General features: G+C 42.0%; 1 protein-coding gene across 7 annotated transcripts; it reads left to right on the top strand.

Annotated features, from left to right (window-relative positions):
* The first annotated feature begins 5371 nt into the window (after positions 1-5371).
* Positions 5372-97322, top strand: AGK (acylglycerol kinase). 7 transcript variants are annotated; one of them, XM_081534354.1, is made up of 19 exons: positions 5372-7666; positions 8608-8746; positions 9258-9386; positions 10209-10373; positions 11244-11361; positions 40383-40422; positions 44609-44688; positions 51627-51702; positions 58788-58880; positions 60470-60502; positions 61862-61956; positions 66633-66702; positions 78301-78380; positions 81201-81258; positions 85230-85377; positions 85826-85920; positions 92524-92594; positions 94750-94834; positions 96153-97322. In XM_081534354.1, the coding sequence occupies exons 5-19, from the start codon at positions 11261-11263 to the stop codon at positions 96288-96290; spliced, it is 1263 nt and encodes a 420-aa protein (XP_081390480.1). In that variant the 5' UTR covers positions 5372-7666; positions 8608-8746; positions 9258-9386; positions 10209-10373; positions 11244-11260; the 3' UTR covers positions 96291-97322. The 7 variants fall into 7 exon arrangements, with proteins under 7 accessions (XP_081390480.1, XP_081390481.1, XP_081390485.1 ...); XM_081534357.1 differs by lacking the exons at positions 5372-7666; positions 8608-8746 and having other exon boundaries at positions 8852-9386; positions 96153-96301; positions 96441-97322; XM_081534355.1 differs by lacking the exons at positions 8608-8746; positions 9258-9386; positions 10209-10373 and having other exon boundaries at positions 5372-5409; positions 96153-96301; positions 96441-97322.
* Positions 97323-100961: the final 3639 nt, after the last annotated feature.

Consider the following 100961-nt stretch of genomic DNA (forward strand, 5'->3'; position numbering starts at 1 on the left):
TGAAGAGCCTTTTGATGAATGTGAAACAGAAGAATGAAAAAGCTGACTTAAAACTCAACATTGAAAAAACAAAGATCATGGTATCTGGTCCCATCACACTATGGCAGATAGATGGGGGAAAAATGGAAACAGTGACAGACTTTATATTTTCTTGGGCTGCAAAATCACTGTGGACAGTGACTACAGCCATGAAATTAACAGATGCTTGTTTCTTGGAGGAAAGGCTATGAAAAACATAGACAGTGTACTAAAAAGCAGAGAGATCACTTTGCCAACAAAGGTCTGTATAGTCAAACTATGGTTTTTCCATTAGTTATGTATGGATATGAGAGTTGGACCATTAAGAAGTCTGAGCGCCGAAGAATTGATGCTTTTGAACTGTGGTGTTGGAGAAGACTCTTGAGAGTCCCTTGGACTGCAAGATCAGACCAATAAATCCTAAAGGGAATCAACAGTGAATATTCATTGGATGGATTGATGCTGAAGCAAAGCTCCAATACTTTGGCCACCTGATGCTAAGTGCTGACTCATTGGAAATCACCCTGATGATGGGAAAGTTTGAGGGCAGGAGAATAAGGGGGCAACAGAGGATAAGATGGTTGGATGGCATAATCAACTCAATGGACGTGAATTTGAGAAAACTCCAGGAGATAGTGAAGGACAGGGAAGCCTGGTGTGCCACAGTCCAGGCAAAGAGTCAGATACAACTGAGTAACTGAACAAAAACGACAGCACATACTTCTAATGCTCTCAGGGAAACACAACTTCATTTCATAGGCAACTGAATTCACACTTTCAGTGTGTAGTTTATTTCATTATGTGCGTGCGTGCTCAGTCATGTCTGACCCTTTGCGACACCTGGGACTGTAGCCCATGGCTCCTCTGTCCATGGGATTCTCCAGGCAAGAATAGTGGAGTGGGTTGCCATTTCCTTCTCCAGGGGATCTTCTCAACCCAGGGATCGAATTCATGTCTCCTATGTCTTCAGCATTGGCAGGCGGATTCTTCACCCCTGAGCCGCCAAGGAAGGCCAGTTTCAATTTGTAACAAGTACCAAATATGGCAGCATGTTGTGTGAAGGAGACACAAATCCCTATTTTTGACCATTCAGAATGTTCTCCAGGCAAGAGTTGGAGGCCCAGAAAAACTCCACCTGGCAACTGGGAATTGATTTTCTGCTTCTTGGGAACCTCACTCAACTGTGAGCAATACTGAACAAAAAACATGGGAGAAGGAGAGTATAAGCCATGCCCTTGTCTCTGACTGTGCGCTTTGGGATAGATCTTTCGTCTCATCTAAGAAAAGTGCCATCAAACCTCAGGGCTGGTGCCCAGCATCTAAGGACTGTAGTGTCAGACCTGAGTGTCTCTCTCTGGAACTTGAGATGCTTATCATGGCCCAGCAGAGGAGACATTCCAGGACTCTCCCTACGAGAGAGGACCAGTCTCCAGTCCTTGACTAATGGAATCAATACCTGCAAAAAAAAAAAAGAGGCGGGGGCCAGGGAGAAGGAAGCAGGATGAGGCAGAGGGAGGAGCTGAGCTGTGACACAACCTGACAGCCTCAGCTGACCCTGTGAGGAGCTCTGAGGCTAGAATAACCAGTCAGAGGTCTCATATTTGGGGTTGAATTTGACCAGAGATCAAATTGCCAACATCTGCTGGATCATCAAAAAAGCAAGAGAGTTCTAGAAAAACATCTACTTCTGCCTTATTGACTACACCAAAGCCTTTGTGTGGATCACAACAAACTGTGGAAAATTCTACAAGAGATGGGAATACCAGACCACCTGACCTGCCTCCTGAGAAGTCTGTATGCAGGTCAAGAAGCAACAGTTAGAACTGGACATGGAACAACAGACTGGTTCCAAATCAGGGAAGGAGTACATCAAGGCTGTGTATTGTCACCCTGCTTATTTAACTTCTATGCAGAGTACATCATGAAAAATGCTGAACTGGATGAAGCACAAGCTAGAATCAAGATTGCCAGGAGAAATATTAATAACCTCAGATATGCAGATGACACCACCCTTATGGCAGAAAGTGAAGAAGAACTAAACAGCCTCTTGATGAAATGAAAAAGGAGAGTGAAAAAGTTGGCTTAAAACTCAACATTCAGAAAACTAAGATCATGGCATCCGGTCCCATCACTTCATGGCAAATAGATGGGAAAACAATGGAAACAGTGACAGACTTTATTTTTGGGGCTCCAAAATTACTGCAGATGGTGACTGCAGCCATGAGATTAAAAGACGCTTACTCCTTGGAAGAAAAGTTATGACCAACCTAGACAGCATATTAAAAAGCAGAGACATTACTTTGCCGAGAAAAGTCCATCTAGTCAAAGCTATGGTTTTTCCAGTAGTCATCTATGGATGTGAGAGTTGGACTATAAAGAAAGCTGAGCACTGAACTGTGATTTGAACTGTGGTGTTGGAGAAGACTCTTGAGAGTCCCTTGGTCTGCAAGGAGATCCAACCAGTCCCTGCTAAGAGAAATCAGTCCTGAATATTCATTGGAAGGACTGATATTGAAGCTGAAACTCCAATACTTTGGCTATTTGATGCAAAGAGCTGACTCATTGGAAAAGACCCTGATGCTGGGAAAGATTGAAGGCAGGAGAAGAAGGGGATGATAGAGGATGAGATGGTTGGATGGCATCACTGACTGGATGGACAGGAGTTTGAGTAAGCTCCAGGAGTTGATGAAGGACAGGGAAGCCTGGCACGCTGCAGTCCATGGGGCCGCAGAGTCGGACACCACTGAGCAACTGAACTGAACTGACCAGGCTTTTCTGCTTTCTTCTAGGTCACAGTAAGTGCCTATCTGCAGCCTGGGCAGTGCAGTGCTCTCATCCAATTGTGGCAATAAGTCACAGACCACAGAGAGAGGACTCGTTTCACTGCCGTGAAACTCGATATACTGTGTGCACAGATACACAGCTTACACAGCTGTCCTCACCGGACACTCACAGGCCAGCACGCACACGAGCACATTCAATGCGGTCAGATCACACCCACTCGGGACGAGGATGTCCCAGCCAGCCTGGATTCTGTTCCTTGTCGGTCCTAACGACAGACAGGAGTATAGAGCTCCCTGTCCATGTGTGATCCAAAACAAAGATAAAATCAGCTCTAGAACAACAGAAGAAGTGTATGTACAAAGAAGGAATACAAATACAAAGAATACACCTCCATATAGCATATAGATATATACTTTAAGAAAAAGCTTTATTCTACATTTCTTCATTTTTTTATTGAAAACTTATGGAAAAACTCATTTAAGCTGAACTTTTCTCACCAAGGGGAAACACTGTTCTGCTGAAGCCCTGAAGCTTAATCTGCCCATTGGACCATGCAGTATGAAGTTCCAAATTTTTCTAACCTGCAGGCAAGCAATTCAGCAACTTATTTTCAAATGCAGATGTTTTAGATGGTTGGAAAAGGAGAGCTGAAAATAACTGTCATACCTAAAATATCAAAACATTTTATAGCTAGGCAAGATTTTTTTTTTATGATGATCTAGTCTCCTAATTTACAGGTAGATGGTCTAGGAAGTTCACCCTACAGTTAATATGGCCCCTTGAGGATTAGAACATGGCAAGTATGCTTTACTGCACCATAATCTTGTCGGCCTGTCTCATTTCTCTTAAATCATTCATATAGGGGGCAATAGGAAGGATGTGTGTCTTTATGCAGTAAATGGGGAAACTAGACTGCAAACTCTATGAGGGCAGGGACCATGGGCGAGGGGTGATGTACAGGCGTGCATCCCCTGTGCCTAGAGCATGCGCAACACTCTGCAACTGTTGGTTGACCAGTGATGGATGGGAGAAGGAAAGAAAACATTCTTGGTTGACTGGCATGGTCTCCACCCTACAGGTGCTGGTCAGGGGAAGAGGTGGGGAGGAGGACAGAAAATTAGAACTGCCCTCTGGTGGTCTGCCTGTGCCCTGACTTCTCTGCTGTCTCTTACTTGCTAGGATCTATTCACTACATTGTAGATGCTTTGGAACTGTGGTGTTGGAGAAGACTCTTGGGAGTCCCTCGGGCTGCAAGGAGATCCAACCAGTCCATCCTAAAGGAAATCAGTCCTGAATGTGCACTGGAAGGAGGACTGATGCTGAAGCTGAAACTGCAATACCTTGGCCACCTGATGCAAAGAACTGACTCAAGACCCTGATGCTGGGAAAGATTGAAGGCAGGAGGAGAAGGGGACAACAGACGATGAGATGGTTGGATGGCATCACTGACTCGATGGACATTAGTTTGAGTAAGCTCCAGGAGTTGGTGACGGACAGGGAGGCCTGGCGTGCTGTAGTCCATGGGGGTCGCAGAGTAGGACACGACTGAGCGACTGAACTGAACATTGTGGCCAGAGGCGTTTAAAATGCAACTCAGAGCATGTCATTCCCTTGACCCTCCAGGTCTTCCCATCCCGTTGCCTACAACGTCGTCAGAGCTCCTTACTACCATGGCCTGTCTTGCCCACCTCTCTGCCTTCATCCCATCACCTACTCCTTAGTTCTCTCTGCTTCACCCACACTGGTCCCTGACTTGGTAAACTGCCTCAGACTTTACAGCTCTTGCCCTGATTGTTCCTTCCTTCAGGCTCTTTTCTTCTAGAAAAGAGGACCTTGCTTGACCTGCTCCTTCTCCCCTTCGGGTCTCAGATTAATTGCCCCTTACTGGGAGAAGCCTAACTTAAAATAGTTCTCTCCACTCACTCTCTCTATCACCTGTTTTCATTTTCTTGTGAACATGCTGTTTAGGGGCTAAGTCCTGTAGGACTCTTCGCGACCCCATGGACTGTAGCCCGCCAGGCTCCTCTGCGCTCCACTGTCTCCCAGAGTTTGCTCAAATTCATGTTCATAATGAATGAGCGGTTTATATCACTGCCTAAAATTCTCTGATTTGGCGCCAGGCCCTAAAACAGTGTTCGCCTTTTAGGCTTCTCATAAAATATTGTTGAGCGACAGAGAGATAGGTGGTAGGGATGAATGGATGAATGAGTGAGTGAAGTCGCTCAGTCGTGTCCGACTCTTCGGGGCCCCATGGACTGTAGCCCACCAGGCTCCTCCGTTCCACGGGGTTCTCCAGGCAAGAATACTGGAGTGGGTTGCCATTTCCTACTCTAGGAGATCTTCCCGACCCAGGGATCCAACCTGGGTCTCCCGCATTGTAGGCAGACGCTTTACCGTCTGAACCACAAGGATGGAGATCAAATAAATGTTCGATCAAAACCCGAAGGCAGTCCCCTGGCGGTGGCGGCCCCTGCAGACCGCGCCCTCCCTGCGCTCCAGGAACCCGCGGCGGAACCCGAGGGCGGCGGTAGCTGTTTCCCTTCAAAGAGCGGGGGACTCTTAAGGGAGCACACAGGAAAGGCAGGGCGGCGAGCGGGACCGGCCGTGGTGAGTGCGGCGGTGCTGGCGCTGGGAGCGGGTTTCGGGGACCGTGCAAGGGCTGGCGCGCTAGACTCGGGGGTGTGGGGCGGAGCCCCGGGGGCCGGGCCTAGGTGGCCGCCGTTCGGAACGCCGCTGCGGGCGGAGGGTGTGGGAGCCAGGGCTGGGCGGAGCGGCACTGGGAGAGCTCCGAGCACAGGGTGGCGGCGTTCCTGTTGCCCCTGCGGGAGGCACATGTCCTGGGCTCTGGCCCCAGAGCTGTCGCTAACTTGTGTGACCCTTTCCTTTTCTTGGGGACGGGGATAAGGTGGGAGACGAGGGGAGAAGAGAGCAGTTGCGCTAACTTATTTGCAAAATAGGGCTAATGGTCTCTGGTCGATTGATTCATTCATTCCAGCGGCTTTGCTAGGTTCTGTTTGTTAGACATTAGACAGAACCTGCTTTATGAGGGTTCAGTCTAAGTGAGGAAAGCCCCACCTTAAGTGAGGAGTGTCGAATACAATTGGAATTTGGGAGTTCTTGGGGGAAAAGCGAACATGCATTTCGGATGAGACATGCTACCATTATTTCTCAAATGGCTATTTTATGCCAACTTTTTTTTTTAGTAAAAAAAAATTTGGTTTTTTTTTTTACTGTGATGGGGGAATAAGAATTCTGTTGAGTACTTAGAAAGCATATACATTGGTAATTCATATGTTGCATATTGTGATAATTACCTAAATAAGGAGAAATTTACAAAGTGCATCCACACCTGGTACAATGGGAACTTTACAGCCAAATGACTTGATCAGAGCAGGTGTATCCTCATTTTGGGGTCGCAAAGAGTCGGACACGACTGAGCAACTGAACTGATCCTCATTTTATTCATGAAAACTTAAGAGATGGGTCAAATGACTTACCCAGGCTCTCACTGCCAATAAGTGACAAAAGTAGGACTTGAATCTAAGCCTCAATCTTAGACCAATATTCTTTCCACTGCTCTAGGTTGCTTGCATGTTTCTGCACTAGTTTTATAATACACAGACCCATTCATGTGTGATGCAAGGCAGTTCCAGTGGGTCATGGGTGGCCTTAAAATGGACTCTTATCAACTCTTAAACTGTTCTCTAATTTCTGTCCTTGCCCTGGGTATTTTATCTGCACTCCATCTTGACCTCCTTTACACTGAGTCCCAAATCTATATCCTCTATCCAGTTTGTCCTGGCTTCTAACTGCTAAGTCTGGATACCCATTGATCATTTCCATTGGATCCCCCAGGGGAATCTCAAACTCAGCATCTCCTACACCACATGTAACACCTTTCTTCATTAACCTAATCTAGATTTCGTGATTGAAATTGTTATTCAGTAAGTTGCCCAGGTACAAACCTGGCTTGGTACCTCTTCTCTCACTGTCTACGATCAATTGATCACGGGTGAACATGTTAGTCGCTCAGTTGTGTCCGACTCTTTGTGACCCCATGGACTGTAGCCCACCAAGCTCCTCTCTGGGATTTTCCAGGCAAGAATACTGGAGTGGGTTTTCAGTCCCTTCGCCAAGGAATCTTCCTGACCCAGGAGTTGAACCCAGATCTCCTGCATTGTAGGCAGATTCTTGACTGTGTGAGCTACCAGGGAAGCCCCAATTGATCACTAAGTGCTGCCGAATTCTATTTTCTAAAGATCTCCCAAATTCAACCCCTTTGTTCTGTCCTTCATTTATGTGTCTAGAGATTGTAATAACTTCCTGCAGGCTCTTTGTAGCTTTGAGCTCAGCTTCTTCCATCCCATTTTCTGTTTTGCTACAAAGTGATCTTTCTACAGCCCAAATGTAATTCTGTCCCTCACTTGCTTAAATCTCTTCAGGGTTTTTCATCATTGTCAGTGTAATTTCCAAAGTCTTTAGGACCTTGGATTCAAGGTCCTGCCTGATGTTTTCCAAACCTCCTGAGCCTTCCGCATCCTTTATCTCCAAACTATTCTTTGTCAGAGTGTGGTGCTGAGTGAGAAGCAAGGGAGTACTGGTTAATAATGAACATGTTGATGCTGAAAATGGCCTCTGCGCAGGTACCCACCCAATCAAATCTTGGAGGCAGAGTGTTGGGTGAAGAAGAAAAGCATAGCTTTATCGCTTTGCCAGGCAAAGGGGGACACAGCGGGATCATGCCCTCAAAACCTCTGTGTCTCAATTCTGGGGGACTTGGTGAGGAGTTTTATAGGAATAGTTTACAGGCAGGGTTGTTAATAAGGATTAGCTGTGCAGGGCCTGCACTCTAATCTGGCCTCAGGTGGGTTTCTGATGCGCTTCGGTGATTCTTGAGGTTATCACACTGTGACCTTCTCTGGGATGAAGAATGTTTCATCAAGTAATTAACATGTTCCATTTGTTGGAGGTTTTAGTTCTGGGGAAGAGCGCCAAGAATCCTTCTGTTTATCACTTGAGGCAGAACCAGGACTCTGCCCCCCAAGGCTGCACTATTGTTTTTTTTAATTTCTCCTCCCTTGTCTCTGTATCCCTCTCCCTTCCCTGATCAGCAACTGTTTGAACCTGTCCTTTGGAACTCGGGGAAGGTCAAGAAATGGGGGACACAGGCTTTTGGGCCGAGGAGCTTCACAGGCTACTGGTCCGTTTCACTGACAGCCCGGCTAGAATAAGTCAGAATCTCGGGGTCATGCCTAAGAATCTGTATTTTAAACAAGTTCTTTGAATTTCAACAAGATTTACACTAGAGTTTGAGAGGCCTTGTTCTCACCTTCCGTTACTGACCCTGTTCCCTATCTACACCTGACGACACACTTCTGTTTCTCTGAACATACCTTGCTGTCATTGATGCCTTTGTGCGCAGAAGTCTCCTTAGCTGCTGCTTTGGTGTTTCTCCTCATTGTTCAAGACCCAGGGTACATGTCATGCCTTCTGGAAAGACTTCCCCAGTCATGAACCACCTTGTCACCTCCAGTCCACATTAGGTCATTCTCGTGGCCTCTCACAGACCCACGACTTAGCCCTCAACAGCCTTCCCCCTGTGTTACAACTGTAAGTTATGTAACTGTTTTGTACTTGTGGCTTTCACAGTTGCCAGCACTTGAGAAGAGAGACTTGTGCTGCTCTGCGTAGCAGACAGCCCAGAGCCTAGCATGTTGAATGAATGGGCGCTTTAGAGCCAGATGGAGAGGCATCTAATTATCACATGTGCTTTCGGGTTCCTTTATGTGCCATCCTGGACTGCAGCCCTGGTTCACAGGAAGGTGGGCTCCCTGGCACCAGTTTCACACGTGACTGGTGATAAGGATGTGTCTGACCTTGAGAGGAATTTTAACCAGTGGTGGCGGTAAAGAAAAAATTAAGTAGTGACACTTGTTAAAGACTGGTAAGGCAAACTTCACTCCAGGGTGGGGAGAGGCATCTGGGTGGTTGTAGAGACCACTTCAGTCGTGGTCTTGGACTGAGGGGAGGAGCTGGGATCCAACCCTGACTCCAGTGAGGACGAACGGGCGTTTATAGCCAAGGAGCAGGGTGGCATCAGTGGATGGAAAATTGCTATGAGGAAATGTCAGGGGCAAAGGGGACTCTTACTAGGTGACCAAGTAGAACTCCTGCTGAAGGTAGACCAGGGTGATAAGATATCCAGGGTGGTCAGATTCCAACGGTGGGGATGGGAGATTTTCACTAGACTAGCTTAGTAGGGTTCTTGCTCAAACTGGATTCTACAGGGGCCGAGAGGGAAGCCCAAGGTAAGTCCTAGTCCAGCAGAACTCAGAGCCTGATTCAAGTTTCTAGTCAAGAAGAGAGTCACTGTGGTTAAATGGAGTAATCAAAGAACTAGCATGTGCTAAGTCACTTCAATCGTGTCCAACTTTTTGCGAACCTGTGAATTGTAGCCCGCCAGGCTCCTCTGCCCATGGGATTCTCCAGGCAAGAATACTGGAGTGGGTTGCCATTCCGTCCTCCAGAGGATCTTCCTGACCCAGGGATCGAACCCACATGTGTTACGTCTCCTGCATTGGCAGGCAGGTTCTTTACCACTAGTGCTGCCAAAGAACTAAAATCAGCAAAAGCAGCTGTTCCCATGCTGCCCCCACCCCCATCAGCATTGGTCTGTTTACCTCATGCATACATAGTTAAAAATATTCTGTCTAGAAAATAGTTTATCTTTAGAAAATTTTAAAAATACCTTGCAATTTAAAATATAAATATCACCCGTTATCTCACAAGGGGGAATTACTACAGTCTCGTGTGTTTCTGTTTTTTTTAATTTATATTTGTGTTTGAACGTAATTGGTAAATGCCAATTACATAAGACTTTTTAATCCTGCTAATTTTACTTAAAATTATATTTTTTAGCTTTTTCCACATCAACAAAAATTCTTAGTGAAAAAAAGTTTAAATGTAGGTGGGGGAAAAGTGTTCCTTGACCCTCATAGGGTCCCTACCTGGGTCTGGAAGTTAAATTGACAAAGACAGATAAACAGGAGCAAAGCATGCAAGTTATCTAATGTAAGTTTTACGTGATGTGAGAGCCTTCATAAGGAAATGAGGACCCAAGGGTTTAAGTAGACCACTGTGGAGGAGCATGATAGGGTCAAGAGTGTGAGGTAATTGTAGCAGATGAAAACCTTGGAGAGGCCTGCGTGTTAAGGAGTCTTTGTTGACAAAGCAAGTGCCTCTCACTGGAGGGTTTTGTGATCTGTTTAAGAAACGGCAAGGTGGGGAGGTGGTCAGAGTGACTTTCCTGCTTCTGCTATTTTCCAAACCTTTTCTGAGCAATATATCCACCCTCACAACGTCCCATGTTTGAGGTGGCATGTCTTGAACCCCATCTCATTCCACAGTTATTTATCAAATGGCTGTTATGTGCCACATCTTATTTTGGACACGGGGATTCTGCAGTGAACCAGAGCCGTCAAAGTCCTTACCCATGGAGTTTACATTCCAGTGGGATAGTAAACTAACACGTAAGGACCATCACATGATAAGCACGATGAAGAAAAACAGAAGTATGTATGGTCACTTTTTTTTGTTTTCACTTTTTTGTTTTTATTTTTAGTTTTTTTAATTGGAGGCTAATTACTTCACAATATTTTGGTGGTTTTTGCCGTACACTGACATGACTTTGTTTTTGAGTGTTCATGCTTGGTGGCTTAGTCATATCCGTCCTCCTCCTTCCAACTCCATGCATTACAGCCCACCATGCTCCTCTGTCCGTGGAATTTTCTAGGCAAGCATACTGGAGTGGGTTGCTATAAAGTTATGCTAATTTACCTTTCTTATAGTAGTGTGTGAGTGTCTGTGTCTGTCTCATTTTATTTTGTCATCAGTGAATACGATCATTTTAGAATTTTGTTCATTTTATGGGTGAATGGAGATAGTTCTTTGTAATTTACGTGTATGATTACCTTGGAAGTTGAGCATTTTTACAGTTATGTACATTTCCTCTTCATTGAGTTTACTGTTTGTTTGTTTTTTTTTTTGAGGGCCTGGTTGTTTTCTCCTATTTTGAATAACCCTTTTACATCACTGATTTGATTACTAATTTGATGATAAGCACTTTATATATAATGGATAAGCAGATACTCCTAAACAGAGGTATAGTGACTGTAAAAAGAAGGCAAAGACAGGACTCCTAGAATTCCTTTCCTCTCTTCCTTCTAAGAAGAAGTGATGAAAGAAGAAAAAGTATACTTTAGGTGGAAAGAAGTGAAGAAAGAAAGGAAATGTAGATGGGCAGGTAAAAAGGATGCAGTGTCTAGGAAGGAAAAGGAGGAAGGAAGACGTGGAGAGGATGAAAGGATGAAGAGGGTGAAAGCGTGGGGCCCACGTGATTCCCTGGATAATTATATTTTTCTTTTCTGCCTCTACTTATCTAGCAAATCCCTAAGAGAAGATGACTGTGTTCTTTAAAACGCTTCGAAATCACTGGAAGAAAACAACAGCTGGGATCTGCCTGCTGACATGGGGAGGCCACTGGGTCTATGGGAAACACTGGTAAGCATCTGACAGCGCCCCCACCCCACCCCACCTTCACATGCAACACAGAACAGTCCACAGGGGTCTGCAGTTCAAGTCTTGTTCAGCCGTCAGTTCGGTTCAGTCGCTCAGTTGTGTACGACTCTGCGACCCCATGAATCTCAGCACGCCAGGCCTCCCTGTCCATCACCAACTCCCAGAGTCTACCCAAACCCATGTCCATCGAGCCGGTGATGCCATCCAGCCATCTCATCCTCTGTCGTCCCCTTCTCCTCCTGCCCTCAATCCTTCCCAGCATTAGAGTCTTTTCCAATGAATCAACTCTTCACATCAGGTGGCCAAAGTATTGGAGTTTCAGCTTCAACATCAGACCTTCCAATGAACGCCCAGGATTGATCTCTTTTCGCTTGTCTCTAAAACGTTGTGATATAAAAGGAAGGCGAATATTAAAATCTCAGAGATGTCGGCTTCTTGTAACCAGTCCTGAGAGGTGGACACTGTGTAGAACTGTTAACACTTATACTTCAGTGGACACAGAATCCCGCTGCAAGATCAGGACAGGGAGAAACAGGGCCACCTCAAGAGAGAGGCAAGCGACCTTCCAGGGAAGGGTAGAGGGTTGGAACTCACACGTCTCCTTGGGGCGTTAGTCCTCCTTTTCTCACTCTAGTCTCTCCATCTGTGACGGTGGCCGTTAACGGACACTGAGTCCTCGCCCTGCAATGTCTGACTCAGACTTTCCTCCTCCAACTCGTTAGCGTAGGTTCGTTTAAATGAAACTAAGGCTTTGCTACCTTTTGTTTGAGTAAGGGATTCCAGGGAGTCCTGGGTTTCCAGGACTGGGTTAGTCTTCAGGTCTGCAGGGAGAAGAAAGGGCCAAGCTTTTCTTCTGGTTTAACATGGTAATAAGATTTAAATAAACAATTTTTTAAAATAAAAATTATACAGATTATTAAGAGAGCCAGTCACACTGCAGTCTTTGGGGGATTCAGGGCTACTTCTTAAGTATGTAGCAACCTTCTCTAAAATCCAGGTATCCTAATTGACTGCTTTGTTAAATGAACGCACTGAGCAGGCGTTACAGTGGGAGTCTCCACACTGGAAAGCAGAGTCATGCTGGTCCTTTTGTGAACATCCTCAACTCACCCATCAGAGATCATTGATGATACACGTGGTATCTGCTTTCTGCAGGTGTGGAGAAGATGAACCATTCCCACCTCCTCTAAGTATTCTCAAGGCTGAGCATGTGAGCTCCACAAGCTAGTATATAAAGAACAGCCCAGGAATCTTAAATTTTTATTATATTTAAAAAAAAAAGCAGAGGAAAGGTTTTAACAAATTGTGTCTGGAGCATATAATTGTTTGGCTTTTCCTTCCTTTTCAAGCTACATTTGAGCCCTCGAGGGAAGGCTCCTTCCAGCTCCAGCCAAGGTAGGAACTAGGATTTCCTTGGGAGGAGCTCAGACTCCAGGCCCCAGCTCGTTCAGTGCAGGAGAACCTCCCCCTCACTGAGGGTTATGGCTGTTGCTACTGCTGGGTGAAGGTCTGAGGAAATAACCATGTCCTCTGTTCAGGATGTCTTTAAGGTACCATAGTTACTTCTCATAGTGTAGTCTTGAGACTTTTAAAAAGGCCCTGTTAAGTCTCCAGCAAAGTCTCCAGCACTGAGTCCAAGGCCTCCTTCTCGGTTGGATCTGAAACAGCTTGAACGAGAATTGTAGCAGGAGCCTGAGGGCTTCATTTTGCTCTGTCTCTACCCTTGACATTCAGGGTCACTGCTCAGAATGCAAACTTCTGTGTCCTGCATAGCTTGCTTTTCTCAATTTCTCTCCTGCATGCTTTGGTGCTACTTAGCACCCCCGCCCCTTTAAAAATATTGTGATAAAAATCACTAGCAGAAAATTTACCACCGTGACCATTTTTAATTGTACGCTTAGTAGCATGCAGTATATTCATTTTGTCTTACAGCAGATCTCTAGAACTCTTTCATCTTGCAAAACTGAAACTCTGTGCCCACTGAACACTGTTTCCTCCTTCCAGCCCCTTGCAACCACCATTCCACTTTCTGTTTCTGTAAGTTTACCTGCTTTAGATACTTCATGTGAGTGGAATCATGCAGTATTTGTCTTTTGTGACTGGCTTATTTCTCCTAGCATGGTGTCCTTAACGTTCATTGATGTAGTACATGGCAGGATTCCTGTCTTTTTTAAGGCTGAATTGTATTGTATGTTTAGACCACATTTCTTATCCATTTATCTATTAATGGACATTTGGGTTGCTTCTACCTCTTGGCTGTTGTGCATAATGCTAGTACATTGGTCTTGGGCGTGCAGATATGGCTGCAACATCTTGTTTTCAGTTCTTTTGGATATATATCCAGAAGTGGGATTGCTGGATTAATGGTATATCTATTTTTAATTTTTTGAGGAAGCTCCATACTGTTTTCTATAGTGGCTGCACCGTTTTACAGTCCCAGCTGCACAAGGGTCCAACTTCTCCACATCTTTATGAAAGCTTATTATTTTCTGTTTTCACACCTGCACCTCCCCCCCCCCCCCACCAATTACTGGCCATCCTAATGGGTGTGATATGGCCTTTTGTGGTTTTGATTTGCATTTCTCTAATGATCAGTGGTGTTGAACATTTTTTCATGTTTGCTGGCCATTTGTTTATCTGTTTTATTTGTTCACTGTTAGTGTATGAAAACATGACTGATTTTTGTATTCTGCAACTTTGCTGAATTTGTTTATTCTGATTTTGTGTGTGTGTGTGTGTCATCTCCAGTATTTTCTACATATAAGATTATGTCATCTGCAAATATAATTTTACTTCTTCCTCTCCAATTTGGATGCCTTTTATTTCTTTTTCTTGCCTAATTGCTCTGGCTAAGATTCCCACTATTATATGCAGCAGAAGTGGCAAGAGCAGGCATCCTTGCCTTGTTCCTGATCTTTAAGGAAAAGCTTTCAATCTTCACTGTTGAATATGATCTCAGCTGTGGGCTTTTAATACATGTTCTTTATTGTATTGAGGTAGTTTCCTTCTATTGTCTTTTTAAAAAAAAATCTATATATCCCCCAACTTTTCACATACCAGTCCTAACACAATTTTTTATACTAATCTAGTTTTTTTCCCTGAGAAAATCTTCCCCTGAACTCTCTTGAGTAGAAGCTACTCTTGCCTTCAAATGTGTTGGCATTCTCCTAGCTTCTCAGTTGCTATTCCAAACCATTACTTTTTCATCATCTTATAAAAAAATCTCTTCTCCTTTGAGGTTCATAATACCTGACTACATCATAAAACCATAAAAACCATAACCCTCCGAGATTTCTGGGGTCTTATCTGTTGCATTAGACTCAGGCGTCAATGCCTGGCTTATCAATATCCTTCTCTCTTTAAGTCTTGGTATCTTTCTGAACGCCTGAGTGTTTATGTGAATGACCCATCTGATAGTACCTTGTCTTTCCTTTCCCTGACTTCATCTATTCCTGTCACGTTAAGCCTTTGCCTCTTTCAACTCCATCCATTCTCACTGGTTGAATGCTAAGCCTTATTATCACTTGTCCCTGTTCCTCTCTTGAAATATGGAGCTTCAGCATCTGAGTCTTTCATGTCAGCCTTCTGTTATTCCAGTTTTCTTCCTTTACTCCCCTTTTTCAGTGTTACCAACTTCTTGTCCCGTGGGCCCTCCATCTTCTTCCCAATCTATCACTCATCCCTGCCTTCTTCACTCTCTTCTGTCCTTGGTTCCTCAATCCAACACATTATACAACCTCTCAACACCGTTTTTCATATGTCCTCCCTGGCCTTTCACAATCTCATTTTCTCCTCTTCTTCTAAGTTAAACTTTTTAAATAGATTCCCTCTGCTTCCCTCCTCCTGCCCATGCTACATCCTGTCTGATCTTCATTAGAATTAGTCTTGCCAGTTTTATTCCTCATCCTTTTTGACTGTGCAGCTTTAGACACAGTTGATTCTTCCTGAAACTTTTTTTCCCCTTGACTTCTGACTGCCAGAGTCCTATTTTCCTCCTACTCCTCTAGCTGTTTATTCTCACTTTTCACTTCTCCCTTCTATTCAGACATTAGAGAAGTATTAATAGTTCTCTACGACTCTGTTCTGAGGGCTTCCCTGGTGGGTCAGATGGTAAAGAATCTTGCCTGGAACACAAGAGATCCAGGTTTAATCCCTGGGTCGGCAAGATGCCCTGGAGAAGGGAATGGCAACCCACTCAGTATTCTTGCCTGGAGAATTTCACAGACAGAAGAACCTGGCGGGCCACAGTCCATGCGGTCGCAAAGAGTTGACCACAACTGAGTGAGTTTCACACACACAGGACTCTGCCCTAGGTCCTGTGCTCACTTTATACCCTTTCCTTATACAGTCACATCCACTTGCAGTGGCATCACTGTCGGCTGTAGATAGACAAACCCCAGGGTCACATTTCTACAAAGACCTCTTCTTCTGAGCTCCAGACCTCTGCATGTATTCAGCTGCTTACAACTTGTCTCCTTGGATAATTAATTCCCAGGTGCCTCCAAACTCAACAGACTAAAAATGAAATCAAAAGCTTTCCTGGGAAGCCTGTTCCTTCTCAGTGATTGGTACCACTCACCATCCATGTAGTTTCCCAAACTAAAAATTTGAACATCATTCTCCATTCATCCTTCAGCCTTATTTCCCACACTCAGGTTATGCATTCTAAGTGATTTTGCTTTTTTTATATCACTTTGTTCAGTTTCTTCTGTCCTTCCTCACTGTCACCACCGTTGTCTTTACTCCCATCATCTCTGGCCTGGATTCTTACTAAATGCCTTCTGACTGTTCTTACATCTCCTCTTGCCTGTTTCTAATCTGTTTTGTACTGCCAGTACCATACTGTCTTAATTACTGTAGCTTTGTAATATATTTTGAAATTAGTGTTAGATCTTTAACTTTCCTCTTCTTTTTCAGAATTCTCTTGGCTATCCAGGGCTCCTTGAGATTCCATATGCATTTTAGGATGTTACTGACAAACTCAAACTTTTTGGCCAGCTCAATTCAGGTCTTCCAAAATGCCATGTCCTATTTTTTTTAGGGTCTCTTGGATGGCCTCCAGGAGTGTTCCCTCCTAGAACACTCTTCCCTTCTGTTCTTCCCCAGCCAACTACTATTTCCCCAGGTCTCAAATGTTATTTCTTCCCTGTCCCCCCCAGACGAGGCAGTCCTCCCGTATTCTCTCTATAGTACCGTGAACTACTGTGTAATTGTTGTTGTTGTTCAGTTGCTCAATTGTGTCTCTCTGCAACACCATGGACTGCAGCATGCCAGGATTCCCTGTCCTTCACTATCTCCCAGAGTTTGCTCAGATTCACGTCCACTGAGTTGGTGATACCATCTAACCGTCATATCCTCTGCCGCTCTCTTCTCCTTTTGCCTTTGATCTTTCCCAGCATCGGGGTTTTTTCCAGTGAGTCAGCTCTTTGCATCAAGTGGCCAAAGTATTGGAGCTTCAGCTTCATCATCAGTGCTTCTAGTGAATATTCAGGACTGATTTCCTTTAGGATTGACTGGATCGATCTCCTTGCTGTCCAAGAGACTCTCAAGAATCTTCCCCGGCACCACAATTCAAAAGCATCAATTCTTTGGTGCTCAGCCTTCTTTATGGTCCAGCTCTATTTTATACTCATTACTGTTGTAGTTTTTTTTTCTGTTTGTTTCTTCTGTCGTAAGACTCTGCAGGCAGGGGCCCTGTTTGTCTTTCTCAATGTCGTCCCCAAGGCCGGCACATAGAAAGTTCTTGACATATATTTTATTTACCGAGGAAGGAACAAACGAAAGAAGGTCTGAGTTCTCAGAGAGCAAATCTCAACCGTTTTGATTGGCTACTTCTGAATTCACAAACCCAGGCTTTTGACTATCCTCCTGAAGAAAAGGATACACTAAAGCCATAGTCACGTTACTCTTCCATCTTCAAAAATTTATTTTGAAATAGTCATGAATTGCCTCAGTTTCCTGCTTCGCCTTCTTTATTCTCGTTCTTAGACAACCTTAACTCCTACTTCAAAGAGAAAGAAGATCAGCAGTTACTTCTGTATGCACATTTCTGTCCTTTTTGTCTCGTTGTATAAAGTTGCCATCCTGCCCAGGGCCAGCCCCTCCAACCCTCATATAGATCCAGTTCTTCCTCCTTTGTTGGTTATCCTTTTCCTTGCTTGTACCTTTTTTGAAAAATTAATTTGTATTGGAGTATAGTTGCTTTGCCATGTTGTGTTAGTTTCTGCTGTACAACAAAGTGAATCAGCTATATGTTTACATATATCCCCTGCTTTTTAGATTTCCTTCCCATTTAGGTCACCACAGAGCACTGAGTCAAGTTCCCTTTGCTATGCAGTAGATTCCCATTAGCTATCTATTTTATACATAGTATCAGTTCAGTTCAGTCGCTCAGTCGTGTCCGACTCTCTGCGACCCCATGAATTGCAGCACGCCAGGCCTCTCTGTCCATCACCAACTCCCGGAGTCTACCCAAACCCATGTTCATCTAGTCGGTGATGCCATCCAACCATCTCATCCTCTGTCGTCCCCTTCTCCTCCCGCCCCCAATCCTACCCAGCATTAGGGTCTTTTCCAATGAGTCAACCCTTCGCATGAGGTGGCCAAAGTATTGGAGCTTCAGCTTCAACATCAGACCTTCCAATGAACACCCAGGATTGATCTCTTTTAGGATGGATTGATTGGATCTCCTTGCAGTCCAAGGGACTCTCAAGAGTCTTCTCCAACACCACAGTTCAAAAGCATCAATTCTGCGGCACTCAGCTTTCTTCACCGTCCAACTCTCACATCCATACATGACCACTGGAAAAACCATAGTCTTGACTAGACGGACTTTTGTTGGCAAAGTAATGTCTCTGCTTTTAAACATGCTATCTAGGTTGGCCATAACCTTCCTTCCAAGTAGTAAGCGTCTTTTAATTTCATGGCTGCAGTCACCATCAGCAGTGATTCTGGAGCCCAAAAAAGTAAAGTCTGACACTGTTTCCACTGTTTCCCCATCTATTTCCCATGGAGTGATGGGACCAGATGCCATGATCTTAGTTTTCTGAACGTTGAGCTTTAAGCCAACTTTTTCACTCTCCTCCTTCACCTTCATCAAGAGGCTCTTTAGTTCTTCTTCACTTTCTGCCATAAGGGTGGTGTCATCCGCATATCTGAGGTTATTGATATTTCTCCCGGCAATCTTGATTCCAGCTTGTGTTTCTTCCAGCCCAGCGTTTCTCATGATGTACTCTGCATATAAGTTAAATAAGCAGGGTGACAATATACAGCCTTGACGTACTCCTTTTCCTATTTGGAACCAGTCTGTTGTTCCATGTCCAGTTCTAACTGTTGCTTCCTGACCTGCATACAGGTTTCTCAAGAGACAGGTCAGATGGTCTGGTATTCCCATCTCTTTCAGAATTTTCCACAGTTTATTGTGATCCACACAGTCAAAGGCTTTGGCATAGTCAATAAAGCAGAAATAGATGTTTTTCTGGAACTCTCTTGCTTTTTCGATGATCCAGCGGATATTGGCAATTTGATCTCTGGTTCCTCTGCCTTTTCTAAAACCAGCTTGAACATCTGGAAGTTCACGGTTCACGTATTGCTGAAGCCTGGCTTGGAGAATTTTGAGCATTACTTTACTAGCATGTGAGATGAGTGCAATTGTGCGGTAGTTTGAGCATTCTTTGGCATTGCCTTTCTTTGGGATTGGAACGAAGACTGACCTCTTCCAGTCCTGTGGCCACTACTGAGTTTTCCAAATTTGCTGGCATATCGAGTGCAACACTTTCACAGCATCACCTTTGAGGATTTGAAATAGCTCAACTGGAATTCCATCACCTCCACTAGCTTTGTTCGTAGTGATGCTTTCTAAGGCCCACTTGACTTCACATTCCAAGATGTCTGGCTCTAGGTGAGTGATCACACCATCGTGATTATCTGTGTCGTGAAGATCTTTTTTGTACAGTTCTTCTGTGTATTCTTGCCACCTCTTCTTAATATCTTCTGCTTCTGTTAGGTCCATACCCTTTCTGTCCTTTATCGAGCCTATCTTTGCGTGAAATGTTCCCTTGGTATCTCTAATTTTCTTGAAGAGGTCTCTAGTCTTTCCCAATCTGTTGTTTTCCTCTATTTGTTTGCACTGATCGCTGAGGAAGGCTATCTTATCTCTCCTTGCTATTCTTTGGAACTCTGCATTCAGATGAGAATATCTTTCCTTTTCTCCTTTGCTTTTCGCTTCTCTTCTCTTCTATACTCTAGTATCAGTAGTCCTCACTTGTATCTTGAATCCCATCCTTCCTACTTCTTTCCCCTTATTTGTCAAACTGTTCAGAGCTGAGATGTGTCATTTCAGCCGTGTGTTCCCATTTATTTACCTCCCTCTTTCTCCCATTTACACCGCTCTTGACAGCTTGCCTCACACTTGCATGCCTCTCCCTCTTTTTAGAATAAGCTTAGTAAAACTTGGTTTTGTATCCCATCGTTTGATTGACCCTGTTCTTGACGAGGTCATTAATAGCCTCTTAGTTGTTAAATAAAGTAGATACTTTTCAGTCCGTTTCTGCCACATTTGATTCTCCTCAGTTACCTTTAGGGCTGGGTTTTTTTTCCCCCTATTGTTTGATATGCTGTGTGGCATGCTGGATCTTAGTTCTCTCAGTTCCCCAACCAGGGATCGAACCTGTGCCCCCTTGCAGTTGAGCCGTAACCCCTGGCCCGCCAGGGAGTTCCCGCCTTTAGGGTGTCTTTTTGCCCTGCTTGTCCCTTAGATGCTGGTGTCCCTAGGTCCTATCCTCATCTCATAGACTTCTTAGGTGATCATAACCACAGTAGGGTTTTCAGGTGGATACTTTGATTTTGGAGTCATAGTATTTTCTAGTCCATGTCTTCCCTTGACATCCTGTGTGAGGCGCGTCCCTGGAGTTGTACCATGCAGTGGACAAGCAGAGTATTCTTTCTGAAAGAGAACTCTGATCACGTCACTGTTCTACTGACAACCTGTAAATAGCTCTCCACTGCCTGGAACAAAAAGACCCAACCCCTTAGCATGGCATGAAAGAGGCTTCCTGATCCTGCCCTGTTCTCCTCTCCAGGCTTTTTCTGATTACTTTTCATCCTCCCTCCATAGCACTTACACTCAACCTCTGTGTTCCAGAAGTCTCTAAAAAAAGACCTTCCTGTTGTGTGTCTCACTCTCCCTTTGCTTGTGTTCTCCCCTCTACCTGAACCACTTCTGCCCTTCTTCACTTGGCCAACAGCTCAAAAAATGTGTCATCCAGCTGTGTTAAGCAATGGTGGCATTTTTGAATAAGAATAAAAGAAAACAACGTGTGTTAAGTAAGTACGCCATGCCTGCTGGCCTGCCAGAGCTGGGCCCGTTGTTTCCATGTACGTACATGGTCTCGTGTAATCCTCCAACCAGACCTGTGGGAGAGAGAATGTTACTTCCGTATATGAATGAAGACATTGAGGCTCAGAGAAATTAATAACTTGTCTAAAATCGTCTCTCTACTTATTGGTGAAATTGAGATTCGAACCCAGGTTAATCATGTTCTATAATAAATCCCATGTGCTTTCTTTGCTGTTGACCACTTTGAACACAGATGCTCACTTCAGTATATAAATTCTGCTGCATTGATTAAAGGACATTACCTTTTAAATGCCTTTTTTATGCAGCTTTACTAGAACTGTTCTATTAGGTTCCCGTTTCATTTTTCATTGCTCAGATGGAATCAAGCTCCTTTATTAAATAGACAGAATGCATTTATTAGCGTTTAGTAGAGATGATGTGCAAACTGGACACATAGCCGGGGGAATGCAGCCCTCATTGCAGAACCTTCTGGGCTCTCTTGGTTGTTCCTTCATGCTCTCAGTGGTTCTCTGTGGGCCTCTGTTCATATTCTGGTCTGACTCCCCTTCTGCCTTTTACTCACTGCTCCTACCCTTTCTCTTGGCCTTTCACTTTTTCTCCGTGTCCCGTCTCTTTTATAAAAGTTTTATTTGTGGCCTCTCAGGGTCTTTGTTTCTGTAGTTGCTGTGAGCAGGGGCTACTTTTCATTGTGCCATGCAGGCCTCTCATTGTGGTGGCTTCTCTTGTTGCAGAGCACAGGCTCAAGGCACGCAGGCTCAGTGGTTGCCCTGCAGCATGTGGGATCTTCCTGGACCAGGGATTGAACCCATGTCCTCTCCCTTAGCAGGCAGATTCTTAACCAGTGCATCAGGGAAGTCAGTCCCGCCCACCCCTCCCCTGCCCCTTTTAAGCTTCCTTACCTGTTTGTAATTTATAGATGAGTACATTTATTTTTCTTCCATTCTGTGAAAATCTTCAAACATACAGCAAACTTCAAAGCGTTTTGCAATAAGCAATCTGCCTACCGACTTCTTGGATTCTAGACTTCACTGTATTTGCCTTGTCACTTCCCTATCCATCTGTCCGTCCTTTCAATCTTTCTTTCTGATGCATTTCCAAGTAATTTGTCAGCATCGATGTACTTCTACCTGAATACCCAACCGTGTGGATCAGTAATTAGTTTAGCATTGGCTTATACTGTTTTTTCCTTTACAGTGAAATTTGCATGCAGTGAAATACACAGATTTAAGCCTGCTTTCCCTGAGCTTTGTCAGCTGCAGACACCTGTGTAACCCAGACCCCTGCTAAGACGGAGTGCTGTCATCTGTCCAGATGCTCTCCTTATGTTCCTTCCCCGTCACTCCCTGTCCCCCACACCCTGAGGCAGTCATTATTCTAATTTTTTCCCCAACCGTAGACTAATCTTCTTTTACTTCTACCACTTTGTATGAGAGAAATCATATAATATAAACCATATTCTTTTTTTTGTGAAGCTTCTTCCTCTTAATTGTTAAACTTCTTCCTCTTAGCGTAATGGCTTTGAGATTCATCCATATTGTTCATTTCTTTTTTTTTTTTGCTGAGTAGTATTCTAGAAAATAATTATTTTATACTGATAGAATTTTTTAAGTTTGTTGTTCTTACTGACCATAATATTTTGCATTCCTCATTTTAAAAAGCAAGCAAATTGTTATATGTATTTGACTCTCTTCCTGATATAGGATTCACATACCAGTAATAATAATTGACTGTGTTTCATTGTTGACTTTATGATTAAATAACGACCCTGGTTTGATAGGTGGGCTTCCCTGGTGGCTCAGCTGGTAAAGAATCCTCCTGCAATGCGGGAGACCTGGGTTCAATCCCTGGGTTGGGAAGATCCCCTGGAGAAGGGAAAGGCTACCCACTCCAGTATTCTGGCCTGGAGAATTCCATGGGCTATTGGGGTCGCAAAGAGTCTGACACGACTGAGCGACTTTCACTTTTAAGGAAAAGTGTGTGTGTGTGTGTGTGGTATTATTTATTTGCGGGTGTTATTTTATGTTGCTGTATTTATAGTTTTTTCTTCTGTGGGGATTTCTCTCCTTTTTTTTCTCCCTTCCCCTCAGTTTCAAGAAAAAAAAAAAAAAAAACACCTGTGATAGTCTCCTCTGCATACTTTCCCCCACAGCAGGTTGCAATAGTTGACAGGAACAGCAGGGGCTGCTTTCAGGACTCTGGAAAGAGCAATTGAAGAGGAGGAAATGACCCTCTTTGCTGAAAGTAGAGAATTTAAGTATTGCTCATTCCTCTTCAACTGCTCTTCCCAAGCTTTCTGGGTTCCCTGGGGGAGATTGTGTTCCAGGTAGTTCAGTTCATCATGTCAGCAGTTACCTGCGATGGTCTTTCTCTCATTCGGAGCCCTTTCAGTGGCCAGGAGCCTGCTAACAGACAGTAGCATAAGAAAGGAGGCACTTCTAACAGTCTGACCTTGGGCTCTCTGAGCCTCAGGTTCATCTGTAAAGTGGGGATAATAACGGTACCTTATTGGATTATTGAAGGCTTGAGGTAACTGAAGAGCTCTTAGCATAGTGCTTGATTGATATCAGGGTTCAATACATGCTAGTAACTTTGAATTAATTTGATGTAATAGGTACTCACTCACTTGGGGAGTTAAAAACGAATTACTGCTGGTAACTGGGCAATGAGTGATTCTAGAGCCAGCCAGTGGGGAAGGAAGTCGAGGATCTGCCAGATGGTGTAATGAGATCTCAGCCTTTTATTTATTTCACCTTTCATGTGTAACAAGATAGCTTGGAAAAGTGTAATTTCAAGAGTGACAGAACATAACCACAAGAGAGGCAGGGCATAAGTAGTTAAAAAGCTGCGAGCTGTGTCTGAACCCTTGTCCACCTGATTTGAGCTCAGATCCTTTCATCTTCGGGGACCGTGTCCTTGCTCATCCTGCCTCTGGTCTCTCTCCTCGAGATTCCGGCTGGTGAGGCTTGCCACAGCTTGTCGACTAGTCCTCGTGGCTCTGCAGGTGACAGAAGCTCTGTTCTTGCTTAGTTCTGGCTCCTGGTTCTCAGCTCTATTTGGTTCTGTGCTTCTGGCACCAGTTTGGCCACCCACCTTGGCCTGTGACCCGGGACTTCCTCCTGTTTATTTCTGGAGCATGTAGCCACTCAGACAGACTTCCTGGTATCTTCTCGGAGAATTTTCAATCCCACGAACACTATGCATCCCTACACGTGAAACTTGCAAACCAGACGTGATACTGTAGCACTGGTCCTGGGCTAGTGTCCCAAAGTTTTTATTAATACTGGAATTTTTTCCATCTGAACATAGGAACGTTAATCTTGATTATAATACATTAATCTTGATTACTGTAAGCATTAATCAGAGCCCACCTTTCAATTCTGTGGTCAAAACAATTGCTTAGAAGTAAAACTAAATGGTTATGAGTTGGCCCAAGAGGTATGTTCAGTGTCGTTCAGCTTTATTGAGAACGTAGTAGTATTAATCATGAGGATCACTAATACTTCATCAGAGCTTGTCACGTGTCAGACACAGTTCTAAGCACTTCACATTTATTAGCTCATTTTATCTTCCTAACAACTTTATGAGATGGTTGTTAATCACAGGCTAGTGTGAGATTAATAGCCCTAGACAGAGGAAGAAGCTGAGGGACAGCAAGATGAAGTAATTTGCCCAGGGTCACACAGCTAGTAAAGGCTTCCCTGGTGGCTCAGACGGTAAAGAATCCACCTGCAATGCAGGAGGCCTGGGTTCGATCTTTGGGTTGGGAAGATGCCCTGGAGGAGGGCATGGCAACCCACTCCAGTATTCTTACCTGGAGAATGCCCATGGACAGAGGAGCCTGATGGGCTACAGTCCATGGGGTCACACAGATTCGGACACGACTGAACATAATTAGCAAGTGTCAGGACCCCAATTTAAAACCAGATCCTCCTCATCACCTCTCACAGTGGCCCCTGTGTCTTAGGTGACAACCTGCAAACAGATTGTCCCAGGCCCAAGCCCCACATGACATAAGATGATGATAGAATGTCGTGCTTCAAATCGAGCTTCCCTCTGAGTCAGCTGGGCTTGAGTTTGAGCTCTTGCCTTTGTCACTTGCTGATGTGTGACTTTGGGCAAATTCCTCAAGCTTGCTAAACTTCACTTTTCTGCATTCTCATGGTATCTCACAACATTATTGTGACCTTAAATGAGATCATCGCAGTTTCTGGCGCACATCAAAAAGAGCAGCAGCTTTTATTTTGGATGAATAAGGCATTGTGTGCTGTGTCCTGTTCTAGTGCTACAAAGTCAATGTTAGGGGTGCCTAAGGGAAAAAAGGGTTACTTGAACATTTTTTTATTATGGAAATTTAAAACATATAAAAATGCAAATAGTATGATGAATCCCCATATATCAGCATTCAGCTTCAACAAATATCAGCATTTTATTAATCTCATTTCCCCTGTCTCTTCCTGTTTTTTTTTTTCCTGGAATATTTTTAAGCAAATTCCAGATATATCTTGTAACTATACCCATAAATACATTAGTACCTTATTTTTAATAATTAAAGAATTTTTAAAAATCACAACGCCATTAACATGGGCCTAGCAAAATTAAAAATTCTCTACTGTTGCTTCTGTTTAGTCACGAAGTTGTGTCCGACTCTCTGCGACCCCACAGCCTGTAGCCTGCCAGGCTCCCCTGTCCATGGGATTTCCCAGGCAAGAACACTGGAGTGGGCTGCCATACCCTCCTCCGGGGATCATCCCAACCCAGGGATCGAACCCAAGTCTCCTGCATTGGCAGGTGGATTCTTCACCACTGAGCCACCAGGGGCAGCCCCTCCCCCCCCAATCCTTTATGTCATCTCATATTCAGTCTGTGTTTACATTTTGCCTGTTGATGCCAATTTCTGCTTTATGGTTTTATTCAAATCAATATCGAAACGGGTTCCACACAGTGCACTTGATGTCTTATCTTTTAAGCCTCATAAACTCTCACTCCCTCCTCCTTTCATAGCATTTATTTGTTTTAGAAACCAGGCATGTCTGCATTTGCCCTGTAGAATTTTTCATCCTCTAGATTTGACAGTTAAACTTACATGGTTCAGTGGTGGGCAGAGTCATATTGAAGCCTGAGGCAAAAAGAAGAATCAGTAATACAGAGTCTGTATTTAAAACTCTGATATTGTGTTCATCACGGATCTTTTAGGCTCATTTTGATTTTTTAAAAATAATGTATTAAAGTGTTTCTCTCCATCCCTGTTTCGTGGTGTTCCCTTAAGTTTTGCACCTGAGGCAGGTGGTTCCTCACTCCTTTTGTTCCAGTCCCAGCTGTGAGTTGTTTAACTTGTTCGTCTGTCTCGCCTGTGCCTTGTACACAGGTGATTAGTCCCCTCCTGCTGCTTCCTTTTTTTTTTGAAGTCTTTATTGAATTTGTCACCGTATTACTTCTCTTGTTTTGTTTTGGTTTCGTGGCTGCAAGGTATGTGGGATGTTAGCTCCCCAGCCAGGGATCGAACCTGCGCCCCCTGCTTTGGAAAGCGACATCTTAACCACAAGACTGCCAGGAAAGTCCCCGGTTCCGACTTCTAGATCTTTGCTCTTCAAAGCATGAGCCAGGGTCCAGTGGAACATGTCACTCCTGGGAGCTTATTACAAATGCAGAACCCCAGGGTCCAGCCCAGACCTGCTGAGTCAGAACCTGCATTTTAACTGGATCCCCAGGGTCCCTGCCTGCGCAGTGAAGTCTGAGGAGCACTGTTCTAAAGGTGTCATTCCAATCACGTTTAGTTGTGGTGAGAGCGCTTCATAGGCGTGTTGTGGATCTTAGTGTATCACATCAGGAAGTACGTGGTGTCTGATTGTCCTGCTTTGAGGGATGTTAAATGGATCAGTGGCTTCAGATGTGATCAGGCTGACCCATCCGTTAGAAGGCTGAGAAATCTATTCTGAGCATTCCCTGGAGTAAGATGGTGAAGAGGGGGGCAGCTGGATGGATCTGAATGTTGACTTACACTTACCCATCTGTGACCCTGGATAAGGTGCCTCAGTTCTTTGCCTGTAAGCAAAGGTGGATCATGGTTGATCCATCTCACTGGGCTGTTACACAAATCTTAGAAGCAGGCTTGGCACAAAGCAGGCTCTCCATCAGAGGTATTGCTGCCCTTCTCTTCTTTCCTCATCGGAGACAGTATCGTAGCAAAGATGTCTCAAGTGGGGCCTTGTGGAATGGATGGAACGATGTTCTGGGTGAGATTCATGACCTGAGCACAGGCAGGAAACAGAAGTGTATGGTGTGTTCTTGGAGACTGGCGAAGAATGTGACCTCACTATAGAGTTTTTTTTTTTTCTGTAGAACAAGGGGAAAGCCAGATGGTGGAAGGCTTTGACTCTAGGCAGTGTGTAGTATTTGGAGCTCAAGGAGAGGAGGATGTCTGGAACAAAGAGGCGTTTAGGAAGTTTAATTCTGCTGCCTAGGAGGGAGAAAAACGTGTAGACTGCGGAGGTGGGCGGGGGAGCGGCGTTTCAGTACTTCACATAGAAGAGAGCAGAGGCCAGAGTGCTGGTGTTAGGAGGGGGAAATAAAAGGGCAGATACGAAGTTGTGGCACTGTGAGCAATGACTGAGTGTGGGTGCCATGCCAGCAGACTTCTGTTTGGTCTGGGTTTCGCTTCTTACTGGTCACGTCAAGTTGCTTAACCTCTGAGCCTCCTTTTGTTTATTGGTGAATGGGGACAGTGAGGTCTGTTCAGCAGATTACCTGTAAGGATTCAATGAAATGGTGCAGAGATTTCCCTGGTGGTCCAGTGGTTAAGACTCCACCCTTCCAACGCAGCAGATGTGGGTTCGATCCCGGGTTAGGGAACCAAGATCCCAAATGCCCCGTGGCATGGCCAGAAGGAATTAAAAAAAAAAAAAATGATGTGATGCATGTCATGTGCTGCATTTTGATAAATACTAACTGAAATAATTACTAGATGATTGATTGTTTGGTTAAAGGAGAGGAAGTTAGGAGAAATCTTTTTTAACCTCAAGTCTAGGATAATTGATATGAGTTTGTGCAAGCTGCGGGAGATTGTAAAGGACAGGGAAGCCTGGTGTGCCGCAGTCCATGGGGTCGGGGTCGCAAAGAGTCAGACACAACTGAGTGACTGAACCACAACTAGGATAACTGGTGATACAGAAAGAGGAAGGCCACCTGGGAGATTTGGTTTAAGGAGGCTGTTATATTTATATTCCCTTTTAGATGCGTTGAGTTTGAGACCTTGACGGGATGTCCAGGGGGGAATGTCAGATTCCAGGGAGAAATTATGCAGGAGTCACACTTGACTAGACCCATGCTGTTTCTTTTGGTGCGGATTATGGTTCCAGTAATACCTTGTGCTTTATTTCTCAGTATCTCTGGGGTTTCTGACAAAGCAGACGTTTTACTTGGACATCCATTCAGATGAGCCTCTGACTTTGCAGTCAGTGGTCCAGAGCCCGGCTGGTTGAGCAGCAGTGGAAGGTAGCAAAGCTCTTCTCCCTCATGACTTTTCCTCATTCCAGATTTTGTTGCAGTTTGAAGGAAGCAGTTTGTTTTGCTTTTTAGCCATTTCAAAATTTCTCTCTCTCTCCCTTTCTCTGAGTACAATCTGATACTGAAATTTGAGGTATCAATAGGTGCTCATTGATAAGTGCTCAAAGAAGTTCGGACACGACTGAAACAACTTAGCAGCAGCAGCAGCAGCAGCAAAGAAGTTCATTTATGAACTTAGATAACATGCCTATCAGCACAGATTTGATAGAGAACAGGGGGACTTTTTTTTTTCAGTGCAATGAAGTTTAATTATTTCCCTGTTTCTTTTAACTCTTTGTCATATTATTTAGAAAACAGATCTCTTCTTTTTAAAAAGTCTACTTTGTTTATTTTGCCTCCTTTCCATGTATTTTCTATATGTTTACTGGTGGAAGGTGGGGTGGGGTGGGGCGGGGGCACTGAGATGGAACGACGGAGATATGTTATATTTGGTTTTAATTTTACATAATTTTTAGGGATATTTATATCAGTGGTTTCAGCCACTCCAAGCACTGCAGAGAGAATAAAATTGACCCCTCTCCAGGTGGTCACTGGCATCTCAAATACTGCCTGTCCTGGACCAGCACAAATACGACAGTAGCTGTGAGTTTGTGTGTTTACAGGTCAGAAGTTTTCCAGATCTGTCCTGAATCCTGGAGCCCAAAGTAAATGACCGCTTTCTGTGTGCGACTTACACAGGATATGTCGTTGAGGGAGGTGGGGGAGATGGAAAGGAATTCTCCCTTCCTGTGCTTTCTTCCTAAATGTTGTTGTTTAGTTGCTAAGTTGTACCCGACTCTTTGTGACCCCATGGACTGTAGCCTGCCCAGCTCCTTTGTCCATGGGATTTCCCAAGCAAGCATACCGGAGTGGGTTGCCATTTCCTCCTCCAGGGAATCTTCTCAATCTAGGGATCGAACCCATGTTTCCTGTATTCGCAGGTGGACTGTTGACCACTGAGCCACCTGGGAAGCCCTTCTTCCTGAATCCCTGTCATAATTTCCATGTCCTCCATTTTCTGTCTTTTCTCTTTCTATGCAGATAGGTGAGAGTACCTTGTACATAGTTGACACTCCGTGTGTGTGTGTTTGTAGTTATATACATAAATATGTAATGGTTGATGGAACAGAAAGAACTAGTATTCTGGTTGCCAGCTAAAGTTAATGTTACACGTGTGTGAAGGAAACCGTGTGGCACAGAATGTTTAAGTTGGCGTGTTGGGTGGAAGTGGATGAACGGAAAAAGAACAGAAAGCAAAAAAAAATAAATGAACCACGAGAGAAAGTCAGAATATTTGTGAGAATTAGGTAGGGGTAGAAATCATCAAAAAAAAGTGACTAGAGGTAGCAGCTCAAAGAATCCCTTTAGTGGCAGCCAAAGTCCACACTTGAGCGTAACCTAGCAGCCAGCTGGAGATGGTCCTCAGACCTCAGCCTCTGTGAATGTTTGGACAGTGGAGTTGGAATAGTTGGTATTTTATGGAAAGCCGAGACTCAAATAAGAGGGTGAAAATAGAATAATTTCATGTTCTAAGATGAGAGAAGATTTAGGCTTCCTCCAGGTCCGTTTCTCTTGGTCAATGGAATGAAGGAATAACATGCAGAATACATTTCCATCTCTCTGGTCGATGGAAATTTCTACAGAACAGAACCAAATGATTCATTTATTATGTGAGCAGAGCCCTCAGGGGATGCTGTTTTTCATTAAGTCATTTCCCGTCCTGAATTGGAGAGGAAATGTTTTGTGGAGAAAACCTGAGGAATAAGAAGTTACTTGAAATATTACAAGTGGTCCATTTAAGTACACATTGAAAGTGAAAGTCGCTCAGTTGTCTCCAACTCTTTGCGACCCCATGGACTGTAGCCCACCAGGCTTCTCTGTCCATGGAATTCTCCAGGCAAGAGTACTGGAGTGGGTAGCCATTCCCTTCTCCAGGGGATCTTCTCAGCTCAGGAATTGAACCCAGATCTCCCACATTGCAGGTGGATTCTTTACCGTCTGAGCCACCAGGGAAGCCCAGGAATACTGTAATGGGTAGCCTATCCCTTCTCCAGCGGATCTTCTCAGCCCGAGAATTGAACCCGGGTCTCCTGCATTGCGGGTGGATTCTTTACCAGCTGAGCTACCAGGGAAGTACACATGAGTATAGACTGAAACAATCGGGAATGAGTAAGCTTGGAGGAAGTTAGCTTTGGAGTTCTATATTTCAGAGAGTAAGAAAGAATAAGCCGTAGGTCACCTAGAGCTTCATGCAGCCTCTGGCCATCACTATAGACAGGGCCTTCCCACTGAGCACAGAGAGTGGGTCTTTGTCTGGCTAATAAGTGTTCTTGAGTTAATGAATAAAGAGTGGGGTTAGATTTAGTTGGGCTTTTTCCAAGCCCGTTTGCAGGACATAAAGTAATCACTCTAGCGGTCCATTGTGAATTGAGGTGACCATAGTGGCGGCATATACCTGTGTGTGTATGGAGTGGATGGAGCTGTATTGACTGCTTTTTGTGTAATTTGGGCTTGGCCTTAGAGAACAGAGTAGAAGCAGAGTGTCGAGAGAAGAACCACCAGTGTTGAGAATGAGAAGGCTTAAGTTCTAGTGCTACGTTTTTGAGGAACTTCTGTCTGACAGTGGGCAGATCCCCAGACCAGAAGTTTCTCAGATGAGATGAGTTGGTTATTTTTCAGGAGCTCGAAGGAGATGGCACTGTTGAAGGAGTCCCTGTTGAATTGAACCTTCCAGAATCTCGTGGGGTTTAGGGGTTGGAATTATATATGTTGTATGTGTGTGTGGTGTGGTATGTGCGTGTCTCTGCCCAGATGAGGATCACTGCTGTAGTGAACTTGGTTACTAATGGAATGCCATGCCATTTGATTGACGGGGACCAGGCTGTGTTGCGGGAGGTTGAAAAGCATTGGACTAGAGAAGGCAATGGCAACCCACTCTAGTACTCTTGCCTGGAAAATCCCATGGATGAAGGAGCGTGGTAGGCTGCAGTCCATGGGGTCGCTAGGAGTCGGACACGACTGAGCGACTTCACTTTCACTTTTCACTCTCATGTATTGGAGAAGGAAATGGCAACCCACTCCAGTATTCTTGCCTGGAGAGTCCCAGGGACGGGGGAGCCTGGTGGGCTGCCGTCTATGGGGTCGCACAGAGTCAGACATGACTGAAGTGACTTAGCAGCAGATAATTTCTAAGGACTCGCCCAACCTTAAAAATGTCAATTGTCAGGAAATGGAATTTGGGCTTGGATAATGAGGGTTCAATCCCTGGGTTGGGAAGATCCTCTAGAGCAGGAAATGGCAACCCACTGCAGTATTCTTGCCTGGAAAATTCCATGGACACAGGAGCCTGGCGGACTACAGTCCATGGGGTCGCAAAGAGTAGGGGCTTGAACTTGAAATCAGTTTTGTGTAAAGCAGAAACTCTGTTTGCATGCCCCAAGGGGAAAGCTGGTAGAAACTGCTGTACAATTTGCCTCTAGACTATAGTGGGAAGTATTTTGCGGGGGGTGGGGGGGGATGGGAATAGGATGGATCAATGTAATTTTTCTCTCCATGTAGAGTTGTTATTGAAGTAACAGCTTATCTTATTTTGCAGTCCTAAAGTAATAAATAAAACATTTATGGCTCAGAATAAATTGAGAGCATCCCATTTCCTGCAGTAGCAGGCATGTTCAAATTCTTTTAAAGCCTCAGGCAGGGTGACATCAGCAGATTTTTTCTTCATTTTCTAATTCAGAAGCTTCTAATTTCTTTCTGTATAAGAACCCACATTTTAGTACTAAGCAGATCTTCAGGGACCCTTTTTGATATGACTACATTTTGCAGCACCTCTTTTAAATTGTGTTAAACTTCAGTGCTCTCAGGAGACAGCATGCTGTAGTGGAAGGAGTGTGGGCTTGGAATTTATATACAATATTTGTTTTTTTCCTGGTAGCGATGTCTTTGGTTCACATTCAGATTCTTGACCCATTAGCAGTCTGGAATTTCTGAGTTCCTGACTTAGCCTTTCTAGAGGGTTCTAGCTCCATGACCCTCTCCCACAAACACGCACATACACACCCACCCCCTTGAGTCTTCTTGATCTAGTCAAGGCTACCCACTCCAGTATTCTTGAACTTCCTTGGTGGCTCAGCTGGTAAAGAATCCACCTGCAATGTGGGAGACCTGGGTTCCATTCCTGGGTTGGGAAGATCCCCCGGAGCAGGGAATGGCTACCGACTACAGTATTCTGGCCTGGAGAATTCTATGGACTGTATAGTCCAGTTCAGTTGCTTAGCTGTGTCTGACTCTTTGTGACCCCGTGGACTACAGGACGCCAGGCTTCCCTGTCCATCCCCAGCTCCTGGAGCTTATTCAAACTCATGTCCATCAAGTCGGTGATGCATCCAACCATCTCATCCTCTGTCGTCCCCTTCTCCTCCCACCTTCAATCTTTCCCAGCATCAGGGTCTTTTCAAAAGACTCAGTTCTTCACATCAGGTGGCCAGAGTATTGGAGTTTCAGCTTCAGCTTCAGCATCAGTCCTTCCAATGAATGTTCAGGACTGATTTCCTTTAGGATGGACTGGTTGGATCTCCTTGCAGTCCAAGGGACTCTCAAGAATCTTCTCCAACACCACAGTTCAAAAGCATCAACTCTTCGGTGCTTAGCTTTTTTTATATTCCAACTCTCACATCCGTACATGACTACTGGAAAAACCATAGCTTTGACTAGACGGACCTTTGTTGGCAAAGTAATGTCTCTACTTTTTAATATGCTTTCTAGGTTGGTCATAACTTTTCTTCCAAGGAGCAAGCGTCTTTTAATTTCCTGGCTGCACTCACCATCTGCAGTGACTTTGAAGCCCCCAAAAATAAAGTCTGTCACTGTTTCCATTGTTTTCCCATCTATTTGCCAAGAAGTGATGGGACTGGATACCATGATCTTAGTTTGCTGGATGCTGAGTTTTAAGCCAACTTTTTCACTCTCCTCTTTCACTTTCATCAAGAGACTCTTTAGTTCTTCTTCGCTTTCTGCCGAAAGGGTGGTGTCATCTACATATTTGAGGTTATTGATATTTCTCCTGGCAATCTTGATTCCAGCTTGTGCTTCATCCAGCCCAGCATTTCTCATGATGTACTTTGCATGTAAGTTAAATAAGCAGGGTGACAATATACAGCCTTGACGTTTTCTTTCCTGATTTGGAACCAGTCTGTTGTTCCATGTTTGGTTCTAACCGTTGCTTCTTGACTTGCATACAGATTTCTCAGGAGGCAGGTGAGGTGGTCTGGTATTCCCATCTCTTGAAGAATTTTCCACAGTTTGTTGCGATCCACACAGTCAAAGGCTTTTCCATAGTCAATAAAGCAGAAGTAGATATTTTTCTGTAACTCTCTTGCTTTTTTGATGACCCAGCGGATGTTGGCAATTTGATCTCTGGTTCCTCTGCCTTTTCTAAATCCAGCTTGAACATCTGGAAGTTCATGGTTCACGTACTGTTGAAGCCTGGCTTGGAGAATTTTGAGCATTACTTTTCTAGCTTGTGAGATGAGTGCAATTGTGTGGTAGTTTGAGGATACTTTGGCATTGCCTTTCTTTGGGATTGGAGTGAAAACTGACCTTTTCCAGTCTTGTGGCCACTGCTGAGTTTTCCAAATTTACTGGCGTATTGAGTGCAGTATGTCTGTATTGACTATAGGTCTGTATTGACTATTTATGACTGTATAGTCCATGGGGTCGAAGAGAGTTGGACATGACTGAGCGACTTTCACTCTTACTCCTGGAGCTTCCCCTTCTCTCCTGTCTTGCCCCACAGTGAGCCCTCCTCTTGCCATTCGGTGATTATGACCCTGAAACAGCTTCCCCTTCAAGAACACCAGATTCTCCTACAGAGAATAACCTTCAGTGTCTCCTCCAGAACAGAGTCTGCCTGTCTGAGCAGATTGAGCCAATCTCTGCTGTTCAAACATTTGCCACTTATTTATTAAACAGTTATTTATTGAGTATCTTAGATTGTGTATAGGAGTCTGTGCTCTGTGCTGTGGGAAAGAAAATGGTGAATTATCCATGACTTCAGGACAGCTATCATCAAGGAAGAAAGATAAGACAAGCCGCTTTGTGTGTGGTAGGGTAAGGACTTGGGTGGTGGTGTTTGGTCTTTGAGTTTTTGTTTTTAAAGGGCGAGGGGAGGAAATGATCACATCCCTGGACGGGAAAAGTGAAGTTCCTTGTGTCTTTTAGGAACAGCAAAGCATGCCGTTTGCCAGGAGTAGGGGCAACACTGAGAGCATGATGCGGATACACGCCCCATCCACCACGTTTTTCCTTTGGCTTTAAGATGAGGCATGGTGTCCACTTCCCTGGGTCACTTACTGTTCTCTGTCCAGGGTCCTGCTGCTTCTGCTTTCACCTGCTCATACAGATGAACTTCTCCCCTCTCATCCCTCCTCTTACCATGTGTGTATCTTTTTTTTCTTTTTTCTTTATTTATGTAGACTGCACTGGGTCTTTGCCACTGTTCACGATCTTCCTCTAGCTGTGGGAGCAGGGGCTACTCTCTAGTTGCCACACAAGGGCTTCTCGTTACAGTGGCTCCTCTTGTTGCACAGCACAGACTCCAGGGCGCACGGGCTCAGTAATTGTGGCACACGGGCATGTGAAATCTTCCCAGACCAGGAATCGTCCCTGCATTGGCAGGCAGATTCTTAACCACTAGACTCTCAGGGTGGAGAAGGAAATGGCAACCCACTCCACTATTCTTGCCTGGAGAATCCCAGGGACAGAGGAGCCTGGTGGGCTGCCATCTGTGGGGTCGCACAGAGTCGGGCATGACTGAAGTGACTTAGCAGCAGCAGCAGACCCCCAGGGAAGTCCAGCCATGTTCATCTTTAGTCAAGAGCTCTATCTGGAATTCCAGACTTGTATTTCTAGCTGTCCCCTCGATCCTCCCACCTGGTCTCTTGGCCGTTGTCTCAGATCGACCGATCCAGACCAAGCATAGCTTCCTCCCTCCTCAACCCATCCTTCATGTTGCCTTCCTTCTCTGTGAATGTGACACCTTCCGCTGGAAGGTCAAAGGGTCTTTGACCCCTCCCTACCCATGAACCAGCCCTTAAGTTCACTCCTCAGCCTCTGCTGAATCTGTGTTCTCTCCATCCCCACTGCGACCTACCTGGTTCTAGTCCTAATCCTCACTGACCTGCATTCCTGAAGAATCCTCCCTGGTCTCCCTGGATTCAGTCTTATCTTTGACCCTTGCCCTTTTAACGCTGCAACCAGAATGATCCTTCTACCCTGTCAACCTGGTCATGTCAGTTTCCTTCTTAAAACCCTGTAATGGCTTCTTTTGGCCCTTAGGGTAAAGCCCACGTTCCTTAAATAGGTTAGAAAAGGCTCTTGGAGGTCACTGTCCTGGCTCCTCCCTGGTGGAGCTGCTGCTGCTGCAGCTGTCCTGAGCTACTTCCAGTTCTGGCCTTGGTTGTGACCTAGCTCTTGCAGGCTTTTCACATGCTCTTTCCTTTGCCTGCATTCTCCTCCCTATTTTCGCCTGGCTACTTTCTGTTTCTCTCCTAGATCTCAACTTCACTATCCATGTAAAAGTCTTCTCTAATTCCCTCAAGATGAGGTTAGATACCTCTATTAGAGACTCCTTTTATGGAGCACGTATAAGTCATATCATTTGATGATTGCTTAGCAAATTGTCTTTCTTCCCTCCTCAAACGGTAGACTTCATGAGGATGGGGAATGTTGTTATTCACCTGTATATCATAGATACCCAGCACTGTTCCTGGCATGTTATCTATCAAGAAACATGTCTTTTACTATATCACTGATATTTACCAAATGCTGTTCTTTGCTCCTGAATCCCAAGCTTCTTCAGGTCAGGACCAAATCTTGTTCATGGTGCTGTACCTGGCACTTTGTGTTAAATCAGTGTGTTTCACCAGTTCCTTTTGGGAGCTTTATTGCACTTGAATTTATTTAAAAAAAAAACTATATGAGTATAAATTCTAAGAGTTATGTTAGCTGGGACTAGGAAGTGATGGGATAGCTTAATAAATGTGCTGTAAAGTATGCATCCAAAGAAGTATTGCCCATTCAGTATGGTCTGGAATTAAGAAGTAGCAGCATTAAGGCATTTGAAAGCCCGCTCTCCCACTTAGCAACATGTGCTCTTGGGCAAGTCAGTCTCTTTCTCTGAGCCTGGACTTCCTCATCTGTAAGATGGGAATAGACCGCCTGCCTTGCAAGGTGGTTGTGTGCTTGGTCCCTCAGTTGTGTCCGACTCTTTGCGACCCCATGGAGTGCAGCCTGTCAGGCTCCTCTGTCCATGGGGATTCTCCAGGTCAGACTACTGGATATTCGTTGCCATGCCCTCCTCCAGGGGATCTTCCCAACCCCGGAATCGAACCCAGGTCTCCTGCATTGCAGGCGGATTCTTTACCAACTGAGCCCCCAGGGAAGCCCTGCAAGGTTGTTACAAAGACTAAAGGTTTATGAAAACAACTGCCATAGTATCTGGCGCACAGGAGTTGCTCTGTGGATTTTAAGTTATTTTCTTTTTATTGCAGCAATGCTGCCATTACAGAAAACATACTTGAAATTTCTTTTTTGAAATGGTTTTCAGAATTTGCTGTAGACCTTCAGAATATGTCAATAGGAGAAATATCTTTTGAGGATAAGTTTGATTTTTAGATACAGCTTGGTTCAGAAAACATGATCAAGGTAGTTGATACCACTTTTTGATATTTAAAAAGCTAAGTGTGATTATAATGAGGATTTCTTTTGTAATGTCTAAATTGGTACATATTCTGACTTTCTCACAGGTGGTGTTGGCAGCGTGCATATTTCATTTAGCTCATTGTAATCCAGGGTGTTAACTGTCAAAATATCTTTTGATTTTGAATAACACGCTGATATATCAAGCAGTATTAGTAAGCTCAAGAGAGCTGAGATCTTTAATAATACACTTCATCACAAGTTAACCATCAGAATTTTGCTTCTAGCAAAAAAAAAAAATTGAGAAAAAATGATCCAAGGTGCTACCCATATTCCTGTATCTGTTTGGGGGGGTCTTCCCTTTTCAGCTGGATCCACAGGCATCAGTGTGGCTGAAATGCAGTAAGGAAGGTGGTGTCTACTAATGACCCAGAGGGGCCTGGTGCCTTCAGAGGCCTGTCCCTAGTAGAAAGAGAAGCTGGCTGGGGGGAACGGACAGATATGTAGAGATAGGCACTCAGCTTTTATAGAAGCATGTGTTTGTACAGAGTAATCCACAGGATGTCTCTGTAGGGTAAGACAGTGGAGGCACAGGTCATTCTGTGTACTAGGAAAAACACGTTGAGGCAAGAAGGAGGAAGACAGTCCCATGAGGCTCGCAGCAGAAGCTCGGGCAGTCTGGAAACTAGACTGAGGGTTAAATCCGCTGAGAATGCTCAGGTGACTATAAGGAACCTAGTTTATTTTATGATCCAACGGATACAGAGGGCTCTGTATTTTGCCTCATCATTGTACAGAAGGGCATGAGTGTGAGGGTTATTACAAAGGGTTATTGACATGTAACTATTTTTAAATATTGTACTAGATTGGACCCTGAATCTGCCTCATCTTGCCTGCATGTTCTGTTGACGTTAGAATGATTCCCTGAGAGCAGTTGATGGAGAGGCTTGGAAAGAGCAAAGCATTTGTGTCTCTTGGGTGGGGGAGGGAGATGAGCTTGTAGAAGTCCCTTTGCCGCGGGCTAGTAGGGAGCAGTGTCGCTCAAGCAAGGAGGCTGAGCCTGGCTGTAAAGGCGCCTTGTGGGGTAGACATCACAAGGGATCGCTCCCCCTAAAATCTTTGTTGTAGAACCGTATGCGGTTTTCAGGTACTGAAAGTGAAAGTCACTCAGTCATGTCCGACTCTTTGTGACCCCATGGACTATATAGTCCATGGAATTCTCTAGGCCAGAATACTGGAGTAGGTAGCCTTTCCCGTCTCCAGGGGATCTTCCCAACCCAGGGATCGAACTGGGGTCTCCTGCATTGCAGGCGGATTCTTTACCAACTGAGCTATCAGGGTTTGAGGTACTGGTGTCATTGTAATTGTAATGGGACGTTGTCACTGCCCTTGGGTTTCAGGTGGGCAGCAGAGATACTTCCTCTGAGGGAGTGCTTTCTCCTGGAAGCTGATGGCTCTGTGAAATTGGGCTTGTCCTGCAGCCTGGCAATGGAAGAAAACTCGAGTTTGTAGCCTTTGACTGCAACTATAGCGAAAATCAAAAGTTTAATTTTAATTAATATGTATTATTTGTGTGAAAAGTATTATAAACCTATTACAATGCAGTGCTATATAGCCGATTATGTTAGTTGGGTACCTAGGGTAGCTTGGTTGGACTTATGGGCAAACTGGACTTAGGAATGCACCCTGAAAATGAAACTTGTTTGCAGGTAGGGGCCTTACTGTACTGTAAAGACGCATAATTCAAGGTCTTTGATGTTATGAGAAAGGTCTTTACAGAAAATTTAAGTAAAATAACACTTCTCCTTTTAATTCTTCCCTCTAAATTGTTTACTGCTCATGTTTTCTGGGTATTCGTTTTCTTCACTGTTGTTAGCCAGGTTGAAGTTACTATATGAATGATGCCAGCAACCCAGGTTAGAATGGACTCATAGAAGGAGATGATTCTGGAGCATGGTAGGCAGTCAGCCATTTAAAGTGGTCTTAAGGTATAAGTGGCCCAGACACATTTTAGAAAGCTTTATGCTGAATAGATGAACATAAACTGATAGAACGTTTTGTTTTTGCAAGCCAAAATTTTGCCTCACTCCAGAATTTTCCATTTGTGATATAATTGTATATCTGACTGTGATAAAAAAAAATAAGAGATTTAAAGAAAACAGTAGCAGAAGCAACTATATATCAAATTTATTTCTGGCAAATGACCTGAGTAATTTCTACTGAATAAGAAAAACGCAGGGTATGTGCATTCGTTTTTCTGTTGCTGCCCTAACAAATTACCACAAACTTAGAGATTTAACGGAGAAGGCAATGGCACCCTACTCCAGTACTCTTGCCTGGAAAATCCCATGGACGGAGGAGCCTGGTAGGCTACAGTCCATGGGGTCGCTAAGAGTCGGACACGACTGAGCGACTTCACTTTCACTTTTCCCTTTCATACACTGGACAAGGAAATGGCAACCCACTCCAGTATTCTTGCCTGGAGAATCCCAGGGACGGCGGAGCCTGATGGGCTGCCGTCTATGGGGTCGCACAGAGTCGGACACGACTGAAGCGACTTAGCAGCAGAGATTTAACAAGACACAAATTTATTATCTTACAGTTTTGTGGCTTCCCAGGTAGCTCTGTGGTAGAGAATCTGCCTGCCGATGCAGGAGATGGGGGTGTGATCCCTGGATGGGGAAGATCCCCTGGAGAAGGGAATGACAACCCACTCCAGTATCCTTGCCTGGAGAATCCCATGGACAGAGGAGCCTGGCGGGCTGCAGTCCATGGGGTTGCAAAGAGTCAGACACATGACTGAGCCCAAGCACTGTTGTTTGTGGAGTAGAGATCCAACCCAGGGCTCCCTGGGCTTAACTTCAAGGTGTCGGCAAAGACAGCGTTCCTCCTGGAGCCTCTGGGGAGAACCCCTCTCCTGCCTGGGTACCCACACTCCTTGACTTAAAGCCACTTTCCATCTCCAAAGCCAGCGAGGTTGCATCTTTCTGATCCTCCTTTCCTGGTCATATATGCTGCTGAAGTTTCTCTGCTTTTGAGGACCCTTGCAATTCCGTTGGGCCTACCTATGTCATCCAGAATTCTCTCCCATCTCCAGACCCTAGCTTAATCATGTCTGTAGAAACCCTGTTGCCACATAAGGTAACCTTCTCAGGTTCTGGGAATTAGGATGTGAGCATCTTAAAGGGAGTGGGGATTATTCTGCCTGCTGTTGTGTGGGAACACCTAACACGGATTTCATTCGGAGAAAGTACGTTTCAGATGTGCCCATGATTTGTTACAGGTCTTAAGAAACGTTCACTTGACTATTTAAAAAAGTTATATGTACTTTAAAAAATGATGATTTGTTTGGGTCTGAACCTACTTATTAAAGCTAACATTCCTTCTCTTTTGTTTACTTTGATAGTGATAACCTACTAAGGAGAGCAGCCTGTCAAGAAGCTCAGGTAATGCCGTTTAATATGAAACAATTAAAACCCACCTTATCTCCACCGTGCAGAAATCTCAGGCTGTTCCAGGGGACTTGCCCAGCACCTTGTGTGAGTGCAGCTTGGCTGTTTTTCTCCCCACTATCAGGGGATGAATCAGGCAGCCAGCCAGCTCTGAATAGAACTCGAGGAAGTTAACCATCTGGCGAAGAGCAGTTCCAACGCCCACCCCTTCAGACTTGTTTACTTCTGGATTAGTCCAAAGAACACAGAACTGGACTGGCTGGCGTTCTGGGAATTTGTTCATGTCTGCAGGTTGCCTGGAAGCTCTGGCTAAAGCGCGATTCATGCCTGAGCCGAATAAGCCCCAAGGATATCAGTTCAGAGCAGTTGTTACCTCTCAAAGTCAAATCTTCTTAAAACTGTTGATTCGTACTTTTAAAGCCTGTCTCTTTAGCCCAGCTGAGTCATACCCTGTGCATTGTTATTCCCAGTCTCAGGGTGTTGCACTTAAATATTCATCTGTCTAGTTAGAGTTGAATTGTTCATCCTTTCAAGTTTAAGATCACATTTCTTTTCTTCCCACTCCTCCAAATATGCACATTGTAACTTGCAGATGAATTTGCATGGTTAAGTTGCCTTTTTGTTATGTCACTTAAGCTTATGATGTCAGAAATACCAAAAAAGAAACATGAAATTAAAAAATGACAGAGGCATGATGCATTTAGTAGAAGTAGGGGGCAGAAAACGTTCTGAAATGTTTTCATGGATGACAATGACAATAGACACTAGGAACAAATTTCTCTCTTTAGGGATTCCCTAACTGTTCTAAATCCATGTTTTAAGAATTTGATTGCTTTGTTGTTTCATCTATGGCTCTGAGTTGTTTTGGAAATCAATTCAAGTAAACTTTAGTATTAAATTTGAGGTGATCTTCACCCCAAGGTAATTTTCCATTAGCAACTTGAAAATCGTGCACAGGGAAGCCTTTTGCTCTTGAACAAAGAGTGGATTTGGGCACTCCCTTTCTGGTGCCAAGTATTAATACCTTCACCTCTGCTCTGAATTCCCTCTCCTACTTTTTCACGGCCCTGTTTCTTCTGCTGTTTCTTCCCTTGCATGTTTCCCTCTTCCCACTGTTCTAATTCTCCACTTCCCAACACTCATTTAGCTCCTCTCATCTGAAAAAAAGAAGTGAATTCATCCTTACAATCTACTCATTCTAGTTACTTTTCCTGTGTGCGCCCCCTTTCAGTCTAAATTCTTGATTTTTTTTTTAAGCTCACATAAACTCACCTCATTATAAATCTCATGTAAACTCCTTAATCTATTATAAACCCGAGTCCTGAATCACAGGTAGCTAAGGCTTCTAGAGGCTAAAAACCCAGGATCAAGAGGCATAATCTAGAACTATAGATCTGGAATCTGGCAGGTTAATTAAATCATTCCTGGCCAAATTCCAGAAATAGTATGAATAGAAGAAGAGCAAATTGCAATATTATATTAAGGTCTAACTCAGAGTGAAAACAGTAGAAATTATGATGTACCAGAAACTTTTTACAAAGAAACAGTATATCTTTCTGAAGTATTCAGCAGTAGAGGTTTATTTTTGTGTTTAGAGCAAGTAATAGACAATAATGAGAAAAGATCTTCAGTGCGCTGTCAGGGAGGTGGTAGAGTCAGAATCAGTTCCTTAATAAGATACTTGGTATAACTTTCATTTTTCTTCTTGCTTTGTACTTCTGTACTTGAATTCTACCTTCTTGGCCCAGACCTGCTTCCCACCAGTTAAGACTGGAAATTTTTCCCTCTTTGGGATTTCCCTATTCTCCTTTGTGTTGCCCATCTTCTCCCATCCTGATGGAGCAGGGGCAGCTCTGATTAGTCCCCATCGTGACCTCTTACATCTTATCCTCTGTGAGTCTGAACTCTGCCTCATCCTTTATCTGCTCTTTAGAACTGATAGAGTGGATGTTTGGGTTTTGAAGTTAGATGAATATAAATTCTGAACTTGTAATTTATTAACACTTTGACTTGATTTTTCTGAATCTTGGCTTTCTCATCTATAGACATGGGAATATTTAATTCCTACTTGGTTTCTGAGAACTAAGAACAATATGTGTAGAAGTGGCAAATATTAGGCACTTAGTAAACATTAATTATGTTTCTTTTCCTGTACCAATTGATGCTACTGAGTTATCTTTCAGGTTGCAAAGAAAGGAGGCAGCTAGAGTATGAGATTTATTTTTTATGTGTATAAAGATATGAAGGTTAATTGGTAACACAAAGATTTTTCATTAATAAGCTTTAGATGGTTGGGAAGAACCCCTGGAGAAGGGAAAGGCTACCCACTCCAGTATTCTGGCCTGGAGAATTCCATGGACTGCATAGTCCATGGGGTCACAAAGAGTTGGACACGACTGAGTGACTTTCATTTCACTTAAAAGGAAAAATGATTATATTCTGAAAACTAAAGACAAACTTCCCTTATGACAGACTATGCCCTTATTGGTTGTAATAAACCTAGCCATATCTTATAGAGAAAAGAAAAGTTACTTACCTGTAGTAAGTGAATGAAGTGGGTGTTTTATTATAATATAATTTAGCTTACTTTTATTAAATAATGATCCACTTTTTAAAAAAACTTTTTATTTTATTTTGGAGTACAGCTGATTAAAAATGTGACAGTTTCAGGTAAACAGCAGAGGGACTTAGCCATATATATACATGTATCTATTCTCCCGCAAAATGTGGGAAATTCTTAAAGAGATGGGAATACCAGACTACCTGACTTGCCTCCTGAGAAATCTTTATTCAGGTCAAGAAGCAAAGTTAGAACTGGACATAGAACAACAGAGTAGTTCCATATCTGGAAAGGAATACGTCAAGGTTGTATATTGTCACCCTGCTTATTTAACTTATATTCAGAGTACATCATGAGAAATGCTGGGCTGGATGAAGCACAAGCTGGCATCAAGATTGCCGGGAGAAATATCAATAACCTCAGATATGCAGATGACACCACCCTTATTGCAGAAAGTGAAGAACTAAAGAGCCTTGATGAAAGTGAAAGAGGAGAGTGAAAAAGTTAGCTTAAAACTCAACATTCAAAAAACTAAGATCATGGCATCCGGTCCCATCACTTCATGGCAAATAGATGGGGAAATGATGGAAACAGTGAGAGACTTTATTTTTGGGGGGCTCCAAAATCACTGCAGATGGTGAGTGCAGCCATGAAATTAAAAGACACTTGCTCCTTGGAAAAAAGCTATGACCAACCTAGACAACATATTAAAAAGCAGAGACATTACTTTGCCAACAAAGGTCTGTCTAGTCAAAGCTATGGTTTTTCTAGTAGTCATGTAGGATGTGAGAGTTGGACTATAAAGAAAACTGAGCGCTGAAGAATCAATGCTTTTGAACATCAATTCAAAAATGGTGTTGAAGAAGACTCTTGAGAGTCCCTTGGACTGCAGGGAGATCCAACCAGTCCATCCTAAAGGAAATCAGTCCTGAATATTCATTGGAAGTCCTGATGCTGAAGCTGAAACTCCAATATTTTGGCCACCTGATGTGAAGAGCTGACTCATTGGAGAAGACCCTGATTCTGGGAAAGATTGAAGGCAGGAGGAGAAGGGGATGACAGAGGATGAGATGGTTGGATGGCTTCACTGACTCGATAGACATGAGTTTGAGCAAGCTCTGGCAGTTGGTGATGGACAGGGAAGCCTGGCGTGCTGCAGTACACAGGGTTGCAAAGAGTCGGACACAACTCAGTGACTGAACTGAATCTCCCCCAAACCTGTCTCCCATTCAGGCTGGCACATAACATTGAGCAGAGTTCCCTGTGTTGTTACAGTAGGTCTTGGTTGGTTATCCATTCTAATTATAACAGTGAGTACATGTTGATCCCAAATTCCCTAACTATCTCTTCCCCCATTCCTCCCCCTTGGCAACCTTAAGTTCCTTCTCTGAGTCTGTGAATCTGTTTCTGTTTTATACGTAAATTCGTTGGTGTCATTCTTTCTAGATTCATGCAGCTTTATTGTTGTTTATGGTGGGGTTGTCAATATGAAATCTAGGAAGAACATTGGCTTCCTCAGGGTAGACGCCAGAAGTAAATTCTTTTGGAATGAAAGAATATATATGTTCACTAACTCAATAAAAGGACACTTACTGAAAACTTTTCTTTGTTCCTTTTTAGGTGTTTGGCAGTCAACTTATTCCTCCCAATGCGCAAGTGAAGAAGGCAACTGTGTTTCTCAACCCTGCAGCTTGCAAAGGGTAGTTCAGTCTGTGATTTGTTACAAATTCAGTTTTTCTAGGGGCAAAGAGTGGAGAAGGAAATGGCAACCCACTCCAGTACTCTTGCCTGGGGAATTCCGTGGACAGAGGAGCCTGGTAGGCTACAGTCCATGGGGTCACAAAGAGTCGGACACGACTGAGCAGCTTCGCTCACTCACTCAGGGGCAAAGAGTCACAGTGTCAGGGCAGCTGGTTGGAGTCTGTGGAACTGGAAGCAGTAGGTTCATTGCTCTTGTAGCCACAAGATTCAATTGTAATGTAGAAATCACGGTTTAAGGGGATATAACTGTAAAACTAACTGATGCTTAGCCGACTTGTCTAGTTGAATTTTAATAATTATTGAAGAATTAGCACACTCAAATCAGTCTTATCTGCTTGGACCTAGCCCCCTTGGGAACAGCTTCTGCTGCCGTGATATGAGATGTTCAGAGATGGCCAAGAATACTGTGGCCTTGTGAGGTCAGAAACATTCTTCCCCAAAGCAGTGAATGTAGAGTTAGGTCTTGGAGGTCAGTAGGGAGGACACTCGGTCTTCCCGACTAAGGAAATGACCCATGGAGGTGGGGGAGTGTGGTTAGAGATAGGAGTGTTGACTTACGTCCCTTGCTGTGTCACTGGTCTGACAGTCCTGGAGGGGTCATGTGAGGCAATTGTGAGCATTAACATGTGAAGTCCAGTTGGGACCTTGGTTGATAGTCATGTGTTCATTTATTGTAACAAATGTACCATACTGGTGCAGGATATTGAAAGGGAGAGAGACTGTGTGGGTGTGTAGGGGATCAGGGAGGGGGTTATGTGAGAACTCTGTATTGTCCACTCTTTTTTACTGTGAACCCGGGCTTCCCTGGTGGCTCAGAGGGTGAAGAGTCTGCCTGCAGTGTGGGAAACCTGGGTTCGATCCCCGGGTTGGGAAGATCCCCTAGAGAAGGAAATGGCATCCCACTCCAGTACTCTTGCCTGGAAAATGCCATGGACAGAGGAGCCTGGCAGGCTACAGTCTTAATTTTTTAAAAAGTACCATAAGCAAATTAAAAACTTTTTCTTTTATACTATTAGTTGGGAACAACTGTCATTCAGTTGGAAAGGACTTTTGATAGTTTTTAGAAGAAATCATTTACAATTTGAAATTATGATTGTTTTTGATTTATTTATGGCTAATCCCATGGACAGAGGAGCCTGGTAGGCTGCAGTCCATGGGGTCGCTAGGAGTTGGACACGACTGAGCGACTTCCCTTTCACTTTTCTTTTTCTTGCATTGGAGAAGGAAATGGCAACCCACTCCAGTGTTCTTGCCTGGAGAATCCCAGGGACGGGAGAGCCTGGTGGGCTGCCATCTGTGGGGTCGCACAGAGTCGGACACGACTGAAGTGACTTAGCAGCAGCATGCTGGGTCTTTGCTGCTGTGCACGGAGGCTTTCTCTCGTTGCAGTGAGCAGGGGCTACTCATTGTTGCAGTGCTTGGGCTTGTCATTGTAGTGGCTTCTCTTGTTGCAGAGCATAGGCTCAAGGGTGTATGGGCTTCAGTAGTTGCGACACTCAAGCTCAGTAGCTGTGGTGCATGGGCTTAGCTGCTCAGCGGAATCTTCCCGGACGAGGGATTGAACCCATATCCCCTGCATCGGCAGGCAGATTCCTGTCCACTCTACCACCGAGGAAGTCCTAAAATTATTTTTTTTTAAATAGTAAGAATTGGTGGGGGAGGGGGGGAGTGATACCTTTTATTCTTTCTGAGGACCAGAGTAATTCTTTCTGTCCTGATTGAGGATTAGAAAATTAATAAATATGTTTTAGATTGGATTCTGCATTAAGATAATGAGAACAACAACAAAAAGCATAGTTGGGAGCGGCTCTTAAGTGGTAAGTTTGATGTTGTCTGGAAAGAAAAGCAGGAGTTCTGAAATAAGTTTCTCTTGTCTTTTCTAGGGAGGTAGTGAGTGTGGCTTCACAGATGTGAGGACTAGCCCTGCCTTATTTCTTTTGAATTCGGCAATTTGAGATACTACAGACTGCCTAAACCAATTCCATTGCTCTACCTAATTGAATCATATTTGCCCACCTTTGTTGGAGCCACTTCCTGCCCCCCTAAACATACTTATTATCACAAGCCATTATGATCGTTGTTTAATATTTATTTATATATATTTATTTGCTTGGCTGCTTAGGGTCTTAGTTGTGGCACGTGGAATCTTAGTTCCCCAACCAGGGATTGAACCTGCGTCCCCAGCATTACTTCAATATTCTGGGCTGGAGAATTCCATGGGCTGTATCGTCCATGGGGTCACAAGGAGTCGGACACAACTGAGCGACTTTCTTCACTTTTCCCGGCATTGCAAGGTGGATTCTTACCCACTGGACCACCGGGGACTTCCCTCATTCTTGTTTAAAACCAGCACTAAACAAAAATACCAACAAAGGTTCTAACAGAACACAATCAAAATACCCAAGATAGCTAAAAAGTCGCTGGTGGCTTTTGGGAGAAGCCAGCAGGGAACTGGATGTGAGTTTAAGAGTCTGGAGGATCAGGTCTGTGTCCTCTCTTCTGCTCTGTGATGCTGCGGGTGTTGCTTTTTAGTTTCTTAAATCCTCAATTTATACTCATCTGTAAAATGGGAAAATAATGGCACATACCTTATAAAAATTACCATGTAATCCTTTAGGATTAAATGAGATAATGCCTCTAAAGTGTTTTGCATTCCTTCCATTTTATAGTTAGCATTCAATTAAAGAAATATAAGCTGCTGTTCTTGTTGTTACGGACCTGTAGTGTTAGTCACACTGTCTTGTTCAACTCTTTGCAACCTCATGGACTATAGCCCACCAGGCTCCTCTGTCCATGGGATTTTTCAGGCTCAGATACTGGAGTGGGTTGCCATTTCCTCCGACAGGGATCTTCCCGACCCAGGGATCGAACTCGAGTCTCCTGCGTCTTCAACATTGGCAGACAGGTTCTTTAACCACTGAGCCACCAGGGAAGCCCTTACTGACCTGTAGGCGGAGTTCAAAAGGTTCTTTACTTGGCTTTCCACCCTTGGACCTCTCCTTCTGTCAGCATTAATGTAACTAATGTAACTGTTCCAGGTCCTATTCCTTTTAGAGACCTAGTAAGTTAGTAACTTGCCAATTCTGATGATCTATATGGCAATTGTTTAAGCTATAATCAGTCATTTTGAATTTTTACATCTAAGAGATATTTGCATTTTTAAACAATGAAGACACTTTTTAAAAAGCAGTTTTAGGTTCTGTTTACACTTTTACATGGAAATGTATTTGCGATTTTAAAGGTGAAGTTCTTGTTGAAAAGTATGATACCTTTATCTGCAGACGAGGGGAAGGAAAATTTTTCTAAAGTCATGGTCCACTTTGACAAGGTGAATCCCTGTGTGCTTCTAGGAAGCAGTCACTCTGAAATAGCTTTCACTACTTAATTGTACTATTTTTGTCATCTTTGCTCTGCCCTGACACATAATTTATAATTTATCATGTAGCTATTTCATTATGTAGTACTGGTTTAAAACTAAATTAGAGCTTTAGGAAATAAGATAACTGTGTTTAGCATTAATACATAATACATTAAGGAGTAATTATTTTTTGTGTGTGCATGAACCTGGAAATTGCTGTAGTATAGAAAGTTTTTATTTGGCTCTGGTGCTATCTCACCCTTAATTATGTAATAAATAATAACATTTCTTACTGGTAACACTTGTTTTTCAATCTTTTATATGGAACATTAGAAGGGAAAAAAATGTCTTCACTTTCATCTTAGAGATTTTCTGTACCTGTGGCATCACATAAATATGTGAATATAGGCCCAAATGTTCAGATATTTTTTCTTTTCTTAAAATTATAGTTGATTTACAGTATTGTGTTAGGTTCAGGTGCACAGCAGAATGCTTCAGTTATATTTACATATATATTTTTTTCAAATCCTTTTCCATTATTGATTATTATGATGCATTGAATATAGTTCCAGTAAATCTTTGTTGGGACTTCCCTGGCCGTCCAGTGATTAAGATGCCATACTTCCAATGCAGGAGGCTTGGCTTCAATCCCTGGTCACAGGGGAACTAAGATCCCACATGCTGCTTGGCAAAAAAAAAAAAACCAATAAACTGGTAAATCTTCTTTGTTTATCTAATTTATATATAATAGTGTGTATCTGTTAATCCCATACTCCTAATTTATCCCTCCCCACTTTGGTAGCCATGAGTTTGTTTTCTCTGTTTGTGAGTTTATTTCTGTTTTTAAAATCAATTTATTTTTTAGATTTGTCTTGTTCTTTCTGACTTACTTCACTTAGTGTGATGATCTCTAGGTCCATCCATGTTGTTGCAAATGACAATATTTCATTCTTTTTATGGCTGAGTAATATTCTGCTGTGTGTGTGTATGCATGCATATGCGTGTGTATACACACCACATCTTTATCCATTCATCTGTCGATGGACACTTAGGTTGCTTCCATGTTTTAGCTATTGTAAATTGTGCTGCTGTGAACATTGGAGTGCATGTATGTATCCTTTCAAATTAGAGTTTTCATCTTTTCCAAATATATGTTATGCCCAGGAGTGGGATTGCTGTATCATATGTAGCTCTGTTTTCAGTTTTTTAAGGAACCTCCATAGTGTTCTCCATGGTCACTGAACCAATTTACATTCCCACCAACAGTGTAAGAGGGTTCCCTTCTCTCCACGCACTCTCCAGAATTTATTGTTTGTAGGTTTTTTGATGATGCCATTTGACTGTGTGTGAGGTGATACCTCATTGTACTTTTGCAAATCTTATTTCTTAAGCTAACTCAGAGGAGCCCACAGGTGTGTTATAAGTGATTAATACAGCTGATTGAGACTTCTCCAGAGTTCTGCCTCCCAGAGATAGATCTGATCCACTTCCAACTGACCCTTTCTTATCAGCCTATTAATGAAAGCAGTCCTGTAAGAATTGTTTACAGTATCACCAGCTCAGCCTTTTATTGTTGGTGTAAGCCCCAGAAATGGTATCTGGGAAGGAGGAGTTTCCATTTAGCCTTTCCCATTCATTCTGATAATCATTCAGAGCCACAGAAGAGGGAGGGTAGGTTTGTTTGGTTTGCTTATTACCTGCCTAGGTGGGCCCTTGGTTCAAGCTATTCTTTTGGCTCTTGTGAAAATTTGCTCAGGCTTCTCAACTTCTGTTTTCATTCATAATCAGAAATGTTTTATGTTCTGTATTCCATTTGGTAGTTACTTCTTTTTAAAGAATGTTGAATTTGGTCTGTGCATAACTTTGTACATGTTCCTCATTCACTACTTTTGCATCTCTTTCTAGTATAAAATATTCTTAAGAAATTCAAAGCATGCATCACTGATAAGAAAAATAATCTTTTTGATAGAGGACTGGGTAAGTGTGAATGTAATAGTTAGATGTTTGGTATTGATTGTTTTGAAAGCGCTAGTTTTTGTTTCTGTTTTGCAATATGATAGTTGAAAATATTTGGGTAAAAGACAAGTCAGCTGATTGGTATGTTTAACATTTATTCAACCTTGAGACTCTTGAGTGGGAACTTTCTGCAGCTTCTGCATCTAGGCTCTGTTTTTGAATCTTGACCTGAATTGGACAAGGGTCAGTACTAGAATGATGTATATGATACTTTTAAAACACACAAACTCTCCTAAGTGCGCTTTATCTCTGTTGTTATAAGATACCACAATTGTCTCATTTCCTTTTCCTCACAATATACATGTCTACATTTGGAATGGATTATTCATTCATTCATAAGTGCATTTATGTACCAGGTGCTTACTAAATAACCTTCTAAGTATACCAGTCATAGTGCTAAAGGCCACAGGACTCAAGGATTAATAAGGTTTGGTGTGTGTTTTTGCAAGGCTTCCAGTCTAGTGCTGAAGACTGTCTTGGGAACCACTGTTATCACAGAAGGTGAAAATCCCCATGAGAGGTGTGGACCATGTGCCAGAGCTACCCTGAGAAGCAAATGCCTGGGAGTTTTAAAAAGTGAAAGTGAGAGTCGCTCAGCCATGTCTGGCTCTTTGTGACCCCATGAACTATAGTCCAGGGAATTCTCCATGCCAGAGTGCTGGAGTGGATAGCCTTTCCTTTCTCCAGGGGATCTTCCCAACCCAGGGATCGAACCCAGGTCTCCCACACTGCAAGTGGATTCTTTACCAGCTGAGCCACCAGGGAGACCCCTTGGAGTTTTAGACAAGCTGCCAATTATCCCGTAGTAAAATTAGGTAATTTTGAACTTTTCCCTATCCCAGCAGAAATTCTGCCTGCAAGGAAATGAATTTTGCTCTTTCTCCAGGGATTTCACTACAGGCTTAAAACTCAAGAAATGGAGATACCCCTAGTATTTGAAATTGTTAAAAATGATCTCTCTTTCCTTCAAAGGTTGTGTTCACTGAGTCAGAATTAAGCAATAGTCTATTTGGTTCAGTCTGTTCTCTCGGGCCACATGAAAAATGTTAAATACATTCTTAGTCTACCAGCGGACTATAAAGCAGTCCCTCGAGGGCTTGTTACATTATACCTGAATTACACGTATGTGTGTCTGCCTTGTCCTATTGTTTGTCCGGCTCCTACATGTGTCTAGCACACAGTAGAAGGTCGGTAGTGCTTGTTGAATGAATCAGACGTTGTTGCTAGACTGGCGCCGTGTCTAGTGTACGCTTTTCCTCTGGAGGAGCTAGAATGTGAACTGTAAGCATCCCATATGGATAGGGGCAAGCTCCTGGAGGCCCTGAAGTGAGAGAGTCCATATTTCTACCCAGAGAAACTCATTACTCATCATTAGTCTTCCTGTGTTGAACAAATAGAGGAAACCTGTGTTCTTTGTCCTATTCTAGAGAAGATGGTTGGGCTTTTTATTTTCCCTCCTGAGCACTCCTGTTAAAATATTTGTATTTTTTCCTTTGTTTACAGCAAAGCCAGGACTCTATTTGAAAAAAATGCTGCCCCGATTTTACACTTATCTGGCATGGATGTTACTATCGTTAAGGTGAGAATTGCTCTAGAGTGTTGATTTTATCCAAGCCGCCCCTCCCTATAACATATCCTGTTCTCTTGACTTCTTAGCAGAAATTGTTTATCATGTAAGGAGGTAAGAACAGAGAAATCAACGTTGTGTTCTTCTTCGGATAATTAATACAATTATATTGTTTTTCCCAACCACTCTCAGCTTTTCATTTTCAGAATAGAATTAAATGGAGCCATGAACTTGGTTCCTTTCCTCTGAAAGATAGGACTTGGAACTCTTGTCTCTGAGAAGATGAAAAGTTGTTACAGCTGTAAGAATTCTTCTGACTCTTTAAAAAAAAACACTTCAAGTTTGAATAATTAATTTCTTGGCAGACAGGTAAACATTTTCTTTCTGGTGAGAAATTATCTCTGGTGAGGAATTTTAAGTGGTAAAAAGCTTTAGAATTTTTGAGATTTCGATATGAAGAAAGGGGGTCAAAAAGCCACGAGAGGGGATTGTGTACTTCAGAAGAAGCCTCAAGGCTCCACTGCGTTGACTTCAAGTGCTGTATGTATGGTGTGTACATAGGTGTATATATTTGGTAAAAATCACTGTGTTGCCTGTTTTTAAGTCTGCAGTTTACTGATTTTTCATATTACACGCTTTCATTAAATCTTAAAGGTTGAATGGTCGTTTAGTCCAGTTGGCCATGCAGTGCTGAACTCTCCTCTCCACCTTGTCTGAGACATGGTCTTCCAGTTGTCTGCCTCCAGGGATGGGGGGAGGGGAAGGACGCTGATGTTTATTTTAGAACCTGTGTTGTATACTGCAGACTCTACCTGTAAGAGAGCTGAGAATGGTCACTTAAGACTGATACTATTTAGTTGGGGGCTAATTACTTTACAATATTGTAATAGTTTTTGCCATACATTGACATGAATCAGCCATGGGTTTACATGTGTTCCCCTTCCTGGACCCCCCACCCACCTCCCTCCCCATCCCATCCTTCTGGGTCATCCCATTGCCCCGGCCCTGAGCCCTTGTCACATGCATCGAACATGGAATGGTGTTCTGTTTCACATATGATAATATACATGTTTCAATGCTATTCTCCCAGAACGTCCCACCCTCACCTTCTCCCTCAGAGTCCATAAAATTGTTCCATGCATCTGTGTCTCTTATTCTGTCTCGCATATAGGGTTATCGTTACCATCTTTCAAATTCCATATATATGCATTAGTATACTGTATTGTTGTTTTTCTTTCTGGCTTACTTCACTCTGTATAATGGGCTCCAGTTTCATCCATCTCAGTAGAACCGATTCAAATGTATTTTTTTTAATGGCTGAGTAATATTCCATTGTGTATATGTACCACAGCTTCCTTATCCATTCGTCTGCTGATGGACATCTAGGTTGCTTCCATGTCCTGGCTATTGTAAACAGTGCTGCGATGAACATTGGGGTACACGCGTCTCTTTCAATTCTGGTTTCCTCGGTGTATATGCCCAGCAGTAATTAGCCCCCAACTAAAATAAATAAATTTATAAAATAAAATAAAATAAAATAAAATCAGGCATTCAGATTTACACTTCTCATTGTAGAAAGGAAAAAGGAAGCTTTAAAGATACTAATGAGCTATTCCATTTCAAAGCTATATTTGAAATTATCTGTTACTGGTAAAGTAGAATTGTGACATCTGAAGCTAGACCTCCAATAAATTAAGTCTTCAATGAGTTATGGCAGATTTGGGGGAAAATCATGGTGTTCTTGTCCTCTCATAGTGTACTGAACTTATTCCTACTGTAAAATTTGACATACTCTATTATTCACTCTCTCCATATATTAATTTTTTTCAGGGCACAGATGGCATTTTATTCACCAATGAATTTCCAGTGGCTAGGACACTGCCCAGGACATGTTAAATCCTTAAAATAACAGTAGTTAAAGGAACACATGGACATCCATTAATATATAATCTAATGACTACTGGGTCAGCAGTGCTATATTCCAGATATAATGAAGCAACCTGTTGGAAAAGTTCTCTTTCTTCTAAAAACCTAGATTTTTATTAACTGCAATATTAACACAAACAGCTAACAGGATTGTTAACACAATTTAAGTGGTATAATGACCTGTGTTAATGATACAAATCATTAAATCATTATAATACAAAGGGGGAGAAGATTATGCAAAAAAAAAAAAAAAAAGACTGATACTATTTATCCCTGGAATGTTTGGTTGAACTCAAAAGTAGAACCACCTGGGCCTGCTTGGAGCTTTCTTTGAAGGGAAATTGTTTTGTATGTGTGTATTAAATTTCTTTAGTGCCTATAGAAATACATCAAGATGTTCTATTAATATTGGGAAGGTTAAAATTTTTAAAGGAATTGGTTCATTTCATCTAAGTTTTCAAATTAATGGGCATCAAGTTGTTCATAAAATCTTCTTCTTTTAAATTTCTGTACCATCTGAAATAAATCATTGTCATGCTCAATATTGTTTTATTGTTTATCCATACCATCTTTTTTTTGCCTCCCAGTCATGTGAGAGCTGTGTCAATTTAATCCTCACCAAGAACCATTTTTTGGCCTGCTGATCCCTTTATTTATGTTTGTTTCATTAATTTTCAGTCTGCCTTTGTTTCCTTCATTCTACTTTCTTTGGATTTTTTTTTTCTGCTTCTGCTGTTCTGACATTTTAACTTGAATATTTATTTCATTAATTTTCACCCTTCTTTCCTAGTGTTTGCTGCTTCAGCTGCATCCTAGAAGTTTTGATGTACTTTCATTATCATTCATTTCTAAATATTTTCTAATTTTCATCATGATTTTTGTTTGGCCTGTGAGTTAGACATGTTTTAAAATTTTCAAATCTAAAATTTTTTCACATCTTTTTGTTAATGATTTCTGATTTAATTGTGCTATAGTCAAAGAATGTAGTCTATATAATTCCAGTATTTTAAAGTTTATTGAAATTTGTTTTATGGCCTAGGGTGTGGTTTGTTTTCATAAATGTTTTATGTATGCCTGAAAAGAACAGGTATCAGTTATTGGGTACCATGTTCTATATATGCCCAGTAAGTCAAGTCTGTTAATTGTGTAGCTCAAAATTTATACATCTCTACTGTTTTCTTCTGTTTTAACTATAGATTATTCAGAAAGAGGTGTTAGAAATATCCCACTGGATAGATTTGTCTGTTTCTCAATGTAGTTTTATCCACTTTTGCTCTTTTATATCTTAAGACTATGTCAGTAGATGAATTCACATTTCAAGTTATTTCATTTTTCTTGCATTTTGAACCCATCATAGAGTGACCCTTTAGCATGCCTTTTACTGTGGTCTATTTTATTTAGTGTTATTAGTAACCATACTGGCTTACTTTGGTTGGTTTCTGCCTGGTATAATTTTTACTTATCTTTTTAATTTTAAGAAAGTCAAACTTACCAATTTTTTCTTTTAGGTTTGCTTTGGGTGATTTATTTAAAGACTCATCACCAAACCTAGGATCACCTAGATCCTCTACTATGTTATTTTCTAGAAACTTTATAGTTTTTTATTTGCATTTAGATCTGTGATCCATTTTGAGTTAATTTTTATGAAAGGTATAAAATTTAAGTTTTCTGTATCCTCAGGCCATTCTCTCTCCTTTCTCTTTGGTGCATTTAGAATTTTCCTCTTAAGGTTAGAGCCTGAAATATATCATCCCTATTAATGTAATCTTTTAAATTATGGTCTGTTAATTGTGTCAATGTCTTTTGAAATTTTGGTTCTTTCATTCATGTACTTATTCCTACTTTTCACTTTTTCTTGCAAATATTTGAGTACCCCAGGTGGCTCAGTGGTAAAGAATCCACGTGCCAATTCAGGAGATGTGGGTTTGATCCCTGGGTCGGGAAGATCTCCTGGAAAAGAGAATGGTAACCCACTCTAGTATTCTTGCCTGGGAAATCCCGTGGACAGAAGAACCTGGTGGGCTACAGTCCATGGGGTCACAAAGAGTCGGACACTACTTAGCAACTAAACAACAACAGCACCTCCTATAAAGTAAACTCTGTTCTAGGTATTGAGGATACAGTCTGAACAAAACATTTTCCCTGTCTGTCCTCAGAGAAATTCTAAAGTGTGAAAAGAAGGGATGCACATGATAAATATATATAAATAAACTTATGATTTGTCAGGTGGTGGTGAGTGCCAAGAGGAAAAGTCAAGAGGGATAGGAAAAGTAATGGGGGTGTTAGTTTAGTTCAGGAAGCCAAGGAAGGCTGGTCTTACAAGATGCCCTTTGAAAGAGACCTGGAGGAAATGAGTGAGTCATGCAGGTAGGCGAGGGAGAGGATCCAGGGCCAGCATACTACACATTCAGAGGCTCTGCAGAGTATTTGTGGGTGTGTGAGGAAGAGTACATCATGAGAAACGCTGGGCTGGAAGAAACACAAGCTGGAATCAAGATTGCCAGGAGAAATATCAATAACCTCAGATATGCAGATGACACCACCCTTATGGCAGAAAGTGAAGAAGAACTAAAGAGCCTCTTGATGAAGGTGAAAGAAGAGAGTGAAAAAGTTGGCTTAAAGCTCAACGTTCAGAAAACTAAGATCATGGCATCTGGTCCCATCACTTCATGGCAAATAGATGGGGAAACAGTGGAAACAGTGTCAGACTTTATTTGGGGGGGCTCCCAAATCACTGCAGATGGTGATTGCAGCCATGAAATTAAAAGACGCTTACTCCTTGGAAGGAAGGTTATGACCAACCTAGATAGCATATTTAAAAGCAGAGACATTACTTTGCCAACAAAAGTCTGTCTAGTCAAGGCTCTGGTTTTTCTAATGGTCATGTATGGATGTGAGAGTTGGACGGTGAAGAAAGCTGAGTGCCGCAGAATTGATGCTTTTGAACTGTGGTGTTGGAGAAGACTTTTGAGAGTCCCTTGGACTGCAAGGAGATCCAAGCAGTCCATCCTAAAGGAGATCAGTGCTGGGTGTTCATTGGAAGGACTGATGTTGAAGCTGAAACTCCAATACTTTGGCCACCTCATGGGAAGAGTTGACTCATTGGAAAAGACCCTAATGCTGGGAAGGATTGGGGGGCAGGAGGAGAATGGGACGACAGAGGATGATGGTTGGATGGCATCACCGACTCGATGGACATGGGTTTGGGTAGACTCCAGGAGTTGGCGATGGACAGGGAGGCCTGGTGTGCTGCAATTCATGGGGTCGCAAAGAGTTGAACACGACTGAGCGACTGAACTGAACTGAACTGAGGAAGAGGAAGAAGGCCATTGTAGTTAGAGGAGGATGAGGTTGGAGAAGTCAGGAAGGGCAAGATTGTCAGGTTTGTATCACTTATATATTCAGTCAGTGACCTTTCTTCTCCCTGTTGATCAAGTGTTATGCAGGAAAAGGCTGAATGGAGAGCCCTAAAGAAATGTCATCAGGAATCTACCTACAATTTGATGTTCCTCCCCTGTGGGCATGTTACTTTAAGCATAGACATTCACTTGGTAATCAGTTCACCCAGTTGTATTTTAGTATATTGTTCCCACTTATCTCCACCTTGTTCCAAGGGTATTATCAAATAGCTTGCCAGGTGCCTTGCTGAGGACCAGATAGAATGTCTGTTTGGATTCCCATACCTTCTTATCTAGTAATCTGTCAAAGGTGAGAATAGTCTGAGAGGCCTGTTCTTGGAGAACCCTTGCAGATTCCCAGTGGTCACCTATTTTGGGATGTTTAACAAAACATTTTAAATTAGGATCAACATATATTCTTTTTTTTTTTTTAATGAAATATTTGGATTGATTGAGCTCAATCACCAGAGGGCAACGATTTAATCAACCATGGGTATATAATGAAACCAACGTAAAAACTGGAAGGGACAGAGTTCAGAGAGATTCTGGGCTGGTGAACCTGTGGAGACCTGAGAAGTGGTGTACCAGAGAGGGCATGGGGCACCCCTCCCCACACACTTTGCCCCATGTACCTCTTCCATTTGTTCATCTGAAGTGAAGTCGCTCAGTCGTGTCCGACTCTTTGCGACCCCATGGACTGTAGCCTACTAGGTTTCTCCATCCATGGGATTTTCCAGGCAAGAATACTGGAGTGGGTTGCCATTTCCTTCTCCAGGAGATCTTCCCGACCCAGGGATTGAACCCAGGTCTCCCGCATAGTAGGCAGATGCTTTACCATCTGAGCCACGAGGGAAGTCCTAAATCCTTTCTAATAAGCTGTTAAGTGTGAAAAGAGATGTATTTGTAAATGTACAACTGCAAAACCAGTCATTTGATTTTTCAGGACATGAGATGAGACGATGTTAGTGTAGGGACTTCATTTTTTTTTCCTTTGTTGACGTGTGGCCCGGGTGCTTTAGCCCATCTGAAACCTCAGTCCCTTAATTTTTTGCCTATTAGTTTGTCTAGTAAAATGTCCACAGGAGATAGTGTTTCCTTATTATTAATTGCATTACCTTTACATCTGTTAAAATCCAGTATTTGGTTTTAGTTGCTCTGTCGTGTCCAACTCTTTGCAACCCCATGGACTGTAGCCCATCAGGCTCCTCTCTCCATGCAGTTTTCCAGGCAGGAATACTGGAGCAGATTGCCATTTCCTTCTCCAGGAGATCTTCCCGACCCAAAGATTGAATCTTCGTCTGTTGCATTGGCAGGCGGGTTCTTTACCAGCAGAGCCACTGGGGAAGCCATTATTTAGCATAGTACCAGTTAAGAACAGGTACCTTACTGTTTGCTTTTCATACTGCTTTCCAACAGTATTAGGAGAAATCTCTTACCCTTTTCTTCCAGTACACATGATTTCATTGATAAGGAAATTAAGATCTTGAGGGTTTAAAGCCACTCAACTGAAAAATAGAGTTGGAGTTTAATCTGGGTCTCTTGGGCTCTCAAATCTGTGCTCTTTTCATTATGTCTGTTTCTCCTTATTTGCATATACATTTGACCTCTTGCTTTCAGATGAAAGTCATTGGATAAATGAAGTAATAGAATCTGCACTGGACTGGAAATGAGTCCCCTGACTGGCTAACTGTAACTGAAACTTCCACATTTTTAGACCTTTGGGCTTGCAGCTCTAGGATGATACATTTGCCAAAGGCTTCCTTTGTATTGCAGACAGATTATGAGGGCCAAGCCAAGAAACTCCTGGAACTGATGGAAAACACAGATGTGATCATTGTCGCTGGAGGAGACGGGACTTTGCAAGAGGTATGGCCACTTTTCTGTCTGAAGCCATTTTGAAAATGAGGAAAATAGAAGTGAGATCTTAGACCAGTGGCATAAAGTGATTATCATTTAAGGACATGATTTCTTGGTAATCCATTCCTTCTAGGATTGTTTCTCTGTGAAGCAAGCATAGCATTACCTTTTTCCTCATGGACTTTTACTTCATTGCTTTGTATAAATTCTGAACCCAACACAGAAAGGTTTTTGTTCTATCACATTGAAGGTGGATAAAGTGGAATAAAACAGGGTACAAAATCATGCTGGGTGTGAAATGCTTTTTACATTTTGACGACTCTTCTGCGGTAGCCCTGTTTATTATGGAATCATAGTTTCAGTTATGGGGAGGTTTCTTGTAAAACTTAAATAATGATTCCCTTTTTAAAAGAAGGCATCTGTCCATTCTCACATCATTTCCATCCTAGGTAATGTTATCTCCTAATGGTACCACCTTTAGAGGCAGAGGTTTCCATGTTCCAATGTGTGTACTGCCTTTGTTCTGCAGCTCCTTTTCCATATTGCTTGCCTGGCTCAGTAAGTATACTGCCCGGGGAATGCTCTTCTCTTCCAGGGCAATAGACTAGAACCTTCATTATGTACTGGAAGCCCCTGAAGAGCCCAGTGCAGATGCCCCTCCCGCTCAGTCACCCCATCCTGTGTAAGAATTGCGTTGCCTTTTGCCTCTGCCTGGTGGTTTCCTCAGTGTTTATGGATCAAGAGCTACCAGCAGACAGGGCATTGTCCTGTGTTTAATTTAGCAACCATGTGAGCCTTAGTAAGCTGCTTTTTAAAAGGCTGTGCTAATGATCTTGTAATTGTTTTTATGGCTTTTTAATGAAGTGTGAAGAAAACAGATAGCATGCCAGCAAAGAATGAAGTGGGCCACATCAGAGCCCCATTTAATCCCAAAATTCAGGGAGGCAAGAAATGGGGGAGAAGATGGGCATCAGCCTTGACTTTACAAAATGTTTTTAAGAAAGATACCAAATTGTGTATCTGATATAATCTAGTCATAAAACTATGCCCTGATTAAAAAAAAAAAAGAATTGGAGAGAAATATAACAGAATATAAACAACTCACTAATGATGTCTGGTGGGTTAATGAGGAAGTATTCTTTCTTCAGGTATTTTTCACAGTTTTTACAAGACTTGTGCATTATAGTTTAAAAGTGAAAAGTAAATTATGTAAAAATTCAAATTAAAAATGTCTTTTTATAGAGGGAACACAATTCCCCTTGTCTTTGTATTCATTGATAAGAAACATTTATTGAGAGCAGGCTTCTGAGTGGCCCATCTTATCGAACTTAAAACATAATTTTACTAATATAATGTGGAGGTTTTATAATTATTTTATCTTAGCCTTTATAGTCCTATTGATCCCAGGTGAAGAATAAAACCTAATTTAGCTCTGATCTTATTGGAGAATGGTTTGTGTTTTAAGAACCAATACATCTTTTGACATAGTTTCTAGGAAGAAAACAGGAACAAGTTTGTGGTCCATGAAAATTGAAGCCAATTATTTTATGATAAAGGAACTACAAGATGTTTATAATAATTTTTTAAAACATTTTTAGGTTATTACTGGAGTTCTTCGAAGAGCAGATGAGGTGAGCTTTTAAAATAAGAATAATTGCATTTTGACTTTTACTTTCCATCCTCTTTCTTTATTCCTCCCTTCCTCCCTCCCTCCCTTCCTCCCTATTTTATGTTTTAAGGTGGGCACAAGTTTTGCTTCCTTGGATTTTAGAAAGTAAAATCTGCCTGTCATAGAACACTTTTATTAACCTGTGGCAGACTTTTCTGCTTTGGGAATCCAGAATATCCAATGATTTTTTTTCTACCAAGAGTTTAAATTATAAAATTTCCCTATAAAATCTTTTTCTCAAAGGATTCCTTCATTAATAAACCATGATATATTCATATGTTGGAAGCTGCACAACAGTTAAAACGAATGAACTAGGCTTACAAACATCTGTGTGGTAAATCTAAAAAATATTCAATAAAAAAATCAGGTTGCCAAAGCATGTTATGCATTTCTACAAAGTTTTAAAATTCAGATAACAAAGATACTATTGATGGAAGCATCAACTTTGTAGTAAAAGGATAATAACGTGGATGGAAAGGAATTGTACCCAGTCTATGATAATGGATGGTTGGTTTCCTTTGGGGAAGGGAAGGAGGAAGAAGGTGAGAAGGGGCTTGAACTGCATCTGCATCAATTTCTCTCTTAAAACTCTGAAGCAAATATGGCAAAATGTAATATTTGCCAAATCTGGGTCTTAGGGACATGGGTGTTGTGAGATTATTTTATCCACTTTTCTACAGTAATTTAAAGTATTTTAAACAAGAAATACAACAAGAAAAAAGAAAGTAACCACAAGGAAGAAGATCCTTCGCAGTCCCTTGGTAATAATAGGTTGAGCTCAAAATAGTCTTTAGAACCTTACAGTATCTATTAGTATTTGTAGCATTTAATTAAGTCCTCTACTATGCCATTCTTCTGCTGCTTGACCTTGCATATTCTCTTAGCCTTGTTTATACTTGCAATAGTTTACAAGGCAGTTTCACCTGTCATCAGTCACTGTACCAACACTTTTAATTGAATTTTATCTGCAATTTTGTCAAATAGTGTGGCAACATAATACAGTCTGTCACAGTCATGCAGTTATGTAGTATCCAAGACACTCATTTTCTTAACTAAATTTCTTTCAAAAATTGAAATTGAATACTTGAATATTCAAGTATTTCTTCCAAATTTGAAGTTTTGTTGTTTTCAGGAACTGCCCTGTTCTAGAAACTGCTTCCTCAGGATTACCTGATGGCTGGTCTAGGGGCGTGGGAAGGAAGACAGGGAGGCAGGGCCAGGGTCACTTACTTTGTTTTATGGACACATCTGTGCCATAAAAGGTTCAATCTCATTTTCTGACCATAACAATAAAACTTCCCTCTCATTTTCTTCCCCCCAGGCTACCTTCAGTAAGATTCCCATTGGATTCATCCCACTGGGCCAGACCAGTAGCTTGAGTCAGACACTCTTTGCCGAAAGTGGAAACAAAGTCCAGTAGGTCGTCAATGTGGGATGGTAGCATTTGTGGGGAGAGAGCCTGGGAATGGCAGATCCGCATGTGTGATACAGTTTTCCTTTTGAGTTTCGCTAGCCTGAAACTTCAGATCATTAAGAGGAGCAGATCAGAGTTCAAGCATTTGGTTGATTGGGAAGTTTCTCTGTTGGGTGGTGGGACCCTGGTGATCTAATATTAAGTCCTCAGGTGAGGTATGAGGATGAATACTGATGTCCTTTTGTCTCTTATGAGGATAACTTCACTGATCCAGGCATACTGTTTGTGTGCTTTTGTGTTGTAAGATTCTCTGGTGAAGACAGATTCACAGTGCTCATTTTCTTGCGTTAAGTATGCATGATGACAAATAGCAAATCCCCCGTGGAGACCGAGCCAGCAGCCTTGGCTCCATTACCTTGATAATATAAGTAGCTAAAACAACCAAATATAGTTACCTCCTTTAGGGAATGCCTAAAGTAGAAAGCAGTACAGAGAAAGTAGACAGAAAGCAGTGCAGCCCTGACATCTAAATTAAATTGCTGTGAGTCTACCGTTGTCTTCAGGAGTCAGGCAAATTGTTACCATTGCACTTTTCTTTCAAAAGCATTATGTAAACAAAAATTGAGTCTTTCAAGAAGATGGGAATCTTGAATTTGAGTCGTGACTTTGATTAGAAATAGAATCTTGGACGCATCATTTTCAGGTTCTCATTGTCGGTTGCCTGATCTTTATTTATTTTTTAAACTTTTTATTTTGTATTAGGGTATAGCCGATTAACAATGTTGTTAATTTCAGGTGAACAGTGAAGGGACTCAGCCATGCATATACATGTATCCCTTCTCCTCCAAACTACCTCCTGTCCAGGCTGTCACATAACATTGCAGAGTTCCCTGTGCTATAGAGTAGGTCTTTGTTGGTTATCCAGTTTAAATGCCTGATCTTTAAGGCTTTGTGACACGTTGGAGAGGTCAATAAATAATGTTTGTTGAATGAATTGAAATATTCTCAAGGCATTTCTGTTTATAACCTTCCAGAATCAATGACAATAACAATACACAGGTGATTTTCTGTTTCGGATTATTTTTTTGTTTCTGCTTTGGGATTTTTCTTTTAAAGTGTAATGGACATACGACGTTATATTAGTTTCAAATGTACAACACAATGATTCAATATGTGTATACCACCACAGTAAGTGTAGTTGACATCTGCCACCAGACAAATAGTTACAGAATTTTTTCCCTTACAATGAGAGCTTTTAAGATATGCTCTCTTTAAAATTTTCTAACATACAGCACAGTATTAGCATTAGTTGACATGCTTTACCTTCCATCCCCATGACTTACTTATTTTGTAACTTTTGACTCCCTTCACCTATTTTGCCCACCTCCCACACCTCACCTCTGACAAACACCAATCTGTTCTGTGTCATTTATGAACTTTTTTTTTTTTTAAGATGCCACCCACATATAAGTGAGATCATTTGTCTTTCTCTGTCTGACTTAACCTCACTAGCATAACACCCTCCAGGTCCATCCATGTCGTTGCAAATGGCATAATTTCATTCTTTTTTATTGTTGAATATTATGTGTGTCTACACGAACATAAACATGTATCACATATATATCACATATTCTTTATCCATTCACCTGTCAGTGGACACTTAGCTTGTTTCCATATCTTAGCTATTGTAAATAATGCTGCAACAAATATAGTGCATATATCTTGAGAGTTAGTGTTTTTGTTTTCTTTGGTTAAATAGCTAGAAGTGGCATTGCTGAATTGTGTGGTAGTTCTATTTTTAATTCTTTGAGTAATCTCCATACTGTTTTCCACAGTGGCTGTACCAATTTAACATTCCCGCCAACAGTGAACAAGGGTTCCCTTTTCTCCACATTCTCTATAACACTTGTTGTTTCTTATCTTTTTGATAATAGCTGTTCTCACAGGTGTGAAGGGATATCTCTATGTGTTTCAGTTTGCATTTTCCTGAAGTTTCATGATACTGGGCCGTCTTTCCATGTACCCGTGGCCATCTGTATGTCTTCTTTGGAAAAATGTCTGCTGCAATCATCTGCCCATTTTTCAAGTGAATTTTTTTTCCCCTCTGTTGAGTTGTATGAGATATTTATATGTTTTGGATATTAACCATTTAGCAAATATTTGACTTGCAAATACTTCCTCCCATTGATCAGGTTGCCTTTTCATTTTGTTGGTGGTTTCCTTTGCTTTCCAGAAGGTTTTTAGTATGATACAATCCCACTTTTCTATTTTTTCTTTTGTTGCTTTTGGCATCAGACTCAGGAATCATTACCAAATCTTATGTCAAGAAGCTTACCTTCTGTTTTCTTCTAGGAGTTTTATGGTTTCAGGTCTTATTACATTCAGGTCTTTAATCCATTTTGAGTTTATCTTTGTGTGTGGTGTAAGCTAGTAGTACAGTTTCATTCTTTTGCATGTGGCTGTCCAGTTCTGCTTGGGGATTTTGAATAGACTGGTTTTATGGATTTATTATTGCTGTTGTAATTTTAGGAGTCATCTTGTATCTTTTAACAATTCAGTTCTTTGTTTTAGATAAAAGCCTTGGTCCATATATCACAGATTAGGCATAAATGTAAACGTATACTAATATCAGATCTTTATTAAAACTTCCCTCATGCCTCAAATCTTCATCTAATGGGGAGTATCCAGCTCTTTACCAGTCTTCCTGCAGCCGAACGTGGCATTTCATTTTGCTGTATATTTTTCCCCAGTTTAGAATTTCTGAGGGACAATAAATATGACAACTAGTGAGTTAAACATTTCTGCTTGTCGGAGACAAATCCTGTCTGGTTCGGGTCTTGATCACTTGTGATAGCTGGTCTTTCCGCCTGTCAGTGTAGATTATTCGAACTGCTTGCCAGCATCACCGAATATGTCAGCAATGCAGAGGCAGACTGCGTTCCCGGGAGAACCCTCACCTATCCAAAGCCAGGGTCTATGCTGGGTGCCCGCCCTCAAGGCCTTAGATAGCCCTTAGTGTCTTGAGAGCTGATTTTCCCTGTAGTTAAACTAATGTTGTTGCTGCTTCTATTTATAATTTAAAGATTTTCAAAACTTAATTTATAAGCATGCCCCAGGGCTCTTAGGTAATTAAGTCGGTCTGCCCTGGGTTCAGAATTTTGTAGACCCTCTTAACATGGCAGGTTCCTGAGGCTATTTAAAAGAACAAGGCTTTGCTTTTTGCATCGCTGTCAAGATTTGTTGTACCATAATTACTACAGAAGAAAAAGGAATTTTGAATCCGGAATGTTGCAGATAAATAATCCTAAAAAATAGCTGTTCCATGCTACAGGGCTGCTTTATTTAGAACTTTCAATTATTGCCAGAGGATGACAAATTTAAGGTTGCATGTTAACCATCTTCTGCCAAGCAATTTTGAAAAAAATTAATATGGAAAGGCATTTTTCAGTTGGAACATTTTTTAAAGGTCAGCCTCTCAAAAGCACTTCTTAAACCTCTTAATGTGCTAGGTACCACTCAGAGCAAGCATGGAACTTTAGGATTCTTTCTGATAACTTCCTTTGAAATTAATATATTCATATCAAATTAATCTGAACTGGTGATCATGCATCTTGCTTTCTCCTAAATTGAATCTCATTTTCTAGATTTCTACCTGCTTCCCACATAGCATCTGTCTTGGAGGGGAAAATGGGATAAAGAGAAATTTGAGAAAGTAAATGAGGTTGTTTCTTACATTTCAGCTTGCTTTCTAGGGAACCCAGAATGTCATCCAAGCATTAACGTGTATATTTTGAGGATTTATTATATTTTTCTAAAATAACTTCAACAAATCCTGTCCTTCATTTTTTTTCTTCTTTTGAATGTAATCCCCACACCAGAGATACTTAGTTGCTTTTTTTTTCTTTTTAAAAATAATTTTATTTATTTATTTTTATTTATGGCTGTGCTGGGTCTCTCTTGCTGTGTGGACTTTTCTCTAATTGCATCAGGTAGGGGCTACTCTCTAGTTGCGGTATGTGGACTTCTCATTGTGGTGACTTCTCTTGTTGTGCAGCACGGGCTCTAGGGCACACAGGCTTTAGTACTTGCGGCACGTGAGCTCAGTAGTTGCGGCTCCCTGGCTCTAAAGCACAAGCTTGGTAGTTGGGGCACGTGGGCTTAGTTGCTCTGCAGCATTGGGAATCTTCCTGAATCGGGATCGAATTCACATCTCCTGCACTGGCAGGCGGATTCATTACCACTGAGCCACCAGGGAGGCCCGGTCCTGTCCGCTAGTTATCCTCCAGGTTATTAGAGTAAAAAGGTACATGGTTTTTGAAGAGCTTGACTTTGTTAACGAGTGAAAGATGTTATTTATTTATCATAATTTCCAATGATAAGAGTTGGACACAATGTAGACCCTCAATAAGTGTGAAGTAAATAAATGATTGGTGCTTCCTATAAACTTCTCTTTGCTGAAGCCTTCTCTTTGAGTCTGTATCGGAGCCTTCCACTGTATTTGTATCAGCAATTCTTTTACACTCCTTCATTCTACTTTCTTGGGGGTATTTCGAAGGAGTATGTCTTTTTCCTGACTCAACTGTTAGTACTCTGGGCAGGAATGGTTTTGTGTGTGTGTCTTGGGGGGACTGCTGTTTATTTCTCACAACATGATCGTTTCCTTCTTGTTATCTTTTAGACATATTACAGATGCTACACTTGCCATTGTGAAAGGAGAGACAGTTCCACTTGATGTCTTACAGATCAAGGTAAGGAGGTCTTTTCATCAGAGTTTGAAAAAATTACAAGCTAATGCACATTTAAAAAAATAAAATGTAATAGTTCAAATAATGTTAGAATGAAACCAATTCCTCTTCTTACCCTTTCCTATTTAAAGTATAACTCCACAGAGAAAATAATTTTACCTGGTTATTCCAGTTGTTACCACTAATTAGTATACCTGTGATGCTACTTTTTAAAATTGTAGTTTAAAAAACCCCCACAAAACTTAAATTTGCATCATAACCATTTTTCCGTGAAATTCAATGTAGGAGGCGTCCCAGGTGGCACAGTAGTAAAGAACCTGTCTGCCAGTCCAGGAGACACGGGTTCAGTCCCTGTGTTGGCAAGATCCCCTGGAGAAGGAAATGGCAACCCGCTCCAGTATTCTTGCCTGAAAAATTTCATGGACAGAGAAGCCTGGTGGGCTATGGCCCATGGGATCGCAAAAGAGTCAGACACGGTAAAGCGACTGAGCATGCACACGGAATTCAGTATATGACCCTATGTATTGGTTTATCAGTTTTAGACCTTATCTTTTGGCCTCTTTTTCATATCAGAAGTCCTCTAGATAACCTCTCAATATAGTTGTATCATGATTTTTAGTTCCTCTGTTGATTGTTTGACCCACAAGTAATTTTTTTTATCTTATATGGTTGTTTTGAGTACTAAAAGAGCTAATAAAAGCACTTGGGACAGCACCTGGTTTCATCTTTTGTGTTTTTAGAGTGGCTGTCTCTTAATCTCGTGTTCTGCCATGGGCAGAACCCTTCTCATGACCTGTCTGTCTGCTGGAGGGCCTTCTGTTGGAAATTCAGGTTATTTTGTTTTCTTGTATTCTCAGCTCTCTAAAGAGCTTAAGAAAAATTATGATTCTGTAGATTATCAGGCTTTTTCTCAGCTTTAGGGTGGGAACAATGTTCTCTGTTGCTTCCTATATCTTCTTTTGGGTGGCCTAACATTTTCTTAGTGATTTGCAGGTGAATTTATGAATTATTCTAGAAATACATTTGCTGGCTCTGCCCACTGAAGGGGCTTAAGACAGTAACACCAAACAGCAGTGAGCATGCCTGGCACCCAGAGTTTGGTCTCTAAGTACATTCCCTGATAAAACTTACCAGCACTCTGTGCAGAGATGTCTTTCAGTGGCAGGGCAGAACAAGGCAAAGAACTACTCAAAAACTAATGGGGACAACACTGCAATGACATAGGAGCCAGCCTGATGGTATCCTTTATTGTTGTTCAGTTACTCAGTTGTGTCCGACTCTTTGCGACCCCATGGACTGCAGCACGCTAGGTTTCCCGGTCCTTCACTATCTCCCAGAGCTTGCTCAAACTCATGTCCATTGAGTTGGTGATGTCATCCAACCATTTTGTCCACTGTTGTCCCCTTCTCCTCCTGCCTTCAATCTTTCTCGGCATCAGGGTCTTTTCCAGTGAGTTGGCTCATCATATCAGGTGGCCAAAGTATTGGAGCTTCAGCATCAGTCCTTCCAATGAATATTTAGGACTGATTTCCTTTAGGACTGACTGGTTTGATCTCCTTGCAGTTCAAGGGTCTTGAGAATTCAAGACTCTCAAGAGTCTTTTCCGACACCACAGTTCAAAAGCATCAATTCTTCGGTGCTCAGCCTTCATTATGGTCCAAATCTTGCATCCATACATAACTACTGGAAAAATTACAGCTTTGACTGTATGGACCTTGGTTGGCAAAGTAATGTCTCTGCTTTTTAATATCCTGTCGAGGTTTGTCAAAGTTTTCTTCCAAAGAGCAAGTGTATTTTAATTTCATGGCTGTAGACACCATCTGCAGTGATTTTTGAGCCCAAGAAAATAAAGTCTGTCACTGTTTCCATTGTTTCCCCATCTATTTGCCATGAAGTGATGGGACTGGATGCTATGATGTTTGTTTTTTGAATGTTGAGGTTTAAGCCAGCTTTTTCACTCACTTTCACTTTCATCAAGAGGCTCTTTAGTTCCTCTTTGCTTTCTGCCATAAGGGTGGTGTCATATGCATATCTGAGGTTATTGACATTTCTCCCAGCAATCTTGATTCCAGCTTGTGCTTCATCCAGCCCGGCATTTCACATAATGTACTCTGCATCTAAGTTAAATAAGCTGGGTGAGAGTATACAGCCTTGACATACTCCTTCCTCAATTCAGAACCAGTCTGTTGTTCCATGTTTAGTTCTAATTGTTGCTTCTTGACCTGCATGCAGGTTTCTCAGGTAAGATGGTCTGTATTCCCATCTCTTTAAGAATTTTCCACAGTTTGTTGTGATCCACACAGTCAAAGGCTTTAGCTTACTCAATGAAGCAGAAATAGATGTTTTTCTGGAATTCTCTTTGCTTTTTCTGTGATTCAGTGGATGTTGGCAATTTGACCTCTGGTTCCTCTGCCTTTTCTAAATCCAGCTTGAAACTCTCGAAGTTCTTGTTTCATGTGCTGTTGTAGCCTATCTTGGAGAATTTTTAGCATTACTTTGCTAGTGTGTGAGATGAGTACAGCTGTGTGGTAATTTGAACATTCTTTGGCATTGCCTTTCTTTTGGATTGGAATGAAAACTGACCTTTTCCTATGGCCACTGCTGTGGCCAAATTTGGAAAACAGCAGTGGCTTTGCTGGGATATTGAGTGCAGTACTTTAATAGCATCATCTTTTAGGATTTAAAATAGCTCAGCTGGAATTTCATTACCTCCACTAGCTTTGTTCATAGTAATGCTTCCTAAGGCCCAGTTGACTTCGTACTCCAGGATGTCTGGCTCTAGGTGAGTGATCACATCGTCATGGTTATCTGGATCTTTAAGACCTTTTTTTGTATAGTTCTTCTGTGTATTCTTGCCACCTCTTAATATCTTCTGCTTCTATTAGGTCCATACCATTTCTGTCCTTTTTTGTGCCCATCTTTGCATGAAGTGTTCCCTTGGTATCTCTAATTTTCTTGAAGAGATCTCTAGTCTTTCCCATTTTACTGTTTGCCTCTATTTCTTTGTGTTGATCACTGAGGAAGGCTTTCTTATCTCTCCTTGGCTGTTCTTTGGAACTCTGCATCCAGATGGGTGTGTCTTTCCTTCTTTCCTTTGCCTTTTGTTTCTCTTCTTTTATCAGCTTTTTGATGGTATCCTACTAGCCACTTTTGGGGCAGTTTGAACATCAAAAAGAGTAATGCTAGTGGATTATAATATATTAAGTAAAAATGATCAATCCTGAATCTACAGTCATATTACAGAAGAATCACCAAATTAGGTAAGTTATGACAGAGTTAGAGAATTACCATCTGGCAGTCATTAATGAAATAATTCAAGCAGAGATCATCAGTGGATGCTGCACACATTGAATAGAAGGTTGTTGAGAAACAAATATCCACACAGTCTCAAATTATGCCAAATTACTGTACTTAATCATTACAAAGGGAAAAAACACCTTTATCAGAGAAAGATCTAGCATACACCACCTTATCCAAGTGATCAAACAGCATCACCAGTAATGAGACAGATGAACATCCTCTGCCTCCTGATATGATACATTGAGAAGGACCCAACATCACCTACGTAGTGTCTTGCCCAAAACATTAGTCTTAATCTAATTGACTCTAATCTTGAGAAAACAATCAAATCCAAGTTGTAGGACATTCTAGAAGCAACCACTGATTTGGCTTCTTCAAAAGTATCAGTGTTATGAAATCTTTTAGAAGATTTAATCTTGAGCAGTTAAGGAAAACTAAAGAAATATCATAATTAAGATATGAGATCTTGGATTAGAAAAATGAAAAAATAATGTCAGCTATAAAAGATACCAGAGATATTTTAATATGGATGATATATGGTGCCATGGTGTTATGGTTATGTCTGTGTACGTCCTTGTTCTTAGGAGATGCGTGCTGAAATTTTTTGAGTGAAATGTCATGAAGTCTGCAGTTTATTTGCAAATGATTTAACAATTCTACAAACTGTACACACACAGATAAAGCTAATAGGAAATGCTGGCATGGTGAAGCTGAGTGTGAGGTAAAAATGGTGTTCATTGCACATATAAAAAGTTTTTTGGTTTGACATCTTACCAAAGGTAAAATTTTGGAGGGAAGAAGCCCCAACAGCTATTCCAGATTCTTGATCAGAATCGTCTAAAAAGTGTTCAATTCCTAAAAATTGAAAAGGAAACGATACCCTTGCTTGATAGCAGTTAAGTATCTGTTCCTTTGTCATCTGTATTTCTCCCCATCCCCCTACCCTCCCCCTCCCCCTCCATCCCCTGCCGCCGGAAAAGGCACATTCTTCAGAGACTAAGCCATAAAGCCAAATAATCCTGTAAACAGTGAATCCCTCATACTTTACTCAGATTTGGCCTTAAAAATGTGCCAGCTACATTCAGTTGTCTTCCAAAGGTTATACACATTTTATATTCACGCAAGTTTCCAAGTATCTGTGGAAGAAGTCTCCACACTGTGTCACAATTCCAAGCTTCAATCCTAAAATGTCACTCTTGTTATATAATGTTTATTATGTGCTTGTTTACAGTTGATGAACCCGTGAGCTTGCAGTCTGTTTTCCTTTTATTTTCCTTGTTCTTTATGCAGTGACATCTGCACTCTCCACCGTGACCTTGCTGGTCAGGGTAAAAGTGATTTAAGTTGCAATTGATTCTTTAGTATCTAATAAAGCTTAATTGTTTTCACAAAAGGTACTGAGAGAAATGTTAGGCTAGAAAAGGAAACTACAGATCAGCATCTATGAAGATATTATTCTATATATTGTTACTATCAAAGGAATGAATCAGGGTAGATCTCTTAATAACTGAGTGAGTTACTGCTTCTCATTTATGTGTGAGAAGTTATACATTCTGAAACAATTAGGATTTAACTGGAAATTCTTCACTGTGCTTGCATTTAAATGTCTTGTCTCCTTTATCTTTTTCTTTCAAATATACCGATTCTGTGAATTGATAAAACCAGAGTCAAATTTACCACAGCCTCTTTATATTGGTAACACATCCCAGGAAGCAGAAAACTTTTAAAATCAATTCCTAGAAAACTAAGTACAGTAGCCCCTACTGTGGTTTCTGAGGCACCCAGCTAGGCTGAATTTGTCTTTTTCTTTTTTCTTTATTTCTGGAAATTGCTTTCAAAATATGCTGGAAAGCATTATAGATGAAGCCTGATACCAGATTCCTCTTCTTTTGAAAAACAAACTGAAGCACAGTTAAACATATAATGGAAGATTCTCCAAAGATAAAAGAAACGGCCCTTAGAAGCTCTAATAGTGCTTTATATTTTCATTGTAGAGTGTGAGTTCGCATCTCCGTAGGGCCTCTAACTAAGTGAGAGAGGCAAGATGTGTATTAGTGTCTTTATGGGACAGATTAAGAAATAAAGGGATATCTAATCATAGATTAGCTGTGCTGGAGACAAAATAAGGGTTTTCTGTCTTATGGGCCATTGCTTTTTCCTTCAGTGCTTTGTCCAGGGGGATCACTGTTTTCCTGTCCCACGTAGATATCTATAGTGCCTTGAACTTGACTTTAAAGTGACTACTGGAAAGATTTATGGAATTCTTTCTGGTTCTTTATTTTTGGTCTTTCGGTTAGACTCAGACTCTGCCAACCCAGAACCAAATGAGGAGGGTGGGGCAGGTGGTGAGAAGTGAGAAGCTCCCCACCCTTCCCCACTCTGTCATTCTGGCTCATCACATGGCTTCCTTCTGTGAAAGCCCCAGCTTGGATCCTTCTCATATGATGATGCTTAGGGCTGCTTTAGAGCTCCTTCTACCCTGGGCTTCCCTGATAGCTCAGTTGGTAAAGAATCCACTTGCAATGCAGGAGACCCCGGTTCCATCCCTGGGTTGGGAAGATCTGTTGGAGAAGGGGTAGGCTACCCACTCCAGTATTCTTGGGCTTTCCTTGTGGTTCAGCTGGTAAAAAATCTGCCCGCAATGCGGGAGACCTAGGTTCGATCACTGGTTGGGAAGATCCCCTGGAGAAGGAGACCCTGGGTTCGATCCCTGGATTGGGAAGTATTCTGGCTTGGAGAATTCCGTGGACTGTATAGTCAGACATGACTAAGCCACTTTCACTTTCTTTGCCTTGCTTCTTTTTCTTCATCTAAAATCCCTAAGATTCCAAGATCGGGCAGCTGTCTGGTTGACTGGGATTGTTTTCTTTTCACTGTTCTGTTCCAGCCAGCTCTCCCAGTTACTTTCCTCTGCAGAGCACAAGGCCATTCCACACAGGGAGTCACTCTGTCCAGGGGAGCCTCTGACTTGGTACAGCGTGTCTCCTCTGCTGCTAAGATCTGGCTCTGCACCATCTTTCTGTATCCATTCTTGTTTTGTGACCTCTCCATCTCATAATCTATCAGCCAGACCTTCACTGACCTAAGATACAGTGATGCTTTGTCTGTTGGCTTCCACTCTATCCATCTGACCTTGCTTGTTTTTCCTGGGCTCATGTGTTCTCTAACTGGGACCAGTCTCTTTGCTACTGACTCTCAGACCTCTTCTAATCCTGAAGGCTCTGTACCCATCTGCTTCTCTAGACTCTTCACACTCCTTTCCTGTTGTCCAGAGCCCTTTATACCACTTGCTAGAACAGCACCTCAGGTCTGTGGAACCTTAAGGTTACAAGGCTTTTCTGTTAGTCTTAACAGAATAGTCCCCAAATTCTTCCCCTTACATGAAGAAAGGGAAAGTGGTTTTAGAGCACCAGTCAGGAAATCTTGAGTACTTATCTCAGAACTTCTTGCCTCTACTACATGCTTTAGAATAGCATTTTAGAATAGCATTGCAGGATGTCTTTCCAGAGAGGGCTGCACAAATGACTCAGGAAAACTGTATATTGTATTTTTCCTCTTGGAAATTTATGATGTACATTAACATATGAAAGACTCTTAAGAAGAACTGCAGTCAACATAACTTGTTTCAAGCCAAATAAGTTTGCTATTTCCCAGCCTATTTCAACATGGAATCTTCTGACATCAAAATCATCCTCATCAGATGTAACACTTAAGATCTTAAAAGACATTTGGGAAATGTTCCCACGGATACAGCGCACTATTCACATAGTGTTGTTTCTCTCCCTTAGGCTAGAACACTCTTTCTCCTCTTGTTTCTTTCCTTTCTCTCTCCTCTTCTCTCCAACCGCCCTAATCCCTTTTAGGAGAAGGACTGGTGAGATCACCGTGGTATGCACTTATTATATTGTAATCTAGTATTCTTCCTCGAGGGACCTGGTTTCTTTCTTTTTAGTTAGCATGCATCTTCCCTGGTCCCAATACTGTGTGATTCAGCCTTGTTCATTCTCTTTCAATCCTATATAGTGCTTAGGTCACTGTTGAGAACCTCCTACATATATCTGCAAAAATTATAATGAATAGATAAAATAATCCAGGATTCATATAGATATAGATGTATATACAGATATACACATGTATATATGCTGAATCAAAAAATATAGATACATTGTATTAGAAAAAACTTCCCACCCACGACTTCCTGCCTGTGTGAACCACCAGTCTGTTTTCTGTATAGTCTATAAGCTTGTTTTTTTTTTGTAGTTGTTAGGTTTTTGGTGGTTTTTTTTTTTTTTTATGATTCCACATGTAAGAGAGATCATACAGTATTTTTCTTCCTCTGACTTACTTCATTTAGCCTAATGCCCTCAAGGTCCATGCATGTTATCCCAAATGGCAAGATTTCATTCCTTGTTTTATGACTGAATAGTAAATAATGAGCATGTCTGCATGTGTGTGTGTGCACGTGTGTGTGCACATGTGCATGTGCCATAGTTGATCCGTTCATCTGTCAATGGACACGTAAGTTGTTTGTGTATCTTGGCTATTGTTAATGATGCTGCAGTGAACATGGGGTGTGTATATCTTTTGAGTTAGTGTTTTGTTTTTGGATAAATACCTAGAAGTGGATTTGCTTGGTCACATGATAGTTCTATTTTTAATTCTTGGAGGAACTTCCCCACTGTTTTCCTTAGTGGATACACAAATTTACATTCCCACCAGCACTCACAAAGGTTCCCTTTCCTTTGCATTCTTAACATTTGTTTTCTTATCTTTTTGATAATAGTCATTCCAGTAGATGTGAGGTGTTATCTCACTGTTTCTTTGCCTTTTCTGATTAATGATGCTGGGCATCCTGTTGGCCATCAGTATGTCTGTTCCTATGCTTTGCCCATTTTTCAATTGGATTGCTTCTCTTTTTCTGTTGAGTTGTATGAGTTCTTTATATATTTTGGATATTAACCCCTTATCAGCTATGTGATTTGAAAACATTTTCTCTCAATCATTTGGTTACCTTTTCATTTTGTTGATGATTTCCTTTGCTATACAGAGGCTTTTTAGTATGATGCAGCCCCACTTATTTATTTTTGCTTTTGTTGCTTTTGCTTTTGGTGTCAGATTCAGAAATCATTGCCAAGACTTATGTCAAGAAGCTTACCCTGTACATTTTCTTACAGGAGTTTATTGTTTCGGGTCTTCTGTTTCAGGTCTTGAATCCATTTTGAATTAATCTTTGTATATGGTGTAAGCTAATGGTCCAGTTTCATTCTTTTGCATGTGGCTGCCAGTTTCCCTAGCATCATTTACTGAAGACATTGTCCTTTCCTCATTGTATATTCTTGGCTCCTTTGTCACAAGTTAACTGACTATATATGTGTCGGTTTATTTCTGGGCTCTTTGTTCTACTGATTTTTGTGTCTGGTTTTATGCAAATACCATGCAGTTTTAATCATTACAGTTTCGTAATATAGTTTGAAACAGGAATTGTAATGCCTCCAGCTTTGTTCTTCTTTCTCAGGATTGCTTTGGCTGTTTGCATTTGTGTGTATGTGTGTGTGTGTGTGTGGTTCCATGAAAATTTTAGGATTATTCTGTTTCTTTGAAAATGTCATTGGAATTTTGATAGGGATTACATTGAATCTGTAGATTGCTTTGGGTAGTATGGACATTTGAACATCAATAATTTTTTCAATCCAGGATCACAGAGTATCTTCTCATTTGTGTCACTTTCAGCTTCTTTCATTAATGCCATATTGTTTTCAAATTTCACCTCCTTGGTTAAATTTATTCCTGGATACTTTATTCTTTTTGATGCAGTTGTAACTAGGATTGTTTTCTTTATTTCTCTTTCTGATGTTTTGTTATTAGTGCATAGAAATGTTACAGGTTTTTGTGTATTGATTTTGTATCCTGAAACTTTACTGAATTTGTTTATTACTTCTCTCATGTCATATATAAATAGTGATAGTTTTACTTCTTCCTTTCCAATTTGGATGTCTTCATTTCTTGTTCTTGCCTAATTGCTCTGGCTAAGACTTCCAATATTATGTTGAATAAAAATGGTGAGGGTAGACATCCTTGTCTTTCCTGTTCAAGATCTTAGACGAAAGGGTTTCAGTTCTTTACTGTTGAATAGGATGTTAGCTATTGTGTTGTCATATATGGCCGCTATTCTGTTGAAGTGTGTTCCCTTTATACCCACTTTATTGAGAGTTTTTTTTTAATCATAAATCAGTGTTGAATTTTATCCCACACTTAAGTGTGTTCCCCTTATAGCCACTTTATTGAGAGGTTTATTTTTTTTTATAAATCAACACTGGTATAAATCAGTGTTGAATTTTATCACATACTTTTTCTACATCTAGTGAGGTGAACATATGATTTTCACCCTTCTTTATATTAATGTATCAGATCACTTTGACTAATTTGAAGATGTTGAGCCATCCTTGCATCCATGGAATAAATCTTACTTCATTATGGTGTCTGATTCCTTTAACGTATGGTTGAATTTGGTTTGCTAATATTTTGTTTAGGGTTTTTGCATCTATATTTGTCAGGAATATTGGCTTTTAATTTTCTTCTCTTGTGTTGTCCTTGACTGATTTTGGTATCAGAGTAATCCTGGCCTCATAAGATCAGTTTGGAAGAAATCCCTCCTGTTTTTTGGAAGAGTATGGGAAGAATTCGTGTTAACTCTCCTTTGAGTATTTGATGAAATTTACCAGTGAAACTGTCTGGTCCTGGATTTTTGTTTGGTGAGAGGTTTCTACTGATTCAGCCTTCTAACTAGTCATCAAGCTGTTCAGATTTTACCTTATTCTTTAAAATGTATGGTTTGTCTTAGAACTTATGTCATGTTTTCCCTGACCATCTATCTCCTCTGTTCCCTCACTCATCATACGGTTGCACCTACCCTGTACTTGCAAAATACTTGGTACATATCTCTATTCTTTGGACCTACTACATGTTCTTACTGACTGTCTGTCTATCCCCTCATTATACCTTGAGCTTTTTGAGGACATTTTTTATTGCTAGTTCCTAATATATACTATAAATATCCTTAATGATTCATGGAAAAAATGATTAAATGAATGATTAATAGAGTGAGAAAGACTCAGGCCCTGCTATCTTCCACAGTATGCACTTGGCACCCAGGAGACGAATACATCCCTGCCTTGCCCGTCATGACTTAATCTTACCATCACCTCTTTGCTCTACTATTTCTCTCTTCCCTCTACTGTTTCTTCTCTTGCTCAAGCAGGTACAGAGAGCAGAAAAGCAAATCTGCTTCAATGGATAGACAACCAAGGAGTGGGAGGCCAGTGTCTTTTCCTTGTAGGCCGGTCCTATTTGTGTATGATTCCCCTAGAAGACCCTCGCTTGTTTCAGCATAGTGGGAACAGGAGTGAAAATGGGACAGACGTCCTCTCCTAAGAAGACTTAGACACTTTCTCTCGGCCAACAACTTAGAGTGCCAACAGTCTCCTCCAGTTCCTGATCTTCTGCTTACACTGGTTCTAATAATGGCACGGTGGAAACTGATCTGGTTCTGTGCCCGGTTAGCAAATTCTGTGGAGTTGTGTCTAGCAGTTGGCAGCTCTCTTTAGAATGTGGGGGTACCTTTGGGCTTTTGCTGCAATTCTGAGCTATAGGGAATGTCCCTTTCAGAATTCAAGTGTGTATATTTTCATCTAGAAAAAAGCCCAGCATGGAGTATAAACTCGTAGAGGCAGTGGCATTGTAAATGTGTGTTTTCTATAGTAGATATTGCTAAACTCACTGATTTATTAGAAATTTGGTGATTATAATATGCAGTATTTGGCCACAAAGCACTGAACTAAACCAAATCACTTTGCATCCTGATTTGTTATGACAAATACTTGGCTGTATCTTCAGCGACTCAGGTGAAACATTATGGAGTACATACCAGAACTCTGATCTTGCTTGACAGCTCTTGGCCCTCCATAGAGAACACAGGTTTAAATTACCTTGGACAAATACAAGTGAGAGAAGTTCTAGCTGACCCGACTAATTGGTCCAAGAATCAGCATAGTGATTACAGTCTGAAGTATGATACCATGTTTTCTTGCCAGCAGACTCATGAGGCCTAATACATGAAAGTTAGTTTCATTTTATTTCAATACTTTTACTGAGCACTCAAAAGAGTTCATTTCTTAAATTTGGAACATCCCTTTTGGAATTTCGTTTTGATGAAACATAGGCCATGAATGTTTGCTGGCTACTTACCTGTAGAGAGTTCCAGGTTATTGTCATTAATTTAAGTGCAATGTATTTAACTTCCAGGGTGAAAAGGAACAGCCTGTGTTTGCACTCACCGGCCTTCGATGGGGATCCTTCCGAGATGCTGGCGTCTCAGTTAGCAGGTAGAAGGGCTCTGGGTTAACCAGTGGTGGTTTTTAAACACCTTCTTACTCTGTCCCTGTCTTTGAGGTTTCAGTACACAGTGATCTCGGAATACATGCGGTGGGCCCAGTGGTTGAATTATGTATGACTAACAGAAGTGAAGTTTACATTCTGTGTGCAGAGAGGCTGGGGGAGGTCCCAGTTTCCTCCTGGCTGGCTCAGTGGTAGCTCAGGATGAGCAGCGTCCACCTCTCTTTCTAGGCATCGTATTTGACCGTGATGGGGGCCTAACTAGACCAGAGGGGCACGGGGTGTTGTCTCCTCCCTCAGCCTGCTTAGCTGGGTGCCAAGTGCAAGGCAACCACTGGGGCCACAGCCTCCTGGAGCTTTGACAGCCCTGGTTGGAAGACCCCCTTTCCCTCAAGAGGTGTTCTTTCTGAAGGCCTAGCGAATTCACCGACCCCAGGCCACCTCCTTCAGAGGAGGGAAAAAGGCAGAGACCTGGGAATGCTGGAAGGTGGACGAAACAGGCCTGCAGAGGAGGCGATTGAGGGCTGCTGGTGGCTTTTCATGGCAGCCTGCTTATTTTTGGAGAATTCATTGTGTAGCATAAAACTGCCGGCTCGGAAAGAGGATGTGCCCTGTGCTCTGTGCCGTGGAGAGGCCGCGTGGGCAAGGCTTCCTGAGGTGGGGCTGAAGGAGACAGGGCGTGAGGTTCGCGCCTAGCCTGTGGGCATTATTTTCTTTCTTTACCTCCTCTTGACAACATGCTTACAATTTGAGTGTAGTGTAAATGAATGATGATTGATCTCACACACAGCTTTTATCAAGAAAGCTTCCTTCACTTTGTAGGCATTCTCACCACATTTTCTTTACAGAAATTCCTCTCATTTGTCCCACATGGTTATCCCTGGTATTCACGTTCCTGACAGTGGACTGTCAAAGGAGAGAGACCACTGAGTTACATCACACACTGCGTTCTTTTGTTTGCAAGTATGCATGGTTATCTTCATTCCGAAAGTCATCTTGTATCTGATCTGTAATCTCACATGCCAGCAGTTTACCAAGAGGAATTGCTTAGTTTCCCCTGAGAAAGTCTGATGAGAGCAAATTGCTCTTTCTTTTTTTGTGGCCACACGATGTGCTATGTGGGATCTTCCCTGACCACGTGGGGTTCCTTGACCAGGGATGGACCCCATGCCCCCTACAGTAGAAGTGCAGAGTCCTAACCATTGGACCGCTGGGGAAGTCCTTCATTGCTTTCTGAGTGTATTGAGCACAAGTATAGGTCAGCCCTTGAGAAATATCACACACAGGCCCATATTCTGTTTGATTTCTGAGCATGGAATTTTAAAATGCTGGCTGTTATTGTACCTGGATTAGAACCATCCACTGAGTCGCTCTGTGTGTTATGGGAGAAACAGTGGGGGTGCAGGAAGCCATTTCCTAGCTGGTCTCACACAGGATCAGTTCAGAATAAAGTTATTTATTTATTTCTAAATCAGTTTAGAAAAAAACTGCCTTGGCTGGGATGTGTTTCTGTCTGGCTACCCAGGAAAGGAAGCAAAGCATTGAGTAAGCTTTCAAACAAAGTAACAGAAACAAAAACGTTAGATGATCAAAGCCGTCATTAATATGCTTACTGGGATAATAGTTAGAATGGTTCTGCTCTGCTCCTTGGATGGCTGAACTCCTTACTCTGGTGTTCAAGACCAACTTAAACCGTCATCATCCCTAATTACCGCGTTCTGTGCCTTTGTTTAAAGCTTTTGCTCTGGCAGTTACTCTAAGCGTTTCCTGTACTGTTACTCCTTGTCCTGCCTAGAATGATGTCCTTGCCTCTTTCCTGTGTCTACGTCCATCCCAGGTTTCTAGGTCTCAGGCCCTCACTTGGTTCTTATGTCATTTGTTGTACAGGTGTGGCTGCTCCAGTGATTTCAGGCCCGTAATGATTTCTTGCGCCCTCTTGACTTTCCTTAACAGTAAATAGTGATCAGTTTATACCATGTCATTGAAATATGTTTATTTGTCATTATCTATTATATTTGGGGGCCTTATCTTCTCAGAAGCCCGCAAAGGCAAGAATTTTTTACTGATTATATTGCTTCTGTTTCCTCCATATACCTGGTACGTGCTAAATGAATGCATATTGATTCGAATCGAATAGGGAGCGGTTAAGATACGCTGATAGATGAAAGAGAGACATTTTAAGAGAGAAGTCTACTCTATGCCACTTTTCTAAATCCAACCAGGCATCTTTTTCTCTTCAGTAGCTTTTAGGAATTTAGCAATATGAAGTAGACCCTCTTAACTCCCAGATTTCACATTTGCTATGTTGAAGCTGCATAGCATGAGTAATGCGAAATTATGCTGATTTACAGATTTTAATTGTATGTTTGTGTGTGAGAGAGAACGCGGTGTACAGCATGCAGCCATTTAGCTTACAAGTAATACGTCAGCACCCGCATCTACATCTCATTGTGGCTTTATCACTCTCCACTCATTCGGAATGTGAACTCATCTGTGTTCCATGGGGGAAAGTACATATTACAGTGATACCTGTGAATTTAGAGAGTCAAGGAGACTCTGATTATATATCTCATAAATTGCAAGGATTTAGCTGCTGTATAACTAATTACGTTCTGTTTGACGTGGTATTCAAATGCAGATTAAAAACTTACTGCAATACTTTTTTATGCTAAACCACAATCTCCATACCTCTAGAGCAGACACTTCTGGTAGAGGTGTAATTCTAATGTATTATCTGTCCTGAATGGTATCTAGCACATTGATAGTTTTTTTTAATATTCTAATCAGGTTTTTATTTTGCTCTTTCTCAGGTACTGGTACCTTGGGCCTCTAAAAACCAAAGCAGCCCACTTTTTCAGCACTCTTAAGGTAAATGCAGGCTACAGTATTGAAATTTGACCTCTGGTATTTTGTTATTCCTTTGTGATGTGTGTATTTGGAATTTTTAAAAGTTTCTTTCTATAGATGTATATGGCATGCTCCTAAAATGGGGCCTATTTACTTACACACAAATGCAGAAGGCATTCCTGTTTTGATACTTCTCATCTGCCAACTTATTCTCTATTACCAAGCCCATATTTAATTTCCTTTTAGTATTTCACTTCCCTTTGTCTGTTCACTTACCCAACAAACCTTGAACACAGTGACCTATATCTCATTAATTATTTGCAAGTGTGTCTATATTAGTATCTAGAAATGAAGACTTGTATTTGAATACACCTAATCATATAAGCTTGTGTGTAATATAGTAGGCTTCAAACAATGCTTTTGTGCTTTAAACTATGCTTAACTAGCCAAATATGTGTAGAGGTTGCTGCATTGGACAGTACAAGTATGAGACTGTTGCCATCATAAGAGAAATTTCTATCAGGCCATGCTGTTACAGGCTATACGAAGAAAAATATTGGCGTAGAGAAAAGCTCAACAATGTATGTTAATGAAAACGCTAATAGAAAAGTCATAGTTATCTTGTACTACATACCATGTTGAGCTTTTATGCACATGAAGGTAGTATATTTACATTTTGACCAATCTGAAAATTGGCAGATGAAATTTCAATGTAGGAAAGAGTTTGGTTCTATCTAATGTTAACATTCAGAGTATCGAATGAGTTTGAAATTAAAAAAGTAATGTATGTCCATTGCAAAACATTTGGAAAACATAGCTCCCTTTACTCAGAGCTATCCAGTTATTCATTAACAAAGCCATTAAAGTACTAGGGGTAACCAATCTATGTGATTACTGAAATGAACTTGGGGTGGTAGGGAGCAAGGACTTTCTATGCTTAAGGCAAACTGTGTGAGTAAAATGCATGACTGCTGTTGCTTGGAGGAATAATTTCATTGGTGGAGTATTCAGGAAGAAATAGAGTAGCTCCATATTTAAGTTGTAGAATCTGGGACCATATAAACTGTTTCTATCATTTCTACAGCAGACAGTGATTGCCTACCTATTGGGTGGTGAGCCCTGCTGTATAATTGGAATACTGGGTCAAATAAGACAGGTCTCACGCCCTCAAGAAGTGTTCACGTGCCGGGAGTGAGGGCCAGGTAAATCAGCAGTTTGGCAAGTGCTAGGAGAGAAATAGGGAAAGAATAAGATGGAAGCAGAGAGGAGGAGCATTTACCTCTGACTGAAGGTCAGGAGAGTCAGCCCAGAGAAGGTGACACTTCAGCCAAATTTTGAAAAAATACAGGACTAGATAAAGGGCATTCCAAGTGGAGGGGTCAGGATGTGTGGAGTCACAGAGGTGTCACATGGTCTTTAATTATGGCCAGAGCAGTGGAATGGCTTGCGGTCAGGACCGCTTACGGCACGTTTTGACGTGGGATCTGACCTTAATCATTAAAGCACTAGTGGGTTGCTGGATCTTAAGCAGGGGAATGTCAGGAGCAGGCTTTCACTTTGGAAAAAAATTGTTTGGCAGAAGTATGGACAAGAGACTGGACATCGGTGGTTACAGGCAAAGGCATCAGATAGAAGATTGTTAACACGATCCAGGTGAGGAGAGATGAGGTCTCGACAAGGTGGGAATAGTGAACATTGACCCCAGAGCATTGACTAAAGAGGTACAATCCTCAAAAGTCAGAAGGAGCATGGAGTATTCCCAGATTTCTGGTTTGAGGGGCTAGAGTTTGGTAACTAGAGTTTTCCATGAATGCTGATAATATTAGAGTTGGATCACGTTCGTGAAGAAAGGTGAAATTCTCAGTTTGGCACATATTGAGTTTAACATTACCAGTGGTACAGACCAGTGAAGTCATACAATTATGACTTAGATCTGGAATTCAGAGATATCTGGGCTGAAGAAATAGATTTAAATGTCGTAAGTGTATGAGTGGCATTGAGCTATGGGTTTGTTGAAGTTACTGTTGAGACTAGGTGGGCAGGAATAACCATCATTTTAAAGAGCCAGAAACGATGCCCAGAAAGTCCAGAGAGAGACTCTGGGAGGAAGTACTGACATAGAAGCCGATGAAAAAGAGAACTTCCAGAAGAGAGCGAGATTTTAAGAAGCAGCAGCAAAGAGCAAAATAAAGAGAGGAAAGTAAGGATCTATTGAATCTGGCAACCCCTGCAGGTTTTGTAACGTCTTAGGTGGAGGGGCCGAAGCCAAAGTGAAGAAGGTTCAGGAATAAACGGGAAGTAAAAACTGGAGGCAGCAGAGCCACTCCTTTAAGAAACTCAACTTTGAAGGAGAGGAGATGAAAAACAGCAGAAGGTACTGAGAAATACGGGTCCCTGGAGCATTCTGGTTTTGTTTTTTTTTTTTTTTGATTAGAGAGCTGTTCATGTGTTTATTCCCTGAAGCAAAAGTAAAAGCGAATGGGAGAGATTCCGTGACTGACTCGGCCGAGTCCGTGAGCAAGTGGAAGGGAGTGGGTCAAAGCCCTGGACTAGCCTTGGACAGGGGGAGGGGCACCTTCTTCCTTGAGACAGGAGAGCAATAAAACAGAGGTCCAGATGAAAACACATTCATAAGGAGGTGAGGCAGTTCTCCCTGATGTCCTTGTATTCTCTCTGAATGGCGGGAAGCAAGGCGATCTTTTGGAAACAAGGTGGGTGGGGAATTTGGAAGAAAGATGAAAATAGGAGGGTTTAGAAAGATTATCAAGTGACATAAAAGACCTTAGACCAAGAGCTTGTTGTGACGCGGTTGTTTTCCCTGTGTGAGTACTCAGCAGGAGGGTCTTATCTCCCCCTCTGATGATATTGAGCCACGATGTAGAAGTACAGACGCCTAGTGACACATTGATCCAGAACTGAGGCTTTTCGGGGCACATGTTAGAAAAGGAAGACGAGGGCCAGAAGCGATGGAAGGATGGTGCTGAAGACAAATGGAGTGGCCGGGAGCTGGGATTCTCTGAGAGCCCGGTGTGGTTAGGATCTTCAGGGGCCCCCAGTTCATAGCCCTCTCTTCCTCTTCTGACTTTGAACCAAGTTATGAAAACAAAATGCAGAAACAAAGCAGATGGAAATTGACATACCGGCTTTATCAGTGTCAGCAGGAGTGAAGGACACAGCGTGGATACGTGGTCACAATCTGATTTGCTCACGGTCCAAATTGAATTTCTCCACTGAAAAGACCTCCACCAGGACAGAGACTGCTAAGTAAGCCCACTGCATGAGGAATTAGTGGATGTGTGACTCCGCAGGACTCTGATCACTTCCAGAGAGAGAAGAGAAGAGGTTGGGTCTTTCTGGACTTGGGAGGAGTAAGAGATGGAGTGAGAGAAGTCAGAATTAATTGTTCCTCTTTTGTGATTCACCATGTGGAAACTTGAGAACAGTGGAGTAGTTCACCTGAGGGCCACTGGGCACAGAAATATCAACTAGAAGAATAAGGGAAGTGATTAGATACTGGGATACCAGGGCTTTAGACTTCTAAGATGGAGTAATTCTGGGTACTTATAAGGACCAGGATGTGGCCATGGAAATGGGTTGCTATGTAGGTTGGAGGCAATGTCAAGGGCTGAGAGGCTAGGGTATTATTTTAATAATCCTTGAGGACACTGATGAGACCCAGGATGGTACTGGACTCGGGATGCCAGGAAGAAAACAGATCTGGAGTGTGAGAATGATTACCTTTGAAAGCAGGAATGAGAAGCCTTGGGCTGGATTTCGAGGCCAAACCAGTGTAGCCTCTGAGTGGAACATGCTTCCTGAAGTGAAGGAAGTATGTGATGCAACTAGATTTCATCAGTCTCATGTTTGTGTCATCATCTCTAAATGAATGATAAATTTATGATGATGTGATTCTATGCTCGTTCATACTGAGAAACTCCGGGAGTTTATAATTGTGTTGCATGATAAACGTTTTTTTTTCCCTTCATTGAAAGGAGTGGCCTCAGACTCATCAAGCCTCGATCTCGTACACGGGACCTACAGAGAGACCTCCCAGTGAAGTGGAAGAGACCCCGCCGCGGCCCTCTTTGTACAGGAGAATTTTACGGAGGCTTGCGTCCTACTGGGCACAACCACAGGGAGGTGAGGAGCCTGGGGACTGGAGGTTGGAAAGCCCTGGGCAGCTCAGGACTGCCTGAGGCAGACCCTTCACCAGTGTCAGACCCTCCCAGAGTGGGGGAAGCCTGAACTCAGCCCTCGGTGTGCACAGCGCAGGCCCAGACCAGCAGCAGCAGCAATGTCCCATGAATGGGGACAGCCTGTGTCATTCCTGACTCCCAGCAACTCCCTCTTTCTCTCGCCAGCCTTTATGTTACTGTAGCTGCTTTTGTTGGGATGTCTGAGGCCTAGAGATTCCATTTTGAACCTGGCTCTTTATCCCGTGTATAAAAAGTATGAGATAAAGAAAATTAAGCCTGGGAGTCCACAGACGGGCTTGGGAGGCCATCTGAGCCGCAGGCAGCTGGCTGTGGGTGGCAGTGCTGAAATGTTCGTGGGAGATAACTGACCTGTATCGGATGCATTCACACAGCCCCGCAAGAGGTGAACCCAGAGGTCTGGAAGGAAGTGCAGCTGTCCACTCTTGAACTGTCCATCACAACCAGGAACAGTCAGCTTGACCTGGCAGTAAGTGTGCTTTTTTTTTTTTTAATTAGAAAAGCATTTCAGAAAAGTGACAAAGGCTACAAAGGCTGCACACTCTTCTAGTAACTTGGTGTTTTTATTTTTACCCTGTGGGGAGAGAGGGGTCAGGAACAAGAGGATGTGGGATGCATTTGAGGAATAGTAGCATGAGAAGAAACAGCTGAGTGAAGTGCCTAAAAGCTTATGGGGCTCTGGTCAAGTATCTGTCACCAAGCTTTCTGCCTTGAGGGAACCAAGGGCCTTTAGGAGTAGAGTTAGTCTACTCCTCTTTGTCATAGGAACCAAAAATTGAGAACTTTTACTTAAGTAAACATCTATTATTTTTGTGACTGTATTAAATATATAGATTTAGATCTCCAGGGAAAAAAACTATATATATATATATATATATATATATACACACACACATACTTATATAGATGTATGTGTGTGTATATATATATACACACACAAATATCTATATTTACATCTTTTGAGTCCAATCTATTGACATGGACTGTCCAGTATAGTAGCCACTAGTCACAGGTAGCTGTTTAAATTAATTACAAAATAAAATTTAAAACTCATTTCTCCTGCTACACGTCAAGTGCCATATGTGGCTGCTGCTGCTGCTGCTAAGTCGCTTCAGTCGTGTCCGACTCTGTGCGACCCCACAGACGGCAGCCCACCAGGCTCCGCCATCCCTGGGATTCTCCAGGCAAGAACACTGGAGTGGGTTGCCATTTCCTTCTCCAGTGCATGAAAGGGAAAAGTGAAAGTGAAGTTGCTCAGTCGTGTCCGACTCTTCACGACCCCATGGGCTGCAGCCCACCAGGCTCCTCCATCCATGGGATTTTCCAGGCAAGAGTACTGGAGTGGGGTGCCATTGCCTTCTCCGCCATATGTGGCTAGTAGCTGCCATATTGGAAATCACAAATATAAAATATTTCCACAGTGCAGAGAGTTCTCCTGGAGAGTGCTGATACAGACAATAACGCTAAAAAATATTCTGAAATAAATCAGAGGTTAGGAAACTGGTCTGCTACCTGTTTTACTACAGCCTGCAAGCCAGGAATTGATTTTAAGTTTTTAAGTGGTTGGAATAAAGTCAAAAAAGGAATTATATTTTGTGATAGGTGAAAAGTATACGGAACTCAAGTTTCAACATCCGTTAAGTGAAGTTTTACTGGAACAGAGCTGTGTTCATCCATATCCATGTTGTCTGTGGCCACTCTTGTGCTCCAGTGGCAGAGCTGAGTCATTGTGACCGAGACTGAATGGCCCAAAAGCCTAAAACATTTACTTTCTAACCATCCACAGTAAAGGCTTATTGACCCCTGGTCTAGAGGAAACCTTAGTAGTTGATGTTAATGAAGATGCCAGCAGGAAGGTCATTCTTAACCATGGACCAGTACTATGTTTAGCTTTTAAGTAAATCAAAGTAGTATGTTCACAATTGACCTGGTCAGTCTGAAAACTGGCACACGGAATTGAATGTATGGATGTAGCGTGGTGAGTAAGGGAGAGAAGTGCAGTGGGAACTTTGGTTCCAGTATTAATATTCAGAGTCTTGGGTTGCTTTCTAAATGTAAAACTAATGCATGTCTGTTGTATAACATTTAGATCACATAGCTCTTTTCACCTTCTAAATTGATTCCAGTTGGATTAAAAGGTTAAATGTAAAAAAAAAAAAAAAAACTATGAAAGTACTAGAGTGAAATCTTAAGTGATTATCAATATATACTTGGGAGGACAAGACTAACCTGGCACCTGAGGCAAAAATCATATTGACGCATTTATGTACTTCGAATAAAGAAGAAATAAAAATGTTCATGAAAATTGGGAAAAATATTAGGATGTGATTGACCCGGAATTAATAGCTTTCCTTTATACTAAACTGTTACACTAACCAGTAAGAGATGAGCAAAGGATTCATATAAACAACAGGCAGAAGACAAAAATAGAAATTCACAAAGGAAATAAACATAAAAAAAAAAAATCGCTGGTATTTACTACATGATAAGCACTGTCCTAAGAATTTTACCTAGTGTCAGCGCATGTATTCATCATAACCGTACTATCAGGTGGGTATAACGTCTATCTTAATGTCATAAGTAAAGAAAAAAATGCTTAATATCAAAGAAATACAAATTAAAATCATAAATATTGAATGGGAGTAAATTAAAAATCATGCTAGTGTTCAGTGTGGGTGGGGAGATGGGCTGTCAGGTATTTTTGGAGGGAAGAGAGCTCAGACCACCCTTTCTCCATGGCATTGTGGTGGTATATATGAAGCATCTGAAATACAAGCATACCACTGGCCCTGTTAAGCATATTTCTAAAAATTTATCCATCAAAAATAATCAGATACAGAAAGACAATCCCTTATTTCTTACATAATGGGATTCTGGAAATGTTGGTGAAAGTAAATGTATTAAGGTTAAAAAATACTCTGTTAAAAAGAAAGATAAGATTTCTAATTATGCATTTCCTTTATACCCAGTCTCTGATGATATATATTTCCAGTGTTTTGTCCATGTTCTTTAACCTTGTTCTTTGCTCTGATGATTGAATACCGGTGAATGGATTGAGTTCAGCAAGTAGGTGATTGTGGCTCGAGATTAGCTGCATTCAGAATGCCGAAAGCTTTTTATCTTTGTGCCAATTATAAAAGTATATGATCCTGTGCTGCTTATCACTGGCAGCAGTGCATTCATTTTCTTTTATTCCAAAACCTCTTTGTAAAAATAAAAGCGAATTCAATAAAATATTCAAAGACAATGAAGCTGCCATGTAATAGCTCAAAATGTTCATTTATCATTTAAAAAAAAAGTCCATTCAGAGTCTGAAAGAAGCTTTAGGGGTGTGGAATGTTTGAAAATTAGGATCTCTTGTAGAGCTATGTTCACTGTATTTATCATGGCAGAATACATGAAACAAACTAATCAGGCAGCTGATTAAATAGATTTTGATGTGTTTAGTTGCTCAGTCATGTCCAACTCTGTACAACCCCATGGATTGCAACCCCCAGGCTCCTCTGTCCATGGAATTTGAATACTGGAGTGGGTTACTACTTCCTACTCCAATAGATTTTTGGTACATGTATTTAAAATGTTCTCTACCAACACGGAAAGATGTTCATTGTATATTGAAATGAAAAACCAGGTTAATATGATTTGCATCAAATGACTCCATATATATGTTAAAAAGAAATACTCCCACCTCTAATTGAGTTTTGTGAATGATAGATAGGGTGAATGTGAATGATAGATAGATAGATATTGTGAAACTCTAATTTTATCTTCCTTCTATATAGAAAGCCAGTTGTCCAAGCATCATTTATTGAAATGTGCCCCACCCCTCCGCCTCCCACTGATCTGCAGTAAACCTGTCATACATCAAGAATTTGTATACATGGAGGTGTTCCTAAGTCTACTCTGTTGCTTTATTTTTCTATATTTGTACTAGTACTATGCTTGTCTTAATTATTAGTTTTAGAGTAAGTCCGTCTGTTTTTCTTCTTAAAGGATTTCTTGGCTATTCTTGACTCTTTGACTTCAATAAATCTCTTAGAATGTTTAAGTTCTACATAAATATCTGTTATAAAATCGATCAGGATTCCATTGAACCTGTAGATCAATTTGAGGAGAAATGACATTTTCTACAACATTGACTCTTCTGTCATATAAACATGGCATATCTCTTCATTTATTTAGGCTTTTAATGTCTTTCAGTGAAGTTTTATAGTTTTCTTTAACATTCTGTCTTGTTGGGTAGATTCCTGGTTATCTTAATTTCTGACGTTGTTGTAAATAGTGTCTTTTAAAATGTCATTTTTTAACTGATTTAGTAGATGGTCATGTAATTGACTTTTTTATATTGATGCTGTACCAGCAACCTACAATTCTTTTCATGTTTGTGGATTCCTTTAGATTTTCAATAGATTCAGTCATACCAACTGCAAATGGTACAGTCGATATAATTTTTTTCCTTTCAAATACTTAACCTTATAACCTTTTGCCTTCTCACATTAGCTAGGACCTCAATACTGGGTTGAACAGAAGCAGTATTGGCAGGAGTCCTTGTCTCATTCCTAAAGTAGAGAAAAAGGCTTTACTGCTTCATTCTTGAATTTGATGGTTTTTTTTTAATAGATACCCTTTATCAGCTTAAGGAAGTTCCCTTCCATTCCTATCCTAGTTTGCCAAGAGTTTTTATCATGAGTGGTTATATAATTTTATCAAGTACCTTTTCAGCCACTACTGAGATAAGGCTTTCTCACTGAATTTGTCATATTACAATACATTGACTTCCACACTTGCACGCTTTACAAAAGTCAAATCCTAGACTCGTATATATATCCACTTATCCCTTTTGATGTCTAATATACATTTCAGTCTTGGCATGTCCTGAGCTCCTGATCTTCCCTCCCACCCCTTGAAAACTGCCTTAGTCTCGCTCTTCCTCCAGCGCAGCTGATTGTAATTCCATTCTTTTAGGTGTTCAGGCCAAACATCTTGGATACTCCTTGTCCACACCTGAAACCTCCGAGGAAATCCTAGTGGCCACACCTTCTGCTAATGAATATTGCCAACACGTCACAGTCTCCACTGCCAGCTGTTCCAAGCCAGGGTCATATTTTAGCCCAATTATTACAATAGGTTCCTAAGTGGTCTCCCTGCCCCTTTCCTTCTCCTCTAAACACAGTAGCCAGAGAGATCCCTTAAAAAAAAAAAAAAAAGCACATTATATTTCTCTGCTTAAGACCTTCCAGTGGCTTTTTGCTTCACTCAGCCTAATGGCCAGCTTCCTGTAGGGCTGTCCAGTGTCCGTTCTCTCTGATTTCACCTCCTCTTGTCTCCTTTTCCCACTCTGCTCCAGCCGTGCCAGCTCCGTGCTGTTGTCTCCCAGTCAGACCTGCTCCCACCGAAGGCTCCCTGCCCTGCCAGTGTCCTTTGTGTGGACTGCGCATCCCTAGACCAGTGGTTCTCAAAGTGTGGGCCTTATATCAGCAGCAGTAGCATCACTTGGGACCTTTTAACAATGAAGATTCTTGGGACCCACCCCAGATCTATCGCACTATAAGCTCTGAGAATGGGGCCGAGTCTGAATTTAACAGCCACTCTGGTGACAGTTCTTAAAGACTGCCCTGGGTTGCCACAGTTCCTGCACCTTCTTCAGGTGTTTGCTTAGAGGTTACCTTGTCAATGAGGCATACCTGGACTCCTCTTTAAAAATGCCGCCAACATCACCTTTTATCTCACTTTTATAATGTACTCATAATACTTCTAATATACTCTACACCATTTATGCTAATATACATACTCTCCAGCTTACTATTTTTATACTGATATACTCTAGCATACTTCTAATATACGTGATCATTTATTATTTTATTATGGTTGTGTTTTGCTCATCCCTTTCACTGTCTCCGGTAGAATGTAGGTTCTTTGAAGGCAGAAATGTTTGTGTTTCTGGTTCATTGACGGGACTCTAGCACTTAGAAAAGCTCATGGTACAAAGATGACAATAAGTTGTTTAGTAAGAGGTGGCCTTAGAGCAGAGTTATCCCTCTGTGTTTTGTAATTTCTGGTTGAGATGTAAAGTTGTACTTTGGTTGAGCCCTTTAATCTTAGGCAAAGGCTGACAGCTCGCAGAGGCCTGGGGATGACCCTGGGGCTATGAATTTTGAACCTTTCCAAAAAGAACAAAATTCTATTTGAAGCAGACCCAGAAGGATTGGGATTGATTTATAGAAGGCCAGATTGTATTGCTTGCTACCAACTGGTAGTAAATTTCGGGGGTGGCCAAAGAACCAAGTCTGTTTTTTTATAGCCACTTCCTTGTAGCTTAGTTCTTCCAGGATATTCTTTGGTTGGGAATGCAGGATTTCAAAAACATTTGTTGTTGTTTAGTCACTGAGTCATAGCCCACTCTTTTTGCGACCCCTTGGACTGTAGCCCGCCAGGCTCCTCTGTCCATGGGATTTCCCAGGCAAGAATACTAGAGAGGGTTGCCATTTCCTCCTTCAAGGAATCTTCCCAACCCAGGGCTTGAACCTACAACTCCTGCATTAAAAACACTTCCATTCCATGTCATAAATGGATTGCTGCTCTTCAACTCTGGTCACTCACCAAGTCTGCATGTAGAGAGTTTAAAAAAAAAAAAATCCAGATACTTCTCCACACCAAGAAGCCAATCAAGCTGGTGTGGTGTGATGCTGACATATAGTGAGGATGGAGACTTGCTGGGAGAGAGGCTTGCCAGGGAGGGGACCCTCGAGACTGTAACAATTGTGATTATCAGCAAGCGACAGAACTTGACCAACCTCCAAACCTGAGTTTTTACCTAGCTTATGTATATAGTAAAAAAAAAAAAAAGCAAGCAAGCAATGGAGATGAATTTTATGGTATGTAAATTATGCTTCAGTAAAGGTCTTAATGTAAAAAGAAAGAAGAAGGACTGAAAATATATTCAGGATTAAGTCATTGAAAGTCAAGTCCCTTCTGTAATACACGGCTCCAACCACGACCCTCCAAGGCTAAGGGCAACAGGCTCCATAGGCCAAAATTCAGAGCATTAACGTTAGTTTTCCTAACTTTTCAGAGCAAAGAAGACTTTATGAACATCTGCATGGAACCCAACACCATCAGCAAAGGAGACTTCATCACTGTAGGGTAAGTGGACTGGGGTGTGTAGGCAGCGAGGCTTTAAGTGGTTTGTATTCCCAGACTTTACCAATCCGAGTGCCCACAAAGTCCAAAGCAGAGATCCCACTGAAGACTTGCGTGGTTTGGGAACTGTAGCACCCTTTTGTTTTGGGGGTTGGCATGCGTAGTGCACGTCTCCTGCTTTGGCCTTCCCCTTGCATTTTGGGAAAAGCAGAGTTTGGCAGCTGTCTTGGTCTTTCGACTGAAACGACAGGAGTCAGTGTAGCATGGTGTCCTGCCCAGAATTCTGGCCTCAGGGTCAGAACTACTGGGTACAAATCTTGACTTTGCCACTCACTGGCTTCAGAATCCTTTACCTTCCCTGAGTCCTGGAGTGGAATAACATGATTGCCTGTCTCTCTCAGGGTTGTTTTTGAGTCTCATTTGAGGGACTGTGTGGGCAAAGTCTCTATCGGCGTGAAGTACTTCACAGCACTGGTTACCATTCATGTCAGCTCACCTTACCTCTTCCCAGGGCATTAATGAAAAGGTATTGGGTATTGAGTACGTTGGACATTTTCCAGACTGTTTTCCCTTTTCCACTACAAAAGACCCTCCTAAGTCCTGTCTGATTTGTTAAGCTGTACCTCTGCCAGAGTTTTATTGGTTAAGGATGCTCTCAGCCTTCTGCCAGACTTCAGAGCAACTGAGAAGGCTGTGTGTTACCATGCCAACTGGAATCTGCTCCATTTTTTTCTGAACTCTGTCTCAGAGCTCCCTCTCGCGCCCACGTAAGGATTAGACATTGCTGTTGCAGCGGCCGGGTCTCCATGGCTACCTCATTCTCTGTGCCAGCACCAGCAGCACAATGTCTTTGCTCAGTTTGTGGTGTTCTTGCCTTGGGTACCGATTCTTCAGATGCTGAATAGGTGCTTCTGCAGCCTTTGATTTACTTGCTGTAACTATAGTAAAAGGGAGAAAGGGAAAAAGTCTGTCTTTTCCTAGGAAGGGTCCAGAAGCTACACAGTGTCCCACAAAGCCTGTGGGAACAGCTGTATTCGAATCTCCTTCATAGTGCTGACATCCAAAACCAGAAAGAAAAACTGATGATATTGCTTAAATTAGACGAAGTCATGATGGTTGCTGTCATCATCTGCAGCAGCAGCAATAACATAGTTTCCTTTTGGTCTCTCCAGGAAGTGAAATCAAGTCATGTCTGCTTCCTTTGAGTATCTGATTAGAACACTGTCAAGTTGCTTTAGAAAACCGATGATGTTTCATCGAAAGAATTACCGTTGTTAATTGATGATAAAGTGAAATGAAAGTCGCTCAGTCATGTCCGACTCTTTGCAGCCCCATGGACTATCTAGTCCATGGAATTACTATACAGTCCAGGCCAGAATACTGGAGTCGGTAGCCTTTCCTTTCTCTAGGGGATCTTCTCAACCTAGGGTTTGAACCCAGGTCTCCCGCACTGCAGGTGGATTCTTTACCAGCTGAGCCACCAGGGAAGCCCAAGAATACTGGAGTGGGTAGCCTATCCCTTCTTCAGCAATTAGTGATAAAGACAGACTAATTTTCTTAGATTAGCTTTTACCCATTTCCCACTGACTCCGACTAGTTGCAGCGTGTATATACATGAGGGTGTGTGTGTGTATAGAGAGGCTAATAGTTTTATTCCAAAGCCATGTAGTCAAGGTCAAGATGCAGTATTCTAAGTAGACTGTTTATGTCAATACAGAGAATCATACAAAAGCTGCTAAGGTTGGTTGTTCATATAAATCCATCTAGTTTAAATTAGAATAAAAAATTTTCTCTTTCAAGTAATAGACTCACAAGAAGTACCAAATATCAAAAGTGTTCATTTCATTCCGATTTTTAAACTTGGGATTTTTAAATAGCCCAAGAATTAGGTATACATGGAACTACTTAAAGATCAGTTGAGAAAAATCAGTCTTCATGCACAGTTCTCTGCAATAAATAAACCTTCTCAATCTAGAATGTATCTCAACACTAAGCAAGAAGCACTGGGGGAAAAATTATTCACAGAACCCCATGGTTCAAGAGACCGTGAGTTCCTGTCTGTGATTTTACCCAAAGACATGCAGAACTTGCTTTGTTCTGGCAGTCGAATGCAGTTGCCAGCACTGGTTTCCAAGGTTGCTTTTTCCTGTACCAACAGAAGTAAAAAGGTGAGAGACCCCAGGCTGCATGTTGAGGGCACCGAGTGTCTCCAAGCCAGCCGCTGCACGTTGCTTCTTACAGAGGTGAGTGGGGGTGAGCTGCCCCACAGCTTGTGGTCTTTTCCTCTTTGGTCTTCCTTTCTGGTTTTTTTCTCCCTCCTTCCTATTAACAGACCCTTCCCTAGGTACCTCATACATGCTGAGTGCTGTGCCAGGCTCTGGGTTATATTAAGGGAGAACTGAAAAGATGGCAGAAAAGCCCCTTCTGCACGAGTTTAGAGTTTGGCTCCTGAAGACTTCCAGTGTTGTCAAGCCAAGGTTCTGTGAAGTGATCCTTCAATCTCCTGAGCTTTTATTTTTCTGAATGTAAATTATGCGAATGGTTACTATAACAACCCACAGAATTCTCCAGTTTGCAAATGTTCCTAGTGAATTCTAGCCTCACATTTTTAAAAAATGATCTGGAAGCGTTTTCAGGATGGCAGTAATTTTTCTGTACCGGGAAATGCCAAGCTATGTGGAATAACCTATAAGTGGGGAAAAAACTTACTACAGATGGCCTCTGAAGACTTGGCTGTTAAACTAAGGTGGTCAAAAAGGACTGTAGGTAAAACAGAAGGTGTCCCCACAGTGGCTGGCACCATAGTTTCAACACAGCAAATGCTGAATTAAACGCATGAGTTATGGAAGGGTTTTCTAGAATTTGTAATATTAATGGTGCTATATACCTTAGGTGTAAAGGTAAGTGAGTCCTAAAGAACAACCATGAAAATAATTCATCAAGTGGCTGTAATGGCTTTCCTAAGAGAACTGGCTGTGTTGCTCACTTTTCATTTGGGCAAGATTAGGGCCAAGAAGGACATATACATCTTATGTGAATTCCTTAAAGATATGACAGGACCCCATCTTTCAATAAGCATTTGAAAATGATAACCTTGTTTCACAAATCCCAAAATACTCTGGGAGGAGGCAGAGGCCACTTAAACCTTTGTCATGGTGGTGAAGTGAGGTGAAAATCGCTCAGTCATGTCTGACTTTCTGCGACCCCATGGACTATACAGTCCATGGAATTCTCCAGGCCAGAATACTGGAGTGGGTATGCTTTCCCTTCGCCAGGGGATCTTCCCAACCCAGGGATTGAATCCAGGTCTCCCGCATTGCAGGCGGATTCTTTACCAACCGAGCTATGAGGGAAGCCCCCCCTATTTCCAGACCCAACCCTGTGTCTGACACAGGCACTGAAATTTCTTTTTAAAGAACATTAAGCTAAATCCTCAGAGAGGATGCGGTTTTCCCTAACAACCTGCCCAGATGCTCAGAGTGATGACGAATCCCAGCCAGCTGTGGGCGCGAGCTGTTCTGAGAGTCCTCTGCCCCCAACCCCCACCCTTCCTCCGCACAGGGCACAGGGGGCGCCTTCAGCATCGACAGTGAGGAGTACGAAGCGATGCCCGTGGAGGTGAAGCTGCTCCCCAGGAAACTGCAGTTCTTCTGTGACCCTCGTAAGAGGGAGCAGCTGCTGCAGAGCCCGGCCCAGTGAGCGGGCGGCAGGTGGGCGCCCGAGACTGCACTTTAGGCCACCCCGGGACCAAAAGGGAACCGAGGCCTCCCCTGTCCCCCGCAGTGTTGTCAGAGGACCCCAAGGGCCGGTTCACGGCAAGTAGCACCCCACCCCCCACCCCCCTCTCAGTGCTTCCCAGCTTTGCAGCCAGCTTCCCCGCAGCGCATGCTCGACTCCGCTGTGATGGCCCGGTCCCTCCTGAAGACCGCTTGTCCTAAGACTAGTTCCAGGAAATCCCCACCCGCAGTGGCCGGAGAAGGGCTCGACCTCGACAGCGCCCCCTGGTGGGGAGCAGGATCCTCCTCTTCGCTGGGTCCCGCGGCCGCCCTGGGTCTTCCTGGGAAGCAAGCCACCTGCTTTCCCGCCCCTCTGCCCGTTCCCAGGCCCTTCCACGGGTGCTGCGACTTGGTGAGCTCCGACTCCGCTTCTTTCAGTTTACTCTGCCCAAGCAAACAACACAGGGGGAAGTGTGTCCCTCTTCAGCCATGGCTGAAATACTGTCAAATACTCTTTCCCCACCCCTCCACCCCTCCGTCCTGCTTCGGAAATGTCGGTTTGCACGAGAACCACCTAGGGTGCATGTTGAAAACTGACTGAGTTGGGGCCCATCCCGAATCTAGTAACTCGGTCTGGAGTGGGGAGCCCAGGAATCTGCACGTTTTAAAAGGCGGCCACCCTCCCCTGTTGGTTCTGCTAGGAGAGGTCCCCCGAACTGAATGGGACGGTCCTGTAAAGCCGTGGTCCACACACACTGTTATTCTGCTCATGTACGTCCTGAAAGTATTTTGAAAAATTATGTAACCCTTTGCAGTTTTAAGTTGACAGCTAAAATTTTTCATGGGAAGTTAGTTGCCAAAGTACATACTTTCTAGTGTCATGTAAATATTGGTATTTTAAAATAAAACTGTTACATCATTCTTTTAAACATTTTCAGTGTAATTGAGATACACAATTTGACACTCATCATCCATTTACAAAAATAAACTAGTAAGTTGTTTAGTCATTGAAAAATGCTGATTTTTCTTATATGTGTATTTCCATACCACTTTCTGCAAAGAATGCTATCATAATGTAATGTTTTTATGCTTGAAATTTTTTTTATTGGATCTTCTTGCCAACAAAAAATATAAATGGAAATAACCTTTTTTAGTTCAAGTGTCAACTCACAAGAGAATAAATGTTATAAATTATTGAAATGCAATTGATATTATAAATTTTTGAAAATTAAAAGTTAACATTTTATTAGAATGCTCTTTATCCTGAGTTGACTTATTGAAAAACACCTTTGTTTTTTTGGTTTAACTCAAGTTGTTGTTTTTGTATTTTTATTTTATATAGTAGTATGGTTGATTAGAGGGTTGTTTCAGGTGTACAGCGAAGTGATTCGGTTATGCATATATGTGTATCTATTTTTTTTTAATTCTTTTTCCATTAGGTTATTACAGAGTGTTGAGCAGAGTTCCCAACCAACATTAGGTCCTTGTTGGTTATCTATTTTAAATATAGCAGTGTGTACATGTCGAGCCCAAATGCCTAATCTATCCTCCCCACCCACCTTGCTGGTAACAGTAAGTATAGTTCTCTCAGTCTGTGGGTCTGTGTTTTGTATATAAGTTCATTTGTATTTTAAGTTGTTTCATATGATATCTGTCTTTGTTTGACTTATTTCACTTAGTATGATAATCTCCAGGTCCATCCATGTCGCTGCAAATGGTATTATTTCATTCTTTTTTAACGGGTAATAATCCTACTGTCTGTACCACACCTTCTTTTACCCATTCATCTGTCCACAGACAGTCGGGTTGCTTCCATGTCTCGGCTACGGGAAGCAGCGCCGCAGCGAACACTGGGCTGCACATATCCTTTCCAACCACGTTTGTCTTCAGATATTCGCCCGAGAATGGGATTGTAGGATCATGCGATAGCTCTATCTTTAGTTTCTTAAGGAACCTCCATACTGTTCTCCACAGTGGCTATACCAATCTGCATGTCTTCTTTTAGGTCTCCTCCCTATTTTTTGAGTCACATGAGCTGTTTATAAATTTTGAAGATTAATCTCTTGTTGTTCACATCATTTGCAAATATCTTCTTCCCTCCGTGGGTTATCTTCTCACTTTGTTTATGGCTTCCCTCCCTCTTCTGGTCTCTTGTGATTTGATGACTAACTTTAGTATTGTGTTTGGTTTCCTTTTTCTTCTTTGTGTGTGGTTACCTATTGTAGGTTCTCATTTTGCTGTTACCATGAGGTTTTGATACAGCAGTCTATATATAAATGATTGTTTTAAGTTGGTAGTCTTTTAATTTCTAATGCATTTCCAATATCCTGCATTTGTGCTCTCCTCACGATTTCTGGTTTGAAATATTTGACTCATTTACAGATTTCCTACCTTTATTGTGTTTGCCTTTACTGATAAGCTTTTCCATTTGTCATTTTCTTGTTTCTAGTTGTGGCCTTTTCTGCCTAGAGAAGTTCCTCTGGCATTTGTTGCAAAGCTGGTTTGGTGGTGCTGAATTCTCTTAGCTTTTGCTTGTCTGTAAGGCTTTTGATTTCTCTGTCAAATCTGAATAAAGAAGAGCCTTGCTGGGTAGAGTATTCCTGGTTGTAGGTTCCCTCTCATCACTTTAAATATATTGTGCCATTCCCTTTGGCCTGAGGAGTTTCTGCTGAGAAATCAGCGGCTAACCTCATGGGAATTCCCTTGTACGTTCTTACATTCCTTTGTTGATTTTAACATTTTTCTGTATTTAATTTTTGTCAATTTGATTACTATGTATCTTGGTGTGTTCCTTCTTGGGTTTATCCTGCCTGGGACTCTGTGCTTCCTGGACTTGAGCGACCGTTTACTTTGAGGGAAGTTTTCAGCTATTATCTCTTTAAATATTTTCTTGGGTCCTTTCTCTTCTCCTATGGGACCCCTATAATGTGAATGTTGTTGGATTTAATGTCCCAGAGATCTCTTAGATTGTCCTCATTTCTGCTCATTCTTGTCTTCATTATTCATGGCAGTGATTTCCACCATTCTGTCTTCCAGCCCCTTTATTCTTCTGTCTCATTTATTCTGCCATTGATTCCTTCTTGTGTATTTTTCATTTCAGTTATTGTATTGTTCATCTTTGTTCTTTAAATCTTCTAAGTCTTTGTTAAATATTTGTTGTATCTTCCTGATCTGTGCCTCCATTCCTCTTCTGAGATCCTGGCTCATCTTTGCTCACTACTCTGAATTCCCTTTCAGGTAGATTGCCAGTCTCCACGTCACCTGGTTGTTCTTCTGGGGTATCTCATTTTGTCTGACTTTCCGTGATTGTGGCTTCCATTCTGCAGGCTGTAGGGTTGTAGTTCTTGCTTCTGCTGTCTGCCCCTGGCAGGTGCAGCTATCCAAGAGGCTTATGCAGGCTTCCTGGTGAGAGAAACTGGTACCTCTGCCCATGCATGGGTGGGTGGAGCTGGGTCTTGTCCCAGTGGTGGGCAGGGCCATGTCAGGGACTGTTTTTATTGGGCAGCTGTTTTCTCAAGATTTGAAGCAGCCTGTCTGTTGCTGAGTGGAGCTGTGCTCCTGCCCTATTGGTTGGTTGGCTTGCTTGCAGTATCTTAGCACTGGCTGTTGGGTGGGGCCAGGCCTTGGTGAGAAAATGGGGGCATCCGAGAGGGCTCACACCAATAAGTGTTCCCTAGAACTATCACAACCAGTGTCCTTGTCCCTGCAGTGAGCCACAGCTGCCCCCCCGCCTCCACGGGAGACCCTCCAATCCTAGCAGGTAAGTCTGGCCTAATCTCTTATGAGGTCACTGCTTTTTTCCCCTGAATCCTCATGTACGTGAAACTCTGTACCCTCCAAGAGTGGAGTTTCTGTTTTCCCCAGTCTTGTGGAATTGCTGGAGTCAAACCCCACTGGCCTTCAAAGCTGGATTCTCTGGAGCCGCCTCCTCCTGTCGCCAGACCTCCAGGCTGGGAAGCCTTTTGTGGGGCTCAGAACATTCACTCTTGGGGGAGAACCTCTGTGGTATAATTATTTTCCAGTTTGTGGGTCCCCACCCGGTTCACATGGGATTTGATTTTATCGTGATTGTGCCCCTCCTACCGTCTTATTGTGGCCTCTTCTTTGGATGTAGGATATCTTTTTTGGTAGGTTCCAGCATGTGTTTTGTTGTTGATGGTGGTTCTGTAGTTAGTTGTGATTCTGGTGTTTCCATAAGAGGTGAGCTCATGCCATCTTGTCTCCTCCCAAAGGCATGTTATTTACAGCTGAGACAGTGCTTAACATTATAGATGTAAATAGATAAATAAGCAGATGGGGCAGAAAGATTCTATTATGCAATTCAAAGAACTGCATGACATTGTTAACATCAAAAATCATAGTGATATATCAGCCTAAACGCTTAATTAGCTACATCCTCCTTCAGTTTGTTGAAAGCAGAGAACTAGACAGTGCTGGCCTTGCTGGAGATTTGTAAGCCAGTCATTATAATCACTTTGGTGATCCTGAGGTTTTTATACTCCAGAGGGCAATGCATTGCAGTAAGGTGGATGAGACCTAAGGCACTTCCTTTTTTTTAAAAAAAAAAAAAAGGGTAGGGAAAAGGGGAAGAAGAATTGGCAGACTTCTCAGGAAGATCAGTTTTAGGACAGTGCATATACCTGCACCCACGGAC

This window comes from Giraffa tippelskirchi, chromosome 10, assembly GCF_054371585.1.
Source record: "Giraffa tippelskirchi isolate mGirTip1 chromosome 10, T2T-mGirTip1v1.2.pri, whole genome shotgun sequence".
NCBI classification, from domain to species: Eukaryota; Metazoa; Chordata; class Mammalia; order Artiodactyla; family Giraffidae; genus Giraffa; species Giraffa tippelskirchi.

What these genes read in the sequence shown, in the direction of transcription:
- AGK (XM_081534354.1), top strand. Translation starts at nt 11,261, where the DNA reads ATGACTGTGTTCTTTAAAACGCTTCGAAATCACTGGAAGAAAACAACA. An exon ending in CTGGGCACAACCACAGGGAG is followed by an intron (nt 85,378 to 85,825) that starts GTGAGGAGCCTG and finishes GCATTCACACAG; the next exon opens with CCCCGCAAGAGGTGAACCCA. An exon ending in GCACGTTGCTTCTTACAGAG is followed by an intron (nt 94,835 to 96,152) that starts GTGAGTGGGGGT and finishes TCCTCCGCACAG; the next exon opens with GGCACAGGGGGCGCCTTCAG.